The sequence below is a fragment of the Alexandromys fortis genome, unplaced genomic scaffold (assembly GCF_014885135.2).
Source record: "Alexandromys fortis isolate MF-2015 unplaced genomic scaffold, M_Fortis_MF-2015_v1.1 scaffold_81, whole genome shotgun sequence".
Taxonomy (NCBI): Eukaryota; Metazoa; Chordata; class Mammalia; order Rodentia; family Cricetidae; genus Alexandromys; species Alexandromys fortis.
Genome location: NW_026067960.1, coordinates 4,626,662 through 4,770,840, shown reverse-complemented (window position 1 = coordinate 4,770,840; position 144,179 = coordinate 4,626,662). Strand labels below are relative to the sequence as shown.

Genomic DNA, 144,179 nt, shown 5'->3' with positions numbered 1-144,179 from the left:
TGGGGAAGGGGCGACAGGAGGATTGTAGGGGCAGAGGGAAAGGCAGACACCAAGGAAACACAACAGGCTGAGGCACAGCCGCACCCACTCAGACTGTGACCGCATGCACAGAGCCTGCACAGGTCTGAGGAGGTGGACACAGCCCTGTGTGTGAGACAGGAGCTTTCTACCACTGTCAGCCGCTTCCAAAGGGAAAATCAGCTTTCTCCAGCAGGATCTCACTGCCCATGAATCCAAACACAAGCGCAGACCCCGTGCCCAGAAGTACATGGCCAATGCAAAAGAACTCAATTGTATTTTGGACTATTATTGAGTCATAATGCTTTTTGTAAGAAAAATATTTTTTTACCTTACAAGTCCTTTGTTTTTCTCTTATGGTTTTCTAATTTTGTGATTTGTATAGACTTCCTGCTTATGCAAGTGTGTGGGTGTTTGTCTGTGTATATGATTCCTATTCATCTTCTTTATTCTTTTTATTCGTTGTTTGTTCGTTTGCCCTCTTCTGATTTTCCAGCGTGTGTGCGTGCATGTGTGCGTGTGGGCGCGTTTGTGTCTCTTTATTATTCATTGATTGTTACTGAAGATGGAGAGATAATATGGATGTGGATTTGCGTAGATGGAAAGCTTTGAACAGTCTTTGTACATTGTAAATATGTATTATGATCATTGCTTAATAAAGAGCCAGTGGGCCTATTGCTGAAAAGGAAAGTTGGGCAAGAGATACAAACTAGGCGAAGTGGTGCAGAGTCAGATGAGTCACCAGGAGCCACTGAGGAGCAAAACAGGCTGGGGACAGGAAAATCCATGAGCCACGTTTCAAGATGTAGATTATTAGAAAGGGGTCGATTTAAACTGTAAGAGCCAATTGGTATGAGCCTGAATTATTGGCTGAACACTTACAATTGAGTATTGATACTCTGTGTCGGTTATTTAGTAAGTGGCAGGCAGGAAACAAAGGCTATCCACAAGGAAGATCAGTGAAGAGTTCCGGGAGAAGGAATGTCATCAAAATAAATTGTATGAACAATATCTTTCTTCAATACCAATTCAAATTATTTTAAAGACGAATACTAACTTCACCAACAAAAAAAGGAAGGAATAATAATTCATGATTACCAAAGAAATCTGTTATCCTCCATTACAGGCTCTTGGCTCTTCCATGTCCCTACCAATAAAGTTTTATTGGGACTACCACACTGGATTGCTCATGTTTGTGTCTCCTCCATGTCTGTTATGGGTTACAGCAACAGAATATCTGTATTGTGTATAGGACACACTTTATAAAGAAACAATTGCGATAAGCATTAGACAGAGACTTACAGTTCTTGGCACTATTAGTTCATCTTCAATTATTAGCAGTACAAGCTGAATTTTGTTCCCTTGTGCTAGATCTAAAAGTACAGGTACCTGTTTGTGTGTGGTGACCCAGGACTTAAATACCAGCACTCAGAAGGCAAAGAGTTAAGGCTGCAAAATCTCTGATGTACAGAGTAAGTTCCCTGGAACTCTATACAGGCGGGACTATACAGAGAAAACCTGAGTACAAGAACAAAAAAAAAATCTTAAAATAAAAAAAAAATTTAATCTTGGCCATTTTGTCAGGTTTACGATGGAATCTCAGAGTCGTTTTGGTTTGTGTTTCTCTGATGGATAAAGATGTAGGCATTTCCTTAAGTGTCTTTTAGCCCTTTGACTTTTATTTGTTGAGAGTTCTCTCAGTCTGTACCTCATTTTTTATTGGATTCTTTGTTCTTTTGATGTCAAGTTTCTTGAATTCTTTGTATATTTTGGAGATGAGCCCTCTTTCAGATGTGAAGTGCGTAAAGATTTTTCTCATTCTGTAGGCTGCCGTTTTGTCTTGTTGACCGTGTCCTTTCCTTTCAGAAGTGTCTCAGTTTCAGGAGGTCCCATTTGTTAAATGTTGCTCCAGTGTCTGTGCTATTGGGGTTATATTTAGGAAGTGGTTTCCTGTGCCAATTGGTTCAAGTGTACTTCCCACTTTCTCTTCTAGTAGGTTCAGTGTAGTTGATTGTATGTTGAGGTCTTTTGATTCATTTGGACTAGAGTATTGTGCATAGCAATAGATATGGCTCTATTTGCATTCTTTTTACACATTGATATCCAGTTTTGCCAGCATCATTTGGTGAATATCCTTCCTTTTTTCCACTTCATATTTTTAGCTTATTTGTCAAAATTCATGTGTTCGGAGGTGTGTGGATTGATATGCAGGTCTTCGATTAGATTCCATTGGTCCTCCTGTCTTTTTCTATACCAATATAAGGCTGTTTTCATTACTGGAGCTCTATATTGAAGTCTGGGATTGTGATGCCTCTAGAAGTTTTATTTTGTTGTTGTTGTACAGGATTGTTTTGGGATATCCTGGGTTTTGCTGGACAGGATGTGGAATAAAAGGAATGTTCCTTCATTGCTGGTGTGAGTAAAAATGTGTATGGCTACTTAGGAAATCAGTATGACGATTTCTCAGAAAATTAAGAAACAATCTAGCTCAAGACCCAGCAATACCACTGTTGGGTATATACCCTAAACACAAGAGCATGTTTTCAACTATGTTCACAGTAGCATTGTTGGTAATAGCCATAACCTGCAAACAGCCTAGATGTCCCTCAACCAAAGAATGAATAAAAGAGATATTGTACATTTACACAGTGTAAAAAAAAATGACGTCTTGAAATTTGCAGGCAAATAAGTGTATCTTTAAAAAAACATATTGAGGATGGTAACCCAGATCCAGAAAGAGATATATTATATCTATACTCACATAAGTAGCTTTTAGGCATAAAGGAAAGAAATACAAGCCTAAAAGTCACAACCCCAGAGAAACTAGACGACAAAGAGAACCATAATAGGGACATACATGGGTCTACATAGGAAGGTTAAAAAAAAAAAAAAAGAGACCAGATCTCCTGAGTAAATTGGGAGCTTAGGAGTCACAGCAGAGGGTAGAAGGGGAGAGGGGAAAAAGGAGGGGAGTGCATAAAAATGTATAGCTCAAATAAAGCCATAAAAAATTCAAAAATAAATAAATAAAACGTAGAAAGTAGAGTGAGCTACAGCCCCCTCTAAGTCATATGGTATGAAAATCTACCAACGCATTCTGTGCATACAAAATTTCAGATTTCCTGCTTTGTGTTTTCCCATCTTATTATAGTAAAAAAAAAATGTCCATTTCAGTCACACCTGTTGGACCTAAGCTCCTTTCCACTCACCAGGCTTTTCCTATATAACATTTTATATGTAGTGTTATGGGCCTGTGATTGAGTATCTGGTGAAGTGAGAACCCACAAAAGTCTGGTCAATAGTTTATTAACGGGTGCAAAAGAAAAACATTCTCAGTTTTAGAGAGCAAGGTAGATGCCCCTGCTGATCCATCTGCCCCTGTCCTGCCATTCTGCCCAACAGTCATGAGGACCAACTACAAGGCTGGCTCCTGCTCCACCCAAGAGACAGAGAATATGACTCCCTCCTCAGTTTTGCCAGGTCAGGGATCCTGAGAAAACCACTCCCATAGGGCTCTTCACCCCTAATGTCATTGAGTGAATGGAGTGAGCTCCCACAACATTTCCCTTTTTCTCTAATTAAGAATTTTCTCATCCTAACATAAACTATATACAGTAAGAACTAGCCAGTATTGTCCAGAAGAGAAAAAGTTAATAACATAAACAAAAATGAAACTATAACCATCAAGAATGGCATCAAGCAAGAAACACATTCTAAATGTCCAGACCACAGGTAATTGGCAAATTACAGAGATTACTCCAGCAGCTGTCCTATCCTGAAGAGTCTAAGTCTTGTACCTAATTCACCCTTAGCTAAAACACAAGAGGATTGTAATATAACTATCTAGTCCTCAACCCCATCCAAAACCTGAGAAGGAAAGTAATATTACCTGAGTCAGCAAATGCAAGCAGGCAACTTCTGAAAGCCACAAGAAATGACAGAAAGAACTGGCTGCCTGGACAGGCACCCAAAGTTTCTCTGCAGCATTGGATAAACAACTTTGGCTATAGGCCTAGAATGTCTGACAGACCATTTTCAGAATAGGAAAATTTGAAGGACCTGTCCTACCCTGTCTTAGCAAGGTTCAGCAGTTGCTTATCCTTGTATCCTGTTTGTCCATATTGGACAGTGTGCTTACTCTCAGCAATAGAAACAAGGATAGTTGTTTGTCCACTAGGAATACTTTGCAAGGAGAAAGCAAGTTTTTTCAGTGCCCTTCATCCTCTTAAGAGTAGATTGGTGCTTCTGGAGCAATAGTGTGTCTTGTCAACAGAATTATAAGTTATTAAAACATTTAAATGTCATATTCTGTAGGTCTTTGAAGTGTTTGAAGATTGCCTATATGGAATACATACTTGTGCATCTAGAAATCCTAAGTAACATAACTATATGTCTGACAAACATGGGTGGCTTCTAACCTATAATTCCTAATAATCTATACAGCTTAAAGACTAAAGCTTCACATTCTAGGAATAAACAATCTGTAACAGATGTGCAGTATATGGACAAAGACCTCAGTTGTGATGATATATAAAAATATCATAACCTGAGACAGAAACGTATTGTACAATATGACAAAAGTAACCTTAATTTGCAGCAATATACAAAATATCCTAAATAGAAGTAGAAACATACATACAAATAAGAAAAATGATCTTACATTGGTATCGATATACAAAAATAATTTTAAAAGAAGTAGAAACAAATATGTGGTATAAAAAATAATTTTGAATTTATATCATTAATAAATTATCTTAAACAGGAATAGGTAAATTATTTTACATTTGTATCAATATACCAGAATCCATAGCAATGCAAATTATCTAAAGCTGATAGCTGACAATTTAGGTTACAAGTAGATATAATCATCTACCTCATTGTGCCGTCATAACTATCCTCATTTTTTATTCCAAATGAGATTCCTGAGTCTAATCTTTAGTGATCTGTTTATAACAACTTATAACCAACCTCCTATACCTAACAATTATCCATACCCTGAGAAAAACCAGAAAAATATCCATCCCACATATTGGGAGAGGGACCTTCATGTTGTTAGAATTGATTCTTGCTGTCTAGCAGGAATGACATCTCTAGGGGATCATGTGAAAAAAACTGAAACAGCTAAGTGGTTGTGGTACACGCTTTAATCCCAGCACTCAGGAGGCCAAGGCAAATGGATTCTATGAGTTTGAAGAGTGATCTTCAGAGTGAGTTCCAGGACAGACTCCAAAATTACACAGAGAAACCTGGTCTCAGAAAACCAAAACCAAAACCAACCAAACAAAAACAAAACAAATCAAACAGGGGTTAAGTCTCATGAGGACTACTTGGAACATGTGCAGCCAATCTCAGGGTAACGGATAACGTTTATCTCAAGTTCTGGCTGGAGTGCTGTAATAAAGTTAACTGTCTCAGCTGGCCACTTTGGAATTGTCCTGAGCAGTGTGTAGTCCAAAGCCATTCTTTGAGTGGTGTTTATCAGCTCAATGGCATCACATAGACCAGGCAGAGTTGTTGTGGGGTCCCCTCATCTTTTTGGAGACTTCAGCAATTGCAGTTAGAAAATTTTACTGTTCACTGTGGAAAATATAAACATTGTTAATATCAAAACAGAAATTTTAAATTTTAAGATAGTGATATATCTAAAGAAATATTCTAAAGAGTCAAAAATAAGCATTAGAGGAAAGAGATTTGTTCTAACAAGAGCCACTAGATTTTGGTTTGTTCTGTCCCAAACAAGGTGTCTATTTTCTTATGAAACAGAGACTCTGAATTTTTACTTCAACCACATGTTTCAACCACATGTTGCAAACAAGCCAGGCCAGAAAGGCTCAACATTGACACCAGCTGCTTTAATGAGACCATTGATCTTATCCTCCGTGACCGTCACCTCGTCATCGTGGAGGATGAGGGTGGAATAGATGCAGGTGAGCTCAGAGACGAAGGCCATGTTGCGGACTGCCGGCACGGTGCTAGTCGCCGGATGAACTGAGGGCCTCACCTCGGAAGGACCGAGCACCTTGGCGGCAGCAGAGGAAAAACTAGTAGTGAAAATTTTTACCCTCTAGAAAATATTGGTGCTACCAGTTCAGATTTTTCTCTGTTCATAATTTTTTCTTGATAGTTTTCCTTTGTTCTAAGGATGCCTAGATGTACAAGGTCTTTTGCCTTCTTGAGGATGGTTATTTCTGTAAATACTAAAAAATTGAACCCTGCCCTGACCCTTATTGGGTGACTTTTCTTTTAGACATGTTGAACTGTCACATAGGGTTGAAGGTGGAAGTCACTAATAATCCCACATTGTTTGGTATTATAAATAATAAGGGGTTATTTATTTAGAGGAGACTGTCCTAGATCACAGTCCTCTGCATGAACAGGGAACAGGAACAGAGTCTAGCAGCTGGAAGTGAGAGCCGGAAGCAAGGGAGCAAACACACACTTTACAATTGCATTTATAATATAAGAGACCACGCCCAAGTGGGTTGGTATCTTAAGGCTACTGTCTGAAGGAGCAGAGGAAACTCTCACAGCACCGAATCTTAAATGCTACTGTCTGAAGGAGCAGAATGTGCTCCCACAGCATGGTATGATAAACAATCACTTCTCCTTGTTAAAGGACTCTTCTTGTTGTAGGAGGCTGCTTGTTTGTATCCTGACTGCCCAGACTCCCAAAATAATCACACAGAAACTATATTATTTAAATCACTGCTTGGCCCATTAGCTCTAGATTCTTATTGACTAACTTTTATATCTCAATTTAACCCATCTCCATTAATCTGTCTATCACCACATGGCTGTGGCTTACCAGGTAAAGTTCTGGCATCTGTCACTGGCAGGGCTACATGGCTGCTCTCTGTCTCTGCCTCCTTTCTCCCAGCATTCAGTTCAGTTTTACATGCCTACCTTTATTCTGTTCTGTGCAGGCCCAAGACAGTTTCTTTATTCATTAACCAATTAAAGCAACACATATACAGCACATCACCTCCTATGTATGTATAAATAAAAAGGAAGGTTTTTAACTTGAACACAGAAAAATTACATGTAAGCATACAGTTATCAAGCAAAAACTATAGTTATAATATTTAGATCTATGCTTTCTTTCATCATAACTAAGGAAAACTATAACTATATATTCTTCATCTCCATCAAAGACTCCAGAAGGATATAATATCACCAAAATAAACAGGAGGTGCATTGTAAGAAACTTCTGAAACTCTAGAATTGACAAAGACATCTCACTCACTTCCTGGCCAGTCACCCAAAGTTCTTCTATACTATTGGGGCAACCATATTTAGCCTACAAGCCCAAAGTATCCAGTAGACTTTTCCATGAAGCAGGAAATTTCAAAGACAGTTCTGCCTATATTGGCAGTTTGTCAGTCAGTCTCTTCTGTGTCCTGAAGAATGTCTGACTGGCTCTTTTTGTTCTTTCATGAAGCAGGAACCCTGAAGGACATTCTCACCTTTTTTAGGAAACTTTAGCAATCATTTCTCTGTGGGTCCTACATGTTCAGTTCATATAGCAAAGCATCAAGCAGTCCAGGCAAGAGCAGTTCCTTACACAAATGGCTAACCAACACCATAATGAGCCTCTTCAGTACCCATCATCCTCTTAAAGTAGCTTGGTGCTGACAAGAGCAGATGTGTCTCATTGTCTTGAAAAGTTTTAACTTCTTAAAAACATTTTAAATGCCATATTCTGCAGTCTTTGAAAGATTTGAAGAATGACTATCCATCTGAAATACATATCTGTCCATCTAGAAAGTCTATTATAGATGATTGATATCTATTAACCTATATTACTTAATTATACACTACATTTTAAATGAGCTACACAAACCTTAAACAAGAGCAGATATATATACATATATATACACAGTATAACAAAACTGACCTCAAATTTGTATCAATAAACCAAGATCCATACCAATCAATGTCAATCTCTATAACATATCTCCTTTTAAATGTAAACAAACACTTATAAACAATCATTTAGAGAATTTGGGCATAGTTTTATCCAATCTGCTTTCTGCTTTTTGTTGGGTGAAGTAATTTTTGGGAATGTTCATGGGGACCTTTTAAGGAGTCTTGGTCTATCAAACCACATTATTCTGGAATTAATCCACAGGTTCTCACCTTCTGTGGAAACAAAAGCAGAACATCTATTCTAAAGGAATATACCCGTAGACTCAAATTCTGAAATCAAGATACCTTTAAAATATATATGTTGGTTGCTTAGCTCATTCACAGTCAAAAAATTCAGAGAAACATGATAATATACATAATTCAGACTCTGTATATATTTCATATTTATGTGGCTTATTTGTTTTTACTCTGTTACTTTTAATATTTATTTTATTATCTTTACTACTTTAATCTATAGCTGCTCTTCTGCTTCTGCCTCATGACAGCACACAGCTAGCTCAAGAAATAAAAGTGTTGCCCCTTGAGAAAGGTGCCTGGGCAATGAAGGCTCAGGTCAGGATGTAAACAATGTCTGCAGGCTCATGCTGCTCCATTGCCCAGCACATGCAGGCCTGTAGGAGTCACCTCTCAAACAGCTCATGAATTTCTGCAGTTATCATCATCTGCACCTTTTTTCATGCTGACATTTTTCTCATACTGGGATAACAAACACTTTCTAAACTGGTTTCCTTAAGAATCATCTTTTTTTTTTTTGCATGCTGACATTTTTCCAGCTTTCTCTCTATTGGGCCATGCACTCACACATGCACCAATCCATCCATCCTTACATACACTGATCTATTCACCCATCCATTTATCTACACATTCATCCATCCTTCCATCCATCAATCCACCAATCCATTCGCCCATCATCCATCCACCCACCCATCATCCATCCACCCACCCATCCATCCATCCATACACCGATCCATCCATCCACCTACCCAATCAACCATCCACCCATCCACCCATCCATCCATCCATCAATCCATCCATCCATCTTTCCATCCACTCATCCACCCATCATTCCAACAATACTTCTTACTTTACCCATGTACACATTTACCCTTGCCCACAGAAGCTTCTCTCCATAGTGGGCAGCAGGCAGAGGACAGAGAATAAGAGACTGACTGCTCAGCCATACATGAGAGGCTTCATCTACTCCATTACCACTAAGACTCAGAGAACATGAAGAAAGAGGATATAGAAAAGAGGTAAGAGCCAGAATGGGAGGCCTGCTGTGGGTGCTGTCCTTGGCCATAACATGGTCTTTGTACTGATGAGCCCACAGCACCTGGCATTACCTGGGTGAGATCAAGGCAGACAAACGCCAGCACAGATTGGTGAAAGGGATCGCTCCCTTCCTGAGGAGCTGTGAGAAGTGGGTAGCAGCTGGAACAGAAAAATCATTGTTTTTTTTCAGAAGCAGAATCCATTGTGTTCCTCATGATCCACTGAATGGCCCACACGGAACAATGTGTGCAGCACTAACCCGACTTGGTGAGTTTTCAATGGAAAGCTACAGCAACAATACTACACATAGGAACGTACAAAAGAACTGCAAAAATAACTGATACGGGGGAGGGAAGAGTGAGCCGTGGAGGAATAAGAGAGGGAATATTGGAAGAGACAGCTAAAATTAAGGTCCACTAATGAGTGATTCTATGTAAAGCTTCTACAGTAGAAATATCATCAAAAATGATTATACATATATGTGTATCAAAATACATTGCTACACACATGCATATGTATAAAGAGGCACATATGTAATTTGAGAGAAATGCAAGGGGAACCACCAAATAATGGGGGAAAAATAGCCCTGGGCAGACAAATCTCATCACTGAAGGAACCTTCAGTGACAGGATTGGCTTGCATATAATTTAGTGGCTGGCCATGGCCCCATGGACATGTAATCGTCCAAATATCTCAGGCTAAAGTCATGATTGCTCACTGCTCTCCACAAACTGACATTAAGGCCCTTCTGGTAGAGACATCAGTTACATAGCTCAGTGAGCATGAAGAAGCAGATCCGGACTGTACCTACAGCCATCATCCCTCCTCACTACTGATCATGGCACTGGAAGGTACTCTACACCAACCACAGGTCAAAGGTAAACACCAATCTAGAAAGACACCTGTCTCAGTCAGTGTTCTGTTGCTCTGAAGAGACTCCATACAACAGTAACTCTTATAAAGGAAAACATTTAATTGGGGCTGGATTTAAGTTGCAGAGAGTAGAGTCCTTTGTCATCAAGACATAAAGCATGGTGACGTGCAGGCAGATATGGTGCGGAAGAAATACCTGAGAGGCCTGCATCCAGGTCTACAAGCATCAGGAAAGAAACTCTGGAGCTTGGCATGGGCTTTTCAAGCCTCAAAGTCCATAAACAGGAATATACTTCCTCCAACATGGCCACCTTTCCTATTGCTTTAAAATAATGTCACAACCTGGTGACCAAGGCATTCAAACCTATGAGGCTATGGAGGCCATTCTTATTGAAACAACCACAAAACCCTTTGGTGTACAGTAGCGACCTGTCCCCATAATATGTTCGTACAATAGTGGCATAAAATCTGTGTGAGTGAGCAAACACCATCTGGTTGTTTATAACGGCTACACTATGAGATGGAATTCATCCCTGACACTCCTCAGATGGTCAAGAACTTGAGACTAGAAAGTCCAGGGACCTAGAGGTAAACAAATACCCCAGTTCCTATAAAGGAATGTGGCAATGCAGCACTCAAAGGCATTCTGCTGTGCTCACAGAACAACGTCTCGTCAGCCATCATCAGAGAAGCTTCCTCCTGCAGAAAATGGGAACAAATAGAAACCGCAGCTGACAATGTACAGAGCGAGAGACCCTGGAACACCAGAGCTGAAGGGATGTCTCATCAAACCCTCCCTTGGGGCTCAGGAGCATTGGGGAAGGGGCGACAGGAGGATTGTAGGGGCAGAGGGAAAGGCAGACACCAAGGAAACACAACAGGCTGAGGCACAGCCGCACCCACTCAGACTGTGACCGCATGCACAGAGCCTGCACAGGTCTGAGGAGGTGGACACAGCCCTGTGTGTGAGACAGGAGCTTTCTACCACTGTCAGCCGCTTCCAAAGGGAAAATCAGCTTTCTCCAGCAGGATCTCACTGCCCATGAAATCCAAACACAAGGGCAGACCTCGTGCCCAGCAGTACATGGCCAATGCAAAACATCTCAATTGTATTTTGGACATTTATTGACCCGTAATACTTTGTATGGGTAATTTTTTTAACCTTATAGGTCTTTTGTTTTTCTCTAATCATTTTCAATTATTGTGTTTTGTATAGACTTCCTGTTTATGTAAGTGTGTGGGTGTTTGTGTATATGATTCTTATTCATCTACTTTATTCTTTTTATTCTCTGTTTGTTCGTTTGCCCTCTTCTGATTTTCCTGTTTGTATGTGTGTGTGTGTTCATGTGCATGTGGGCATGTGTATGTCTGTGTGTCTGTGTCTCTTTTTTATTGACTGTTAGTGAAGATGGAGAGATGTTATGGATGTGGATTTGCATAGATGGAAAGCTAGTGAACAATCTTTGTACACTATAAATATGTGTTATGATCACTGCTTAATAAAGAGCCAGTGGGCCTATAGCTGGCCCGTCAGAGAAAATGTTACTACCAATAAGCCATGCTTAACTCTGTTCTTTTGTGTCTAGAACTACTTCTGAAGCACTCTCAGGTTTTATGTCGATGTAGTTGTCCACATTGGTGCCATTTATTAACAAAGGTTTCTCTCCTATCCAGTCCAGTAGCTATTCAGTCCCAAAGAAATACACAGAGGCCTACATTAATTATAAACTGGTTGGCTTATTAGCTCAGGCTTCTTTTTAATTAATTCCTACATCTTACATTAACACAAAATTCTTTTCTGTTTTAGCCACATGGCTTGGTAACTTTTATCAATGAGGCATTCTCATCTTGCTTCCTCTGTGTCAAGGTGATGACTTCAGACTGAGCCTTTTCTCTTCCCAGAATTCTCTTATTCTGGTCACCTCACCTATACTTCCTACCTGGCTATTAGCCAATCACTGTTTTATACACTAAAACAAGCAACAAATCTTTACAGGGTACAAGACCATTGTCCCACAGTAGATTCCTGAGTCTAACTTTTACTGTTCTGTTTCCAACCCTATAACAACTTCTAACCAACCTCTTATACATGACAATTATCCATAAACCTGAGGAAAAAAAATACAGAAAAATATTCATCCCACATGTTGGGAAAGGGACCTTCATGTTCTTAGAATTGATTCCTGCTGTGTAGGGCGCAATGGTATCTCTAGGGGATCCTGTAAAAGAACTAAAACAGCCAGGTGGTAGTGGCACATGCCTATAATCCCAGCACTCAGGAGGGAGATACAAGCTGATTTCTGTGAGTTTGAGGCCAGCCTAGTCTACAGAGCAAGTTTGAGGACAGACTCCAAAGCTACACAGAGAAACCCTGTCTCTTAAAACCAATGAAAAACAAAGCAAAAACAAACAAACAAACAAAAAAGCTAAAACAGTGGTTAAGTCTCATGACTAGTTGGAACAAGTAAAGCCAGTCTCAGAGTAACAGGTAATGTTTATCTCAAGTTCTGGCTGGAGTGCTATAAGAAGGTTGACTGTCTCAGCTGGCCACTTTGGAATTGTCCTGAGCAATTTGTAGTCCAAAGCCATTCTTTGAGTGGTGTTTATCAGCTCAATGGCATCACATAGACCAGGCAGAGTTGTTGTTGTGGGGTCCCCTCATCTTTTTGGAGACTTCAGAGATCACAGTTAGGAAAATTTATTGTTCACTGTGGAAAACATAGACATTATTAATATCAAGATAGAAAATTTAAATTTAAGATAGTGATATATCTAAAGAAAGGTTCTAAAGAGTCAAAAATAAGTATTAAAGGAAAGAGATTTGTTCCAAGAATAGTCACTAGATTTGGGGCTTCTTTTGTCCCACACAAGATGGCTCTTATGAGACAGAGACTGAATTTTTACTGTAACAACATTGTTTCAATTCAGAGAAGAAGAGAGTCATACTTCAACTCCAAAGCCTGTTTTAATTTTAATTGAGTGAGGTCATTTTGAGAAATTGAAAGATATTAATTTTTAGGTAGTGAGATTTTACCCTCTAGAGAATATTAGTGCTATCCGGTTAGATTTTTTTTTTCTTGTTCAGTAATTTTTTCTGGATAGTTTTCCTTTATTCTATAGATGCCTAGATGTCCAAAGTCTTTTGACTTCTTGAATGTTGACCAAGGTTTCTGTCCCACCTGGTCTCACAGCCATTCAGTTCCAAAGAAACACACAGAGACCTACATTAATCATAAACTGATTGGTCTATTAGTTCAGGATTCTTATTAACTCTTACAACTTATGCTATCCCATAATTCTTGTCTGTGTCAGCCATGTGACTTGGTACCTTTCATCAGCGAGGCATTCTCATCTTGCTTCCTCTGCAGCTGGGTGACAACTGCAGGCTGCACCTTTCCTCTTCCCAGAATTCTCCTGTTCTTATGGCCCTGCCTGGTCACCCCACCTATAGTTCCTGCCTGGTTACTGGCCAATCAGCACTTTATTAAACAAGTACAAGAAACAAATCTTTGCAGGATAAAACCACTGTCCCACAGCACTTCCCCCTTTTTTTCAAAACAAGAACTCTGAATCAAATTTCGCTTGTTTGGCTTTCTTCCCAAACATTATCCATACAACTTGTAACAACACTCTAAACAAAAAAATATATATAATCCATTTTTTTGGGAATTTGAACATAGTTTTCCAGGCTACTTCCTGCTGATTGGGGTGCTGATAATCTTACAGGGACCTAAAGAAAAGTTAGAATTACAGTCAAGTCCTGACTGGAAAATTCTGTGAGGCTTGATCATCTCAGTCAGCAGTCTTGAAACTGTTCTGGATGTAGACCTCAGAGGAAACTCCAACAGAGGTCCTCTAGAACGTTAGGTCTGGGGCATCTGCTCCTATCAGTGATTTCTCAGGGGGTCTTTTTTGATTAAACCTGAGTTTTCATAGCCCAGAATGAATTTACAACCTCTCATTTCCTGTGGAAATAAAAACAAAACCTCTTCTCCAAAGTATCATATCTTTTCACTTAAATTTTGAAGTCAAATCATTTTCAAAATATGTATGTTAGATTAGTCCAGTAACATTTATAATCAAATGTCTTTTAGCAACTTTTGCTACTTCCTCATCATTCAAACAATTCAAAGAGAACATAATAACATACAGTATCTAGATTCTCTGTGTGTTTTCCATCTTTACATGGCTTTATTTTAAATTCTATTTATTTTATTTTTGCTTTTAATTTTTGGCTTTTTGAGACTAGGTTTCTCAGTGTATCTTTGGCTTTCCTGGCACTCACTCTGTAGACCAGGCTGTCTTTGTACCCATGGAGATCCACTTGCCTCTGCCCCAAGTGTTAAAATTAAAAGTATGTGCCACCACACCTTGAACTCACAGAGATCTGCCAGCCTCTGCCTCCCAAGTGTTGGGATTAAAGGTGTATACCACCACACCCAACTACTAACAGCTGGTACAGGAGCAACTAGATGCTCACCATATTGAAGAATCAACCACCCCTTGGAATTCTCCTTTATTTGTTGTTAAAAATAAATCTGGTAAATGAACAATGGTGACAGATCTAAGAGCTGTCAACAAGATTATCCAACCTATGGGCCATCTACAAACTGGAATTTCTCTGCCTTCTCTATTACCAAAAGGAAGGTCTCTTATAGTTATTGATTAAAAGAGTTGTTTCTTCACTATACCTTTACAAGAAAAGAATAGAGAAAAAAAAATGTTTTCACAGTGCCTACTTTTAATAATTCTCAGCTTACTAGATGCCAGTGGACTATTCTCCCACAGGGAATGCTCAGTAGTCCCACCCTGTGTCAATACTTTGTAAGTCAACCATTGAAAATAATACGCAACCAATTTCCTAAGTCTATAATTTACCATTACATAGATAACATTTGTTATCTGACTCAAATGCATCTACTATAGAAAGAATGTTTGAAGAAGCAAAGAAGTTTTGCCTAAATGGAAATTACAAATTGCTCCTGAAAAAATACAAAACAAAGAGGAGATTCTGTCAATTACCTAGGTTACAGAACAGGTTTACAGAAAATTAGAACACAAAAGGCACAAATTAGGAGAGACCAATTGCAGACTCTTAATGACTTTCAAAGATTATTAGGAGACATTTCCAGTCTGTGACCAGATGTTGGGATAACACCTGATCTAATAATTCATTTAAACAAAACCTTAGATGGTGACAAAGACTTGAATAGTCTCAGAGAATTAAGAGTTGAAGTGAAAAAAATTGATGGTCATTAAAGAGAAATTACAAGAGGCACATGTAGATAGAGTGAATCAAAATCTTAATTGTATTCTAGTCATATTGCCTTCCAGAAGTTCCCCTACAGGAATTTTAATGCAGAAGGAAGATATTATCCATTAGAATGGATCTTTTTTTTTACCACATAAACCAAGTAAAATATTAAAAACTTATGTGGAAAGAGTCTCTGAATTAATTATAAAAGAATAATTGAGATTTCATCAACTAGCAGGTATAGACCCAACAGAGATTATAATTCCTTTTACTGCTGATGAAATTAAAAAATTATGGAGAGACAATGAACCATGGCAAAGAGCTTGTGCTAATTTTTTAGGAGAAATTAATAGCAATTATCCCAAAAGTGACAGACTTACTCTTATAAAGAGAACTACTTGGATTTTTCCCCAAATTGTACATGATGCACCAATAGCTGGAGCTCATACATTTTATACTGATGCAAACAAATCAGGAAAGGCAGATTACAAATCAGAAAAATTAAGTAAGGAGGAACAAAGACCCTTATGATTCTGTCCAAAAGGCAGAATTATATGCTACTCTCATGGTACTAAGGAATTTTTTTTAAACTCTCAATATAGTTACTGATTCACAATATGCAAAAAGAGTTGTCTTCCATATTGAAACCATGAAATTTATACCAGATGATACAGAATTGAGTTCATTATGCATACAGGTTCAAGATATAATCAGGAATAAGCTTTGTCCCATATACATAACACACATCTGATACCATACAGGTCTTCCAGGTTCTCTAGTTCAAGGAAATGCAGAAATTGACTGATTATTGATTGGAAGTTTGTTGAAGGCCTCAGAATTTCATAATAAACATCATGTCAACAGCAAAGATTTAAAGAAAGCATTTTCTATTACATGGTAACAAGCTAAGGAGATTATAAAGCCGTGACCTACTTGTTCTTTCTATAACCAAACACCATTACTTGCAGGGAGTAATTCAAAGGGCACTCAAAGGAATGAGATATGGCAAATGGGTGGGTTCCACTTTATAGAATTTGGAAAATTAAAATATGTATACCACGCCATTGACACTTATTTAAGTTTTCAATGGGTAACTGCCTTGAGCTCAGAAAAGTTTGATTCAGTAATCACACACTTATTAGATGTTATGGCCATCATGGGTATACCTGCACAAATAAAGACAGACAATGGTTCAGCATATGTGTCTAAGAAAATAAAACAATTTTTTGCTTATTATAATATACAACATATTACAGGTATACCAAACAATCCTACAGGTCAGGCAGTTATAGAAAGATAAAATCAAACTATAAAGGATATGCTAAACAAACAAAAATGGATAGAAAATACCCCAGAAATAAATTGCATAATGCTTTATTAATTTTGAATTTTCTTAAGGCTAATGAGAAAGAAACAACAGCAGCAGAGAGACACTGATAATAGGAAAAACTTCTGAATTAAATCAGCCAGTATATTTCAAGGATGTGCTGACCTCACAATAGAAACCAAAAAATGTGCTACATTGGGGAAGGGGTTTCACTCTTGAAGAAAGAAGAAGAAACTATGGATACCATCAAAATTAATAAAGATTTGGCTTTAAAAAGAGAAACCTCTTAAGAAAGAGAAATGACAGCTCATCCACAGAGGTGACAATCATACAGGTGGTAAGAAAACCTCATAAATGTTGGGGCAGGGTTCTGTCTTTCTTTGAAGGAAAATACTTATCTTCAAAGAGTCAAGAGACCTTAGACATCTAGATGCCTAAAGATGAAAACATAGCTATCCAGAAAGAATCAACAAGCAAAGAGAAAACTGACTTATGATGCTGTATAATCTCCATGGTAAAAATTGATTATCTGCACAAATATATATATTTCTAATTAAAAATCAGAGCTGGCTTTGGAGTTGATTGATTGCTCTAGCCTTCTCTAAATCCAAGCACGTTGTTAAAAGAAAAATTCAGGAGCCATCTAGTATGGGACAGAAAGCAGATAGATTTTAAGAAAATATTCACATTTCTCCATGCCCATTTTGTCTATATCATACTTTTTATTAAATATATGTCTATATAAATGATGTTTAAGTTTCAACAATGAACAGTAGATTTTCTTGCAGTAATCTTTGAAACTTCCAGGAAGAAGATGGTACCCCACAACAATGACTCCTGATTGATATGACGTTATGACTCTGATAGTGCTACTACAGTACTGGTTTTTGGGTACTGCTGTGGAAATGGTGCATCTTCTTACAATTTTCTGGCCAGAACTCCAAATAAGAACTTCAAAAAAACCCTATTGACTACTCAAAGACCATTTGCAATTATACAAAACAGCAACCTTGAAACTTAACCATCATTTTACTTTTATAGAATCCCATAGGAAAAAAAAAAAAAAACATTGCCCCCATGATAGCAGGAAGCAATTCTAAAAGGCAAAGTCTCCTCTCCCAACAAAGTTTGTCCTCTGGGTTAGGGTCACCATTTTGGGGTCGATTATTACTCGCATAGGGCTAGGGTTGGAGTGGAAATTATGTAGGCCTAGAGATCTCAAAAAAAGAGAGAAAATTGAATGGGATAATAGGTAATTTAGTGTGAACTTATTCATACTAATAATAATAATAATGAGTGATAGAATGAATACTTATGAGCTATTATGTATAGACAATTTACATTGGTATAGATTTTTGTATACTGAAACAAGTTCAAATTATATTTGTTATATTGAATATGGTTTTATTTCTGTTTACAATATTTGTACATCTATAAAAAGTTATTTTATCAGATTATATGCATGCATGTTTCTACTTCTGTTTAAGACATTTTGTATATTGATTAAAAAAATTTATGATATATTTATCATATTGCATCATATATTTCTAACTCTGATCAAGATATTTATACATTGTTTACATTTTGAGGTCATTGTCTTCCTCTACTGCACAGTTGTTTAAAGATTGTTTAATATTCTAATATGAGGTCTTAGTCTTTAAATTATATAAGTATTAAGAATTATAGGTCAATAATTATCCATGTTTGTTACATTTATAGTTAGACTAATTAGGTCCTTTAGATACATAGAGATAGTATTCTGCATAGATAGTTGATATTCAACTACTTCAAAGATCTGTAGAACATGGCATTTAAATAACTTAGGATTCTGTTGATGTGAGACACGGTTGCTCCTGGCAGCACTGATCTATTCCTGAGAGAGTGTTGAATACCAAAGACATTCCACTTGGAGTTTGTTTTCTTCTTGGCACAACTAGCCTTTGGGCAAGAAATTGCTCATGCCTTGACCACTGACAAAGTGTACAATGTCTGGACTGGACAAGCAGGATACAAGAAAAAAGACTGTCAAATCTTGCTAAGACAGGGTAAGATGGTTTTGAAAAATTTCCTGCCCCTGAAAATGGTCTGTCAGATACTCTAGGCCTTAGCCAAAGTTGATTGCTTCAACATTGCAAATCAGACTTTGGGTGATTGCTCAGGTAGCCACTTGTCTCTGTCATCTACTTCACATTTTGGAAGCTGCTTGATTGCACTTCCTGCCTACTCAAGTAATATTATCTTCCTTCTCAGGCCTTGGATGGGGTTGAAGATTAGATAGTCATAGTTACCGTCATCTTATGATCTAGCCAAACCATTTCTAATACAAGACTTAGACTCCTTAAGACAGAATGTTTATTAAAACATTTAGCATATGTTCCTTGCTTAATACTGTTTATGCTGGTTGTAATTCTAATCTTATACTTGATATCTGTTCCTAGTATATATAGTTTTGTATATGGTTTGGAACTCTCTTATTTAAACAAAAGATGGAGGTGCTGTGGGAGCTCCTTCAGCCTTTAAAATGCCAGCCCACTTGGGCATGGACTCTTATGCTGTAAATGCATCTGCAAAGCATACACTCGCCCTCTTGCTTTCAGCTCTCACTTCTGGCTGCTAGACTCTGTTCCTGTTCCCTGTTTGTACAGAGGACTGTGATCTGTGAGTCTCCCATAAATAAATAGCCCTTTATTATATGTAATTCTGAACTAGTAAGGGATTATTTTGTATCTTCCACCATCACTTGAAGATGGATGGGTATTTTTATTTTCCTGCAAATACAAAAAAAAAAGAAAAGAAAAGAAAAGAAAAGAAAAGAAAAGAAAAGAAAAGAAAAGAAAAGAAGAAAAAGCAGAACCCTGCTCTGATCCTTATTGGGTGAGTTATCTTTTTGACATGTTCAATAGTCATATCAGTTGATGAGCTATCACTTCTCCTTGTTAAGAGGTCTCTCCTGTTTGAATCAAATCTTTTTTTTTTTTTTATGCTACCCATAGTTTTTCTTCTCCTGTAGAAACAAAAGACATACCCCTTCCCCAACATAACACACACCCTGGTTTCCATTCTGACGTCAACACATCTATAAAGTACACAGGCTGATTTAGTTCTGTAGGTTTTTCTATTACCCAATGTCTCTCTGCAGCTGTTGTTGAATTTTAAGCCATTCTACCCACCACCACAGGCACTGGCAGCAGTATTGGGACATGGCATCAGGTGTCTGTGACCTCTGACCTTTTCCTGACCCCAGTGAGCCTCTGGGACTGACAGTGTCAACTCTTCTGCTCCTCCTTGTTCTCACCTCATGAGGAAAGTTTTTTTTTCCTTTCCTCTCAGGCTTGATGTCAGAAGTAAATACTCAGACTGTGGGCTAGACAGTGTGTCCAGGCTCTTGTTTCTTTGGTGACATGCCTGCTCTTGTCTTTTGCCCGTGTTTACATGGTTTTGTGTGTGTGTTCCTTCATTGGTTTCACTTTATATGCCGCGTATGCTTCTTATGTGCTGGATGTGTACAAGATGTCTTCCAGCTTATCGTTTCTGCCAGGTAGAAGCTTTTAGTTGCTGTTGTGTTGTGTTGTTTGTTTGGGGTTTGTGGGGGTTTTGTTTTCTGTTTTTGTTGTTGTTGTTGTTAATTTGAGCTAGTGTGTTACGATGTAGCCCTGACTTGTCTGGAAATCTATATAATCGGGTTGCAATAGAACTCAAAGACACCCACATGCCTCTGCCTCTCATAAGCTGGCATTCTTTTCTTTTCTTTCTTTTTTTTTTGGGGGGGGGAGTTGAGACAGGGTTTTTCTGTGTAAAGACCTAGTCACCCTGGAACTACCTCTTATAGACCAGGCTGACCTTGAACTCACAGAGATCTGTCTGTCTCTGTCTCCCAAGTGCTGGAGCCACCATCGCACGCCTTAGAGATTAAGAGCACTGGCTGCTCTTCCAGAGGTCCTGAGTTCAATACCCAGCATCATATTTAAGGCATGTGCCAGCACACCTAGAAGTAGCATTTATGTTGATATATTTATTATTTTGAACCAAGTTCTCATCTAGTGAAGGCCAGCATTGAACTCAATTTGTTAAATGACCTTTAATTCTTGATTCTTCTGCCTTTGCCTCCCCAGTGCTAGGATGGTAGGTTTGTGTCACTATGGCAGGCTCCTGCTCATTTTCTCTTGACAGGGTCTTTTGAAAAAAATTATACCTGGTAAACTTTGTTGAAGGATAATTTGTCATGTTTTCTCTCATGAACTAAAATTTAAGTCACAGATAAAACCTCTAGAATGTGCTAACCCTTAGCTATCTGAGAAATACAAACTAAATCCACAACATTATATCACAATATTCTGTGAGACCAACACCCAGAAGGATCTGATAGTACCGGGTACCACTGGAGATTTAGGGAAAATAGAGTTCGCATCCACAGACAGCATGGATTCCAAACTGGACAGTCAGATTCGTAGGCAGTTGGGCAGTTACATACGAAATTCAATAGACATTCAACTTGTAACACAGAAACCTCATTTTTACAGACACGTGCCCAAGGAAACTAAGCGTGCCAATCCACACAGAAAGCAAGTACCCTGTCATTTCACAGAGGCATTACTTAAAATCTCCAAATACAGAAATAACTGGGCTGTCTCTCAGAAAAGCATGGAATGTTTCTAGCCCTGAGCCTATCCATCAGTTCAAAGGGATGAAGTGCATGCAGCACAGATGGACGCCGGAGACCTCCTGCAGAGTGAGCAAACAGACTCAGTGTCAATACTGTGAGCTTCCCCTACAGAACCTGGGCTGCCACCGACTGCAGGGACTGGGAGGAAGGAAGACTGTCGCCTGAGACTTGATGGATGCTGGGCTCCTTCTCCACACCTGTGGTTTCATGCTGTGCTCCATCATCAAAATTCAGGGCGCTATCCTTGTAAAGGTTTGACATTACTGTCCGGATTATACCCTCAAGAAAAGTGGCAGTAGGAGCACACAGTGGCGTCTCTCACAGCAAGGAGAGGATGACCACGTGTGAGAGCAGACATGTGTGCTAGGCCTACCTATGGAGATGAAAAGACAACCTCAGGTGTTGGTCCCTGCCTCCTGCCTTGTGTTGAGGCGGTCTCTTTGCTGCTGGTTTCTGTGTACACAAGGTTACATGGACCACAGGTTTTCAGGAATCCTCTCACCTCTTCCTCGCTGCCCTCCTCATCCCTCTGTAGCAGTGCTGGGACTACAGTCAAGTACATAGGTGCCCGGCTTCACCTGGATTCTGAGGATCCAGACTCAGGGCTGCATGCTCGCACAGTGTGATGGTTAGCTTTAGCCTGACACAACCTCAAACCAGGATTGTGGAAGGATGGTCCACATGAGGTGAGCCTGTGGGGACGTCTGTAGGGGACTGCCTTCATTGTGCTCACTGGGAGCAGCCCTGTTCCTCAGGCAGGGGGTCCTGGACAGTAGGAACAGTGGGGACACTGGGCAGAGCACAAACAAGCAAGGACATCCATTCTCTCTGTTCTTGATGCAGATGTGCTCCGAGCAGCTGTCCCAGTCCCCTACCTCTGTGACTTCCTTGTTATGACGGACAGGAGCCTGGACTGAGAGCTGAAACAAGTCCTTTCTTCCCTACGGTGGATTTCTGTCAGAGTCTTTGTGGAGGGAGCTGCCAAGGTTCCTCATCACAGCCACAGACATGAAGCTAGAACACACAGCAAGTGCTTTGCCCGTTGCGGCATCTCTCTAGCAGGCAAGCAGGTCTTTTCTAAGGGCACCATAAACAAAGCATGGAGATCAGATGTCCACTGTGTGGGCTCCTGACGCTCCAGCTCTAAACCCATGGGCTTCTTACTGAGAAGAGCTTGGCTGGGGTTGAGTAGTGCTGGGGTACAAGGGCACTCAGCGGAGACTTGCTCTTATACAATGCCCCTCAAAGAGAGATTGGGGGTACTTCCTGCCCTGTCCACAGAGTATCTGGAGTCATATCTGCTATCTCCACTAGGAAATACCGCCCTGACCCTGGACCTAAGGGGTGGAGTCTCAGTGGCCTTCTAGCAGAGTCTCCTACTTTCTGGAGCATGCGTATGGTCCTTCCCTGGCCTCCTTCCCTGGCCTCTGTTCTCAAGGCTGGTGCACTTCTCGTGTCCATAGTTACAAAGCATCCCAGCTTACAGGGCACTGAGCCTCCTACAGGAATCTACACACTCTCTGGGGTCTTTGGAGGCCACACTCAAAAGACTCTCCTCTCCTGGTGTAAGGACTGAGGACAGATTCAGATTCTGCCATGTTCAGCATCCCTGTTCACTACCCACTCGCTGGCCGAAAAGCCCATCAGTACCCAGTCTGCCATCTCACTTTGGGCCCTGCAAATGCTTGTTGACGATTGGCCAAGCAGTTCGGGGTTTTGGTGTTCTGTGGGTCCCTGAAATAGGAGCGTGATTCCATTGTGATCAGTGAAGAGACCTCACTGTCAGCACGTTCCTCTTTCCCCTCCTCCAGCCTGCCATACTGTGTGGACAGACACAGAGGCTGGAGTGAGTGGAGACAGAGGCGATGGTGAACAACCTACCCACCGCCACCCCTCATCTCTGGAACTTCACATGCCCTCTGTATTACCTCATTCCCTCAGAAAAGTCGCCCAAGACAAGCTAGCATGGTCTAACAAACATACATCTTGCAGTAGTTTGGAAGAAAATGACCCCTAAAGGGAATGTGACTTGGTTGGAATTGGTGTGGCCTTGTTGGAGGAAGTATGACTCTGTGGGGGCAGGCTTTGAGGTCTCCTTTGTTCAAGCTATGCTCAGTGTGACACACAGTTCACTTCCTGTTGCCTGTGGGTCAAGGTGTAGAGCTCCCAGTTCCTTCTCCAGCACCCTGTCTGGCTGCATGCCTCATGTTCCACCATGACAATAATGAACTAAACCTCTGAAACCATAAGCTGTCCCAGTGAAATGTTTTTTCTTTATAAGAGCTCCCATGATCATGGTGTCTCTTCACAGCAGTAGAAACCCTGACTACGACATGTATCTTTCACCCCCCCAAACACTATCAATAGCCTGCCACACTGCTGGCAGAGGCCTGTGGCATGTGTCCCCAAGGAGCAGCAGCAACTACAGCTCTTTTGTTCTGGAGACAGGGTGGCAAGGGCTGTTTCCTTATTCCCGCCTCCCATGCAGTCTGTTGGAAAACACATGGTTAAAATCCACAGTACCTTCTCCTCCTTCAAACCCCACTGCCCTTTAGTCCCAACAGGGCCTTCTGCACTAAGGTAGGATGCAGGAGTAAGCCACCAGAGCAAGTCTGGGGACCCCTACTGATGCTTGTGGTCTGCAAATGAGTTTGCCAAAGTGCGGAGATAGACGAGCACCAGCTTTCCCCCTGAAACCTTTCTGTTTCCCTTCTCCTAGGGCCTTCAAGTTGTAAGCGGCTGAGCCAAATGAAGGCCTGTCTTTATGCATCGCCCACAGATCTCCCCATGTCTGCTGGCTCACGTGGCTAAAGGGAGGGCCATGACCACAAAACCAAGATCGAAGATCACCCACCCTGGGGAATGTGGGTAGATCTTTTAATTTGTTTAAATTGTTTGCTAAAACTAATGGTGTGGTTCTTAACTTCCTGGAGCTTTGGGAAAACAAGTCAGGGCAAAAAGAAATAAAATAAAAATCACCTTCCAGGTCATTTTCTACCCACCTCCTCCCAAAGAAAGAAAGTAAATGGGCGCCTGCTGCTGAGCAATGCCAGTGCCTTCAATCAAGGCCCTGTGTTCCCCATGGCGAGAAGTATAGCTCCCGAGAGCTGCAGAGCCCACCGCTTCCAACAGGGCTCAGCGAGAACCTGGGCCAGCTATAAGGCACAAGCGCATGGCCACATCAAAGCCAAATGTTTGTCACCTGGAAGACTCTGGGGGTGAGTGGAGGGCAAGAGGAACAATATCTTGTTAACCTTTTTCTCCTAGGCAGCCCTCTCGCTACCAAGCTGCATTTCTCTCACCCTTGAAGTCCTGAGATCCTCCGCCACACAGAAATAAATATTTTTTTTCAAAGCTAGCAAGAACAAAATATAACAGGTAGCTGTCCAGACCTGCTTTAAAAGCATAAACACCAGCTCTGCTAAGAAATAACACCCCTGTTGGCTTTTATCACATGACCTGGGCCAGAGAGCCAAGAGAGAGGAGTCAGAAATCAGGTTCTTGTTGATATCATGGTAAGCCCATTAAATATGTAGGGAAAAAAAAACACCCTTACGTTTTGGACCTGGTTGAAACAATCAGGGACCAGGTTAGAGTTCATTTATGTTCCACACCCTGAAGGCGACAGCTGGGGAGGCGCCAGGTAGACCCCAAATTCCCATCTTCCAAAGGTCTGAGCTCTGAGAGCCAAGACGGACACTAATAGTCCCTGCCTCCCTTCTGCTGCCTGTGTGGATGTCTAATCTGTACCTCCCGCGTCTGGATCAAGAGATAAGCCTCGCCACACACCTCACCCTTCGGAGGCAGAGAGCTGTACGCTCCAAGCAGAACCCGAAGGGCTCCAGTCCTCCGGAAATTGCTGGGGGCTCCAGACTGCAAGGAGAGACTGCTAAGTTGGAAAGTGCTTATCAATTACTCATGTGACTGGATAAACAGGGATTTTATCTTGTAGCATGAATCAAGAGATAAAAATTCCATTTCAAGGGGGGGAGCAGCCTGAAAACTAATCCCTGTATGTTAATTGGAAACTGAAAAGGAAGGAATGGGGGGGGGGCTATAGACTGCTTTGCCTGGGTCCTGCTTGGAGCATTCGAGACAGAGTGCCTCCACCCTGGCCCGTGTTTTGTTTCCGTCATCCCCAAGACTCCCAAACCAGGCAGCCCAGTGAAAGGGAAACTCTGTCCTCTTCTTCCTGAATTTAATTCAATAACCAATAGGACCCCTCCAACCATGACCCCCTCCACACCCTGGGAGCTGATAGTGGAAGATGGGAAGATGAGTTTGTGGGTAACAGTCTGTTCCCTGCATCAGCACGTCCCAGGCATTGTGGTTAAACTTGATGGTCTACTCCAGACTGTAATCCTAAGTAGAAAACAGTTTTCAAACAGCTCCCTAACAAGGCTGTGTACAAAATTAGCAGCAAGCCTAAGACAGTGGGACCTGTCTGCCCCCACGCTCTGTGGTCAGAGCCAAATGGTATCTAACCTGAAATATACTTTGGCCATAAAAGAACGTTTCCCCAGGCCTGACAGCACAAACTTCTCAGGAGGCTGAGGTAGGAGGATCAAAAATTCAAGGATTGATTGGGCTACCAAGTGAGTTCAAGACCAGCATGAGCAACTTAATAGGCCCTGTTTCAAAATAAGAACTCAGGAGCCTAGAAGGATGACTCAGCAGTTAAGAGCCCTGGCTGCTCTTCCAGAGGAGCTGGGTTAGAGTCCCACATGGATCTAACTCCAGTTCCAAGGATCTGACAGTTTTTTTATGACCCCTGAGGATACAAGGCAGGCATATGGCATACATACATATGTCAGACAAAACATTCATACACAAAAAAAATACATTTTGAAAAAGCCATTAAAAAGAGCAGTGGGGATATAGCTCAGTGGTAATGTGTTCGGGTGTGTATGAGGCCCCGGTTTCCATCTCCAGTACCAAAAATATTGTCAGTGTCTGGTGAGATGGCTTAGTAGGTAAAGGTGCTTGCCACCAAAGCCTGGCCACTGGCATTGGCTCCCCCAGGACCCATGGGATTGAAGAAGAAAACCAAACCCCCAATAGTTACGTGCTGGCCTTCACAGAGACATGATGGCACATACCCACACCCCATACACAAAAATAAACACCAAAAAGATGGATGGATAAAGTACATGGTTTTATTTTTGTCCCACATCCCTACTCTACTCATGGCCTTGCTCCTGACAGTCCCATAGGAGCTGAGAAAGCAGCCCAAAGGACAGGCCGGTACATTGATAGCTTATTTTGATATGAGATTTGGCAGCAGCTTGGAGGTAGGCTACAGCAGGATACAGAGACCCTTTCGGATAGAGAAAGGTAGACACAGAGGTAGAGAAACACTGAGAAGAGACTCGAATATCCAGGGTCAGACGTGGCTGTCCCTGGCTAGTGGGAGTATATATGACTGTCAATTTCTTCTTCGTTCTACTTTCTCTGTATTTTCCAAACAGTATATTGGGAGCACTGCTAATTTCATAATGGAAGAGAAATAATAAACTTTGTGCTTTTTAGGTAGTGTATTAGGAGTGCGTATTGATTTTTCCATGGGAGGATAACAACACACTTCATAACCAGCGGACTTGGCATTATTTCCCCCTCCCACAAAGCAGGAGAATCTGTCTCAGTAGGTGTGCCCTTTCTTGGCACCAGCTGGTAGGTGGGAAAGGGGGTGGGCAGGGGACTCTGCCTGGAACAATGGTTGGACAAACGTGTGAAGGTCTGAGAATATGGAGCCTGGCCTGTATTCCGAGGTCTAGGCAGAGTAGCATCCAAGGAGAACCGGGAAGGGGCAGGATTTCTGTCTCTGTGGAAACATCCATCCACCTTCTCGGCCCTCCTGCTACCCCTACGAGGAACCACGGCCTGCCTTTGTGGGAAAACGTCTCTCGAGGACCAGGACTGGGGTTTGTCTCCACGGTTCAGGGGCTGGTAGTTCAGGGGTGAGTTAATGAATTATAGGATTCAATAATGAATTGTTTCTAATTAGTGAATGTGCGGGGGGAAAGCCACACTATTCGGGCAGCAATTGTGACAGCTACAATGCCAGCCAACACTAACCCAAGCACCCACCCCTCATCTACCCTCCCACCCACGCACCCACCACTCACCTACCCACTCACTCATCCATCTATCCACCCATCCACCTAAACTTCAATCCGTCACCCACTCATGCATCCATCCATCTACCCATCCATTGATTCATCTATCAAGCCTTAGTCTCTCCATCACTCAACTCTCCACCCATCTACCCACACATCTAAGCCCCCATCCATCCATTCATCCATCCACTCTCTTATCCCTCTACCCAGTAATCCATTTATTCATTCAAGCATATCCACTAAGCTAAGTTCTCCAATGTCACCACCTCCCCACAGCCATCCACACAACATCCAGATGAAGTGAGAAGAAAATGCCTAGGACAGATATAAGGACTGATGAGGGAGGTTCCAAAAAGCTCAAAGGGCTTCCACATGCGGCCTCCTAAGAACCAGGCAGACAAGAAACCACGCAGAATCCAGAAGTGTAGGGGCAGGCTGAGAAACCAGACTTCCAAGTACCAGCTCTTTCCCAGCTAGGCTCCACTGCGCACCAGCCATGTGGCCTTCCCTTCTCTTCCAGGGAGTTTTCAGATCTGAGAAGGCTGGATTCTACTCTGGTCTGCCCCCCACTCATCCAGAGCAACCCGGGAGGCCACCTGGATATTTATTTGGTTACTAGATAACTAAGCCGGCCACCATTTCTTTGATCAGACGCCTTGATAGGAAACAAAACAAACAGCATTTCTCAGCAAGATTCTGGTCCATCTTCCTTCAGTGCTTTAACACGGTCAAGGATAGGAAAGTGGGTGTTTAGAGGGGGGAGACTATGGAGGGATCCCTAGTGCCCCTGTGTCCGCCAAGGACCCTCATTGCTACCCCTTAACAACTACCCTCTGACTCCCTGAATGGTCCCTCTGTGGTTACCAACCTAGAAAGCAGAGCTCTGCAGACTCCAAACAATGATGTCCTAAGAGGCCCCGCACCAGCACTGGGGTGGGGTGGGGGGCTTCTCTCCCAGACAACACAGCTACTCTGGATCTTACAGAGTCTACGGTTTCCTAGAGCTGAGTGTGGCCTCCTTCCTCTCTCAAAGCAGAAGGTTGAGACTGTCGATTGCGTTGGGTGGGTTACTCAGTCTAGGGGTTTGTAACCCACCCTGCAATCAGTTATTCCAGGGTCTCGGAGGGGCGCTACCTGGAAGGGAATGAGCTAGGACAGAAGAATGAGGCCAAGCAGATTTGTCAAAGCCCCCTTTATTAGGATCATGGTTGCTGCTTATATAGCCCCTGAAGGGTAGGGAAACGAGATTCTTGCCGCGTGTTCCAGGTCACGTAGGCCAGGAGGTAGGCCAAGAAGTCACAAGTTGCCACACCTGGTTCCCTGGATAGCTGGACACATTCCGCTAACAGATAAGTTAATTGGGTGTGGGGCAGGTTCTCTCAATAGAACATAATTATGGGTGTGAGGTTCTCTGCAGACTCCCCAAGGTGATGGTTCCTGTAATGATTTTTAGGGGGGAAATGGCTCGTGACATGAGACAAATGCAGCTTTCTGTCCTTTTCTTCATCTTCTTCCCTCCCTCAGTTCCTTCTTCCTCCCTTCCTCCCTCCCTTCCTTCTGTCCTCTCCCCTCTCTTCCCTCTTTCCTCTTCGTCTCTTTTTCTTTCCTTCCTCTATTTGTAAAAGTAAAGTCAGCTCGAAGTCATAGCTGAGTCAAAACTTTAGTCTCTCCTTCCCCTCACACTCGGGCATCTCCTCACAATTCCAGGAGACTCTTCTTCCAATACTATGTTGTATGGCTGTTTTCTGGGCTAGACCTGACCCTCACCGGCATGAATTGGAGCAACGGTGGCCACCAGCATGACACCCCCAGGACTCCACTGTTGGCATTCCCTAGTGGGAGTGGAGGCAAACTCTCCGAAACCCTTCCCTTCCCCAACAATGCACTGGGGAGACGCTTTGGTAGGATGGCTGCCCATACCTGTTCCGGAACACTCTTCCAGTTTTAAGTGAGCTGTGTGTGTTGTGGGTGGAACTCTTCAGTGATGTACATAAGCCACCCAAGGGACTTGATGGTGTTGCAATGAGTCATTTGTTTTCGGTAACTCCTACAAAATCACTTCTCTCCAAACTAGAGCTAGTTGGAGGTCTCTCATTGGTCTGTCGGTAGTCTCCCCTGGAAAGGGCTGTAACACTCCATTTGCCTATTTGTTTTTTTATTGTTCTGGGTGCACTTGGATAGGTGTGCCGTGGGCTATGGAGGTCAGAGAGCACCTTTGTGGGTCAGTTCCCTCCTCCACCTTCACACGGGTTCAAGAGCTAGAATGGAAGTCCCTAATCTGCACGGCAAACTGTTGTACGGGGGAACCCTCCCCCAGGCCCCTTTTAACTTCATTTTCGCCTATGTTGTGTTAAAGTGGAGGCTGTATTGTCTCCAAACAGCTAAGTTCCAGGAAATTCACCCGCCCCCTCCGTGCTTCTGCCTCCTCACCTGTGGAGTGAGGAGTGTATACCCATCGCTTGAGAACCCTGCTTTTTCTAGCTTCCCTTCCTCTCCTGAGTACTGTTCCTTCCACCTCCTGCTACCCACCTGTGTGGGCTGGGGACAATGGTCCAAACTCAAAACTCATTTTTCTCACGCTGGGGATGCAGAGATGGCTGAAATGTGGAGCTAATGAGAACTACTGGCTCGTTTGGATGTGAGGGACACAACAGGTGGTCATCCTGTGTTCTCAGCAATCAACAGCTCCAGAGGAGAAATCAGCCAATACAGTTCTCCTGCCTGCCACCCTCGGCGGGGGCTCCTCCTTTTAACAGCAGCATGGTGAGTTCTGAAAGATCAAATTATAACTCCACCTGGGACAGCCATGCAAAACCCCTTTTCAAAGAAAAAAAAAAGAACCCACTAATATTTGAACTTCTATCTACATCCTGGGACCTGCAATGCCAGAAGGCCAGAGAGGCCAGTCTTCCCGTGATGGGCAGATGGCAGAGAACCTGAATCTGCAATGGCAACGTTTACAAATGTATGGACACATAGTTGCTACAAATCATCACAGTTGTGCAAGTTATAAATCATCACCCTAAAGGGCTCTTCTCTGGCCCTTAAGCAAACTTCCTGTGACAGGGACAACTGTCGGCCAGGAGAGCCATACCCTGATCTGGGTTTCAGAAGTCCGCCACAAACCCATGCTGTGCTCAGTAACCCATAGGCACCAAAAGAAACACCACCTTCTGGAAGCAGACCGCTAGATCCCCTCACACCTCACTGGGGGAGGGTCACATGCAGGGCTAGGCACTTGGCTTTCTTCTTGCCTCTGGGGAATAGTAAGGACAGCCTTGAGTCCTAGGCTGGGGTCCTGGGGATGGAGGTGAAGGGATCTTGGGGTTCCTGAGTCACTGAGGAACTCACCCTTCCTCAAGAAAGAGAAAAGAGGTATCTTGGGTCCCTGATGGGATGCTCAGCCCACTGAAGTGGGGCAGGTGACCCTACGAGGTCTTCTGAGGGCCAAGCTGACTGCTCCAACAGGTGCCTGGATACAGACGACGTCAGGGAGACAGTCTCCCTCCTCTTCCTCTTTTGTTTTTCGTGACTCCCTCCCACCATCCCTTCTCTGCTTCCTTCTTCCTCTATCCCTTCCATTCTCGACCTCTCCTCCTCCTCCTCCTCCTCCTCCTCCTCTCCCTCTCTCCCTCCCTCCCCCTCTTCTCTCCTTTTTTTCTCTCCCCTTTCTTACATCTTCTCCCCGTTGATGACAGCACAGGGAGCTGCCCCTTGGGACTGGCACACCAAGCCTGGTGCCCACCTGTGTTTTATTTGAATGGCCCCAGTGCTCCCTGTGGAGAGGACAGACCAGAATCACTTTCCCTAGGCGCATCCCTCTCTATAAAAACCCTAACTGTCTCATGTCCTCTTCCCAGGTGGCCACAAGGCTTGTTTTGCCACAGAAGTTGTCTCTTTCAATGCCTGACTTGGCGAGCTCCAGGGACCCGTCTGGAGGCATTCTGGGCATTCTGCCGTCTTCACGGCTGCTTTGCCTCTGCGCTGCCACCCAAAACCGACTCACTCGGATGAGTCCGGCAGGGTAGTGGCAGGAGGAGGAGGAGTTGGGGTGGGGGAGGAAACCCATCCCAGATAGCCCCAGGCTTTGCCTAATTACAGAAAGTGGTGCCGACTTGGACACTTTCACTGCGGCCCTGCGCTAATAGTATCTGGAAGACCTCAAAAGTAGAGTCTGGGGTCCAGGGCCAAGAAAGGCTAAGAAAAACTTTCTGCATCCCTAGGTCCTTGCCCTTCCGGGGAACAGCCTGGCCTGAGTGCGCTGGGGCGTGAAGCAGGGTGCCCTGGCTCTGTTGGGAGGCTTCCTTGCCCTGAGTGAGGACTCTTGGGGAGGCGAGGGCCCAGGAGGCAGGGTGCAGGAGAGTCAGGGGAGTGTGAGCTACAGGAGCGGCGGCACTGCTCCGGGGCGGTCTCCACCTCTTCTGGCAAGTTAGACTTGGAGTGTGCAGCTCAGCAGTCCAGGATTTCCAGCCCACTAGCAGGAGTGCAGCCTTGGCGAGGGGCACAGGACCCAGCCTGCCCCAGCCCACTGCTGCCGGAGTCTCCTGTAAGCGCCTCATCCTCCAGCCAGCCTTGGACTGAGGGATACCTGCAGCTATGCTCCGCTTTGCATGCATCCTGGTACTCTTGGGAGGTAGGTGCCACTCTCCCCATCAATTCCCCTTCTAATGACCCTTGGAGACGGTCGCACTGAGCCTGGGTACCTGTCCTGTGCTGCTGCTCTGTGTGCGCTTTTTCCAGACTCACCTGGTGGGCGCCTGCGGTGTCTCCAAGATCTTTCTAAGCTCTGATGGAGGAGTCAGGCTACTAGGCAGTGTGTGGATTCTGCCCCTGGAACCTGACTTCCAGGTACCCAGAGCATCATCCCCTTGTGTTGGGGCTCCAAGGAGGTTCAGGCTATCCTAAGCAAGCGAGTTACCCAGGTAAGGGACAAAGTCCAGGTTACATAGAACAGGCTGTTGGTTGGCTTTGCCCTCCAAGCCCATAGACTGGTAAGGCTGTGATCTACTGCAAGGTTGGGAGAGAAAACAGGCGGGGATACAGCTCTGCTTCTCATGGATGATACCCAGCAGCGGTGGGGGGATGGGGCCTCAAGAACCCTTGGTGAAGAAGTAAGCCTTTTCTAGAACAAATGCCCTCCTAATGAGGGCTCTACAAATGCCAGCTGTGATATTCCAGGTGCCAACAGTAAATATGAGAATAACTGCCGTCATAGGTGTGCCAAACCCAGGACTCACCCCTGGCACAAACTAAGAATTCCAGCCCTGGTCAAACTTTGTAGCTTGGAAGCCCAGATTAACCCTGCATAAGACTGTGTGCCTACCCACCAGGGATCTGGGCCCCGGCTTTCTCCCTCCGAGATGGACATGAAAACCCTACCTTTGTCTAGGATTACTATGAAGTGCAGAGGGTGAGCCACGGGGCCCCCAGCTTGTTGACAGGCACTGCCTGGCACCCAGAAACCATGCAGTGCACAGCAGCCGGTGTCCCAGGCTCTGCAGTCTGGCGGCAGGACTAAAGCACCCTTGAGACCCTGTCATAGGTAGTTTGGGGCACCGTAGCTCTTCATCAAGGCTTTGCTTTCCTAGTCCCAAGTTTCTACAAAAGATCTTTTGAGAAAAGATAAAGGAACCCGGAGGGAAATCGAGGGAGGGCATGCTCGCAATTTGAAGATTTGCAGATGCATGCACCTAGGGTTCATCCGTCATGGTCTGTTTTCTCTGGCTGAGTGGAGATCAGACGTCACATAACTGGTTAGCCCTCAGCGCTGAGCCTTCCTAGCTACAATCGCCTCCCTCCTCACTGGCTCGCCAGCGAGTAAGAACAGGAGGTACACCCAGGGGCAGGTAAGGGGGGCGCTGGTGCTGGCTGCTGTGGTGGACACTGCGTCTCCTCCACTTCTCTGGCTCTCCCCAGGGCTCTGAACAGGCCAGAGCTGGTGATGCATTACCCTAGCAACCTGCCTTAAGTTCCTTGCCATGCCAATAAAATCACGGAATTTTAGCACCGAGGCTTGTTGCTTCGTTTCTCATGACCCTTCACCACTGCCAGTTCAACCCCACTAGAGAGAAGACCCTCCAGTGGAACAGCCAGTGGGCATCTGCTTCACAGCAGGGCAGCCCTTGGGTCAGACCCACGAGGTCAAGAGAGTAGCCACTCTTTTCAGCTCAAGCTTCCAGGTGTCCCTCCCCGCTCCACCCCCGTGCTAGGCCTAATCCTGGCATTGATTTGATCAAAGTCTACTCTACCATTAGCGCCATCAGCAGATGGCCAGAACCCAGCTATTCGTTCAGTTAGCTACAAAACTCAGTACCCAAACACATCATGCCTGAGTGACATGTCTGAGTTCTGGAGAGTCTGGGTAGCATGGTACACCAACCCTTCTGCTAAGGAAGCTCATATTATACAAGTGGTCATGTGTGTGTCCACACACACTCCCACACCCAAGGTTTCTCAGCCTCTGTACTGTTGACAGTTGAAACAGTTTCTTTGTTGGAGAAGAGGCTGTCCTGTGCCTAGTGACTGCTTGCAGTATTCCAACCTCCCCAGCCCAAGTCATAAGATTTTAGATGGTCTCCTGACTTTGCTAGGTGTCTCTGGAGGGCAAAATAGCCCCCTGCTAGGAACCTCTGGTCTGGCCAGCTCAACCCAATCGGGTAGGTTTCCACAGGAATCACAGGATTGTGTTAGCGTTGTTCTGAGCAATCAGGAAATCAAGGGCACAGCAGGGGCCCAAGAAAAACAGCACAGCCTGTGTGGCTGCTAATGGACGCTGATTTTCCCAGTTTGTCCTCTCTTGGTCTGCATTTGAAAATGTCTTCCCCAGAGGATGACCGGCATGGTGCACCCGATGCCAGACACATACCAGCCCAGCCCTCTCACTACTGGGACCAGTTCCTTCCGTAGCAATTTCTGGCTTTAAAGTATCCCCTTATTCAACAGTTTATGCTTGAGGTGGGCAGTGAGAAACTACTGCCTCAGAGTTTGGGGGGTTTGTTTCACTCTCAGACTTTTTGTGTATGGGGTTATCTAACTTAAGCCTTGCTTCTCTCTAGAGCTGCCTACATGGTGATGACAGGTTACCATTTAGATACAGATTAATCAGAGTAAAATATATCTACTCTCTAAAAGTTCTGACAGAGCGTAGTTTCAAAACCCAGACGGCTCCGTCATGCAAGCTTGGGGCTGTGAGTTCCAACCCCTAGCAGGTGGTGCATATTTGGCCCCAGCAATAGAGGGATTGAAACAAGAGGCTCCTTGGGGCCTGTTGGCCCATCTTGCTAAACCAGGGAGCCCTAGGAAGGTAAGAGAACCCATCTCAAGAGTAAGATGCAGAGTGATTGAGAAAGATGAATGTCAGCCTCTGCTTCCACGTGACTGTGCACACGTGTGCACATGCCCCTACATTCACACTATGCAGACACAAGCACACACAGATACACACATACACACACACACAAGAATAGCAGTGGAAGAAATTAACTTAAATACACTTCTGCAGCATCCCAAGGGGAATAGAAATTGGTAATTGTGTTAATTATTTAAAACAAAGAAAATTATGAGCAGAGACTTCATTTTGTACTTGGCAAGTCGCAGGCGAATCAACCCGACCAGCTGTTTCACTTATCTTCTGACCGAGGCTGCAATCTTGAAATTCAAAATAAGCAGCTCGAGGCAAACACAGCAGCTTCCTCGATTTTTAAAACCATCTGGATAGCAAACCGGAGAGAGACTACACGGGAAGAAATATGTGTGCAACACACAGGACGTTAACTGTGCTAATGAAAGCTGCAAGCCTAAATGAGGCCCCGACAAGCCTTCCAAGACACAGTGGTTCACCGCCAAAGTCAGTCTGCAAAATGAAGATCAATAGCCCAATACAAAGGGGAAGGGAGGCTATTAAAATCAACTTGAACTTGAGAGCGTCTAAGCTGAGCTAGGGGGACTCTAGGGAGGCAATGAAATTCTACAGTTGCCACAAAGGAGAGCGACAAGTTGGCCTGGGCAGTTGGTCTCTAACATGAACCCTTTGTGCAAAGCCCAGCCTGACCCCTTGAGCTTCCAGACCGTTTCCAAAAGACCCTGGGACGGGAAGCCATATCTGGAAAATGAGATGCCCATCAAGGAGGACGCAATGAAAGTGTCACATGGGAAAGAGAAAATGTCAGACCTGTTGGTTGGCGGGGTGATCTGGGACAGTTCGTGGAGGCAGACTGGTGCCCATTATGACATCTACCTATGCACCAACTGTGAACATTGACCTGGGTCCCCCTGGTTTTATTGCCTTCTTTGGTGCCACAGTACCCTTCATCCTCCCTGGGCCCGTGTGTGTCCATCAGTGAATTGGGACTGGTGGCAGCTGTGGCTTTGGATGCTGGAATCCCATGGGATAAGAGAAGATCCAGGGGACCCTAGAGCCACACTGCAGAGTGGAGCCTTTCTCAGAGGCTGCAGATGCAGAGAAGAAGGAGCGGTGGCCCGGCTGCCAGCCCAGTGCCTCTGAGTGCTGATCTCCTCCCACTCTGGTGTATTGTGTGCCCATCAAGGCTCTGCAGCTCCCTAACAATCCACGCACAACACATTATATAGCCACACCCAGCCTTTCCTATCTCCCAGATTGTCCCTGACTCACAATGGGAGCCTCCATTATCGGAGTCCTTGTTTGCTCAATGGGGATGTGGGTGGCTATTAAGCTAATTGTCGGGGATGGAGAGATGATGGCTCGGCAGTTAAGAGTACATGATGCTCTTCAGAGTTCAGTTTCCAGGGCCCTCATGAAGCAAACACCCGTAACTCCAGTCCCACGGGGAGTCTGATTCTGGCCTCCGGCACTCACTAGCTATACCTTTATACAAGCACAAACACATAATTAAAAATAAAAGTTGAAAACAAAGAAGGTTCTAACAGAGTGATGCCCAACTGGTCCCAAGGCAGCAAACATAGGCTAGGTGCCTTCTTGTGTAGCTGCTATCACAGCAGTGAAGTGGAGGGGACCAATCAGGCAAATGACAGTCAGGGTAGAAGGAATCACAAGAGTGGTGAGGACCAGACAGGACAGTATAAGGGCCCCGAGCTAGGGCTGGGAAGTTCAGGAGCATGCCCTAGAAAGGTCACAGGTGAACCAGAGCTGGAAAGAAGAGACCCTGTTAGCTGGAAGAGCAGACAGAATGTCCGCCAGGAAGGGCAGAATGAGCAAAGATCTGGCAAAGAAGGCAGAGGTGAAGCCTAGGGAGGCAGAAGGCCATGGAGCTCGTGGGTCAGTAGGACCTAGATCCCAGAGTGACAGGGTGTCAGGAAGGGGTGGGACCTTGCGACAGTGGCCATGCAGAGTCCATGGAAGGATTGTATGAAGAGGGGAGCCTTGCCTGGGGAGTTGGTTTGTGCTTGCTTCCAGCCTTGGGAATCTCTTGTTCTAGACTTAGGATGCTCACAGGCCCCACTTCAGTGCAAGTACGATGAGTGACAAGGTACGTGTGTTCAGCATTCACTCAATCCAGCCGTTCCCACACCAGCTTAGAACAACACCCAAAGCCACTGTCTTGATCTTCCAACATCCCCGCAAGGCCGAGGTCCTTGCTTTCGCCTGAGATGAAGAGGCCAAGGCACATGACCGTGCATAGATGCAGCTAAACTATTAGCAAGCCTGAGGATCTCCCTTGGCAGGCAAGGTGGGCGTGGTTTGCTCACATCACTGACCTCAGTCATCTTGTCTGAGGAGTGGAAAAGTTGCGGTACCTAACACAGTCCAGAGGTCCCAGTGACCCAGCCCTGCCTTCCATCTTGGCTTCAGCCTCTCAAAAAGAACACACGGTCCATGTGTGGAGGTCAGAAGCTAACTCTCAGGATTCTGGTTTCTCCTTCTACTGTAGGAGTCTTGGAGACTAGGCTTAGGTTTTCAAGGTTGAGGGCAGGTTCCTTTGCCCATCCTGAGTCCCCTCACCACTCATCTGGGGAAAATGAATGTCATGATTGCGAACCATAAACTCTATCATCTGCCCTTTCCCCTTACACTGCTCAGTGAATAACCTTTCTCTTTCCAATGGAACAGGGCAGGCATTTCTTCATCACAGGGCCTTGTGCAAGTTAGCAAGCATGCTACCATTGAGTTACAATCCCAGCCTTTGATGTTTGATACATGGTCTGATTGTGTGGGCCAGGTTGGCCTCCAAGGAGAAATTCTTGATTACAGGCACATACTACCAAGTCTGGCCAGGGGGATTTCTCTTCATGTGGGCAAGGGTAGAGGTTGGCTTTGGGGCTTCACGGCCTTTGCCTTTCATCTCTTTCCAGATGCCCTTTGTCTGTAGACTGTAGTGTCTGTTCCTAGCATTGGAATTGCTATGGCAAAAGGTATGTGTTCAATATGTCCCTGACCTTCTCCCCGAAGAGCTGTCCAGCCACCCCCATAGACGGCCTGAGACAGCAGCAGCTCTTAGCCTCATGCCCACCTCCACCCCTGCCATCACTGTTCTTCGTGAATCTTGCTAATGTTGGTATTCCTGTCGTGAGTGTGGAGGGGTGTCCCACTGGGCTAGGGGAGTGCATTTGTCACTTGTCTTGTTGCTGTGACAAGATACCTAGCAGAGGCCACTTCAGGATGACAGGGTTTATTCTGGTGCACAGTGGGAGGGTTCAGTCCATCACGAGGAAGTCACAGCCGCAGGGGTGGGGGCAGCCAGTTACCTCACATCTGCATCGCTTGCTCGCTCTCTCTCTCTCTCTCTCTCTCTCTCTCTCTCTCTCTCTCTCTCTCTCCCTGTCCATCTTTCTGTCGCTCTTCCTGTCTCTCCCCGTTAGTGAACTACTTTCCTGTGCAGTAGGGAGAGCTACACTTTCGTTATTGCCCCTGCATGATCTGCACATGGACTTTTGAAGACACGATATCCAGGAAAGGTTTTCTTCCTTTGAACACTGATCCGATTACGTAAAGAATTCACTTTCACATCTACAGCGAAAAGCATACTGGAATTTATCTCTCTAATTTATTTCTCTCTATTTTTTTTCAAAGATTTACTTATTTTTAAGTACATTGGTGTTTTGCCTACATGTATGTCTGTGTGAGGATGCCAGATCCCCTGGAACTGGAGTTATAGACAGCTGTGAACTGTCATGTGGGTGCTGGGAATTGAACTTGGGTCCTTTGGAAGAACAGCCAGTGCTCTTAACAACTAAGGCATCTCTCCAGTCCTGTTTCTCTGGATCGTAATGTCTTTCCTGAATATCTTCACTGCCCCCATGACTTCCTGCTCTCGATCTCTTGGTGTATACAATGTTTTGATCCTTTTTTGAGTTTTCTGCATCTTTCTTGGCACCCTGCATTGCTCTCATCTTAGGGTCACTGTCCAAAGTGTCTCCAGGGTCTCTCTGAGTCTCAGACACTTGACATCTAAGTCTCCAGGGACACTTTTCTCTTTCTGAGCCTTTGCTGGGATTTCCATGCCTTTCTCTCCTGTTTGTTCCTCTGCTGCATGAGGTCAGGGGATCTCATTCTGTCTTCCCGGCCTCATGTCCTTTCCCACTGAATCTGCCCCTGGATGTAGACTTGATGGCTCCATCATCTAGATTCTTCAGGCCAGTCTCCTGGGGGCGGGGTCCTTGTGGCTCTTCTTTCTCTCCCTATTTTATCTGTTCTGTCGATTTGCCCGGGTTCCCAGGCATTCACCTGCAAGGGTTCAGGCAGTGTGCAATCTGTTTCTCAGAGACACGTCTCCCACCCATTGCATCTAGCACTGGAGTCACAGAGTACAGCCCCCTGGATCTCAATTTTCCATCTGCCTCAGACTTCCTGGGTGGCAGAGAAGTACTGTTGGCTCTGTAGTGCCCTAGGGTCTGGTGTCCACCAAGGTTCTCTGCATTCTTCAATGTTCTGGCCTTTGCTCTGGAGTGCTCTTCAGGTTACTAGGGTCATTTCTTTCTTCAGTGGTCTTTAAGACCAGTCGGGTCTTAGATTGGAGCTCCTCCTCACTTTCCCCTTTTGATCCAATCCAGAACACCAGTCAGGTGTTAAGAATGCTAAGGATGGTTTTCCCACCTTGGTTTACCTAACCTAGACTACCCCTCAAGGAAATGTCCAGAGCTCTGTCTTCTAGGTGACCCATGATCCTGGGAAGTGAACCATCATATTAACCATCACTAAAAATGGTATCTGGCTGGTCACAGACAGTGTCTTAATGTCACAAGCTGAAACCTCTAGGTAGCAGACTCAGGCAGACTGGAGCCATTGGCTGTCTGGAAGGAAGTTTATTTGGGTGTTTAGAGAGGGTCCTGTACCCTCCCTGATACGATGAAAAGAGATTGTTTAAAGGCATCCTATTTCAAGTCTAGTGGACAGAGCTTTGGAACTTGGTAATGGAGGTCTCTGCAGGGTGATTGAGACTGGGCTATAGTTACAGACGGCTCACTGTCTACTGGAACCAGCTCTCAGGAAGGAGTTTGTGATCCAGGTTTTGCCATTATCCACAGTAAATATTTGAGACAGTGGACATTCTGGGCTAGAGTGTTGTTGAAGAGCAGATGTCCATGGAAATTGCAACTTGGTGGGGTCTTGGTGACTTAGGAGCCCCCAGAGCTGGTGACACTCTTCAGTGAGTCAGAACAGAGCTCAGTGCCCTTGGGTAGTCTGAGATGCTAACAGCCCTCGTCACGACCATCCCAGGGACACTAGTTGTCTGCTACTGAAAAGAAGCAGCAAAGGTGAGCTCTTTCACCAAAGCTGGCTGTGTTAGCAGGGGAAGGATCCTCTCCCACCCAGCCCCTACTCTCACAGCATAGCTATCCCAAGAGCACGGTGCGCCTCTGAAAAGACATATCTAAGTGATATGAGGAGAGAGATAGATGGGTAAAATTCTTAACATGCAAGCGTAAGAACCTGAGTTTAGATCCCATAACCCAGGCAACGCTGGGCACAGTAGCGTATGACTATAACCTCAGCAGTCCTGCAGGGAAATGGGAGTCAGAGACAGGAGAATCTGCAGGAGTTCACAGCCCAGCCATGCTGGCATATACCGTGGCAAGCAAGGGACCCTATCTCAAATAAAACGAAAGGCAAGGCCCAGCAGCTGGGGTTGTCCTCTGACCTCCACACAGATACCATGGCATGAGTGTGACTTGTGTTTTCATATATGAACATACACATCATATACATACACACACAACATACAGACATATCATGCACATCATACGTATACATATAAACGCACGCATCAGACGCATATACTCACACACAAAGATGAAAAGTACATATCTAAGCCTCCCTCCCAGAGCCTCGATACTAAATTACACAGGAAGAAAAGCGAAAAGTAATAGCCTACACCCAGCCCCACTCTCTCCCCGAAGCGGGTGCAAATCTGGAGCAAGGCATGGGTGTGTTTAGCTTGGAATCACTAGCGACCACAGGAAACGAAATGGCTTATTCTCTGGCAAGGACGGTGAGAGCTGCCTCAGCATGCGTCTTTGGTGGTTGTAGCATTGCTAGACAGGTGGGAACTGAGGTCTAGAGTTGAGCCCTTCAGCTTTAACCCAAGGCTGAGAGGCTCTCATTTCCTCCCCAGCAGCTCCAGAGACTGAAAGCTCCTGCTCGTAGGCAAGAATACCTGGGCTTTGACCACAAGCAGGTCTGAATTTACTGGGTCTCAGTCTTAGTTACTTTTCTGTTGCTGGGATAAAATATCCTTACAAAAGCAGCTTAAGGAAGGAAGGGTTGACTTTGGCTCACAGTGCAAGGTACACTCCATCGTGATAGGGAAGCCAAGGCCGCAGGAACTTGAAACAGCTGGTCCATGTTGTGTCCACAGCCAGGAAGCAGAGAGAGAGAGAGAGATGTATGGTGGGTGGTTCCCAGCTCACTCTCTCCTTTTATATAGACCAGGACTCCAGAACAGAAAATGGTGCCATGGGTCCTTCCACTCAGCCTAATAAAGATAACTCCCTGGCAGACACACCCAGAGTCCTGTTTGCCAAGTGACTCTAGATCTCAAACTGACGATTGAGATTGACCACCACAGGTCCAGGTAGTCCCACAGTGCTTGGCATTTCCATCTACCTCTTCTGAGAGTCAAATGTCAGAGAAGGTAACAAGCTCCCATTTGAGGGATGTACCTCGGTTTGCTAGGAAACTCCAGATGGAGAGTTTGGGACTAAACCTTGTCATGGGATATTGGTAAGAACAGTGTGTGTGTGTGTGTGTGTGTGTGTGTGTGTGTGTGTGTGTGTTCTTAGGTGCCTCTTCTACTAATATGAAATGAGGTTTTTATTTTGTCTTTTAGATTTATTTTATTTTATGCATTTGAATATTTTTGCCTGCATATATGTCTGTATACCACATGCGTGGCTGATGCCTACAGACATCAGAATAATGAAGAAGGTATCTGATTCCCAGAAACTGGAGTCACAGACAGTTGTGATTTTCCATGTGGGCATCAGGACCTGAACCCAGGGACTTCTCGTAGAAAAACACATGCTTCTTAATCAATAATTCATCATTCCAGGCACCCCTTTCCCTTAATAAGCATAGACCCTTTCCCCACACAACATAACCTGGATATAATTTCCCCTCCCTCTACTCCTCCCAGTTCCTCCTCACCTTCTCTCTATCCAGACCCACTCCCTTTCTGCCTCTCATTAGAAAAGAACAGGGTTCTAAAAGCTAATATATCACACCAAAATAAACAAACACAGAAAATATTAAAAAAAACAAACAAAATGAAAGCCACCATATCGAAATTGGACAAGACAACCCAACAGAAAAATAAAAGATTCCCAAGTGGGGCTGGAGAGATGGCGTGGTGGTTAAGCGCACTGGCTGCTCTTCCAGAGGATCCTGGTTCAATTTCTAGCACCCACACGGCAGCTCACACCTGTCTGCAACTCCAGTTCCAGTGAATCCGATTCCCTTACACAGACATACATGCAGACCAAACACCAATGCACATGAAATAAAAGCAAAATTTTAAAACAGAGAGAGAAGGCACAGGCACCGACACCCACTGCCTTACACGCCCAGGAGCACCACAAAAATACTAAACTAGAACTCAGGTGGATGTGCTGAGGACCTGGTGCAGACCCGAGAGGCCCTGTGCTTGCCGTTTCTGTCTCTGGGAGATCATAAGAGCTTTGCTCAGTTGATGCAGAAGACCTTGTTCTCCTGGTGTCCTCCATCCCCTCTGTCTCCTCGGGCCTCTTCCTTGAGATTTCCTGAACTATGGGGAGGGATTTGATGGAGATATCGCATTTATACTTGTGTATTACAAAATCTCTCTCTCTCTCCTCTCATGTGTGTGTGTGTGTGTGTAAAGTCTGGCTGTGGGTCTCTCTATTTGTTCCCAGTTGCTGTAGGAGGAAGCTTTTCTGATGACTGTTGAATAAGGCACTGATCTATGAGTATAGAGGAATGTCATTAGGAGTCATTTTATTGTTCCCTTATTTTTCTTAGACCGGTAGTATTTGGTTTCACCCTATATCTCTAGGCCATTTAGGCTCTGTTCTTGATACCCAAGAAGTTCCATCTCATGGAGTGGACCTTGAGTCCAATTAGACATCAGTTGTCTTAGTTATTAGTCCATTGCCGTGAAGAGACACCATGACCACCACAACCCTTATAAAGAAAAACATTGGGCTGGAGAGATGGCTCAGTGGTTAAGAGCATTGTCTGCTCTTCCAAAGGTCCTGAGTTCAATTCCCAGCAACCACATGGTGGCTCACAACCATCTGTAATGAGGTCTAGTGCCCTCTTCTGGCCTGCAGACATACACACAGACAGAATATTGTATGCATAATAAATAAATAAATATTTAAAAAAAGAAAGAAAAGAAAAACATTTCACTGGGGCTGGCTTACAAGTTCAGAGTCCATTAACATCATGGCTGACATGATGGCACGCAGGCAGACATGGTGCTGCAGAGGGAGCTGAGAGCTCTACATCTTGATCCACAGGCAGCAGAAGCAACTGTGCATCACACTGAGCATAGCTTGAGCACAGGAGATCTCAAAGCCCACAGTGACATACTTCCTCCAACAAGGCCACACCTCCTCCAACAAAGCCGCACCTCCTGATAGTGCCACTTCCTATGGGAGCATTTTCTTTTAAACCGCCACAGTTGGTTATTCCCACAAGATTTGTGCCATTATTTCCCTAGCATAGTTTGCGGGTCGGACAGGAGAGCAAAGGTTTTATGGTTGGGTTGATGTTTATGTGTCCTTCTGGTAGCCTATAGAGTACCTTTCCATGTCGTAGACACTGGAACATGACAGTGGGGTTCTACCATAGGCACCAGCTTAGAGTTATGTGGGTGCTGTCTTCAGCAATGGGGCCTTGCAGTAGTTTGTGAAGAGCAGCCTGTTGTCTTGGCAGCAGCCTGGGTTTTTGGGTATTTCTATGGGACCCCTTAGGCCCACAACTCAACTGGAACTGACAAGAGATGGCCAGTAGAGGTTCCACCTTCCTTATTATTTGGAGATTTCATTGGAATTACCCTCAAAATGGTAGGATTTGGTTTCCATAACATCTCTAAACTCCCCTCAATTCTAGGACTTTATCCCATCCCTCCACACACCCACTCCAGTCCACACATAAAACCTATTATATTTTCCCTTTGAAGGGAGATCCATGTGTACTCTCAGTCCCTTCCTCTATGACTAACTACAGACTGCAGCTTGATTATCATTTATTTAATACCTAATCTCCAGATAAAAGTGAATACATACCGTATTTGTCTTTCTGCGTCTGAGTTACCTCACTCAAGATGATTTATTTTCTAGTTCCATCCATTTGCCTGCAAGTTTCACAGTGCCATTTTTTTAAAGAGCTGAATAACTACTCCATTGTGTAAACGTACCACATTTTCCTTATCCGTTCTTCTGTTGAGGGGCATCCATGTTGTTCCCAATCTCTGGCTATTGAGACTTGAGCAGCAATAAACATGGCTGGGTAAGTGCCCTTGTGGCAGAGTAAAGAGTCTTTGGGTATATGTCCTAGGGTGGTGCAGCTGGGTTTCGAGGTAGATCGAGCCCCACATGTTTGAGGAACCTCTACACTGATCTCCATGGTGACTGTACAAGTTTGCACTCTCATCAGCAATGGAGGAGCGAACCCCTTGCTCCTCATCCTTCCAGCATGAGCATCACTTGTGCTATAGATCTTAGCCATTCTGTCAGATGTAAAATGAAATCCCAGAGGAGTTCTGATTTGTATGTCTCTGATGGCCATGGAGAGTGAACAGTTCTTTAAGTGTTTCTCAGCCATTTGAGTTTCCTCTATTGAGAATTCTCTGTTTAGATCTGTAACCCAATTTTCAAATTGGATAATTTGGTATTTTGAAATGTAGTTTTCTTGAGTTCTTTATGTGTTTTGGATAATAACCCTCTATTGAATGAGGACTCGGAAAAAAACCTTTTCCTATTTTTTATGCTGCAGCTTTGTCTAAATGACAGTGTCCTTTACCACGCAGAAGCTTTCTGGTTCTCAGTTTCATGATGGCCCCTCTTATTAATTGTTGATCTCAGTGCCTATGTAAATAATGTTCTGTCCAGGAAGTCTTCTCCTGGGCCGATGAGTTCAAGGCTGCTTCCCCTCATCCCCTCCTATCAGGTTCAGTGTACCTGGCTTTATGTTGAGGTCTGTGATTCATTTGGAGTTGAGTTTTGTCCAGGAGGATAGCTATTTGCCTTCTTCTACATGCCAACATTCAGTATGACTAGCGCCATTTGTTGAAGATGCTGGGTTGGTTGTTTTTTTTTTTTTTTCCAGTATGTGTTTCTGGCTTCTTTATTAAAAAATCAGGAGTCCAAAGGTGTGTGGGTTTATCTCTGAAGAACACTATATACTCATCAAAGGAAAAATCCACCAAGGTGATATGCCAGTTCTTAGCTTCTAATGCCCCAAACACAAGGGCATCCCTGTTTGTAAGATGAAACACTACTATACCTTAAATTACATATTGACCCTCATGCACTGACAGTGAGAGACTTTAGTACCCCAGTCTTACCAATAGACCGTTTATCAAGACAAAACTAAACAGAGAAATGCTGAAGCCAACTGGCTATAATAACCAAATGGATCTAACAAATATTTATAGAGCATTTTTCCAAACACACAAAAAAAAAGACATTCTTCTCTGTACCTCCTGGAACTTTCTTCAAAATTGACCACATACCCAGACACAAAGCAAGTCTCAACAGATGCAAGAAAATTGAAATAACTCCCCACATCCTGTCAGACCACTGTGGGTTAAAGGTGTCTGTCAATAACAACAGGAACAACAGAAAGCTTACAAACTCACAGCAATGGAACAACTCTCTACTTAATCAAAAATTGGTAGAGACAAAAATAAGAAAGAAATTAAAGACTTTCTAGATTTGAATGAAAATGAAAACACAACATATCCAGATTTATGGGACACAATAAATGATCGTAGCACTAAGTGCCTACATTAAAAAAAAAAAAAACTGGAGCGATCTCATCTTAGTAAATTAGCAGCAGTTAGTTAGACATGAAAGATCTAGAACAAAAGAGCTAACATCCAGGAGTGAACAGCAAAATCAGCAACCACGGAGCTGAAACCAATAAAACAATAAAGAGAATAATACAAAACAATGAAATGAGTTCATTGTTTGAGAAAATAAGAGCAACAACCCCTTAATCAAATGAACTAAAAGGCAGAAAGAGAATATCCAAATTGACAAAATAAAAAGCTCAAAATAGACACCGCAGAAATTCAGAAAATCTTAAGGAAATACTTTTAAAAAACTGTACTAGGATTGGCGTTGGTGGCTCAGGCCTTTAATCCCAGTACTCACAAGGCAGAGGCAGCCAGATCTCTGTGGGTTCAAGGTCAGCCTGGTCTACCAAAACGAGTTCCAGGACAGTTAGGGCTACAGAGAAAAATCCTGTCTCAAAAACGCAAGAACAAAAACAACCCCCCTAAAAAAAAAAAAAAAAAAAAAAAAAAAACTATATTCTACAAAATTGGAAAATCTAAAAGAAATGAATCCTTTTCTTGATAGGTACCACTTACCAAAGTAAGTCGAGATCAGATAAACAATTTAAATAGACCTATAACCCCTAGTGAAATAGAAGCAGTCTGTTCTCCCAAACAATATCAATCCCAGGACCAAATGGCTTTAGTGCAGAATCCTACCAAACTTTCAAAGAAGACTTAACACTGGCACTCCTCAAACTATTCCACAAAACAGAAACAGGAGGAACACTGCCCAGCCCATCCTGTGAGGCCACAGTCACCCCTGATATCCACACCACACAAAGATCCAACAAAGAATGAAAATCAAGAAACCATTTCCCTTATGAACATATACCAAAAGGACTCAATAAATACTTGCAAACCGAATCAAGAACCCACCAAAAAGATCATCTACCATGATCAAGTAGGCTTCATTCCAGAGATGCAGGGATGGTTAAGTATATGAAAATCCACCAATGTAATCCACCATATAAACAAACTGAAAGACAAAAACACATGGTCATCTTATTATATGCAGAAAAGGCCTTTGACAAAACCCAACACCCCTTCATGATAAAAGAATGCAAGGGACATACCTAAACATAATAAAGAGAGTTTACAGCAGGCTCATAGCCAACATCAACTTAAACAGAGAGAAACTCAAAGCAATTCCACCAAAATCAGGGGACAAGACAAGGTTGTCTACCCTCTCCGTATCTAGTTAGTATAGTACTTGAAGTCTTAGAGCAATAAGACATCTGAAGGAGATTAAGAGGATATAAATTGGAAAGGAAGAAGTCAAAGTCTGTTTATTTGCAGATGATATGATAGTATTACATAAGTGACCTTAAAAATTCCACTGGGGAGCTCCTTCAGCTGATAAACACTTTCCACAAAGAAGCTGGATACAAAGTTAGCTCACAAAAATCAGTAGCTCTCCTGTATACAAATGACAAACGGGCTGAGAAAGAAATCAGGGAAACAATATCCTTCACAAGGGCCTGGAATAACAAAAAATATCTTGGGGTAGCTCTAACCAAGCAAATGAAAGACTTGTATGACAAAAACCCAGAATGGCTAAAATCCTAAAAATGAAAGAATTGGGAAATCTCACCATTCCTGATATCAAGTTATACTACAAAGCTATAGTCATTAAAAAAAAAAAAAGCAGGGGGCTGGAGAGATGGCTCAGTGGTTAAGAGCATTGCCTGCTCTTCCAAAGGTCCTGAGTTCAATTCCCAGCAACCACATGGTAGCTCACAACCATCTGTAATGGGGTCTGGTGCCCTCTTCTGGCCTGCAGATATACACACAGACAGAATATTGTGTACATAATAAATAAATAAATTTAAAAAAAAAAAGCATGTTGGCATAAAAACAGTCATGCTGATCAATGGAACTGGAGACCCAGATATAAACCATTTTATTTTTTAATTAGTATCAGATGAATAGGTCTGGCCATGATAGGCCCACACAAAAATATTTATTTTCTTTTGTTGAATGATCAAGTGGGAGCTGAGGAGACAGCTTAGTGAGTGAAATGCTTGCCTCGCAAGCATAAGGCCCTGAGTTGAATCAGAGCCCAGGCATGATGGCATAGACTTGTAATCTCAGCACTCAGGAGCCAAAGACAGGCGGATCCCTGGACCGTCTTGGCCAGTCGGCCTAGCCTAATTGGCAGTCATTATCAGGCCAGTGAGAGATTCTGTCTCGGGGGAGGGGGGGGAATTGGCCAATGCTTGAGGGCATAAGGAATGCTATCTAAGGAGAAGGGACCATGGAGGTCCTCACTCTGCACACTCTGACCCCTGAGGATGTAAATTATATGATGCAGTGGCTGCAGAGCAGCCTTGGCAATCTGTTCGACCACACACAAGGATAATACAGATTAGGTGAAAGAGACAAGAGCCTCCTAAGGAGCTGCAGCCTATCCCAGGGCCGTCATGGTCCAAGTCACACCTGGGGACTCTTTTCCAGTGACATTTAAAGGTAAGGAAAGTGGACGGAATGACGAAATGGCAGAGGTGGCAGCCATGAGAGGCAGCGGAAGGAGAGAAACAGAAGCTTGGCGTTCTGTGAATAATGTCTCTTGATAGAGGCTCTTCTGGACTCACTAGGCCAGGACAAGGCAGAGAAACTGAGGGACACCTCCCAGTGTCTGCTTCCCTCCTCTCCCAGGCTTCCAGAAACCCTGTCTTTAGTTACTATTATTTATTTCCAGCTGCTCTTGCAGCTAGAGGCCCAGTGGTCCAGCCAACTAGAAGGACTACATGCGCGTCTCTTCCCTAAGAGAAGTGTGAATGCAGCAACCCTGGTGGGCCACGGAGATGAAGGTTGGGTCCAGGGATGCCACAGAGAGAAGGCTCCTAGAGAGGGAAGAATCCCGCTTACACTCTCTGCAAGGGTGCTGTGGGAAACCCTGCCACCACAGTCAGGTTCATTCCCAGTGAGCTGAAGGACATGGAGATTTGGAGAGCCCAAAGCCAAGGGGGTGACAGGACACTCAGGTAGCCATGGGTAGAGGCGAGACTCCCAGAAAGGGAGTAGAAGGGAAGGCTCTCTGAAGGCTCTGAGTAGTAGAGGCGGACTGTGCATGAGGTCCAGGGTGGGGACAACTGGGAGAGACCTCAGAAGACGAGGGACAATGACATAAAGAACATCACAGTGCAGAAGCTGCCCTGCCTTAACTCCCGGTGTGGCACTGGAAATTGTGGTTCCCAGGGCAGAGTTTGAGGCCCGCCAGAACTCAGGGGCCAGTTTAGACATACCTTCTCCAAGCTCCTTCAGCCCTGCCTCCACTCCGCACCTCCTTTCCACCATATGCATCCCCACCCGCTTTTCCCTAAAGCAGCAACATTTCTCCCTGCGCAAAAGCCAGCTCAAAAAAGCCAAGGAGAGCAGCAGAATCCTTTTTTCCCCTGCTTTAAGAAATTATATCTTTGTTAATCAAGAAACATGACATCATCCCACCACCACCCTCAGTGAAGCATCCTCTCCTGGCTTCCTAGTGCCCGGAGGGTCGGGTTAGAGAGGCTAACCGTTCAGCCTCGAGCCAGCAGCCCACCCCATGGCTCTGATTGCAATGCAACTGCTGAACAAATTTCCTCACTGAGCGACTGCATTTGAAGCTGGTTTACATTGTCTTTGCTTGGCTGACCTTGTATGCTATTGAATTGGAAAGTGTGGTTTGTATTGTAAGGCCTCTTAATAATGTATTTTAAAAAAAAACAAGAGACTTTTCTATTGCAAATGAGATATGGAACTCCATACTTAGCATGGAGAATGCCTCAGTCTGTTTTGAAACATATTTTTCATTAGCTAGACTTTTCACCGGAACAGAGATTTAAATTTTATTTTAAAAACAACCTGCCACCCCCTTCGTGCTCATGTATTTATGTGTACTCTTTGAAGAAAACCATCTAGAAAGGTGCCCGAGCCAACAGTGGCGGCGGCTGTGAAGAGAATGAGAAGACATGCTCTGCTGCTGGCTTATTCTTTCAATATGAAAATTGTTCCTGGGTCTGGTGGCACATGTCTATAATCCTACACTTGAAAGGCTGAGGCAGGAGGATTAAGAGTTCAAGACCAAGCTGGGCCACTGACTGAGGTAAATTCAAGGCCAATCTAGGTTATAGAGTGGGACATTGTCTCAGAGAGAGGAGAAACAGATGGGAGAGAGTCACTCAGTAACTGTGTCATTTGGCGGTGATACCATGGCTGGAAAAAAGCTCAGTGGACCTTCCCAAACTAGCAGGGTATGACTTCACTAGACAACAGAATCTCATGTCACTGTCACCAAAGACTATCACTGTCACCAAAGACTACGTGTGTGACTGTGTGACAAGAGAGGCAGCCTGGAGCCACTCCCCACCAGCCGTGTGACCTTCACTAAATGAGCTGTCCCTGCCCTGGAATTCACAGGTGAAGGTTTTGACCCCAGGACTACAGGATGTGACATTGTTAAGAGAAGGTGGCTGTGCAGAAGCCAGAGCCATACTGGGTGGAACTCGAGAGTTCAGAATGATTCCACTGATCCCTTGACCTCCCCTCTAACCTCTGCCTCCAGAACATGGGAAAAGTCCGTTGTTCTGTAGACACCAGGCAAGACACTAATTCCCTGAGTCAAGCTGGCCTCATCCCTGGCCGTGGGTTAACTTGGGGTAGCCCCGAGGCACCAGCATCCCTTAGCCACACTCTACCCTTCTACCTCCATCTTTCAAGCAAGTGGTCCAGGTGCCTCTGATCAACCTCAGCTGCAGCAGCACCTTCCTCCTCCCTCTGCCCTTTGCCTTTGGGCTCCTGCTCCTGAAGTCTGTTTGCTCCAACTTTCCACCGCCTAGGTCTCCTTCCTCCAGAGGGACTCTTGGGGTCAGGTTGACACTTGTAAGTTTAGACACACAAATATGCAGAGTGACCTTTCTCTCTGTCCTGGTTTGGGAAAAACTGACTCTGTATTTTACTTATCATAGGAGCAAACTCTCCTTCCTCAGCATGGCCAACTGCTCCCTCCTTGGTGCCAAGTCCAGACCTCTCACACTCTGGGTGACCACCAAGAGCCTCTAGTAGCCCCCCTAATACTATAACCCTCTGTCTACCACCCAGTCTATGCTCCTTCCCAGCTTCCATACACCCAGAGTCTCCCTGAATAAAGTCTGAATTTCCCCCACAATCATTGGGACCCAAGTGAGTCACCAGTCTCTGGTGTTGCCCCGGGACTGCTGAGCTAGGCTCTCGCTGGGACCTTTGCCTCGGCTGCTTCTTAGTCCCACCAGACCGGTTACAATCAGTCTCCCTCCCAACCGTGTGCATGTGTGCGCACGCGCAGACATCCGCGCCTTCCTCGATTGCTCTCCACCTTCTGCTTTTTGAGACAGGATCTCTCACTGAGCCTGGAGCTCACAGACTGAGCAAGGCTGACTTGCCAATGAGCTCCAGGGATCCCCTGTCTCCGCCTCTCATCCCTGGCATTACAGATACACACTGTCATGTCTGACTTTTCTGTGTGAATGTTGGAGGTCAAACTCAGGTCCTCAAACTTCCAGTCCACGAGCTGTCTCCTCAGCCCTGAGTGAGGTCCACTACTCTCACCTGCCACGTCCCACAACAGTTCCCTGAGCCCCCACCTGTCTTAGTCAGGGTTTCTAGTGCTGTGAAGAGACACCATGACCACAGCAACTCTCGTAAAGGAAAATATTTCATGTGAAAGCTTTTTCTCACAGTTCAGAAGCACGGCAGCATGCAGACAGAGAAGGTGCTAGAAGAGCTGAGAGTTCTTACATCTTGACCGGCGGGCAACAGGAAGTGGTCTTGGGTGTGGCTTGAGCACCTCCACAATAATGCGGCCCTTCCTCCAACAAGGCCACACCCACTCCAACAAACCACACTTCCTGATAGTGCCACTCCCTGTGGGCATGTGGAGGTCAATTACATTCAGACTACCTCATTCCAACCACCACACCACCCTTGGGAGCCACCTTGCAGGTTGGCTCAAAGGAATTGGTTTTCAACCATGAGATGCTAGACTAGGGACAGACACTCGGCTTGCTTGCTTTCTTTTTCTTTCTTTCTTTCTTTTTCTTTCTTTCTTTCTTTCTTTGCAATACCCTTACACCCCACACAGTGCCTACCTGTGACAGAGGCTGGCTCAGCATGTGATAAACCAAGGTACCCACCCCACTGTGTCTGTGCGCTTGGGGTCGTGAACCCATCCTGGGCTGCAGGCCCCTCGCCTCTTTGGGTCCCTCCCACACCTGCCCCGGGCTCTGTAGAGGTTACCACTAAATAAAAGCACTAATTGCATCTGCTAGAGTTCTCTTTCAGGATTCAGAAACCCAGGCTGCACTCATTAACCCTGGGGAAGCAGGGCTAACACAAGTGTGCCCTGCCCTCCTCTGCACTTCCAAATGATGTGTGAGAACCCAACCCCTCCCCAGCCAGCAGTCTGCACTTCTGCTTTGGCCTCAGCAGAGCTAGGGAGGGAAGCCTGGTGCATCAGGTAAATCCAAGGCTGGGAGACAGAGGCCTGGAAAGGTGAGATCAGGGTCACAGAGATGCAGCCATGATCTCCAACCCAGGATAATGGGGCACAAGGTCATCTTATCTGTCAGTGGCTGGGAGACTAGGGTGTGGGGACCCCAACTAAGGCAGCATGTCACACGCCAGGTAATGGGTGCATCTGATTCTCATTCTAAGTCATAACAAGGGAAAACATAGGAGCTTTCCTGTTGCCTGTTGGCTCTCCTCACACTAAGCCTCTGACCCCACTCTTTACAAAGAAGGAAACTGAGGATCCCAGAAGCGTGGGGGGTAGGGCACTATGTATCATACAGATTCTGCAAGGCAACTTCCCACCCAGACTAAGACCAGTCACAGGGCCCAAGAGCCTATTCCCTAGAGAAGCCTGGGGCATGAAAAGAAAGGCAAGCAGACAGGGGAGGGACACGGGGAGTTAGCAAGTCTTTAAGCCGGAAGCTTCTGCACGCTGACCATCAGGCAGTCCTCCACTCATCCTGTCTGTATGGCCCATGAAGGGCCCTGTGCTGACATTCTCCACTCACTGCCATTGCAATCCTGACGCATCCTGAGCCAGCACTGGTGTTATCAGTGTGGCCTGGCTTCTTAGAGCATATGGTTGGCCCTGGTTACCACGATGGGCATGTGACTCTAGAGATAGGGATGCCAGGCATGGAGGATCGTGAGTGGCCGGGCACCCACAAGGATCCCGTCAGCACTGGTGGCTAGAAGGAAGGTGGAAATTGGCCATACTCTCAGTATTCTCTGCAGGGGGGCCCTCAGGGGAGGCCAGGAGACCCACCTCATATGAAAAAGACCACGAGAGAGGTCTCTCTAAGTAGGTGACCCTTCAGACCAAGCATGAGGACGAACAAGAAAATTTAAAAACCATTTTCTGGCTGAGGGGACCACAAATGCCAAGCTCCGCGGTGAGTCACCTGCAGGTGACTTTAAACTGACAGCAGTCACAGGTTCCCAGATGTGAAGGGCAAGAAAGGAGTGCAAAATCAAATCATCTTTTCTCTTCCTTCTTTGAGACTCTCATACACGTTCAGTTACGGTGACCACATTTGTTGTCCCCCCCTCCCCCCGCCCACCACCGTCTCCAAACCTCCCCGCAGCCCACACCTTATCCCTGCACTCCCAACTTCACGGTCTCTTTCTTCTTTTTGTTTTTTTAACAACCCACTGAGTCTAATTAGCGCTGCCCACATGAGCATGAGTGTATCAAACGGATTTTAAAAAAATATGTTTGCTGGGACTAGAGAAATGGCTCAGGGGTTTAGAGTATCAGCTTCTCTCATAGAGGACCTGGGTTCAGATTCTCAGTCCAGACGTAGTGGCTCACAACCATCTGCAACCCCAGTTCCAGGGCCCCCAACACCCTCATCTCCATAGACACCAGGCACACATGTGGTGCACAGATGTACATGCAGACAACGAAGCCGTACACATGAAGTAAAATAAATAAATCTAAGTATACATACTCCACCACATGTCTGTTTGCTCACTGCAACAACATACACTTTGCAGTACAACATGCAGAGACACGGTGAGCCCACCAAGAATCTCAGCCCCGCCTGGGCTCTGTTTGCCCACAGGTTCAGCCTTCCTGAATGCATGTTGCTTCCCCCACCCTTTCTTTTGTGGGTTTAGTGCTCTCTGTATGATGTTTTGGTCTTTTTTCTTTCGTTCTTTTTTTTTTTTTTTTTTTTAGTAGTACACATTCTTGAGCTTCGTAACCATGGAAACTTCGGTGCTTACAGGCATGCACCTCTTTCCCGAGCTTGCTCTTCCTGCCTGATCTCTTATATCTCAGAGGTGAGCTGCTGCTGGGTGTGGCTGCACAAAGGCCATCCCCTTTTAACCGCTGGGTAATATTCTGAAGTGGGGGGTAAGCTTTTCATTTTTCTGTCTACAACCACTCTGCAACGTTCTGGTTTCTGCTATAATCATAAGCAAGACCATTAGGACCCTCTCATTCTTGCCACAGGGTGCACATGGGCAAGTTACCAAAACTGAAATCACCGTCTATTAAGGAGGCATGAGATTACAGTAACAGGGCCAAGGGTCTTTTTTTTTTTTTTTTTTTGGTAGGAGACAGAGTACTTGAGAGTGGTTAGCTAGCTCCTACTGAGAGTTAATATTGGTTCCTGACACTTCTGCTCCTATCATAGGCATGTCAGTGTGTGTGTGTGTGTGTGTGTGTGTGTGTGTGTGTGTGGCTGTCTGTCTGGCTGTCTGCCTGTCTGTAAATGTTCATACAGCAGGTGACTCAAAACCTTCTTGCAGCTGAATGGCAGCAGGTGCTTGCAAGCTACTGGCCTCGCACTGTGAACCGACATAAAGTTAATTGTCAAAAGTTGTTCTTCAATGCCATTGTCCCCATTGTCCCCACTTAGGCTCCCACCAGCAGGGCTCCACATACATCCTCCCTCCACACACATGCTATTTTGGGAATTCTGAACTTTTGTTTACCCCAATGAGCATGAAGCACTATCTCACTGATTCTTAATTTGCATATATTAATAAACACAAAGGTATCTACCCTCTACTCTCTGACTTCCTCTCCTGGGCCTACCTTGGCCTGTTTTTCTATCATATGCTTGGCTTTTTCTTGAAGATCTGGAGGGCTTCTGGCTAAGTCCTGTATGGTACGCATTCTCTGCTGCATCTGTGCCGTGGAACTGCTACAGCTTGGGGCTGGGGACGGGGATCGGCTGGGAGAATTCTAGCACAGCAGGCATGGAGCCCTGGGTATGATCCTCAATGCCACATAAACCAAGTTAAGTGTGGTAACTCTCCCCTGAATTTCCAGCTCTCTGGAGGTAAAATGGGGGGGGGGGGTCAGGAATTCAAGGTCATTCTTGGCTACGCGGAGAGTTCAAGGCCAGGCTGAGCCGCGTGAGATCTTGTCTCAAAAAAAAAAAAGTAATAATAGAAAAAAACAGTTTGAGGTTATTCTCCTTGTCTTTTTTCCAGTGTCTCTGGACAAGAGCTCCACCACAGCATGTGCCAGCTTGTCCTTCGGAATATGTGCACTCGACGCACTCTGTTTAAGGGATCTTGCCGCCCTGAGGTCAGAAAGACACTCTCTCTGACTCAACACGTTGCCTTCTACATTTCATCCCTTTATCCTTTGGAGATCGATATGGAACGTGAGCGAGGAGGAGTGCCATCCCTTCCTCCCTTTGTTTCTCTCCCTTCCTTTGTTCCCCACACGGAGAGCCAGGTGTCTTGGCCCTCTTCGGTGGGCACCCTCCCTCGTCCCCTCCCCCATTCCCGAAGCTGCACGGGCAGGGCTCCTCTGGTCCCTTTGTTTCTGCCTTTGCAAAACCTGCTCTGTGACAACTGCTACATTGTTCAGGCGCTCTTGGTCAGCTGTGCAGCAAACAGACGCTGCATCTGATTTCCCTTCAAATGTTGACGTCTCTGCTCTTTCATGTTTTATAATCATCTTGTCAGAATCTTAAAAAAATAATAATAATAAAACAAGATGATCTTCGGGCTTATTTTACTGGAATCTATTGTATCTTGGTAGAGAACAGACGTCTCTCTTGGGATTTTATTTTCTGCCCGTGAATATATCTCCTTTCATTTATTTATATCTTCTTTAATGTCTTTCAATAAATTTTTATAATCTCCTCCAACTATGTCTTGCATATTTCCTTGCAATGTGTTCCTAGGCATCCGATACCCCTTCCTGCTGCTGTGAATGTCTTTCCCCCCTAACTATTTGTTGCTGTTATGGAATGTAATTGTTTTCCGTGCGCTGTTCTCTTTCATTCGTCTATCTTGCTAAACCCCTATTATTTCTAATAATTTGTCTATAGATAGTGAATTTTTACACAGACAATCATATCATCTCCAAATAGTGTCAATTCCATTCTTTTCCCATCTCTATGCCTCTGATTTCTCGTCCTCGCTCTACTGCAGGGACCGTCCCTAAAACGTCTAACATAATTGGCATTCATTTCAGTGATATAGCAACCCCTGTCTTACTCTGCTCTCCAAAGTTCAGGATTTCACCATTTAAAAAAACAGCATTCAGTGTGGGGATTTTTGATAATGTCCCTAATCAGCCTAAGGACACAGCGAACTCTTTTCTGTGACAAGGGCTTTTGATTGTGAATGCTTGTGGAATTTTACCAGATGCTCTCTCTGCATTTGCGAAGGAGCCTTTGAGTCTGGGCTGTGGGGAGTGCGTTGACAGATTTCTCTGTCGCCACCACTTAAACCTGACACAGACATGGCGCGCTGTCTTTGCTGTATAGGATGGCACTCTACTAGCTGGCATTTTATGGAAGATTTTGGCAACCTCCTCCATGAAAGAGACTCTTCTCTCAGGCTCTCCGTCATGATCCTTTGTCACCCCGTCCTCCAGTGGCTTTAAGGTCTTTCTCGGCCAAGTGTCCCTACCAAAGGAGCAGGGCAGGCCTGTGAAAACCCTAGCAATCTGTTCACAGAGATAATGCAGACATGTCCAGCCTGTGACCCACTGGATGCCCATGGCCAAAAACAGCTGCAAATGCCATACAACACAAAATCATCATTTACTTTAAAAACATTATGACATTCTTTAAAAATTTTTGTGTATGTGTGTCTGTGGTATATGTGGTGCATGTGGTGTGTGTGTGTGTGTGTGTGTTCATATGTGTATGTGGTGCGTGTGTGTGGTATGTGAGTGTGTGAGTGTGTTGTGTGTAATGTGTGTGTGGTGCATGTGGTATGTATGTGTGGTGTGTGTGTGCGTGCAAGCATGTGTGTGTCTGTGTGTGTCTGTCTGTGTGTGTGCAGGCGTGTGTATGTGTCTGTATGTGTGTCTGTCTGTGTGTGTGTGTGCAGGCATGTGTATGTGTGTGTGTGTGTGTGTGTCTGTCTGTCTGTCTGTCTGTGTGAATGCAGCCATACGTATGCCATGGTCCTCATGCAGAGATCAGAATACAACACACAGGAGCTGCTATTCTCCTGTCTTGTTTATGAAGCAGGGTTTCTTTCATTTTTGCTACACACTGCATAGCCAGATTAGCTGTTCCCCGAGCTTCTGGGGGACCCCCCCTGTCTCGGCCTCTCATAGGATCATAATGGAATATTCCACCTGGGGTGCTGGAATGACAGATGCTCACCACCACGTCCAGCTTTTATAAAACTTATATTTGAGTATTTAATGTGTGCGTACACTTCATTTGCATCATTCCCAACCCTTCCACTCCCCTTCCAATTCTTCTGTGTCCTTCCAACCACCCCCTCCTGAATTCGTGATGTCAGACATTGGGGGATTACTATAGGTTGATAGGGTGATGTCAGGCATTGAGGGGGTGCTATAGGTTGGTAGGGTGATGTCAGGCATTGAGGGAGTGCTCTATAGGTTGATGGAGTGATGTCAGGCATTGGGGGAGTGCTATGTTGATACAGTGATGTCAGGAATTGGGGAATTCCATTCAAGGAGTCACCGAATTGAGAATCTGCTACCAGGATTTGCTAATGTGTTTGGCAGCCACTCCTTGCATGTGTTGAATCCGTGGTAGCTGAGATCAGCTGCCTCCCTTCTGTCGTGCTAAGATGGCAGCTAGGAGCTCATCCTCTGGTTCTAGCTCAAAGGAGCACAAAAGGCCAGAAGTACACTGAGTGGAAGGCATTGTATGTTACGTTTCTACTCATATCTTACCACTCTGGGTGAGAGGAACTACATCGTGGCTGTGCAGACTGTAATAAGAACCCGCCTACCACAACATTGCATCGTAACGAGCTGTATTTCAGAGAGCTTTCTCCTTCATCAATAACAGCAAAGTATTTTAAGTTGGGTGGCTCTTATCCCAGATGGATCTAACTTGTTAGAGCAAACACCAGTTGTGAATGTTTTTGTTAAGTGTGCCTGCTTTCTGGTGAGAGGGCTCCCCACCAAACTGAATCAACCTGAGGCTTCATAGCTCCCACGTCTGCCCTTGGTCATAAGACCCTAGACCAAATGACAGGTTGTTCCTTCCCCTAACTCTTGGGAAGAGGTCACGTCAAATCAAGGGGCTCTGTGTCTGCTGTTTGGTAGAGGTCATCCATAAACATCCTGTGAGCTTTGGGGGGTGGGCGGTGGTGATGCACACCTTTAATCCCAGTACTCGGGAAGCAGAGGAGGCAGATCTCTGAGTCTGAGGCCAGCCTAGTCTACAGAATGAGCTCCATAGACAGCTAGGTTACACAGAGGAGCAGCCCTGTCTTGAATAAATAAATAATAAAAACATCTCTTAGCCTGGTTTTTGTTTGTTTGTGTTTTTGTGGCTAAGAGGGATATTGGAAAGTACCTTGCCAAATCTTTTGCAGCCGTAGGATGATTTAGAATGGCTGTAGTCAGATATTACTTACAAACTGTGTTTTTGATCCCCCTTGAGCTGCAGAGCGGCCCCCCTTTCTCCCCAGTGCTTCTGCTCTCTCCTCCTCCTCTTCCCCCTCTTCGCCCATCTCTGTCCCTTCTGTTTGTTTTTGATGAGTCAGAGAACCAACATAGATCCCGCTCTTCAGAAATGTGTTTCCTACTTTATTGCTATCTGACTTCCTTTCTTATTATCTTTTTCATTTCCACTTTCTCTGTTGTACTCTCTTTTCCTAACTCTTTATATTAGATGATAATTGTCAGCCTTCCTCCTTGTATATAAGTATCTCAGCCCACAGGCTCACTTGAAAACGCCACTCTCCACTCCCTCTGCATCCCACAAGGGTTGGTGGATGCTGACGTCTTTCCTGCTTCTACAATCTGCCATCATTTTCTTTAGATTTGGATTTCTTCACTGATGCACTTCGGGTTTGGAACATTTTTTTTCATTCCAAAGCACTTAAAATTTTCCGAATGTTTAATTTTTTATATGTGTATTTGTATCTTTCCCACATGTCCACATGTATGTGTGCACCACATGTGTGCCTGGTGTCCACGGAAGCCAGAAGAGAGCATCTGATCCCCTGGTACTAGAGTTACTAATGTTTGTGGACTGCCATAATGGTTCTAGAAACCAGAAAGCAGCTCTTAATCACCGAGCCATCTCTCCTGCTCATGTAAAAAAATAAAATAAAATATCTTCCTTACCAACTTTTCATTGGCTTGTGCTATAACCAGAAAGGTATCCTGCATGAGTCTACCAAGTCTTCAAGTCTGTGGGGACTTATTTCATGGCCTTTTGCAGGGTTGTTATTCATAAATGTTGTACAGTTTCAAATGCAGGAGAACTATGCATATTCTGAGTAATGGGCACTGAGATGGTCTACCTGCCCATGTATATTGTCTTCACACTTTTTCCTGCTTCCCTGAAAAGGGACCCTAACAGAAGCAAGCTAAGGCAAGCAGGACTTGTAGAGGGTAACAGATCCAGGTTACAGTCTGCCATGGTGAGAGGGTGTGGCAGCAGGAGCATGAGGTGGCTGGTCACATCGACAGTCAGGAAGCAGTGAGGTGTTCAGCTTGCCTTCTCCTTTGAGCTCAGCCTAGGGAATGGTCCCGCCCACAGTGGGAGGGTCTTCTCACCTCAGTGAACCTAATCAAGATAACCCCTCACAGACTGTAACCTCACTAGTCTCTGACAGGTGTGCCTACAGGCTAACTAACATCCTAGGTGACTATAGCCTTTGTCAAGTTGAGAATCAACACCGGCCATCCCACAGGCACAACACATGGAGACAGACACAGAATAAAGTAAATTATTCTTTTCTCATGTTTTAACACCTTTTATGTTGTTGTCAATCTTTTGTCTACTTGTTGTACACATAATTAAGAAGCTAGCCTTTCAGACCTATGGTAAGTGCCTGGTTTGTGTGAAGCCCTGGGTTAAATCCTCCCCGTGAAATTAAGTGTTTGTTCTGAAATCTTCCTTGACAAGGAGTGATCCTCGTGTTGTATATTCTGATCATGTTTATGGCTTTATCTTCCTGGTAGATTGGACCTTTGGTCCAGAGACTACCACATGCCCAATAAAGCTGTTAGTTGTACAACTCACTTCCTCTGATCTTGATGCAGGCGTCCGCTCGCCCTCATGAGTGTTCAGTGTGTCTCTTTACTTTCTACTATTCTGGTCTCATGCATGCCTGTTGTAAACATCACCAAACTGGTATGAGGAGGGAGGTGAATCTAATTTCATTATCTCCTTAATAGCTGATCAAAACCATTTTCATTTATTTGATTTGTTTTCAAATAGCTTTTATCTTCTGCAAATTGAACCTTATACAATTTACATCTTTCTCCTCGATCTGGGGGCCACCTCCCCAACAGACTCTTTTAACTTTTTATTTTGAGACAAAGTCCCACTGAGTTATCCAAAGTGGCCTCAAACTCATTCTTTACCCCAGGCTGACCTTGAACCCAGGATCCCTCTGCCTCAGCTTCACGAGTAGCTGGGAATGACAAGATGGAGCTCGGGCTCAGCATGAACGGCTCTTTTCTTCCTTTCTTATCTTTTATTTTTAATTGTGTAATATTTGAGGGGTTGGCTTCATTGTCGCCACTTCTTTTGTTTGTTTCTCTGAGTTCTGGGAGTCTAACTGAAGGCCTCATGCACACACAGCAGGAGCTGTAGCACTGAGCTGTAACTCTGGGCTCTCTTTTTATCTTTTACTCTTTTATCATTGATTTTTATTGAGCTCTACATTTTTCTCTACTCCCCTCCCTGCCTCTCCCCTCCTCCCTTCGGCTCTCCCCCAAGGTTCCCACACTCCCAGTTTACTCAGGAGATCTTGTCTTTTTCTACTTCCCATGTAGATTAGATATATGTATGTCTCTCTTAGTGTACTCATTGTTGTCTAGGTTCTCTGGGATTGTGATTTGTGGGCTGGTTTTCTTTGCTTTATGTTTAAAAGCCACTTATGAGTGAGTACATGTGATAATTGTCCTTCTGTGTCTGGGCTACCTCACTCAGAATAATGTTTTCTAGCTCCATCCATTTTCCTGCAAATTTCAAGATGTCGTTATTTTTTTCTGCTGTGTAGTACTTCATTATGTAAATGTACCACATTTTCCTTATCCATTCTTCAGTCAAAGGGCATTTAGGTTGTTTCTAGGTTCTGTCTATGACAAACAAAGCTGCTATGAACATAGTTGAACACATTTCCTTGTGGCACAAGTGAGCATCCTTTGGATATATACCCAAAAGTGGTATTTCTGGGTCTTGAGGAAAGTTGTTTCTGAGAAATCACCACACTAACATCCAAGGGGTTATACCAGCTTGCATTCCCACCAGCAATGCAGAAGTGTTCCCTTTTCCCCACAACCTCTCCAGCATAAGTTGTCATCAATGTTTTTGATCTTGGCTATTCTTACAGATGCAAGATGGAATCTCAGAGTTGTTTTGATATGCATTTCTCTGATGACTAAGGATTTTACCTTTTACTTTGAGACAAGATCTCACCAAGTTGCTCAAGCTGGTCTTGGATTTTCTAACCCCCTGCCTTGACCTCCTCAGTGCCTGGAACAGCAGTCCCAATGCCCATTACCACCAGAACTGTCCTTTCTGTCTTCTTTCTTCTGGTGTGGGGGTGACACAATGCTTGTGTGTAGTTTGTGTTTTATTTTTGTTTTGTTTTGAACATGATCCCACTGTATAACCCTGGGTGGCCTACAGCTTGTTATGTAGACCAGGCTAGCCTCGAAATCACAGAGATTCCCCTGCCACAGCCTCCTGGGTGCTGCAGGGAAAGTCACGCACAACTATACCCTGTTTACTTACATTTTAAAATTATTTGCCCATTAGCCTGCCTTAAAAATCAATCTTTTCACTCTATTCTAACTCTGGCCTCTTAGAACCCTCCCCTCAGCTCCTTATTTACTCCCTGGCTCAGGGGTATTCCAAATGAAGCACACGTGTGTGAGGATTCACAGCGGTCTCTCTGGGTCTGAGTTCTGTCACTCAGAATGACCGTCTCTAAATCCTCTGTTTACCTAGGGATTTCATACTTTTGTTTATATTATTTCTATTTTTAGACTTTTTAATTTTATTCTATGTGTACAGATGTTTTGCCCGTATGCATATATGTGCACTGTTGTGTGTCTGGTGCCTGCAGAGGTTAGAACAGGGTGCTGGATCCCTGAGACTAGAGTGACAGATGGTTTTCAGCCACCGAGTGGGTGTTGGGAATCAAACCCGAGTCCTCTACAAGAGCAAGTGCTTCCAGTTCCCAAGCCATGGCTCAAAGCCCAATGTTGTTGTTCTTACTAACTGAAAATAGACCACACTTTCATTATCCATTCTTCAGCTGACGGGCACTCAAACTGGTTCCAGTTTCTGGCTGCTGTGAACAGAGCAGAGCGGGAATGGATGAGCAAGGCTCCCTGTAGTGCGACACAGAGTCCTCTGGACGCAAGCCTAGGAGAACGGCCACACTGACTTGCACTGCGGTTGGACCAGTTTGCAACCCATCCCCCACTGCCAGAGGACACACATCCATTTTCCCCACGTTCACCTTAGAATTTATTAACATTTATTTGGGCGAATATGATTTTGTTTGGTCGGTTGGTTTGTCTGTTGTTTGTTATCTTCGCCATTCTGACTGGGAAAAGATGAAATCTCAAAGCAGTTTTGATTTGCGATTCCCTTTTGGCTAAGAAAGATGAACATTTTTTAAAGTATTCCTGAGCCATTTGCATTTCATCTCTTGAGAGGCCTCTGTTTAGTTCTAGGCCCGTTTTTAAATTGGGCTGTTTTCATGGTTTTAAATGTGTGCGTCCTTCGTGTATTCTAGATGCTGACCCTCTGTCAGAGGTAAAGGTGGAGTTTTCCCACATCTGCAAGCTTGCTCTCCACTCGAATGATGGTGTCCCTTGCTATGCAGAAGCTTCCTAGTTTCATAAGGTCCCATTTATTAATTGTTGGTTTTAATACTTATCATATCCTATTCAGAAATTTTTTTTCCTGTGCCAAGGAGTTCAGGTATATTCCTGATTTCTCCTCTATCAGATTCAGGGTCCTTGATCCATTTGGAGTTCAACTGGACCCAGTTTCATTCTTCCACATGTAGCTAAAGGTTGGAGGGGAATAATGGATCAGAAAGGGTAAATTGGGTGGTGAATTGGAGGCCAGGGTAGAGGAGGAAATACAGAGGGGGATAAATAGCACTAAAGACCTTTCTAAAAATTTATATAAAAACCTACTCCCACAGAAGCTCCCTAATATATATATGAGAGAGAGAGAGCTAAAATAGAGTTAGCCTATAATGGTGCAGCAATGAATGAACCTACTAGAAAACACATTAACAAATAAAATGCCCAGGGCTAGGAAGGAGTTAACTCTTTTGGAGCTGTTGACTAGCGAGGTTCAATAAACCTCCAAACATTTCAGACTATTGCCAATGTGCTGTGGGACCATGGTCTGTACCCTGTCACTTGTATTTTAATAAAATGCTGATTGGCCAATAGCCAGGCAGGAAGTAGAGGCAGGGTGAGGAGAACAGGAGAATTCTTGGAAAAGGAAAGAGGCAGTCTGCAGTCATCACCCAAACACAGAGGAAGCAAGATGAGAATGCCTCATTGATGAAAGGTACCAAGCCATGTGGCTAACATAGACAAGAATAATGGGATGATTTTAGATGTAAGAATTAATTAATAAGAAGCCTGAGCTAATAGGCCAACCAATTTATGATTAATGTAGACCTCTGTGTATTTCTTTGGGACTGAATGACTGCAATCCCAGACAGGACAGAAACCTTGGTCAACACCGATGCTCCTGGTTACCCTCCAGAAGTTGATGGTAAGACCCTGTTAATGAAGGCACCATGTGCTTGAGTCATAAGAACATGAATGTATCAAACTAGCTCTGACCTGGAAGCTCCATCTTAACTGGCTAGCTCTCATCATGCTATAAGGGGCAGTGCAAGACCCCAGGGGAGAAAAGCAATCACCAATTTTATCCAGCCATGAACCTTGTAAACTCCAAATGGCATGCCAATGTAGAACAACTACATCCACATAAAAACTTAGAGAGCTTGGGAAGGCATTCCAGACACAAAAGAACAGAGTTAGCACAGCTTCTTGGTAGCTGCATTTTTTTCAGATAGACTCTATGTTTGTTGGCAGCAAGCAGAGGCATGGCTCCTTTAAGAGAAATCTTCCTACTCAGTGTTAGCTGCAAAAAAAAAAAAAAAAAAAAAAAAAAACACCTTACATGGCTTCTTTAAGATTCAGCTTCCTGGTTTGTGCTGGCAGAACAAACTCTGGCTCTTTAGGGAGGTCCTGCTCTTAAACGGATCTGTAAGCAGCATGTTACAAATTGCTTAATGGTAACATAGACCTGCTGTGTCCCTCCCTGGAGCTGGGGTGGTGTGCAAGGCTCACAGAGGCGGTGAACACACCTCTGCCATGTTGGATGGGGTAGAGAAAATGACAGGGTCGTGGAGCTGGTCTTAGCCATGCCCACTTAGCATTAAAAAAAAAATAAAAAGGTGCTCCTGGTCAGAAAATGATTACAGATACACAATAAAGACAGATTCGGGCAAAAATAAACCTCTAAATGGGTCACAGTATGTTTTTAAATGTACAAAGGCTTGGGAGAGTGAGGAAAAGAGTATAGACAGTTACAAAAAGAAGTAAATAGTTTTAAAGAGACAGTAAAGGTAATATAAAAGAGTGCAGGCAGTCATAGATTAAAGGAATAAAGAAAAATAAGCCACATAAAGATAGAAAATATACAGAGTCTGGATTATGTATATTATTGTATTTTCTTTGACTGTGAAGGAGCTAAGTACAGAGAGACATTTCATTGTATGGACTGCTAAGCTAAACTAACATAAATATTTTAAAGGTATCTTGACTTTAAAATTTGAGTCCTAGGATATATTACTTTGGAAAAGAGGTTCTGCTTTTGTTTCCACAGAATATGAAAACCTATAAATTCCTTCCAGACTAATGTGGTTTGATGGAATAAGACCCTCCTGAAAGGTCTCCATGAACCCTAAGAATACTTCACCTAACAATCAGCAGGGAGTAGTCTCAAAAACTACTCCCAAATTCCCAAAATGATTGTTTATAAATGTTTGTTTTTATTTAAAGAGGGATATGATATAGAAATAAATACTTTACATTGGTATGACTCTTGGTCTATTGATAAAAATTTAAGGTCAATTTTGTTACACTGTGTATATGTCCTCTTGTTTAAGATATTGTGTTTGTGCAGCTCATTTAAAATATAATATATAGTTAAGAAATACAGATTAATAGATAGTCATCTATAATAATCAAACTTATAGTCATGTTGGTCAGGTTTTCTAGATATACAGAAATATATTTCAGATGGATAGGTATTCTTCAACTCTTTAAAAGACCTATATAATATGGCATTTAAAATGTTTTAAGATCTTAGACTTTTCTCAATAATGAGACATATCTGCTTCTGGCAGCACCAATTACTTCAGAGAGGTTGATGGGCATTGAAGAAACTTATTATGAAATTTGCCTTCAATGTGACAAGGTTAGGCATTTGGGTAAGAAACTGTTCTTGCCTGGACTGCTTGATGGTATTTGTATGAACTGGATAGGCAAGATCCACAGAAAAGTGACTGCTGAACTTTCCAAAAGATGGGATGATCCTTCAGAGTTCCTGCTTCACAGAAGAAACTGACAGACATTCTGCAGAACACAGAAAAAAGCAACTGATAAACTTTGCCATTATAAGGCAGAACAGATCTTCAAATTTCCTGCTTCATGGAAAAGTCTGCTGGACACTATGGCCTTGTAGGCTGAAGATGGATGCTCCAACATTACAGAACTTTGGGTGACTGACCAGGCAGCAAAATGTCTTTGTCAATTCTAGAACTTTGGAAGTTACTTACAGTGCACTTCCTGTTTACTTAGGTAATATTATATCTTTCTGGGGTCTTTGATGGAGTTGAAGAATAGACAGTTATAATTATAGTTTTCCTTAGTTATGATAAAAGATAAATTAGATATAAAACTTTAGACTCAAAAAGTAGGATAGATAATAGAGTATTTTCCTTAATTTGCCAAATAAATTATCTCAATATTGTAACTATAATTCTTGCTTGATAGCTGTTTTGTGTATGTAATTTTACTCTGTTAAAGTTAAAAAAACTTTCTTTTTTAATTGGACAGAAAAGGGGAGATGATGTAGGATGTCCTTCTGTGTAGGTGTTGCTTTTATTTGTTGATGAATAAAGCTTTTTGGGCCAATGGTTTGCCAGTAAAGACAGACAGAAAATCAGAACAGAGATAGAGAGAGAGTAGGTGGAGTTAAGGAGACACTTTGTAGCTGTTGAAAGAGACAGATGCCCCAGAAACATTCCTGTAAGCCACAGCATCAAGGCAATACACTGATTAATAGAAATGGGTTGATTTAAGATGTAAGAATTAGCCAAAAAGAAGCCTGCGCTAATAGGCCAAGCGGTTTTGTAATTAATATAGTTTCTATGTGATTATTCGGGTCTGAGCAGTTGGGATATGAGTGAGCAGTCTCTGCCTACACAGACCTTCCCTCCAGTTAAGTTTCTTTAATCATGAATTTCTTTGATTAGAGCAGCAATTCTCAGCCTGTGGGCCACAACCCCTTTGGGAATCAATGGCCCTTTTACAGGGGTTGCAGATCACATTTTCTGTATATCAGATATTTACATTATGATTCATAATAGCAGCAAAATTACAGTTGTGAAGTAGCAATGAAAATAAGTTTATGGTTGGGGTCACCACAGCATGAAGAACTGTATTAAAGGGTTGCAACATAAAGAAGCTTGAGAACCACAAGCCTGGTGTAGGAGGGTCTTCTTTCTATGTGTTGCTTTCATTGGTCAAATAAAGAAACTGCCTTGGCCTTTTGATAGGACAGTAGCTTAGATAGGCAGAGTAGATAGAACTGAATTCTGGGAGGAAGAAGACAGTGTGGCAGACACCATGGCTCTCCTCTCTGAGACAGATACTGGTTAGACTCATGCCGGTAAGCCACAGTCAAGTGGCGATATAGATTATTAAAAATGGGTTAGATCAATATGTGAGAGTTCGCAATAAGGGGCTGGAGATAATGGGCCAGGCAGTGTTTAATGAAAACAATTTGTGTACAGTTATTTTGGGGGTTAAGCTAGCCGGGCCAGGAACACTGCTGCTCCTTTTCCTACACAGGTCTAGGGGCAAGGTGCTAGGTTCTCGACGTTTGGCCCCTGTCCTTAGGAAGATTGTTTTAGTAAGCATGCAAGTCTGTGAAGATGATCTGTTTATCCCTCCTGTTTCCAGAGTTCTACAGATTCAAGTACAACCTTGCTTGGTGCTCACTGCAGCTGCAGCGGTGGCTTCATGTCCTTTGTCACTGCCCTTTGCCATTGAGGGAATTTATCAGACTTTTCCCTCACTTGTTGCTCACCTGCTTTCCCTCCTTCCCTTCTGAGAGGCATCACCTAATCCTTCTTAATGTCTATCCTATGTCTTTCATCCCTCATTGTTTATTTTTCTGTCCTACTATTTCTTTTCTGACCTTAAGGTCATTCCTTTATACCAATCTGCCATTGTAATGATCTCCTTTTCAACAGCATCTAATCTGCTGTAGCATGCAGTTACATTTATACTTTTATTTAATTCAAGATCATCGAATGTTTTTCATACTTTCTTAGTGATTTTTATAGCCTTGTGTTGCTTACTCAGTTTTCAAATTCTCATACCTTATTTCATTAGGCGTTTCATATATATCTTTATGTGTTCTGTGATAAAGAATTCCAGTAGCTGGTGTTCTTTGGATATGAGCCTTTTGTTTCTGCTCCATATAAGATGCTGACCTGTGTCTTTGGTGATCTTTAATTGCAAATTCATATTTCTTGCTTTTCTTAGAAAATCTGAAATGATGATGCTTTCCTAAGAGGCCATTTATGTTTGCTTCTTCCACGAGCCAAGAGACATCAGGAACCTAAGACTAGTCTGGCCCCATACCCCACCATCACCACATGGACAAGGTCAACATTTCCATTTACCCCCAGAAAGGTTTCCACTGGTCCCATTTCAGTATTCTTTGGGGTCTAGAGTGTTCTGACGATTCCCTGCTCTTTAGATTATGTCTCACTATGTACTGTGAAATCCCTCTGACTATTCAGATCACTTTTGCAGAGATAGAACGCCAACCCACACTTCTTAGCACTCTAAGAGAACAAATTACAGGTGCCTGTGTGCAAGCCTATGGGAGAGCAAGAGGCCATCGCTACCCTCCAGCTAGGACACAGAGTTAGAGCGGTGTCTGGTAAGATACACAGAGGGGTGGGTGGGCTTCCAGACACAAAGTAGCTGTTTATTATTATTATTACTATTATTATTATTATTATTATTATTATTATTATTATTATTATTATTTGCTGCTGCTGCTGCCCTTACATAGAACAAAATGTATGGCTAACCAGGGGCTGTAGTTTCTTTTCTACCTTCGTCTGTTAGATCAGCAGAAACCAAAGCACCATTTTCAGGTGTGATGGTCCACGCCTCTCATCCTGGTATCTGGGGATCTGAAACAGAGTTCATATAGAGTTCTAAGCCACCCTCAGCAACTCACTAAGATCTTCTTTCAAAAATATGTACACATCATGTTTGCATTTGATGGTCTCTGGTGTGGCCGGAGGTGGATGTGTATAGCTATTCTCACACATCTCCCGTAGAGAAGAAATTAAAACTGCATTCTTAGAGGCCAATGTGGCCACACTTACTAATGGTCATCGCACACATAGCTTCTTTGTGAGAGGGATAATAACAACATAGGCAAACTTCACACCAAGAAACACTGAAAAGGCTATCCTTTTGTATTGTTCTTCATAAAAAAAAAAAAAAGCAAGAGTCGGGGGTAGGAATGGCCCACAGTCTAACAGCCATCAACAGAGGAACAGTTCATTAAATCACGGTTCATCCAGATGTTACAATTTTGCCTTTTCCACGCAGAGATAAGTCTAAAATGAAAGGCTGTCTCTGATAATTTAAGTATAAAAAGCAAAGGGTAGAACGATGTGTATGAAAAGATTGCATGCATAAAAATATTTTAATAGCCAAATAAAAAACACATGCATATATATAGGCAAGGATGGGGCAGAAAGGCTGTTTCCTGAGAGAATGAATGAGAAACAGTGAATGTGATTCACTGTGTGCGAAGCCACCAGGGCTTCAGGGAACGGCACAACGTATGCGACTCACTTCAAACCTATTTCATAGCTTTGGAAAAATTCCTCAGCAAAGCACATATTGCTTTTGTTTGGAGAGTTCAGTCCATTTTTACAGGGTTCTTCCTGATGAGGGTTCCTGTTTCCCTCAGTTACTCCATTCCCCAGTTCTGCTGCTTCATTGGCTCAGATCCTCCCCCAGACCAAAAACAAATATACATTAGTCCCTCTAGCCAAAAATAAATTTTAAAAATTAAAATAAAAAATAAACTTCTGCAAAGATATCTAAAATCTATTATTAGATTAAGACAGGAGATTTCAGGATGACCCGTTTTGTAAAATTCTATATGTGTATGAAAAAGAAAACACTAGAAAGACTTATTCACTCCATCACAGCAAATGACGTGCTTTCCAAGAGTGTCACGGCAGAAACAGGACTCAGAGATGGCCTGACACTCTCATGACAGGCTCTAGGAGAAGCAAGCCCACGTTCTAGGGTTTTTTTTTTTTTCTGTATTTTCTGATTGCCCCCGATATGGAACATAAAATAGCTTGAGTGAAAATAACAAGCCACAGAACACTATGTCTCTTTCATGTGCCTCTGCTCTGGCCTGGCTCCTCTATCTCCCAGAACACGGCAGCCCTCACCTATGCACACGAGGCACAACAAGACCAGACGGTTTTCCAATCGGGCCTAAGTAAATGCCCTGTGTGTCATCTGCAGTCCAGTTTCCAAAGTGCTTTCTCTTCTTGTCTGCTCTTTCTTGACTGCCTCAGCTCCCTCCAGAGCTCTCAGCCTAAGGATGATGTCCCCAGCTGCTTGCCCACACTCTGTTCTCACCTGGGATGTCTTGGGGTGAGAACTGGCCCCAGCCTGTACCTCCTCAAATAGTACATCCCCAAAACAGAACTTGTCCCCAGTTAATTTGAGGAAAAGCACCCCATGTTCCCTGACTAACAACCCACATGCACGCCACACCCTTGCTCAGGTTGTTTTCCTATTTTCTGCCTCTGCCTCTCTGTTCTTTGATGGCCTGGACCCCGACAGATAAACCACGTCATCCTTAACACAAGCAACAGGGGCCTTAGAGCCTTGGCCTCCAACCACCTGTGGCTGTGGACCATCAATCCAATGTGATATTTTCTGATCATTGTGGTCCTAAAATTGAATTTCATTTCTCTTCCAATCATAGAACTCATTTTCACTTAACTTATTTTTAAAAATGATCTATCATCTCCACCTTCACTTCGTCCTAACACCACTGCAGGCTGAATGCGGCAATTATTGAATAGAGTCAAAATAGACAAGAAAGTAATCAAATGTACTATGTCCATCCTGGTTCCCTGGAGGCATAGGCGTGTGCGCATGCACACACACCCACATACACACACATGCACGCACACCATGGGCATAATGTCCTCTAGAAGACATTTGAACTTCCTCTATAGCAGTTGCTCTGCCCAGAAACACTTCAGAGCCCGGGCTCCCAGCAGCCCCTCATCTCTGTGCCTTCCCCATGACAACGTCCAGAACTAATTACATTGTCTTCCATTCCTATGCTCTTCACACCTTCCTGTCACCTTCACAAGTCTGCCCAGAGAGCCCATTACCTGGTCCTCCATCTGTCAAGCTGTTTCCATTTATGTAAGACCCTAAAGGAACAGGCAGTCTCCAAATTCAGACCCGTAGCACCCATTCTCTACCTCCCTTTGGTGAACTGGACATGTACCAGACAGAAGGCTCCAAGAGAATGGTCTACCACTTGACTGGGGTCCCTAAACCCTGCCAGAAACATGTCCACAACTTTGTAGACATACACACACATGCACAACAGGAACCGAATCAATGACAAGTCAAGACCATGGGCAGCAAGCATAAGTGAACAGAGGCTGTGGTTCCCAGTGGCCTAGATTTGAGTTGGGGCCTTTCCGTTGATATTTCAATGAGAAAAGTCAGATGTCATCAGGCTCTTCTTTCTGATCTGTAAAACGATAGCAGACGGAGTCCATAAGTCGACCTGGGCCGTGCAGAGTAGAGCTGTCTAAAATTATACACCATTTTGTTGTGAAGGCAGCCATTCTGTCTCTGACTACTAACCCTCCCTGGTTATCTATCTAATCATTGTATGTTGTCCCCTTAGCCAGCCATGAGTCTGTTCCCCGAGATGACAATCATCCAGGGTCACAAGGGAAGGCAAGAGTGAAAGGCGTGTTTATTGAATATTTAGGAAGCCAGCGTATTTCCCAGTACCATGTCTGCAACATTCAAAGCCAATATTTGTGTCTTTAGGATTCTATTTGTATGGTAATTTTAAAAACAAGGTTCAGACACTCTCCTGAAATTGAAAAACATATTAATTTTCTAGATGGTAAAATAATACCATAATTAAATATTACTATTTCTCTTAAAAATCTGGTAACTCCTAACAAAATGGATTTCTCAAGCATAATGTAGGTTTTCCCACAAATTTGTACTCTAGGGATATTTCTTTATTTTGAATATACGAAAGAGACCACGAACTTAATCTCAACACAATGCAAGAAAATTTGATTTGCTAGAATCACCATAATTTTCTTGCATTAAAAATCTCTGTGTTTCCTGACCCAAAGCCCCCACCTCCACCGCTTTCTACACATCCTTGGGGAAAGACTGAGGGCGGTGGGGGGGGGGTATGTTTTGTTTCACTGTGTATGGAACTTACTGGATGTTCTTTCCTGTTCCATTTGCGACTTTTGTTCTGAGTTGCCCATGTGTCTCAGAGAAGACGGGGCTGGGTAACCCCATTAACCTTCCCCCCCAGTCTCAAACTATGCCTTCCATGCTGTCTCACGTGACAACCCTTAGTGTGGGCGAGAGCATCAGCCCCCAAGGTGGCCTTCCGTAGGTCTTACCCAAAGTCCCGGAGGGACAGAGGGAGGCCTATGGCCCTCAGCTGGAGGCCAACTTTGGAGGAGGCCAGTTCTGGGTTTCCACCCTGACTCCCAACCACCCCAACCAAAGCTCAAGAGGTCCCCCTTGTGTTTACTCCCAAGAACAGCCCAGCCTGTGGGATGTTTTCCCCCAACGCTGGCGCAGCTCCCTACCACCCCCCTAGGTCTTTGAGAGCTCTCAGGATCCAAGATGCTCCAAGAAGACCTCCAATCTCCATGTACTCATGAAGACCTCCAACCTTCTAAATATTCCTGGTAGATGAGAAGGTTCTTGGTCCTTTTGGAGAAGACCAGATGGCCACCAAGGTTCCAAGTCTTTAAGAAAAACTCAGCTCTGAGAGATGCTTGCCCAGGGTTCCTTCTCAAGCACTCATTCATAGTTCATTGGGAACCTTTCGCCATCATTCACTTAGATGGATGTCTTGTTTCTTATGGAATGCACCACAACCTTGTGACACTTGCGCCAAATTCCTTTTCTACAGAACAATGGATCTGAGCTCTTCTGCCAAGAACTCCAACAAGGATGTGTTGGTGCCATGGAGACTTCCAGGCATAGATCTGGTCAGCAAACACCGTCACAGATCTCCACCCCTCAGGGCCTAGCTAGTGTCCATCAAGCATGGCCATAGAGAACCATTTCTACCATCCCACCTCTGTGTCCATGCCGAAGGTTCATTTGGGCAGCAGATTATGGCTATCCGAAGACCTACCTAGAGACTGAGAACGCGGCACTGACGAGGCAGAGGAAGCCAGGCTGACAGGGCCTTGTCTGCTAGACTCCACATCTGGATAGAGAGGGGAAAGCTCCCATCAATCACCCTGAGGCCTGAGCTATTTTGAAACAACTGGGCTCTAGCTAGAATTTTCCAGTTTTCATCTTGGAGGGGGGGGAAGCCCCAGCCCGTGCAGAATAATTAACATTACCATAGGGCCAAGGGAGAATTTTGATGGGAAGTTTTTGTACTGGAACATTCTTAAACAAACAAACAGAAAAACCTGGCGGACAGGCTAGCTGAGTGGGCCAAATCTTGTCTTCCCAAGCCCCTCATTCCTTTCCCATCCCAGGAGCCATGAGCTTCCTCTTCCCTTAGCAGGAAATGCTAAACACAGGAAAGATGTCCCAAAGGCAAACCTCTCCCCTTGACAAAGGGCTTCCCACACATAGGCGCTCATGGCTACAGAGCAGCGCCAATGGCAAGGCCAAGCTTCATAGCTGAGTTATGGGGTGCACGCAAAGCTGAGAGGACTTTGGGGAGTCATGCCGTTCGTTGCTAGCCTGCTTGTGTGGGCCTGTATCTGAAGGTCCCCATGCTCCTTCCATCTGGGAATCAGCTGTTGCAGGTGTCCCATTCCTCCCAGGGTCTCAGGGCAGCCATCCACTCTGAGGTCACCCAGCAGAGAAGGACACATTCCAAAAGGCCTGAGAAACTGCCAGGAGTGGAAAGTGGGATACGCTTATTCGAGAACATACTATTTCTGAGTTTCCCAGAGTTGAGATGTATACACACACACACACACACACACACACACACACACACACACACCCGCTCCCCAAGCACAACGGCCTTGGATTAGGTGGATAATGAGGCGTTAAGACCATGAGCAAATGAGAGACACGTGAGTGGCTGAAGCAGAACCAAGCACGGCAGAGGGGCCCACAGGCTCTGGGACGTCCAACTTAGCCTTCCTTCTTCAGTGACTTGTTGGAGTGGTCATTACAGGGCCATCTTGAAGCCTTCTCCAGAGAGATCCGCTGGACTCTCTTCATGCCTTGTGTGTGGTGATCTCATCCCAAAGCACGAGTTTTCTGTAGCATCGGTGAGGGCCGCCCCTCTGACAGCCAGATTCTGGGACTTTCTGAGCATCATCTGCCAGCACATCCGAGTGTGCGCATGCAGGCCTCCTCTAATCAAGAGCTTATTGTTTGGGTGGGACCTGTTGTTGACACTTTTATTTAAAATGTGCTCAAGCGTCCAAGCTGAAACCATTCCAGGTGAATTACTTCAGGATGAGCATTTGAAAGAAACCAGAGATGTTCTGACTTTCTGTTGGTTTCCTTTTTAATCAAGTACATCTTTAAAAGCAAATCAGCATTTAGGAGTTGGATGCAGGAGGATTATAGCAGTCCAAGGCCATCCTTGGCTACCGTACTTGAGACCCTACTTCAAAAAAAAAAAAAAAGAGCCACAAGAAGGAAGGAAGGAGGAAGGGGAAGGAGGGAATGAGGAAGGGGAAAGGAAAGAAAGAAGGAAGGAGGGAGGGAGGGAAGGAGGAGAACGAGTGAAGGAGGAGGAAGGAGAAAGGAAGGAAAGAAGGAAGGAGGGAAGGAAGGAAGGAAGGAAGGAAGGAAGGAAGGAAGGAAGGAAGGAAGGAAGGAAGGAAATCTGATTTATACACTGAGCACAGGATGGACTGCTGGACCAAAGTCTGAGTAAGAGACTAGACCCCATTCATTGGTCCCCCTGTTGCCCAACATGACCAACACTGCATTCCTAAGCTGGGGTTCTGTCCCAGGCAGCAGCCCACCCATCACTGGGACAGGACCAACCTAAATGGAACAGAGCTATGGAGTGGGAAGCACATACCACCCAACTTTGACATCAGGCTATAAAATCTATGCAAGGGAAGAACATCGAATGTCTCTTTCATCCTTTGTATGTAACGTTGGGGGCTGGGTAAAAGATGCTAAAATTAGTTTCACCTGTTTCTTTTTAGCTTTTTGACTGTGGCTATTAGAATGCATCAGGCACCCATGATGTTGTATCGGTGACCTGACGTGTATGGTGCATAGGCACTTCTATTGAGTCATACAGTAGGGCTATAACTGAGAGAGGTTAAGGTTGGAGGCTGGTTAAGCCAGTGCACGTCTCTGGGCACAACAGGTGCTGATGCAGGCCGTGAGTCTTGGGCTTGGAGCCTGATCCAGCCCTTGGCCTGGCCGTATGCTCCCATGTCATCTCCTTCCAGCTGCCTCTTTTTGCTCTGCACTTGCCAGGGCCCCAGATCCTGGGAATGCCATTACGATCTGCCCTTTCCCACCAGCCTGAACAATCCCAACAGCTGCAAATCTACCTCCAGCCTAACCCTGACAGCCATTTCCTGAGAGGAGGGAGAGGTGTCTGCAAGGCAATGGGCGGTGCTCAAAGTGGGTAGCAGTCACTCCTGGATTGAACTAAGAGGAGTCGTGGGAAGGAGGACTGGGGCCATGTTGCTCAAAGAATTTTCCAGGATTATTTTTAGAGACATCAGGAAATGAGCAGGGCATTGTGCTGGAAGGGACTCAAAGAGCAAGAAAAGAGAACCAGGTTTTAGTGGGGCAGGCAGACTAGTATAGAGACACTGTGGAAGGAAGGAAGAAGGGAGGGAGGGGAGGGAAGGGAGGGGGAAATAAAGATAGAGAAGGAACGAGGAAAAAAGAAAGGAGTCAGTGGAAGAAATGAGGGAGAGAGAGGGAGAGAGAGAGAGAGAGAGAGCGAGAGAGAGAGAGAGGAAGGAAGCAAAGAGAGAGAGGGAAAGGAAAGGAGGAAAGGGGGAAGAAAAGGTGGGGAAGAGGGAGAGATAAGCAGGGAGCCCATAGTGGTTTCCACCAACCGTGGACACCCAGGCCCTGAGTCCTGATGTCCACACATTCCCATTAAAAGAACATAAGGACTGACTCTAGGCTTAGTCTAAGAAAATTCAAAGTGAATCCAAAAGATCTTTTGCCACCTGGGAAAAGTAAGAAAAAAAGAGAGAAAGAAAGAAAAAACATCTCAAAACCTGACAAGCGCATGTGGAAAAAGTGTTGGTGATGAACTATAACACACTTAATGTCCAAATCAGTGGGAAACTGGGGGGCAAAACACTGATAATAATGGCCTACAGCTTGTAAACTAAGCCCCTATCCAGGAGCAGGTGTGAGCGGACACAATCACTGCACTGGCATTTGAAGAAGGGACAATAATTCTTCCTTACAGCACAAGCCAGTTCATAAACCCAAAGCAAGCCATGGCCTCCAGGAGGACATCAGGAAGTGAGCAGGGCAGGACTTACTGCGACAGGCAAGAGTCTCCTAAAGTCAATTGCCAACAAAAGCAAGGATGCTCCCAAGTCTCCATGACGATCTCCAGGAGACCTTGAGGCCATTAGTAACTACCAAGACAACATCCCCATCTTAGTCATGGCTCAACAGTGGGCAAACCTGGCAGGCATAGTAATGAAGTTCCAAACTGTAGACCGACTGACTCGGAGCCTCCTGACAGAGTGAACTGGAGTTACTCATTACAGGTCAAACTCAGTCATAGGAAACTCTAGTCCCAGACCAAGTATTCTCCAAATATGTCAAGGTTGGGAAAGATTAAAAGCCAAAGGCATGTGGAAGAGACGTGACACTTATATTCCTGGACCCAAAACAGTCATAAACTAAACAGTGAGTGAACCTTGGACAGGTGTTGACTACATTCTCCTTCTTGGTTTTGGCCTTCGTTGGGTGTCTGAGTAGATGGCAACCCTCAGAGTAGCTAGCCAGAGGCTATACCAGGACGCTACTCCTGCAATATTTTCTAAAATTGTTCCAAGATGAAAAATAAAAACACAAAAGTAAATAGAAAGCAGATAAATGATTGCTGGTGTGGAAGGGCAGAGAGCGGGGCTGCTGCACAGGAGTGGGGGACAGGGCAGAGAGCGGGGCTGCGGAGGATGGCTCTTCCAGCAGATGTTGGGGGGCAGGGGAGATGCAATGCCAGCCTGTGAGCCAGCACCAGAACAGATAAAAGAAGAGGCTATATAACGACCTTTCCTCTTTGGGAATACCCTAAAAGTGACTGGTCTTGTGGGATCTGACAGGAAATGGGGAAATCCATATGCCTCATGGGCAAGGAAGAAAGCTAGGATGAACCCACAAGGACACCAGGGAAGCCTGGGAAGTAAGGGGCCATTGTGTGTCCTCTTCCTTGAAGACACTCAGGATCATGGCAGCTCTGTGTAACGGAATCAGTATCTCCAAGAAGGGATTCTAACCCTCATGGGCAGCCTTAGAAATCAAGAGCCCCTCTCTCTCTCTCTCTCTCTCTCTCTCTCTCTCTCTCTCTCTCTCTCTCTCTCGTGTGTGTGTGATGTGCATGTTGGGTATGCATGTCTACAAATGTTTGCACACAATCACATGCATCCATACCCATGAAAAATAGGATGTCAGTTCTCTTCCTCAGTGTTCCACTCTATTCCCTTGAGGAATGGTCTCTCACTGAACCTAGAGCTCACTTAATTTTTACTAGACTGACTGGCCGGTGAACTCAAGCCAACTTCCTCTCTCCACTACCACCACCACCACCACCACTAATTGCATTTACAGAAACACCAAACCATATCTGGCTTTTCACATAGGTTCTGGGCATCCAAACTCAGATTGATTGATTGATTGATTGATTGATTGATTGATTTTGGTTTTTCGAAACAGGGTTTCTCTGTGGCTTTGGAGCCTGTCCCGGAACTAGCTCTTGTAGACCAGGCTGGCCTTGAACTCACAGAGCTCCTCCTGCCTCTGCCTCCCAAGTGCTGGGATTAAAAACGTGTGCCACCACCACCTAGCCCAAACTCAGATTTTTAAGTGCACTTAACTCACCAAACCTCCTCTTCAGTCTTCTGCTTTTCTGGTGATTAGACAGCCAGAGCAGAGACAGTCCCCGCCCTCACACACACACACACACACACACACACACACACAATCCCCGCCCTCACACACATAGCCATCTCTCATCCTGCCCGCCTAGGCCTGTTCTCTAGGATTCCAGTCTCAGGGCTGGACGTGCACCCTCTCCAGGCCTCCGCTGCCTATCTGGACAGTGACCTCGGGGTCCAGGGACAACGATGGTGAGAAGCGGGCAAGCCCAGTGGATCCCATCCATGGGAAATACACGGATGAGGCCTATCTACAGTAACAGTGAGATTGGCAGATTAGCAGTTGCAGGCTTGAGGAAAGGGGAGTGAGAAATGCTGAGTGCAAGTTTCCTTACATAGTGATTGAATATTCTGGAACTAGACAGAGATCATAGCTGCCCAGCATTGGGATATTCTAAATGTCACTAAATGGTGAGCTTAAAAATGCCTAAAGGATTAAACTTTAAGTGGGGTGAGCAGGTTTTGCTTATTCATGGAGTCTCACTACGTAGTCCAGGCTGGCCTTGAACTAGTGATAAAAAGTGCTTATGCCAAGGTAGCTAACCCTGATTATTGTATTAGATAGGTTTTACTGCCTTTTTAAAGGTTCTCTAATTCCTTAGCACCCATATTTTAAAAAGAACACCTAGCTACTTGGTGAATTCCCAGCTAAGGGACATGCCGAAAGAAAGGAAGGACAATGCCTAAGGAATTACAGCCAAGGTTCCCTCTGTCCTCCACATGTGTGTCCACACATGTGCACATACACATGTATACACACACACACACATCGAAAAGCTGGCTCTCAAACACACATCTACCTACCCAACACCTGGGAGGCAGAAGAACAAAGATTCTGAGTTCCAGGTCATTCTGTGCTCCAGGGGAAGATCACACCCCAGAATCCCACAAAAACAGGCTAGGGATATAGCTCAAGTAGAGCTCTTGCCTGGCATGTGAGGGTTGGTACTGTGTTCAGTTCTTGGTACCACAAATAGACAAGGTTCTTTAGGAGACATCCTGGAAATGACAGCATCTCAGTCTCTCTACCACTCAGAGTCTCTCTGTTTCCTCAGCTGTAGGATGTGGCTGGCCTTGAACTGCAATTGGCAGTCCCTAGCAACGGCCAGGCAGAGGATACCGTGGCCCCCAGGGCATGACACAGCATGACACAGCGGACTCCCACGGCACAGGCTCTGTAGATGTGGGAGCTCCATAGCTAGAACTCAGCAAGCATCCACACTCCCCAAGGCCACAGACATGCCCCATATGGTGTTTGTGCAAGCGGCCTGTCCCTGGTGCTCTCACTCCTGCTAACACGTTGGGCCATGGCGGATCATATTTTCGGCTCTGGGAGCCTGGTCTGAGCAGTTGGGTACTCTAAATTTAATTCTGCAGGTAATTTGAACGATGCTATCTAATTTCAAATGTCCCCACTCTTATGAGTGCACAAGCAGCATAATTTTTAATTAGTGGGTAAACAGTAAATACTGAACGGCAGTAAAGTGGACAGCACTGTTAATTAAAAATCCATGGTTGATAAAAATCAATTTGGTCCTTACATTCAGGTCCCTGCAAAGAGTTGTATGACCCAGCCATGGCCCCATCTGCCAGCAGGGGTTCATCTAGTTAAGACTTTCCTGAGGGGAGAGAAAGAAAGCCAGGAGAAGAAAGAAAAGAAAATCGAGGTCTGTCCCAAAGCTGTGAGGGGCAACACCATGAAGAGACTAACTATTAAGTTGGATTGTTGTTGAATTTAAAAAAAAAAAAAAAAGACAACCTTTACATTGAGGCTATGGGAAGACAGCAAGGCTGGGCCCTCCGGCTTTCTTTAAGATCTTCACCGTGCTGAGGTGTGTGTGTGTGTGTGTGTGTGTGTGTGTGTGTGTGTGTGTGTGTGTTTGTGTTCTGAAGACAAAGAGGCCTGACTGTATCTCACAGTCTCCTAATGAAATTAAATCCTAATTTCTCATAGAAAAACAACATAAACAAAAACACACTTAGGGAGAAATAACACCTGAGGCTTCTTGACAGAGCGTGACATCTCTTCTCGGTGCCTTCAGGGATGGGGCTCAGGAAACAAAAAGATGACTTCCCTCCCAACAGAGAGACCATCTCTTCAAGAACCAGAGATTCATGTAGACAACAACACTCTCATTTTCAGAGCCCGGGTGTTGTTTCACTGCGAAATGTGAGCTCTATTTCCCAACCAGGCAAATAAGGCTGACCCCTCCTGATTCTTCTTTGCTTCCATCTGTTCGCCAAATCAACACTTTGCGACAGGTTTCATTGACACCGGTGATTTCAAATTAACCTGCAGAATCGAATCTGGAGAATCCAGCAGCTTCGGACCACAACGGTGGCTCCAGACTGTGTTCAGGTTGACAGCTAGGGAGAATCTGTCTCAGTTCTGGGCGCGTGGGCTCAACGTGGACACCCACGCGCCCACCACAGTGATGTGGCTCAAGTTCCTTTGTCTTATTGACATTGCACTAGATTAATTCTGAAAAACGCACCGTCTATCTTGCGAGTCTTCCATTAGCCTTGCTCCCCCAGTGACCAACGGTGATGTCGTAGACATGTTGCCCTAGTTAGCTATTGAAATCTGTTTCTCCTACTTGTCTGACCATGATCAACAGATCCATTGACCAGTGGGGCCAAGGACCACTCTGCACATGTGGGTCCTATACTCTGTGTCTCCAAATTGTTCCCATTGTTCTCAGTGGTGACCCAAACGAGCGATAGTCAGTCTGTCAGGCTTGAATCCGGCCACCCTAGGCTCTAGCTCTTGCTTTTCTTGCCGAGTGCTACAAACCGAGCCACAACCAACTCCTGGGGTGGCTGCAAAGATCGCGTATCCTAGAATATGCTTGCTATGAAGCCTCCTGGGTTCCTGACTTGACTAAGGACACTGTCATCACCAGGTACACCTCTCATCCAGTCACAGGGCCCCCAAGGACTCTAGAGATGACGCCAGATGCCAGGAATGCAAGTTTTCCTGAGACTGCTGGGAACAGAGAGTCTTGGGTCTAAGTGTGAACCAGATAGAGCTCCAACAGGCAAAACGGGCTTTCCCTGGCCTCCCATCAAGCCCAGCTGGGAACCTGTGAATGGGCAGTGGGGAACAGATGGGAATACACCATGGGAGAGTTTCTCCACTCCATCCATAGCCTTCCCTGGAGGCCCTGGCTGGCTAGAGCTCTCTGAGTCCCTCCGGACCCACTGCAGCCCCAGGCTCAGTGGGAAGGGCTGGGTTGGAAAGCCTGCTACAGTGGCCAGCAGTCGGGGTCAGGGGCCACGATGACGACAGTCAGTGCTGTAAAACTTGGACGCTGCTCACACTAGCATTCTGCCGTCTGGGCTGTGTCAGCTGTCCTGAGTGGGGCGACAGCTCGAGGCGATTGCAGTTCTTTAGCGGCTGCAGATTTTGCTACTCCGTTCTGAGCAGCAGCTGGGAGCTGAGGAAAGCTGTCCCACGCCCTTGCCAGGCTCTCCTGGGCTTAGGGAAGAGAGCCAGGCAGGATGTGGTCTATGTGGCTGATCTCTTGCTCAGCTCTAGGTACCCACCAGGTACTCGGTGAGCACTGGCTGAGTGCTGTGTGTTGGACTCTGGTAATGTGTCTCATGTACAGGGGAGGGGACAGTGGCAAGCCTGCTGGATGCAGTCAACAAACATCTGGGTGCTCTTGGGCCTGAGGTGAACTGGGTGCAGCCTGCCTGAGCTGCTGGCATGCGGAGAGCAGGACCCATGAAGCCTGTGGAGCTCTGACTGGGGTCTTTCTCCTTTGCAGCTAGCATCATAGAAACAGTTGGAATTTCAAGAGGTGGCCATCTATACTGGGAGCCCCAGTGCCAGCAGCCAGTGCCTAAGGGTATGTCCACCACTGTGGTCCTGCCCCCACACCTCAGAGGAACCTGGATCTCCACTAGGTGAGACTCCCCTAAGCTCCCAACCCTACACTCCTGGGCTGCGAGATGATTGCAGGCATCGACCTTTATGAAGCTGGGGCAATGCTCCCAGTTCCCCAGAAGCTGCCGGCAAAACTCAAGGCTTGCTTTCTCCCCTATGGGGGTGGCATCTGGAGCAGGGAACAGCCAGGCTTCACATCCAACCAATGCAGTTAAGCTGAACGATACACACGATACACACGTGGAAACCCGTGACAGACACCCAAGCTTCCCTCTTGTGCGCTGGCGCATGGGGTGCAGTCAGACGTGCTAAACAGGCACACAGGGAAGTGTGTAATGTAGTTTTGCCACAGCAGTGAACTGCCAAGCAAAACTCCATGGCGTGGCAACATGTCCTAGAAGGTTCCTGGAGATGGTGGCATCTGCAGAGAAGCCCCATTCTTGGATCCGCAGGAAGAGTCAGGCACGGGGCACAACTTGGTACAAAGAAGACAGGAAGTAACTGGCCGGAGAGAGTCTGAGTCCCCACCCAGTTCTCCTAGCAGGGCTGCTCTGTGCCCCTCATTTCTGGCAGCCATATGGTCACTCTTCCTCCCAGGGTGGGAGCTGAAGGGGAGTTCTGGCTTCCCTCAGTTACCCCCTCAGGTCTCCCCAGTCCACTCCATCGTGGGGTCAAGGACTGGATTTTCCATGTCCCCTGCTTGCCTCCTGAGCTCATGGAGAAATCTGCTTGCCAAACATCTGCTAGCGCTTTGGGTGCTGGGAGGGGGCAGGACTGAGGCTCTCAGAATTGCTTCTAGCACTTTTCCCAGGCTCTGGGGCTGCAGCCTTACCTCATTCATCCAACTGGGACCTAGGCAGCTCCTGGCAGGGTCACTGAGTGCACACAGGGGAATGCTGAGCTGTGCTGCTCCTGCCTCCAGCAGCAACACTCTGGAGCAGTTCTAAGAAACTTCTAGAACTTTCTTCCTAGAAAGTCCTCTCTATACTCGTTGCTTTCTGAGAGGCGGCAGAAAAGGGTCAGTAGTCTGGGACTATGAGGTAACACCCTGCATGCCCTGGGAAAGCAGTTTTGTACTGTAATCCCCGTCTGAGGTCCGTGGGTGCGCAGGCTGCCTGTCCTCACTCTAGTCACGGCCTGGCCTATTCACCACTTACTGTTTCTTTCAGACCAACTCACTTCTATTTACTTAAACACATTCATGCATTTTTACAGCCTTATTGGGGTATAATTGGCATACAGTAAACAGCACATATTTATAGGGTAATATAATTATTTTTTAAAGATGCCTACCATTGCTCTGGATGCAGAGAACAGCCACTCGCCATAAATAAGAAGTAACTGTGAAGAGATTCAGTGGAACAAAACCACATAATTGGGTTCTCTTTAGATTCACAGCCCATCTCAGGCTCAGCGTCTGCTCTCTCTGGGAGACAAGGAAGCTGCGGCTTAAGACTCATTAGGTCTCAGCCAAGGCCTTCTCCTTCATGTTAGCAGAAAGCCTGGAGGAAAAAAATGAGCTCCTTCTGGCTGGATGATACCAACCTAAGTACAAGATATATATTAATCCAGGTGGGCACCAGGGAATGAGGGGCGTCCTCCAACACCCACCACAATGAGCCCTCCACAGGGATGCTCTACTCTTGGCCACGACCATGGGGTCAGGAGCCACTCCTTTGCCTTCTATATACCCTCGGACCTGTTTACATTATTAAAAGACTAGATCCTGAAGGCCAGGTCAGTTGACCACCTCTGTGTACAGGAATGCGTGCGTGTGTCTACAGTGGTACAGGTAGGTGTCTTCCTCAATTCTTCAATTGTTCTCCACCTTATTTTTTTAAGGTAGTGTCTCTCACTGGGACCTGGGAGTCTCCATCAATCCTTAGAGATCCTCCTGTCTCTACCTCCCCAGAGCAAGGATTATAGGCAGCTACCACACGTGCTATTATTGTTTGGCTACTAGAGCTCCAACTCGGAGGGCATCACGCTCGTGTGAAACACTCTTCCCACTGAGCTATCCTCCGGGTCTTGCTTGGGGGCAGTCATCTTCCCTGATGGCGATGCTGAGTGGTCACAATAGATTCCCCATCACCCTTCAACCCACAAAGTGTGTGTTGTCCACGGTCCAGCCCCTTTATGGAAACAGCTCTCTATTGTGTAATAAAGCAGTGGAAGAAAACAGCTCACTGGAGGGGAGACACTTGAGAAATGTCCCTCTGTACTCCTTCTTCTACCCCCTTCACTCAACAAGAAGTCCAGGACAGAGCAAGGGGGTGCTGGATCTTGGTGGGGAAGAAGCCAGGGTTCCTGGGAAACTAAGAGTCCATTGAGTGGTAGATGGTAGGAACAGCCCCAGTTAGGACCATGAGGTTGACCAGAAGGAGACTGGAGAGCTTTTATGAGGATCACAAGATTAAGAAGGCCCCCAACTGGGGAAACAGACCATAGGGCTCAGGCCCGCGTGACGGAGGTTGGAAACAAGGGAGCCCAGGCCAGAGGGAAGGGGACACCCAGGTAGGTTTTCATTTCTCCATCCAAAACTCATCTCTTCCCAGCAGCTGCGAGGTACGTCCAGGGCCAGAATTCCTCACCCGCTCCTACACCTTCTATTCCAACCGTCTCTTCCGAGCCTATCAGTTCTACTACAGGGACCCCTCCTGCCAGGAGCCTGCCCACTCACTGCTCATCAAGGGCAAAGTCCATCTGCGCCGGGCCTCCTGGATCACCCAGGGTGCCACCGAGGCCGACTACCATCTTCACAAGGTGGGCATGGTCTTCCACAGCCACCATGCCCTTCTCAACATTGTCAGGCTCCTCAACCAGACCCAGGCTGGCCAGGACTGTACAGGACGGCTGCCCCCAGACAGGGCCTGGCTGCCAGGGACACTGTATGAGCTGCTGAGCTCCCCGGTACCAGGTGACTGCATGGCCGCACTGGGCTTCAGCATGCATGAACTCAGTCTGCTCCGCCTGCAGTATCACATGCAACAGCTGCCTGGGGAGGCACCCCATCTAGTCAAGGAGTTGTTCCTTGGGGACATCCACACCGACTGGGCAGAGAGGCAGCACTACCGTCCCACTGGCTACCAGTGCCCCCTGCAAAGTGTTCTGGTGAGTATGGGCCCCTCTGGGTGTGTTCTGGTGTCTAGTTTGGCAGGTCCTTTACAATCTGGTCCAGCTAAGGGTCTCTGCCCAACTCTCCTCACTGCCCTCACCTCTGGTCAGCTCACCTCGGGACATTGGCACATTCTATTACATTTTATCTTTATAATCTTCTGTATATATTATATACAGCAGATTATATCCTCTCCTTGGGCCATCTTTCCCCAGCTTTTGCAAGGCTAGATGGTATTTTGTAGAGAACAACACAATTCACCCTCCCTCACCTAGTCATTCTCAGCATACGTCTTCTAGATTTGGTCTTCACAATTCTTGTAAGGCTCCATACCTTTCCCTGCAGGGCACAGTGGTTCTAGCTGGTTGTTCCCTCCTTGGTTCTCATTTCCTGGTCCTTCTCTCCCACCTCCCCACTCTACACACCTCCCAACACCCAGGACACACTGCCGGTAGGGAGCCCACCTGTTCCCTCCTCACGTGGGCAACATTAGGCACCCCATCAAAAGAGGTCTGAGGCTTCACCCAGCATGGGGTCTGGCATCTGGCTACAGGCAGCCTAACGTCGGCACATGCACTGAGACAGTCTGCTGAGGCTGCGGTACCCTCTTAATGACCTCCTTCAGGAGCTCGGGGGGCTTCCTGCTGACCAGGGAATAAACCGCCAGCGCATGTGTGCACACAAGCTGACACTGGAGCGTGCTGCACCAAAGCCCACGGATATTATGAAGTCGGTATAATGAACACAGGAGACCTTGGGACATGGGCCCTCACTCTGACTTCTTACAGCTCAGTGTGAACAACAGTGGGGTCCTTGGGGGAAACAAAGGACTCTGGGTTAGGACCTGGGCCTCTCTTAATGAGGGGATCTAGGGTGAGGCCTGCAGTCTTCATTTCTTTTTTTGTTTTGTTTTGTTTGCTTTTTTGGTTTTTCGAGACAGAGTTTCTCTGTGTAGCTTTGGAGCCTGTCCTGGATCACCCTGTAGACCAGGCTGGCCTCAAACTCACAGAGATCCGCCTGCCTCTGCCTCCCAAGTGCTGGGGTTAGAGGCGGGCACCACCACGGGGACTTGTGGATTTTGGGGTACTCTGACCAGTAACTGATAACGCATGAGCACACCTCCTCAGAAAAACGTTGAGAAAAAAAATTAAAGTCATAAAAGGCATTGGCTTTAAGTGGAAGCCAACCCCACTAAAACAGCCCGAGGAGGGGAAGCTGTGACATTCGATGGCTGAGAACAGGGTCTTCACCCTCAAGTGATGAGTGAAAACAATGTCCCCAGTGTCTAGCACACTGACAGTGGGATGGGGGTGACACACAGGAATAGTGGTGATGCTGGGACTCGCTGCTTGTTGTAAGTGGAGAAGGAAGAGGGTTAGGACTCTACATTAGGAACTTCTTACCAGTGAACTTCATACATATTTTCTGATAATCAAGTTGAGCACGGTAGCTCTCACATCTGTAACTCTAGCACTTTGAAGGCAGAGGCAGGGAGACTGCTTTGAGTTTGAGGCCAGTCTTAAAATCCAAAAACAAGAAGAAGAAGAAGAAGAAGAAGAAGAAGAAGAAGAAGAAGAAGAAGAAGAAGAAGAAGAAGAAGAAGAAGAAGAAGAAGAAGAAGAAGAAGAAGAAGAAGAAGAAGAAGAAGAAGAAGAAGAAGAAGAAGAAGAAGAAGAAGAAGAAGAAATAATCAAATCATGACAGGGAGGAATAAGTTCTGCCATCTTTATCAGTGCTATTTGAACTTAGCCATCCTCCCATCGTGTAGCATACATTGAGAGCCTACTGAATGCTGTACGCTCAAGAAGTCAAATGGGGCCACTTCTCATCTTTGGTAGCTACTGCTTGTCAGATTCCCAAGGGGTGGGTACTAGTGATGAGAGCTAGGCCACACCCATATGCCCACCCTACACTTTCCAGCTGCCCCCAAAACCCAGGATATGGGAGGCAGAGAAGGAACATGCCAAGGTTCTCCTGAAAGGAGCCTGCTTTGGTTTTTCAGGACAGAGTATCTCTGTGTAGTCCTGGCTGTCCTGGAACTCTCTCTGCAGACTGTAAACCAGGCTGGCATGGAATTTACAAAGATCTGCCTGTCTCTGCCTCCCAAGTGCTAGGATTAAAGGTATGTGCCACCACTGCCCAGTGCCCGGCTCCACAGGGTTCCTTTCAATTGACCTCAAAATCAATCCCTTTTGACAAGTGTCTATGATGCTCAGAACTCAGTCCTGAGGAGGAAGGCACACGTGGTGAGTAGATTACAGACCCCACCTCCTTGTTCCAGTGGACACCATGAGGGCTAACAGCCTCCTGTCTCCTGGGCGGAGCTCAGGGGCCACTATTACATCCCTTCCTTCCACCCCACCAGACCTAGTGGCCTACACAGGCTGGAAGAGTGATTGGGAAACAAGACGCATAGAAAGATGTCATTGCAGACCAGCGCCAGATGCACAGACATTAAATTAAAGGTCTGCTCAGCAACTCCCCTCTTGGGGAGGGGAGGAAGAGCGGTCGAGAGAAGGCAAGGCTGCTGCAGAACAGCTCCTCGCTGCTCTTCCTCACCTTCTGCTCTCAGGAGCCTGAGCTTTGCCTGCGACCCGAACCAGATGGTAAACACGAACATTTTTAGAGTTAATTTAAAACCAATTTGATGCCCAAATTTATTGCCTGGATATAGAATAGTAATCAATCAGCCCGTTCTCCACCGCAGTCATCCAGGCAGGCGTCGGCTCCGGAGCCTAATTAGAAACCAGTGCGGGCCATGGGGGAACCGGTTCGGCGAATAGGCTCACGTCACCATGAAGTTAGCAAGTGTGAGGTGGGGGCTTTGTCTATTAACACATGGGCCTCTGGTCTCTCTTGAGGGCACCCAGGAGGTGGTTCGTGGGGATGGAAGTTTTGTGTCACCTCCTTTAACTGACCCTGAGCGGGAAATGCCTTTTCTGTCCCCTCAACCACCTTCAGAACTCGGGAATGCCCCAAATGACCAGCCAGCCCCTGCAACGTCCCTCTGCGCAGGGGATGGTGCACGAGTCAGGCCATGAGTGTGTCTGCACGCGTGTGGCAGGAAAGAGCCACTCTGGGACTATTTCAATGCTGTGCATTTGGTGCTGTCAATACACATTAGTGTGAACATAGTTCAGAACGTGGGTTAAAAGGCCTAAATTAGAGGGAACTCTTATCAGCTGGCCTCCCAATTACTGACACTCCAGCTAACTGCCACTGCTTCCTCCATCACAAACAAGTCTGCCACCATTTACCAGGGTTTCAAAGTGCCTTCGCGTCCTCCAGGTCAGAATCCCCTGAACAGCTAGGCATGATAGTGCTTGCCTGTTATTTGAGCCCTTTGGAAGCCGAGGCAAAATGGATTGCCTGGAGTTTGAACCCAGCCTCGGCTATACAGCATGACTCTCTCTCGCGCGCGCACACAATAATAACAATAATAAGAATAATATCCAGAAATGAAACATGATATAGGATCATGTGTTGCAGAAATAGAAGTTCAGTTCCCTCAGAGGAATAAATATTAATAGTAAAGGCTTTGAAAGTGTGACAATCCAAACAAAAGAAAAAAAACCCTCCCCCTTGTCTCTTCTGCTTGGACCCCAGTCCCCAAGTTTCCCTCAGGGACAGCGGGAACAGAATTGTCAGCTGGCTCTCAGGTCAGTGCTGAACGGTGCCTGTTCCAAGGCCATCATAGGTAGAGAAGGTTCTGTGTTGACTTCTGGCAGCAACTCCCTTTAAGGAAAGAAGAAGAGGGAAGGGAAGGAGAGGGAGGGGGAGGGAGGGAGAGGGAGATGGGAGGTCATGCCTCATTCTTTCCTGGCCTCTACTAAGTATTTTCACTCTGAAATGTAGACCAATTAGATTTCACGTCTTTTTCCCGTTGTTGGGTCTTAATCATCTTAGCAAAGCCTAACCTGGGATTACTTCAAGTAATCCAAAACGGAGGGGGGGGGGGGAGTGCACACCTTGGGGCAGTGGGGGAAGGGTCTGTAAACCCCAGGACTCCAATGCAACTGGTTTTGTCTGTTACAATGATGCTGAAGGCTAGGCAGGGTGGTACATGCTCATAATCCCGGCACTTCAGGGACACAAGTCCTGTCCAAGCTAAAAAGCAAGTTCAAGGTTTGCTTGGGCTACATAGCATAAATGTATCTCAAACAAGGCCAGTGGGGAAGAGGGCTGGGGAGAAGCTCACTGTTTAATGCAATTGCAGAGGAAGGTCGAGGACTGGAATCTGGATCCCCAGATGTTACTTAAATGCTGGGCAGGTGTGGCAGCCTGCCTGTAATTTCAGTGTTCAGAAAGCAGAGGCAAGGGATGTCCAGGGCTAGCTGGCTAGGAAACTTAGTCCTATTGGCAAGCTCAGGTTCAACTGGGAGACTCTGTCTCATAGAATAAAGCGGTGTATGATAAGAGAAAGACCCCTTTGTCAACCTCCAGCCTTCACATGTGGCTGACACACAGGAACACACCTCCACACCCACGTTCCCCGCCCCTACACACACACACACACACACACACACACACACACACACACACACAACAGAAACCACCACAGTAGCCTTGGTCCTCCCCCTTGCAGAGGACGTGCTAACTGCAGTGAGGTTTGGGCACAAGTTCTGCAGGGCTGTGTTCAATGACGGACAACTGTGGCAAGCCACCTGGCCTCTGAGTTCCACTGCCTTTGGTTGAACAGTTGCAGGAGGGCTTCAACCTAGCCCCCAGCTGTTGTAAGAGAGGCCGTTTGTTTGTTTCCCAGCTGCCCAGCAGCTCAGACCTGAAATGGTCACACAGAAACTATATTATTTAAATCACTACTTGGCCCATTAGCTCTAACTTCTTATTGGCTAACTCCTATATCTTAATTTAACCCATTTCTAGTAATCTGTATATTGCCACGAGGCTGTTGGGCAGGGCCCCATGGCTTTTCTTGGACTCTGCTTCCTTTCTCCCAGCATTCAGCTTAGTTTTCCCCACCTAACTGAGTTCTACCTTACTATAGGCCAAGCCAGTTTCTTTATTCATCAACCAATAAAAGAAACACATAGACAGAAGGACCTGCCACACCAGCCAGCAAGTGAGGATGCTGCAGAAGTAAAGGGACATTGGTGGTGTGCCTTTGGCAAACGGGGCATGGACTTCTTCTAAATCTGGAGACCTAAGACCAAGCTGTGCTTCAGCCCACTCTCATTCATTCAACAGGAGTGTGTTTGCTGGGAGCCTAGGGTTGGGAGAAGTCAAGGCCACTGCCTAGAAAGTTTCTGCTACTTCCAGTCTAATGCGAAAGGGATAAAGGAAAGGGGGAGGGATATCTATGAGGAAGGGATGGGACAGGTCTTAAGCCTGCTTTATAAGTGCAAGCCTTTATTAGAGTGAGGACCAGAGGAAGAGGCCTTGGGCCTTCCTGGGGACATGTGCAGAGGCCCAGGAGGAAGGTTACCTGGTGTGGGATGTCCTTCTGTATACGTGTTGCTTTATTGGTTGATGAATAAAGCTGTTTTGGCCAATGGCTTAGTAAAGTCAGGCAGGAAATTCGAACAGAGATATAGAGAAAAATATAGATATAGGTGGAGTCAGAGAGATGCCATTTAGCTGCCAATGAAGAAAGACGCCAGCTGCCAGTCAGAACCTTATCAGTAGGCCACAGCCTATTAATAGAAATGGGTTAATTTAAAATGTAAGAGTAAACTAAAAATATGCCTAAGCTATAGGCCAAACAGTGTTGTAATTAATATAGTTTCCCTGTGATTATTTGTGTCTGGGAAGCAGAGAAACAAACAAGCAGTGTCAGCCTAAAGGTACCTTTTCTTCTAAACCCAAGTACACCAAGAGGCCCACCTGCTAGTGAATAGGAGGGCAAAGAGAGCTGAGCAACCAGGAAAGGGGGTCTCAGGCCCTGCACTGTGAGTCCATTCTAGTTGCAAGTGTGGCTCTGCCTGGCGCCTGACCCTCTGCTTCAACTTTGGCAGCACCACACTTGGCCCTGCCTGGCCTGCAGTCACATTGCCTACTCCGACGAGCACCACCCACCTGTGCTGCCTTCCCGGCCAGCTCTGCCACTGCACCTGGGTGGTCACTGGGTCAGCACGGGCTGCGAGACAAGGCCTGCTGTGTTGTTCCTCACTCGGCTCTTCACCTTCGATGACCACAACCGCTCCTGGGAAGGGCACTACCACCATTTCTCTGATCCCGCTTGCCGCCAGCCCACCTTCACCGTGTTTGCAACTGGCCACTACTCCGGAGGCACCCCATCCCCCAGGGTCCACGGTGGCACTGAACTGGTGTTTGAGGTGACACGGGCTTATGTGACCCCCATGAACCAGGTCACTACAGCCATACTCAACTTCTCCAAACCAAGCAGCTGTGGAGGCCCAGGGGTCTGGTCAGTAGGCATGGAGAGGGATGTCACAGCCACCAACGGATGCCTCCCATTGGGTATAAAGCTTCCACATATAGAGTATGAGCTGTTCAGAATGGAACAAGACCCCCATGGGCAAAGCCTGCTTTTCACTGGGCAGAGGCCCACAGACGGGTCCAGTCCCGACACTCCTGAGAAGCGCCCCACCTCCTTCCAGGCACCCCTGGTGCTCTGCAAGAGGCAGGTCCAAAGGACCCCCAGGCTCTCACAGCACAGGCTTCCAATGCAGAACCCCCCCACTGGGTGGGCACCAGATCTTCCTGTCATGCCACTCCCCATACTACTCCTGGTTCAAGGCCTGGCCCCCTTTGGGTTGCTATGACATCAGTCTTTGACTTCCAGGTGGCCCATTGGGCACTGTGTGGCCCTGCAGATGCCCATCTGGCTCTCTGCTGTTGTACTGCCGCAGGGGAAAGAATAGCCTTCTCCACTGCTCTGCTTTGGATGGACATATGGTTCAGCCTGTCTGTGCTTGAGTCCACGGAACTCAAGAGTACTGCAAAGCCAGGGGTCCCAGACCACAGGCCTGGATGTGGCTGCAAAATCTGCTGTTTCTAAAACCCTCCTGCTAGTTTTAATCCTGTCATTGTGGTTGGTGTTAGCCTCCTTGCCCTTCCCTGCCTGGGGTGTTGAGACAGGGAGGATGTCCTATGATGGTGTTCAAGGATGCTTCCTGCCGCTTGGCCAGGTTCTGGGTTGTGGTGTAGAGATCATTAATTTGAATTTAGCAATACAAACTCAGCCAGGGCATGAATTAAAGATGCCACTTGGGGCTTTCAGACTGTCTCAGTTCTCTGGCAGAGGGCTTGTCTCTCCGGGGGCAGTCAGCTTTCTTGAGTTCTGCCTGTTGGCGTCTTTGGAAACCTGCTTGTGCTTCTTGATCAGACCTCATGCTGGCAACACAGCACATGGGTAAATCCGGTCCCCCAGGGCCACAGAGCACGAAAAGAGGGCTCGATCTGAGCTGAGACCTTGGCCTTTCCCTGCAGCCTGTGGCCTCTAAGTCTCCTGCGCCCACGCATGGTGCCCACAAGCTCAGGGCTAGCCAAGCGGGGCGCAGTCCACGGAGGAAAGCGCATTTCTGCCTTTGGAAACTAATTAATACTAATGATGGCTGCAGCACGATGTGCTCTGTAATTAGCCCCGAATATTCTTCCAGAAGCCTCTTCTGTCGACAGACAGGGATGGGGAGGCCACCAGGCTACACAGCAACATCTGGAGGTAGGACCCAGCAAGCCTGACCTCCCCAAGTCCCCACACTGTGACACTAATATGTCAAGTTCTTGTCTGCTGGGGGCAGGCTGTCATCACGGTGGGGACCCTGCTCATAGGCCTAGGGCCTCATCTGCACACTGAGAGATTAACTGGAGTCCTGATGGGCTCAAGGGTTTTCAGGACTGTGAGCAACTTGTTCCCAGTTCCTTCCTCTTCCCACCATGCCTCTTATCGCAGATCTTGAACAATCCTATATGAGGCTAATGATGCATACAGAGGAAAGCCCTTGGCCTCCCTGAGACTGTGTGGGGGCTCAATCAGTCCAAGAAGATTGTTCTGACTTATTATCCAGTCTTCTCAAAAAAAAAAAAAAAGCACCAAGTTAATATTCTCTGTGGGTCTCAGACAGCTACAAGTGATCCTGGCATATTTACTAAAGTACAAGAAATAATTAGATTATTTACAGTCTTGGGCTACATGGCAGTGAGGAGGGAGCTAACATGTAGGGATGGCAGTAGGTGCCGAGAACACAGCCATGACTGAGCGGGCCTTCTATCAGAAGTTTGAAGCAGCCAAGCTGATGTTCAGCATCAAATTCAAATCTTTTAATAAAGTTAAACAGCCTGAAAAATGTTCTCATTGGTTATTAAAATCAACCAACGGGATTACAGTTCCAAAGAAAAGACACGTGCAGAAAATAAGGCAGAGATTGGTAAAGCCCAAGCCGCTGCGCCTCCCGCTGCCCTGCAACCTCGTCCCTCCACTGTGCCCACTGCTCAGAGCACTCCAGTTTTGGCTCCCGCTGTCAGCAGAGGTCAGCTGGAGCTGCCCACACCCTGGATGCACCTGCCTTTCTGGTTCTTGACCACACTGAGCGGGCCTGCAGGGGACCTTTGTCATATGTCCTCCTTCAGACCAGAAAAGAGCCAACCCTTTCCTATTCATTTAAGTCTCAGATAGAACCTCCTCAGGAAGGGCCACCATTGGTATGGTCCCCAAAGGGTCCTCCCTGTTGCTCTCTTCCCTCCATCGTTGGTACTGCCCCCAATGGACCACCTCCTTGCTCTCATCCATTCATCATTGGTACCGCCCCCAATGGACCACCTCTTTGCTCTCCTCCACCATTGGTACCGCCCCCAATGGACCACCTCTTTGCTCTCGTCCATCCACCATTGGTACCGCCCCCAATAAACCACCCCCTTGCTCTCATCCGCCCACCATTGTCACATGTTGATCAGTGTTTGAAAGGCTTTCGTTTTTTTCATGTTTATTCTCTGGCCCCTCTAGAGAATGCAACTCCCAGGGAACGGGCAGGGCCCCTCTCTGCATCTTCCCCATGAAGTCAGAAGTGCCTGGTGCCAGGTGGAAAGGACCTCAGCACATAGATGACTCTCAAGGGTACAGAAACTGGTGAAAGTCACAGGTCACACGTGCCATCCCTGGGTTGGAGAGACTGAATCAGAGATGGGGTTGGTCATCTGTACCTTCCACATGGACACATGGAGGCACAGAGAGGGGCTGGCTGACAGGAGGTCGGTCACACAGTAAGCAAAGTCTTGGGTCCAAATGGGGTGCAGCTGAACCCAGAAGCCAGAGATCAGGGTTTTCTGAAGGAAGTGTGGGGGGCTCCTTGCTGCAACAAGGAAGGTAATTTGGAACTGCTCGGCAAGTTGTGAACCACCTGATTAGGTATGCTGAGTCAGAGAGGAGCTTCTGCTGGCTGAGTTAGGCCCCTATGGAGACAACTGACAGAAGAAAGCTAAGAGCCCGTCTCTTTCGGTGAGGGGATTAGGCAGAGGCTGAGGCCTCAGAACCCCCAGGCCCTTCCACCCTTACGGAGACCGAAGAGTGCTCTCCTTAGCAGAAGGGAAGAGCCTACTCCTGGCTGTGAGCAAAAACAAAACAAAATTAATGTTCTCCACTGTATGTGCAGTCCCGCTGAAGGGGGGCAAAGCCCGTGGCGGTTGATAATTTCACAGTGTAAGTCCCGGGAGAGCAAAGGAGCTTTTTTTTTTCTTTTTAATAAAAAGTTTAAATTGTACACAGCTCTCGGAGGCCCATTAACTACCAGGCACTGCTTATCAGAAGTTATTTCTTTGCTTTTTTTTCTAAGCGAATGTGTTTAATCTCCCAGCGGTACCACCGTGCTGAGAAGCAGCCTGTGCCGGTGACGCGAGGCCGCTCGGTGTGTCCTCTCTTGGGAGCTAGGGTGACTCAGGCGCTGGCTGGAGCCTCTGACGCAGGTAGAATTGCATTAGGGCCCTGGCAGGGGCCGATGCACGGCCATTAGTGTCACTGATGAGGGCTGAGGCTGGGGGTTGTTACCACTTACAGAGGTGGGTTCTGGGCAGCAACCATCCACCTCCCTGCCTGCCCAGAGCTGGTCCCCCACTGCCACAGAAGACAGAAATCATCTGTGCACACTGAAGACCTCGCTCTTTGGTTGTCCTTCTTTCCCTGTAATCAGTGCTCAGCCCACGCCTTCCATAGCCTCGGCCCTTGCTCAGCTGGGCACACACCCCCATCTTCATCACGTATTTATCGGTAACATCCTGTTTATTCACGTCCTCTTTCAACCCAGCTTCAGAACAGCAGGCCTCCTGTCAGGTTCCCTGCTGGGCCTCCAGTAGGCAGTGTCACCTGGCCCAGTGGGAGTGTAGTAAACACTGGCTGTGTCCTGTTTGGGGGTCCCCGAATGCAGCTATTAAGTATCAACTACGCCCCCCTCACGCTGGCTTCAAGTACGTCTGCTTTGCTCTTTCTAATAAGAAGGGCAGAGCCAAACTCAAGACATGGGAACTGGAGGACACTCTGCTTTCTCTGGACAATTGTTTCTACGGTATCAAGAGTAAACCTGCCTCTGAAGAGGTCACGCCAACTTCTCATAACAAAACCCAAGGGTACTGAAAGGCCCTGAGCCCCATGAAGGAGGCATAAGCCAACCTTCCTTCAGTCTCACCCTCCAGCTCCTCAATGGTGGTGCCTGGCCGAGGACTTCAGGCCATCCATCCTGAGTTTATGTCCTAGAAAGAGCAACGGTCCAGACTCACTGAGGTGGGTCTCCTCCCAGAACTGGGGCACTTCCCTGGGGCATTTAGTAACGTACACAACTTCCTTCTGTATCCTTGTTATCTCTTTAATCTTTTAGACGGAGAAAGAAGGTGACAAACGAAGGTGGCCGCCCTGTCTGCTAAAACTAATTGTGCCGCTTTTATAAAGAAATGTCAAAGGCCTGAGGAGGAAGGCTGGCTCTCCAACTCTGAACTGAAGAGAGTCATGACCGTGTTCCTTTCCCTCCGCTCCTTTCAGAAATTCTGATAAATTATGGGGAAATGATTAAAAGGAACAGAGTCTCACGGCTAAATAAAAAAGGAGAATGTGGCCAGTAAGACTAAGCTGCAGTAGATGGGGGCTCATCCCTGGCAGGAGGCCTCGGAGAGTAGGAGCTCAGAGGGGGAGGCTCAAAGCATGCTCATGTACCACAGTCAGGGCTTAGAGAACTGGCCGCCTGGCCGGCTCAGGAGCCAACAGAGCAGAAGGGCTGGTGGGCACATCTGTGCAGTGTTTCTACGTCTGTAAAAGGGACGGAACCCTCTCAAGCCACTCCCCGACCCAGCAAAGAACCAAAAGTTCCGTCTCGGGATCTTTGGATTCAGCGACAGCCAGGAGCAGAGGATCATGCTCGAAAAAAACATGGGCTGTGACCAAAACCCTGTGTGCTAAAGGGTGAGCGCACAGGCTCCTGCTGTCCTTGGCTTCCACAGAGGCCGTAGCCAAGAACTGCCAGGCAGCAGATGTAAGATTAACCTCTTAAACACTGCACAGGTCTGCTAGACCACAAAAAGCACTGGGTTTGACCCTTAGCACCACAGAAAACAGACCAAACCCTACCTTTCTTTCCCCAGCTCCTCTGGTGGGGCGGGGAAGGTGGGGGAGTAACAACTATTATGTCTCTAGTGGGGGAAAAAATCTCTATCTGCTAAGCTTGTTGATGAGGCAGGAGGGGCAGAAGTTCAAGGCCAGCCTTTGCCACATAGTGAGCTGGAGATTACCCAAATACTACACATACTATAAACTCAAATGTTTATGCATATAGCCAACGGTACATGTGTACAGGTGTGTGTATTCAAGAATACACACACAAATACGTTGCTACTTACAAATAAGAACTGGGAAATAAAGAAATCTTGAAATTCTAATATGCAAGAGGCAGAGACAGGTAGAGTTCTATGAGTTTGAGACCACCTTAGTCTATATAAAGAGTTCCAGGTCAATCAGGGCTATATAGCAAGACCTATTTCAGAAAGAGAGAGAGAGAGAGAGAGAGAGAGAGAGAGAGAGAGAGAGAGAGAGAGAGAGAGAGAGAGAATATGCAGAAAAGTCAAAAGTTTGGATATTGAAGTCAAAAATTTTCCCAGAAATAAACACCAGAATTTGGGGTGGCATTAGATTTTGTAAGGAGACCATTAGAAGTGAAATGATGTCTTCAGAATTCTCACATGCACTTTCAGCCTTGTCTTTTATACCCAGAACAACTATCTCATCATGTGGGAGGATAGACTAGGGCAGTTTCAGGCATTTGTCCCCGAAAAATGGTGTTCCTCGTATGCCTTTCTCAGAGACCTGCTAAGGGATGTGCAAAACTAAAGGAAACAAAGTAAGAAGGATCCAGCTATTCCACTCCTTAATGTTTACCCAGAGAACTCCATCTCCTACCACAGGATACTTGCACATCCATGTTTCTGCTGCTCTATTTACTATAGCAAAGTAAGAGAACATGGACTCAATTTAGATGTCCATCGACAGACGAATGTGTAATAAAAACATGGTATACATATGCAATACTCAGCTATATAGAGAAATGAAATATGCGGGGAATGGATGGACTTGGGAAGCACAGTAAGGGGAAAGAAAAACCGTTGGCTCTCCCTCATGCGCAAATCCTAACCTAAACTGTAGTTTCAATTTATTTATGTGTGTGTTGCATAAGTTAACAAAGACGAACACACGAAGCTGTGACTTGGGAACAGCTCTCCGAACTGTACAGAAGCTGGCTGGCGAGAAAAACAGAGGTGTGGACTACAGTTTGAGAAGTGTTTTTGAACCCTGCTGGGCTCAGTTTTCATTTGTGAGTCATTAGAATAAAGTCTTTTGATTTAAAAAAAATATCATAAGGAAATAAATCAAAAGAGGAAAATGAAGAGTTAAAAAAGATATCTAGCCCAAAAGAGAGCAAAGGAGATCTAACGATGACGATGACAGCAAAGGAAGTGCCTGTGCAGCCGTCAGCACCGAGAAGGGGTGGGGATGAGGACCTCTAAAGCCATCGGTGGGAACAGTCACCGTGTGCAAGGACAGGGCTTGGCTCCGAACTCATTATCCGGGGAAAGCTAAACAAGAAAGACTCCAGTGAGAACCGTGGGCTGGGAGAGGTTAATCCGTGTTCCCAGCACAGCTGTCAGCAGTATTGTCAACCGTCAATACTCAGTCATGGAACAGGACACAGGGACGGCCGAGCTCTAGGGCATAATTCTGCGAAACGGAAGCTGCGCTTGGGACTCCTTGATTTTCATAGGGGGACGTCAGTCAATAATATCTCGGCCCAAAAGCCGTGCACATAGCATGTTATTTGGAACTGTAAGGGCGAACAGGAGCAAGAATGACCTGGCTGAGAGACAGGGAGGTCCAGGGGCACACTGACTGCTGATGTTCATTGTGAGGTCACCAGGCAACTAGAACTTCTGGTATTATGTACACAAAACGATTTGGCATAAAACCAAACCAAACTACATGTCTGTCTATCCACACACATGGATGTATATGCAGTTCCAATTGCTACTGGTGATGCAAACAGCAGATCCTGGTGAGAAGGGTTTCGAATGCTCTGAGGAAGCCAGACATTGGACTCATGGTTTGCAGAGAAGGAGCCCTGCAAAAGAGACTTGGCCTCCACCCTGAGTTGATGGGAAACACAGAGGAAGGGAAAATGGGCCAAAGACAGGACCTGGCCCTGGGCCACCAGCCCTTCCTTACACGTTGACTGGCCCAATATTGGTGGCTGGTTTTACCATTACTAACGGAAACTATTTCCCCCTGGTCAGGAGCCACTCTTAGGAGCAGCCACGTGACTGCTGGGCGGGGGAGGACATAGTGGGACTTGGCTTTGAAGAGCTTCCTGCCTTCCTACACATCACAACATTTTGAAGTAGCAGAGAGGTCCATTTTTCAAAAAGTCCATAATGCAGATTTTGTATTTCTCCACATTTTTGCTCTTTCTTTTCTTCTTTGAAGTGATTTTAGTGGTCAAACATTGCTGGGGAAAACAGCCACAGAAGTTCTACTTGAAAAAAGAAAGCCTGGATTGCAAATGCAATTCTGTGTTTTCAGTGCCTGATGGGCACCTCGCTCCCATTAGAGCGGCCCAGAGAGTTCTAGTTCGAGCAGCTTCATCTAAAGCACTAACAAAAGCCCCTGAGAGCAGGGGCGGTGACTCACACAGGACAGCTTCACTCACCAGCTCCTATCCTGCCAGGCCTCCATCAGCAGGGTGGATAGGAAATTGCCTTCAATCTTCAATCTTACTGAACACCATGGGGAGAGAGACCCAAAAGGATGTGGGGGGCACAAACAGGTCTGGACTGATGCTGTCACTAAGTTGTGGGTATCGGTGGAGGTCAGAGTATTCATCACCCCCACACACACACACCCCCCCTTACACACACACACACACACACAGATACTCACTCTATGGCCTGGGTTGCAGTCATCTTGTGAGAATAATGAACTCCTTCCTGTACTCAGAAGCTTCGCTTACTGCTCCTGCCTGTCTAGAAGGCCTTTGTTCTCCCCCCCTTCAACCTGGCTTCCCGGCAGTCTTCACTCACAGGCACCCCAGGCAAATGCAGGCAAAAGAGACCTCGAATGCACGTGCATAGTGAGGCGCGTGCACGACTGCGTGCTCAACTGCAGCTCCATGTGTGACTGACGGCATGGATGGGCCTGGTTGACAAGAACAAGGCCCCCTGCTGGGTTACAACAGCAAGGGGGTAGGCAAGCAAGTGGCTCAGGAAGACTGAGCCAGCAGCAATGCCTTCCTGGAGCCAGTGGAGCCCAATTTCAAAACGCAGATGTCCCGTGCCCATTTTTACCTGTATACGGTGGCAAGGGCAGAAACTGCTTGAAGATACCTCAGCTGGCTGAGTTCTGGGAGCACTAGACTGAGGGAAAGTACCGAGTAATGACAGTAATGCTGTGTACACTGACCCAAAAAGGTCTCCAAGATACATTTCCAAGAGGCCAGCTCCATGGCAGAGCAGGCGGAAAACTTCAGCCTGTTTCCAGGGGAAGGTGGCAGGTGAACTGCCTTGGCACTGTGTCCTCTGGTCTGGTAGGATCTCCAAGAGGTTGAAACGGTCTTGGTGACGGCTTTCACATAACACTGTGAGACAGGGAACTGTCCAACGGGCTTAGGACATAGAGGCCAGATCATCTACACTGGCAGGATGGGCCCTCCTCTGCAAGTCAGCAACACCTGCCTCCCGCAACGGAAACCGCAGAGGTCCCCGTGCGGAGCCCCCACCCCCACACCTCTGCTCCTGGAAAGTTCCTCAGTAGCAAAATGAGAAAATTGATTTAAATCATCTTTAAATCTGGCTTCTGGTACAAAGACCCATGATTTTCATTTAATCCAATTGCCTTCCCATAAGAAGCACAGAATGGGACGGTTCTTGGTGTCTTCGCAGCACACCAAACACTCCCAAGCCATCCACTCACAATGATTTTACACGGAAGCATCCTTTAAATATATTCAGAGCAGAGAATTTATTGAACATTGTATGGAGACAGCTCATATGAAAGTTTCTACCCTGGCAGGGCGGGTCTCATCAGACCGACACAGAATAGGTGAGAACTCGCTGTGCAGGGCTCTTTCAGTATGGACACTGCAGAAATATGTCTCCTTCCCTCTGGGAAACGTAAAGTCAGACATAAAACCATGGATTTATCACACATCAGATAACCAAAGTGCATGGTGAAGAAGCCCTTTTCTGCTTCGATTCTGTAAATGAGTTCCGCATCAGAACAGGAAATACACCTTAAATGCATAGAGGAGAGATTATGAAAACAACGGCATTCTAAAATGTCTCTTGACATACTCAGTCCCTAAAATGTTGACGTACACCGAGGTCGGAGTGAACACAGTCACGGGCTGCAGAGATCTTTGAGATGAGAAAAGATGTTAGGCCGGATGGGAATGGCATGCATGGCTGAGACTGTTTCTCAGATGGGGAGGGGGCGGTGACAGGAACATTAGCTTGTGTTTGTTATAGGAAGTTCCAAATGCCAGCAGTTCATATATTTTATTAAAACAAAACAAACAAAACAGAACAACAACAAAAGGTACGTTAGCCACAAAAATAAGCCCGTTGCATCTTGCATTTTTCTACATACGAGCGCAGATCACCACACGTAGGCCGCTTACAGTGATACACATGCCAAATGACTCCTACAGACTCCTTCCTCAGCACGTCATCCAGTGTGGAAAACAGAGAGCGCTTTAGAAACATCTGCCAGATGGGTCGTGAACAGAAGAAGTTTTGTGCACATGGTTTCAGCATCACAGACAAATTCTGACCTTTGACTCCATCTCAGACTCAATGGGAAGGCTTTTTTTTCTCTTAAATAAATGCCGCACTAAAGGGCTAGCAGCCGAATTTAGTTTACTTCTAAAAAGCAAAGAAATGGGAATGCAGGCAGCCCGTCCATAAAAAAGATGGAGCCTTGTTGTGTTAAAGGGGGGAAATGGCGAGTCGATGTGTGGAACGTGTGTGCTAATTCATCATCTTTGTAAGTCATGTAAGCTCTGCATTCTTGTTAGCACGGAGCCTTAATGGGATTGTGTTAAAAGATCTGATTTGTCTCCCGTAGACGGTGCTTTCTGGAGGGAGGTGGAAAGTAACGTGTAATCTGTTTTATTTTGGCCAGACGTGGCTTTTGAGCATCAGGGAAACGGAACTGTGGCTGCAGCTCCACGGTGCAATGGCCCTGCCAGCTCCTGGGGCTCATCAGGATGCAGGCGGGAATGCAAGCGGGAATGCAAGGCAGAGCATCCATCCTACACCCACATCCATTAGCGAGATGATTAAACCCGCATCAGCCCCTCGCTGCAATACAGCAACTGTAATAGGGCATTGTTACAGGATCAATGCTTCCCGGTTCAGAATAAACATCAGCATTTGTGCGGCGGCAGCCCCTGTGCCCCACAGCTGTGCTTCTTCCCACTGACATCTTTTCATCAGTGTAACCCACACCGTGGCAACATTCCAAGGTGTCATAACTGCAAATATCTACGGCAAGTTGGATAATGGCTATGTTTCTGTTGCCAGTTTTCCTTCCTCTTCTGAAGAGCGAATGCACGTATATTCTAATAAATTAATCCCATTAAGGAAAGAAAAAAATCTAAGGAAATTATTACATTCATCGAAACCACCTTTCCTCCACCTTCCCCAGATCTCTTAACATAATACTCAGATGTTGGTGTGTGCTGTGCCTCTAAGGTTGTTCACATGTACCTCCGTAAGGGGAATAAATGAACTAGGCTGACAACTACCAGCGTGCTGCTGTGGAAATGGCTCTCACCCCCTTCCTTAGGGGTCTGGTTCCCTCAGGCACCCCAAATAGTCAATACTCCCGGTGGCTGATCCTCAAGCTCTGAGCATGCAGTGGCCATCAGGGGGCTGGGAGCCGGGCAGAGGGCAGCGATGCACCCGACGCTCCCGTGACAGTCGCCTGTCACTGGCTCATGTATTTCTCCACAGGTTCAGAGAGAGCCCAGACACGATCTCAGCTGCTTTCAAACCTCAATAGGCCACTTCTATAATGCCAATTTTAATGAACTTCTCTCATTCACATTTAATTTACAAGTTATAAGGAGCCTCCAGATAAAGCAACCTTACCTCACCGAGACACAGTGGTAATTTTCTTTCTAAAGCTCCCAGTTATTCCCCGGGCACATGGGCAGTGAGAGAAGTGGAAACAGCCACATGTATCCAAAATGTGGAATGTGCTCAGGCCATGCCAGAGCCCTGGCTCTCCCAGCTTAGCCTGGAAACACTGGCTGGGTCAAAGTGACAGACAAGACAGTGCTGGTGAGCTGAGGTACGGGGAAGCAAATACCTCTCTCCTCCTTGAACCCTCCCTGATCCCCAGATCTCCAGCAAGCAGTGTCTTAGCAAGTACACGCAGGCTGCACACACAGGCTGGGACTCATTCAGCTCTAAACCAAAAGGTTGCCCAGCTTAATGCACTGAGCTTTCGCATCCCTGTGTGTAGGACGGAGCCTGGCATGAGGTTCTATGGAGGTGCTCTGCAGCCAGCATGGCGTTGACAAAGGTTCCTATCACAGGAGGCTCCATCTGGGGAGGGGAAAGGCCTTCTCCACAGCCAATCGGGCCAAAGAACCCTGAGGGAGCCGGTGGGCCATGATCTCAGCGCTGCCCTTTGCGTTCTCAGAGAGTGATGGCAGGGCCTCGTTGTGCTGCAAACGGCACCCATCCATCTACACAATTGCATTTCTGGTTGGCTCTGAAAAGCATTCCCTCTCAGTAACATCAAACACGGCCAAGTGTAATTAGGATGAGGCTGGTGCCTTCTGGTTACTTGCAAAGTTTTACTTGTCCCTTCCGTCACAGTGGACAGGCTCCAAAGGAGACATGGCTATCACTGCAAGCAAAGGAACACTGGCCTCTTATACTGAAGAAGGTCTGCAAAGCAGAATGTCACTCCGGTATACAGGATGACCTAAGTCACAGAACCAGCTCTCTCTGTGTTCCGGTCTCTCCCTTACAAGGATTTTGCACACCGTAACCAGAAATCTGCACTTGGGCCAGTTATTCTGAGGAACTGGAAATGCCAAATGACACTGCATTTTGGCATGGACTCTGAGTTTGAAAACACAAGATTTGTGTGCAAAAAATACGAGGCACCATTTGGGAACTGTCAAGCTACTACACACAGCACATATGCTACACACAAACATACACGTGCACATGTAATTTGAAAACAGGGTTTGTTTTCAAATTAATCTGAAGGGCCATTTAGCTCGGAGCTCTCACTCCGTTCGGTTCTGTCTGACTCAACACAGCCTGCAGGCTGGGCACTGCTATCTTCACACGGCAATGCTGTTCCTAGGATTTGTTTGAAAGCAGTTCGGTTTTCACGGCTCACTGGAGGTTCTTCATTCCCCTTGCTGTGTTATGTAGGTATAAGCCGTCTCTCTAGGCATAAACTGTCCACTGGTAAAAATCAATTTTGATTTTATCAGTATTTATTACTGCTGGTGCCAGCAGTTTAAAAGACCAGAGAGGGAAAACATGCAAAGTAGGAGGAGAAAAAAATGAAAGCCAGAGCCTCACCCCGACAGATAATAGTGCCTGCTGTCTTTAAGAGGTGCTCTGTATCATTCCAAGCTGAAATTATCAACTTAGAAATCCAATCAATAGTAATTGATGGGACTCTGCTACTGAGTCCCTCTGTGAGCACTGTGACTGGTGTTCCCAAAGCCAGGACACCCACCAGGCCTGCCCAGGCTGCTTCACGTCTGCCATCCCACAGGGTCCCAGCTTTACACCGTCCAAAACATCTGACTCTGCTCTCTGGAGAGAGAGCCACGTTCACCTCCTTTTTGCCTTACTCAATTTTGTTTTGCTTTTTTTCTCTGAAAATTTCAAAAACGACACCCCAAATGTGCACGCCTCTCTTCAGGGCTCCAAATGTAAAAGCACTCTCCCATCGGACACCTCTCTCTTCCAGCACGTTCTTTACTGATGGGTTGACCTGGAGAATTACCGTGCTGCCTAGTTTCCATCCTCTCCTTGGTCAAGCCCCACGAACTACCATGCTCAGACAGTCCTCGTCTCTCCAAGGAAAGGCTTCCAAGGGCTGCAGAAAGGACGGACATCTGTGCATCTTGAGACTTGTTGCCGCCCCTGGAGCAAGAGTGCCCACAATCTCCGGCCAGCTAAACACACTCTCACAGCACGCAAACAATCACCTTTCAAGGCCCCACAGTGGCAGCTTCCAGACAAGCTTTAATCTCGACATCTGGCTGTGCCTCTGAAGATTTTTTTCTAGCACACATGGCCGTCCTGTAAGAACACTTGCAAACCTTGGCTCTGGTGTCACAGAGCTAGATGACCCCATCAGGTACTGATGGAGGCCCTGAGTTACTCTGCTCTCAAAGCCAGGAAGGGCCAGAAGCTGCCAAAGGATTACTAGCAGCGAGTGGACTGACAAACCTCAGGCTACTGTGGAAAGGGGGGGGGGGGCAGACCTCTCGGTTCAACCCTCCCTTTCTCAGGTACAGGGAAATGCACTGGTGAGTGGGATGATCAGGGCTCCTGAGCATTTCTTGAGAACACCTGGGGTCACTCAGAGAGAGGAAGCCACATACTCCGACCACCCAGACCCCATCTCACCATCTCAAAGCACCAGCTGGCCAGTCATGTACAGCAGCAGTGTGGCTTGGGGGATCCAGGACCGTCTTCCTTCAGATGGCCTCGTCCTGTCAGACCCAAGCCTGTCACTGAAGGGCCAAGGTCACAGAAGAGAAAGGACGGCAGGCCTGAGACAGCAGGAGTTTTATTTTCTGTACTGTTAGCTGAAGCCAACTAAAAATATAATAATAAAATAGTAGTGTGTGTGTATGTGTGTGTGTGTGTGTGTGTGTGTACACAGATGTGTGTGTAGTCAAATCATTAAACATGTGCTTCCCACTGACAGAGCTCATTTTAAAATCAACCTTCCATGGCACGCTAACGATGATTAATAATAATAATCCCACACACAGCAAATGTGACAAAATGACAAAAGAACTCTTAATTTGGGACTTTATTTTAATTTCTTCTTTTAAGATGCTACATAGAGTTGAGCAGAACTGGATTGGTCTTTTAGGGCATGAAATTAATTCACAGTCCAGACTCTTCATGACCAGCAGATGGATTCGCTGAGGCGCTCTCCTCCCCACCTCCATGCCCTGCACCCTCGGGCAGCCTGACTCATTCATCCTGAGACGGGCAGGTCAGACCTTGCCTATGTTCTAGAAGGATGAGCCGCAGCGGAGAGTGAGGGGAGAACAATCTAGAAGACTGGGTAACCCAGAGCTGACTGTCACTACAAAGAGTGTCCCTCTTCGGGACAGTTGTTACCGATCCACAACAAAACACTTCCTGGCAGCTGTCTCCTGACTCAGACTCTCCCCATCCCTTGGACCTCCAGAGACCGGGAGCCACAGTGCCACCAGCGGCAACGCCCTCACTGGTATGGTACTCCATGGTACTCCCAGCACAGGTGAGGTGCAGGCCGCAGCACTGCCTGCACTCGGCGACAGCAGAGTGGAACACACGAGATGGAACACACTGAGTAAGCCAGATGTGCAGCACACATCTCTGGGAACAGCTCAGTGTCACTACACGAACCAACAGACTGAGTTTGGTCCCTTTAAGAGAGCAGAACACAGAGACTCGTGTCTCTCACTCATGACCTGCAAGTACACAAGATGTGGCCACCATGCAAGGTGTTTTGGCTTCTGTAGCTCTGCATGCCTGAGGAGCCGATGACTTGGACAGAACAGCAGGTCTGGGGAAGCCACCTGGGTGAGACTAGGCAGCACGAGGTGGCTGTGGAGGGGACAGCACACCCCACCTCACAGGACTCCTGCTCCCACAGGCCAGCCCCGACATGTGAGAAAGAGCTTCTGCTTTAAGAGAGGTGACTAGGAACATGTGCCAAGGCCTACCCGAGTTTAGTGTGACAGCTACAATAAGCCACTGTGGAAATCACGGCGTCCCTCAGTAACAGACCATTCTTCCCTCGTCCATTTACTATACATTTTTAACTTCCTAAAAGATCATTATATTATGCTATATTTGTGTGTGCATTTGTGTGTGCATGGGGAGGGGTATTTAAAGGCAAGACCTGTGAGATGTCATCATACATTAATTTCTTTTTACGCATGGTTATGATAAATTTAGATCCCATGATGCGGTAGATCCGTCAATCCAATCTGCCCTCCTTCGCATGCGGCCTCTACAAGGCAATCTTCCCTATAATGACGCCAACAATGAAGAACAAGACCACCAGAGCCAGCAGCCGGGCGCTGAGGCCATCCTCCTTGCCGGGGGCAGCCAGAGCTGCCATGGGGCTGTTGCTCTGCAGCGCCTTCCTCACCCGAAGCCCGTCTTCTTCCTAGGGGGATAAGTGCACATTTCAAAAGCAGATCATGGCTTGGCAGACATGATCCAGCCACAACGCAAAGGCACACGGAAGCCTACAGAGAAGCCGCTGCCAGGCCCCTCAGTGTTCCTCCTACCAGAGCTGCTGGATCTCTCCTAACACCAAGTTAGGTGTGAACTACAAGAAAAGCTCTTGGTGGGAGCTGGGGTTGCAGCACAGGCTCTTTGGCCATGTTTTGGCCTCTTCTCTGCCTACCTCCAGATCTGACCTCTGGTCCTGTCCTAAACCTACAAGTTTGTCCAATCAACTCATCTCTGCCTGAAATTCCAGGTACTTCCCAAGACACAAACCACAGCCAACTATTCAGTGGGAACCTGCATAAGCCTGGCGAGAGACCTAGGTAGACTACTGAATCTAATAGCCCTTCGAATTTGAAACACATACTATGTACGACTGCTGCCACAGTTGGTGCCAGCACAAATACCTTCTAACTAACTCATGGCTTCCTTCTCTCCTTCCAAAGAGAGTCACCAGGCCACACCCACCACACCCCCAGGTTAGGTAAGGAAAGATGTGTATCTGATTTCTACCCCTCGCCTGAAGGATCTGTAGGTTCCTCCAATCCCCTTCCCAAGTCCCACTACTGCACAGGGGCAGGGGCAGGGGCAGTGTCAGGCTACTCCATTCTGAGGTCTCGCACAGAGCTGACACTCTCCACCCTTTTCCTCGGCTTCCTTCTTAACTGCCAAGTACCAAGGGCAGTCTTCCCGTGATCTGCAGCTCTCTATGGTCCCACTAAGGACATGGGCTGTAACCATCACTGTCTCATCGCTCCCTCAGCCCCACTAACAGGGAGCTCCCCAGGGCAGCCTGCTCATAGCTGAGTCTGCAAGGCCTGGCACACAGATCTCACTAAACAAGAAGCCATGTGTGGCAGGATAAAGCATCCCCCGTCAAGATGGCTCTGGTATTATTTTAGAGATACTGTGCTCACGGCAAGGCCAGCGCCACAGCACAGTGATAGATGAGCTGCAGCGTTCGATTAACTTTACAAAAAATGGGCACAGCAAAACCCAGCATTTATTTTATTGGGTTTACATTGAAGCTAACCCAACCTATAGATCACCGTAAATGGTGCAGAACTCTATTTCTGAGGAGAGTCTCACTCAAAGAGAAGCTTCTGCAAAGGAAGATGCTGAGGCCACTTCTACACTGCCATCCTCCGACATCTGCCTCAGAGCCGGGATGCAGGGAAGTCAGCTTATGAGTGCGTTATGTGCATCTGCCGCCACAGCCGGCAAAGAGGGGAAACCTATTACATGCTTGGCTGGCATCATCAAGATTAAGAACAAATAGGCCTCAAAGTTTAAGCTGTAACAAAAGCTCCTATAATCAGATGTTCAAGTCTATCCACATCCAAGACAGACAGATCCACAGGGTTTGAGCCACAAGTCAGTCAGAGAGACGGTCAACCAACAGGCCTGAGAAATGGGCCTGGAGTGGACAAGACTATGAAAACCGCGTGGGCAGCAAAGTGAGCTGCTAGGCCGAGCCTGCTCTGGCCTCCCCAGTGCCTAGCCAGGCGTCCCAAGCTGCAGCCCTGGTTTCCCCTTTGTGCCTCCACCTCCCTACTGGGCCAGTACTGTGCTTTCTTCTCAGCACAAGAGCAGCCTGAGAAGCTCCCACTGCCGGGCGCACCTAAGACTTCCTAAGACTCCTGTGTCCACATCAGAATAGGACAGGACGAGCAGGAGATTGCCTCCAAGTACGGTCACCTGAGGGACAGGGTGCAGCAGGGCCAGACAGACCAATGGGAGCGCAGCTGGGTTTGGTTCCTCAAGTGAAAAACCATTTAGCAGGTGTGGTTCAAACACCCTTTCAGGAACCCCCGGGGAGAGAAAGCAAGCACCACTCACCCAAGAGGGCAGCAAGGGCCTTACCTTGAGTTGTCGGCCCTCCTCCCGCAGCCTCTGCACCTCCCCCTGCAACCGCCTGCACTCCTCCATCACCTTCTTCACTTCGGTGTCATCAAGGGACGATGGCAGGGACTTAGCAGCCGCCGGTGCTTCTGTCTTGGATGCACTTGTAGGTATAATTTTATTTATTTCTACATCATGCTGTTCAGAAATAAATGAAAGCCCAAGGGTCACCAACTATGTAAGAAAGGATTTTATGCAAAGCAGTTCTCAGTACACAGTACATGAGGCAGCGTTCCATCCACATGGTAAAATGTCACATTTATTTTTTAAATGCATCACTTTATCTAATATCTTGATAATCTAAAGCTACCAGGCCCTAGAAATTATGAATAAGGGCAAATAATGAAGTTGGGCTGAGGCTAATACTTCAAGGAGGAGAAAAAGGGCTGTGCATATTGCACTATCAAATTCCTGCCATGCAAAAATTAGCATACTGCAATTGTGCAAGCTCAGGAATTATCAGCTGCAAATTACCTCTGCAGGAGAGCTGAGCCTCCCAGGCCTCTGGGGGTGGGGGTGGAGGTGGGATGCAGGGGATCCAGAGAAAGCTACACAAAGACCACCTGGGATGAGGACCAGCCAGCTCTGAGTCAGCCATGCCTCCCGTCTGGGGAGGTCACATGCTCCTGTGTACCCCTGCATAAAACAGGTCATGGTACCCTCTTGGAGGATGAGCTGGCCAGTGGAAGCAGGGCTAGGAGTACTCAGAATGTTAGCCTGGGGGCCTGTGTAGCAATCTGAAAATCAGGCATCTAGCTCCAACTTCCTTCACTTCCCACAGAAGGGAGAGCCCAGGCCTGAGCCCCACTCATCACAAGGCTGGGGTCAGTATTCTCATCTCCCTGCTTCTGAGTTAACTTTCCCGGAACAGGATGCTGTTCTTTCTCCACACGAAGGATCAGGGTGACAGTAGCTGATGGCAGAGCAGAAGAAAACAGGCAGTGCTGACCAATCACAGCAGAGCGCTTCCCCTTCCCAGCTCCTCCATCACTGGCAGGGGTCTGCAAACCAGGCAAGGTGTTTACTTTGTAACACAATTTTAACTTCACTGGCCAGTTTGAAGGAAGTGCACATCAGTATTTAAGATACCACCCGTCTTCTACTGTTCCAGTGAGGGCCCAGATGAAGGCAGCACATGGAAAGACAGGGCAGACAAGGAAGCTATGGGACACAGGGTCTCACAATGGGGCAGTGGGCGGCACACAACAACCACCATGAAAACGTGGGGGTACTGCTTGTGTCTAAGAAGTGGGTGCTCAATGCTGGATATCCCACAGAGCACAGGATGCAAAAGCCACCAGCACTGAAGCCAAGAGAATCTCATCTCAGGGCCGACCTGGCACTGAAGTAGTCAGTGGGGAGCAGAAGCCAAGGGAGCGCACTGACAAGGACACTCGGGGGCTTCACCACCTGTCTAAGCACCATGAGAAAGAGCAAATTATTCCATGTTGGTCTCCCCACTTTGCCAAGCAAAGGCTCCCTAGAACTCATGACCTCAGGAGCCAACAGGTTGCTCTCGGGTGGCCGTTCTCCACAAGACTTTCCCAAGGCTGACCATAGAACGCAGTCGATCTGTTCACTTCAGCTTATTTTTTTCCTTCATGCGTGAGAGGAAGGAAAATAATTTGCCAGCTTGGATCTCTGTTTCACAGGCGATGGCATGCACAGAAGCACCAGCTTGCAACATTCAATTACTGGGAACTAGAGACGTACTTACTGGTTTAGCGTTTTCTGCTGGCAATTCAAACACACATCTAAGTTTTGAATCCATAAGGTCTTCCGGTTTTGCCTCCTTCCACTAAAACAATTTAAATTTAATAATCAGGGTATTATCAAGCTGCTGGAAGAATAATTCTCCTCCTATAACTGACAATTTCAGAAAAATACTCTTAATGAGAAAGCCCTGATGTATATCAAATAAAGAACTTAAGTCTGCTGAGATTTCAATATTTTTAACATGACAAGATTAAATGCACTAGCTCTCCTGAATATTTATCACGCTTTGCACACCCTGCAGGCTCGCTGCTCCTTAGAGCCTGCCCAAGCTTGCCCATTGCTACTTCACAGACAGCACAGGCCTGGGAAGGGCCCATCCTTCCCAAAGGCAACCAAGCTCCCCTTAAGAAACTGGAATCTACATGGCAGGGCATACACTCCCTAGAGAGCTGTAGGATGAGGGTTTAGCCCACCCTGCCAACCACCAGTGGGGCACATCCACCACAGAGCCATTTCACCACTGTGGCTGCATCAGAATGGCCCTGCCCAAGTGACCTCACCCACCAGTGAAGCATATGCCCCTCACTAATATCTCCTTTCAGATGTGGAGGAAGGGTTAAGAAGGACAGGTCAGTAAAGCAGCAAGGTGATAGCCAAGAAGAGAGGCACCCACCCTCACCCTCCCAACCACACAGCAGCTAGGCAATCGCTCTGTCTGGCACCAGAGCGCGGCCACCCTAACTATGGCAGAAGCAGCCAACAGGACAACACACTGACACTCACAGGACACCTGAGAGCACCAAGCACACAGGAAGACAATAACACACCAAGGTTGCTCTGTGCATACGTGTGCCCGTGTGTGAGGCAGACAGGATCATGCAAGGCCAGCTCTGGGTTCTTAATGCTGGTGACAACAGGACGCTCAAGTAGTCTCCAAGAACTGCCTACAAACTACAGGGCAGACAGATTCCATAGCACCTGCTCCAACTCATCCAACTGCACCAAGAGCAAGAGAGCCAGCAAGCAGTGGCATCACCTAAGTACAGCCATTCTTGTCCCCAAATTTGAATCTGAATTTAATGATGATGATCTGAGATTTAAGACTCTCCCTCCAAGCTGAATGACCTGAACCCTAAGGTCCTCTGCTGAAATATTCAACAGGCATTCTGAGTGCTCAGAGAGCACTGGAGGGGAGTTACCCTCTTTAGACTACCAACAACCCCAGCTCACTGTCCACTGCGCACAGCACCACGTCAGTAAAGAGCACCTCTGCTCTATAGGGCTCCTCCCCCTACAGGCAGCTAGCACATACAGTACATGGAAGCAAAGGTGATCAGGTACGGCTCTGTCTGCTGTACACTGTCAGCTCAAAAGCAACACAGCTCTCCTAGCAGTTGGGCCTGCTGTGGGAGAACTGGCAGTCACCTCCATCCATTCAGCCTCCACTCAGGAGGGGAAGCCCACAGCATACTACAAAATGTGCTGCCCAAACACTTCAAACAGTTATAAAAACAACCCACTGACAAGTAGAAGGCCCCTTTGTCAACCTGCAGTGCCTGGCCCCTAGTTACTCAGGTGACAAGTCAGACATGGGCACATTCTCCTCAAAACCCTGTATTTTTATTCCCAATTCACAGGTGGCTAAAACCTCAAGAAGAATCAAGAAAACCTGTCCAAGACAGACCAAAGCATTAGTAGAGGCAGGGCTCCACTAGAGATCAAGACAGCCAAGCCCCCGCCCTTTCAGCTACACCACAGCGGAAGCCAGACCAAAAGCACAGCCTGCAGACATCCACCTTCCGTGCCTGTCATGTGCTCCCTTCATCACACAGACTAACACAACACAAGTCAGGAAATGAAAGGGCAGAGAAATGTCTCCAGGGTCAGTCTTATGACAAGGTCTCATTCCAGCTCAATACTTGACTTAACCTTCCCTTTCTGCCCCCAAGGTACGCACCAATGAAGGCAGCTAGTTCTGCTTTCCCAAGCCCAAAGTGAAGGCTATGTGGTTGATACGGGCAAGAGACTAGCTTGACACAGAACATCCCTGCCACCCTCGCCGTCTCTGGGCTGGCCAGATCCTGAGGACCACTGCCTGCTGTGCTGCAGATGTCCATAGGCAGCACCACCTTTGGGAGAATTGACATCATAATCTCTCCTCTTCCAGAAAAGTGAATACTATAAAATACTGTTTATTTATAAAAAAAAAAAAAAGGCATCCTAATTTTACCAAAATTAGAGGCATTGTTAAACATGTACTCGTGTGGGGGAAGAAGGGATGAAAAGGAAAGCGATTAGAGAATATGGTGAGAAGCAGGCTATGGGTATGGAGCAGGCTGTGGTGTGGAGCAGGCTGTGGTATAGAGCAGGCTGTGGGTGTGAATCAGGCTGTGATGTGGAACAGGCTGTGGGTGTGAAGCAGGATGTGGTATGAAGCAGACTGTTGGTGTGGAACAGGCTGTGGTGTGAAGCAGACTGTTGGTGTGAAGCAGGGTGTGGAGCAGGCTGTGGTGTGAAGCAGGCTGTTGGTGTGAAGTAGGCTGTGGGTGTGAAGCAGGCTGTGGTGTGGATCAGGCTGTGGTGTGAAGCAGGCTGTGGTTGTAGCTCAGAGACAGAGCAACTGCTTAGTGAGCTCAAGATCAGAGTTCAATCCTCAGCAAAGACCCCGAAGAACTATGTGGACCAGAAAACAAGCAAAAAGAGCAAAGCAATGCAGAGGAATGAAGGAGGCTAAACGTTTAGTATTCAACACAAGCACATCCTTCTGGGTTTGAGGGGCTGGAACAGGTCAGAAACATCCTAGCAACGAGGAAGCATTCCCCTGCAGTGCAGGAGAGAGGGAGGAAGGGTCCATGGGAGCAGAGAATTGCAGCAAGTTCAGTTCATCGAGTCAGAAAAGAACAGCCATGGAAATGTTAAAGCTACTCGTCAAAGTTGGGGAAGCCATCCAGGGACCAGAGCGCACACCTCCCTAGCAGCACACTCCCCGTCAAGAGTGGAAAGGCATGCACCCGCCACGTCTGCCTAGCAGACTGCAAAAGAGAAGAAGCTTTCGTACTTACTACTGCCTCCATATCAGAAGTGTCAGGTGGCGCGAACATAGACTGAACCATAAACTTGTGTTTACTTTTCTCATTGGGATCGTAATCGAAAGGCTGTAACATCACTGAGAAAGAAAATATTTCATTAGAAGAGTCAGAACGTGGTCACCCGAGTCATTTGTCACCCTAATACAATGCGGAGTAGAGCTACTTCCCAGTTCTCCCATCTAGACCTTGAGAAAGGACATGAGCCAGCAGGGATGGACAGCCTTCCCCCGATTCTGCAGGTCAGCAGCTAAGGCCAGAGAAGTTGGGGGCTGCCACAGCCTGACAGCAGGTCCCAGCTGAACTCGGGCTCTGCTAGGACTTGGGTACCAGAGCCCTGCTCACCGTGCCCAGGCATTCCCACAAAGCCACCCTACCCTCACCGAGCCCTTACTGAAGACGTGAAATGGGAGAAACACCAAAGGCCTATTTTTCCTAGGAAAACACTGCCAAATGATCTTCTTGAGAAGGGAAACAGAATAACTCGGAACCATTCGGGATGGCTTTCGCTGCTCTACACCCCATTTCCCACGCAGCTCATCAAGGTAAGGCTTGAAATATGATTTTGCCAATAGAATTCTGGAGACGGCTTACAAGCTGGATTTCCCACAGCAGGAAAAAACAATTCCGGCTCCTGCTCCATCCCGCAGCCAGAACTGAGAGAAAACTCACCAAAGGACCCTGTTGACCAGACGCTCTGCTATACAGAGTCTTCTATTCTGATTCGCTTCCTTGGCACTATTTCCCAGATGACCTGGACCAAACCCTGTTACAAGAGGGCTGACCTGCAATATGCTCTTTGCTGTACAGCTTTACTAAGCCTCACGCTGAGTGACCTTCCCTGAAACCCAAGTTCACAGAAGCAGGGTATGCTGCAGGGTCAGTGTGGGCCTAGCCCCTCCATGGTATCGTCGGCAACTGGGCTTTTGCTCTTCAGCACCATCCACCTCAGTCTGGAAGACGGAAGGGCTGGGGGGAGGGGGGGGAGGTGTTACTCGGTTGTCTGTTCTCAAGAGGGGAAAACTAGAAACAGCAGCTAGCTTGCCTCAGTCCACAAAGGCACACACACTCAAACCCAACGAGCGCCAGTCCTGCCCTCCCAGGCGGTCCTGAAAGGCGTCCACCTTCTAGATGAGAAGTCAAAGGCTGTGAGTGTCGTGCTGACAAGGAAGCCAGGGTGCCAGCCTAGCCACAGTCCCACACTATGGTTCCTCTCTGATCCCCTGCAGATGATGGCCCAGACCTTTAATCCTAGTACTCGGAGGCAGAGGCAGGTGGATCTCAATTTGAGGCCAGCCTGGTCTACATAGCATGCGCAAAGCCTGGGTTAACCCTGGCACTGAAAACAATGAAAACAAAGGAGGCGCTACCTGTGTGCCACAGAGCAGGCTACAGACTCTACTAACTTCCTGTCTGCTGACACATCCGCCAACACAGCACCACACACGCTGAATGAAGCAGACATGAGAACTGAGTCTATTAAGATGTCAAATCTGCAGAAGCTGTCAACAATGTGAGCCTTCTAATTTCTGGAGAAAAACTACTTTCATAAAAAATATTACCACAAACATATAATTGATGGATTGTAATTTTTAAAGAAATTAGTCATTTTTAAATTTATAATATAATAAATACCACTATATCTTACAAAGACCCAGACTCCTGGGATCTTCAACTGTCAGGAGCACAGAAGTTCAAAGACTGCATTAGAGGGAGTACAGCCACCACCTACAGTGCCTTCCTGGTCCTGCTGACACAACCTAAGAGAAAAGAGCTGGCTGAGGCCATGCTGGAGCCTAAAGCCAGCATGGCAGATGGAGGGTCCCAAGTCCCTGTGCTCCTCTGACCATGCACATACTTCAAGGCCCACTGCAGCTTTGCCTACAGCCATCACCAGCCCTACCCCTGGCCTACATCATCCTACCTACTCAGCCTCCACAGTGGAGAGCTGAAAGAACCACCTAATGGCAGGACACAGAACAGGGCTAGTGGTAGCCAATCACAGTTCTGTACACACATACACACACACACACACACACACACGTACACGTATGTTCAGGGCCATGATGGGACTGACCAGAGAACCTCGGCTAGGAAGGGGAACCAGGACCTCTGGAGGGGTCCTCTGAGAAGCGTTAGGCATAAGGTGGGGACTTGCCCCTCCTCCACTGCAGAGAAGAGGCTGCCTGCCTCCCACTGGCTGTCCTTTGTGTAGGACACTCTACAGACCTTTGGCATACCTCAGGACCCACACCCTGCTTCACACTGCCCCTCACGTACACCACCGAGTTCCTGTCCCTCAGCTGCCACCTTCTCATGTCAAATCCAGTTTCCGCTGAAGCTTTATGAGAATATGACGGAATAAATGCTGGTCAGTGCTAGTTCATCGCAAATTGTGGCACAAATTATGTACTTTTTCCATGACAGGCTATAAAAGAGCTTCCCATTAACTTAATTTATTTCATTTAAATACCAGAGACACTGATGATAAAACCCTAAGTGAATCGTCCCTTCTTTCAGAACGCATCTGCTGACAGAACGTTAAAGAGGCCTGTTACCAAGAGACGACCTGGGCTCAGTCACCCCTCACCCACACAGTGCTCAGGACACAGAGCCTGCTGCATTGGACACAAAAGTAGGACCCTTATGAAGAACCTTTAGGGTCATGATCGATCAGGCCAGACTTCCTTCAAAAGAGAAGAAAACAGGCAGCTTAAGACACACACTGGCTTGGAGAATGACGACCCGATTAAATGCAGCATAAAAGCTGCTTCCAGGGCACTGGGCAACCACAGACCACTTTCATCTGCACCACAGTGGGAGGGGGCGAATAAAGATTCTAAAGAGGAATGCTGCTCTGCCCCAATTCTCACCTAGAAACGTCTCCTCTCCACGTTCAACAAGCCACAACCCCAGCTGTGACCCCCACCCACTCACTCACTCACATCCTCCCAACCAGAGGCTCTGCCAACTCTCCCCCTGTTTCTTTCCCACCAGACTAGCCCGTGCACCCTTCTAGACCCAGGGAGGACACAAGTCCCCTACAGCACTCAGATCATAACTTCCTGTAACAGCAGCTACTACCCAAGCAGAAGACAGCCAGCTCAGTTCCTCATACCCTCTGGGCCTCCTCCTTCACACCGCGTCTTTCCAGGCCAGCAGACCTGCTTCTGGACCAGCAGGCATGCAGTCCTACACCTTGAGACATTCCCCACCAACCCCCAAACCTCCCCTCATTCCTACGGTGCCCCTCACATACTCAGACCCTAGCACGCCCTCCAAAGAAAGATCAGCCAACTCCAGCATGTACCAGAATTGCAAAGAAGCCAATTAAAGAGAATCTGCTGGAGGGGTCTCACTGAGAACCTGGAGAACTGGGCTGTACTCTTTTCTGAAAGTCAAAGGCATGGCTGGAAGGTGCCATGCCTGTTCCTGCCATGGGAAGCTCACTCGCTGCCGCCACTTTCTACAGACCCCATGTGCGCCCTCTTGCCAACTTGCCTCCTCTAGTTCAACTGAATCCACAACTGGGTGTTTATAGAACTTACTCGGATGTTAGGACACCCCACTGGCTGGTGGTGTGGACCCTCTTCCCCTCATAACTTCAAAGCACCCTACATCACACTCCCTTTAGAAATGATCAAGGGAGCTCAGTGGTGGTGGCACAGGCCTTTAATTCCAGTAATTGGGAGGCAGAGTAACTGTGAGTTCAAAGCCAACCTGGTCTACAGAGAGAGTCCCAGGACCGTCAGGGCTATGCAGAGAAACCCTGTCTTGAAAAAAACCAAAACAACAACAATAATTAATGGTAATAATAAATTAAAAAACAGAAATGTTCAAGGGAAGACATTTCCCTGCCCTCCCCAAGGGGCTCCCCTATCCTTTCCTGCATCTCTTCTTGCCACTCTCCCTCCTCCCACAGTCCACACATCAGAAGACTACGATCCACAGACCAAACTGCACTTTTTTAAACAACCAAAACCCAGCGTGAGCTTCTTATCGGCTGCAAATGATGAACCACTCACCTGAAACAAAGGGATGGACACTGCAGCTGACCCTCACCCTCACCCTCACCCTGAGTAAGTTCGTTATTTCCTTCAGGGGTCTCACAATGCTGACCCTGAAACTACTTTCCTGGGCCTCCGGTCTAGCAGGTGAATAATTAACTCCACCTGGCTATGAGAGTGCTGCCGCTCCAACTCTGCGTGCTCTGTGGGCCTCTCAGCTCAGGTAGCGAGCACCTGGCAGCCTGCTCCACTTGGCTGTGCAGAAGCCACAGGGCACACACTTCACCGTTCCTTCAGGATCAATAGAAAGGAGGCATGCAACAGGCTGTTCGGGCCAAACGCCAAGGTTCTTTCAGTCCTCGTTATGAAGGCTTTTTCAACTGACTTCCTGTGCTGTAAATAACATCAGGGCTCAGCCTGGCCTCTCTTCGGGCTTCCCAGTATAACTGCGCACCCATCACCTCCATCTCCTCCTCAGTAAGCCCTGTGAGCAAAACCTCTGAAGACTGACCATCTGAAACAGAGACCAGTGTGTCCTACGCCCAGAGGATGGACTTCCTATACCTGGCAACTTTTATTTCACCTGCTCTGAGTGCTCATGACCAGTCTGCCAAGTACCCTTGCTACTTTCTCTCCCAAGGCTGATCTCAAGCCTTCTCCCTGTGTTCTGCAGAGAGCTGGAGACCAGAATGGAATAGTGAGATTAGAAAGAGCAGGATGGGACTTCCAGGGGAGCCAAAGGACCAGTCTGGGGAGCACTTACCACTTCACTCCTGAATCACCTTATAGAAGCAAAAGGTACCTTCCAGCTAAGTATCCCCTACCCAGTGTTCTGGGTCCTGCCCTTTGATCATATTCATTTAGCATGGGGACAGTCTTCCTAAGAAACCTGCATCCTAAGGCAAGCTTCAAAAGGCTTTAAGCACAATTAAGCTGAATTTTTGTTGGTAAAATATTTTAAGCCATAATCTAATCTGGTGAAAAGATTAGGGATTTATCTTAAGCAGCAGTATAGCCGGTTCTTATCTCAGAGTAGTGAAGACTTCTAGTTAAAAGTCTGCACTTATCAGAGCCTTCCAAAGCAATGATCGGCTTCCTGTGTTAAAGCCCCAAGGCAGTCTCTCTATGCACTCTGGAAGATGCATGGCAGGCTTCTTTGTCAGCAGGCTGGGGGCACTTTTACCCTGAGGTTCAACACCTGAATGCTGCAGCCCACAGTTGGCTAGGCCAATGCCAGTAAACAGCAACATCCACCCAAGCCAGCACCATCCTAAACGGATTAATAATCAATTCCAATATTGCCCAATTACATTAATTGAGCAACATCTTCATCCCAGAAGACGCTGATATTCATTCTGTTACTGGAAGAACTTTATGGTTTAAATGTGATTTTGAAAAAAGAGTCCTGAAGGGGCTGTCAGAGACCAATGCTGCCCCTCTGTGCTCTGAATTTCAGTTTAAAATAGATACTGGGAGACCCATGTTTGACTTTCTTCCATCTCCAGCCCCAAGGCACACAGAGTAAAGGGAATCTGGACCTAAGTGCTGGGGTCTTTAATGACTCCATCCACACCCATAGACACTCTTCGTGTGTATTGTGCTTGGCACAGGGGCAGGCAATGGGAATAACTGCCCTGCAAAGGAAAGCGCTCCCCACTTCGTGGGATGAGAATTCAGAGGTTGCACAAATACTAAACTTAATGTCATATTACAGGAAGCCTAAGTATTTTTGATGGGCCCATAATTCTACCACTTCATCTGCTGTACATGCTGCAAGCATGGTTTGGAATATTAATGGAAAGGTCCCTCATTATTAAACTGCAGCATTAAAAACAAGATCTGCCACCACTAACAGCCTTACACAAAGACATCTTCAGAATTTACATACGTTAAAAATATTTCCCTACCATACAATTTGAAAGAGACTTAGCTCTGTGAAGCGAGAGCAGGGCTACTCCCACCTGCTTCAGACGGACAATGAGGGCAAAGGTCCTAGCCTCCCTATGACGGAAGTCTCTGGAATCAACTTCCCTCCTACAAGCTCAACTCCACAGGGTCTGGGCTGCCAACGTGCAGAGCCACGTGTACAAGCCCAGCTCAGAAGGCCAGTGCTCATCAGAAGCACGTGCCCACTCTGGCACTCTGGGAGTGACCGCTAGCTGTGCTGCGGATTGCTGCAAGCAGACTATTGAGCTATACAGATGTAAAGACAAAGGAAGGCCCGGAGCACCTCTACGGGAATGTCCACATGTCACACTTCACTGACACAAAACCTTAGGCTGTACCTCTGCCCAACTGTGACGAGGCTGCCTAGGTTAATGAAAGAAACCTTACAGACGCAGATTCACTGTGTTATCAAAAAAAAACCAGCATGGCAGGTCAGAGCCTGAGCTTTTGAAGCATGAGGTAAGGTACCTTGAACGTCAGGTTCACTGGAAAGGCAGGCAGAGCACCAGAGCGTGGCTGAGGATCACTGCCTGTGCCTGTCACAGTCAAGATGCAAGAAACAAAAGCCTTACAGGCCCAGCCCTATCATGACCACCCCCATCCCCTCCAACTCTCTCACTCCATGTGCCCCTCCTCCCTCCGTCCCTCCCCTGTCTTTACAGGGATGATTTATAGCCTGCTCTAATAGCCTCCCAAGGGTCTTCAGAAAAGGAAGGATGCACTGGTCCTGTCCTTCCCAGGTATCCTGTGACATTCTGGGTGCTAAACACAACCATGCTGATATGAAGTTCATTTGACGGTCACCATTTTGTAAATTACATGCAAAAATTCACTCATAAATGTATGTTTGATAAGACTTCAGGAGGCAGCCGGGCGGTGGTGGCACACGCCTTTAATCCCAGCACTTGGGAAGCAGAGGCAGGCTGATCTCTGGGAGTTCGAGGCCAGCCTCCTCTACAAGAGCTAGTTCCAGGACAGGAACCAAAAAAGCTACGGAGAAACCCAGTCTCGAAAATCAAAAAAAAAAAAAAAAAAGAATTCAGGAGGCCACACATTCATAAAAATGCACAGAACCTTTGCTTCATGAAGGCAATGCAAACAGTATAGAATCTGTCCCCACCCAGGCCGGCTGCCTTTGTGCATTTACACTGGGAACACTAGAATGTGCACAGGTGACCATGCTGGCCAACGTCAGTCAGAGGCTCAAGGACAAACCATGTGAAGCAGCAGGTGGGTGTGAGCATCCCGAGGACAGTCCTCTGCTTGTGAACGTGCCTTCTCCAGGGACTCTGACTCACCATGTTGTCACCCCAGGAACTGCGCCCCTCGAGGAACCAGGTCTAGACAAAAACAGAGCTCCCCAAGCCAAGGTGTGCATGTGTACAGTGTGACATCTGTGCACCCAGAACCCAAGGCTTTCCTGGCCTTCTCAGGCCACCAACAGACAGACACCCAGTGTCTCCACAGAATCTTCTCTCATGTGCCACACCCTATCTCACCAAGAGGAAGCTGCAAACTTCTCTTTATTCCCCGACCCCTGTGATGGATTACATTTCAGATTCATCCTCAGGCAGCCACCCCCTAACCTGGGGAGGCTGCAGCACAGTACCACAGAAAGAACATCTGCCTCTAGCCCGAGCTCTGCCTGTCATGTGACAGGGAAGGATCACATTCATGCTGGTTCCTTACTTTCTGATCTGCAGAGAAAGCCACAGCAACAAAAGCAGCCTTCCCCGAAGAGCCTGATCACTCTCAGAACATTCCCGAGACTGGGAAGGATTTGCTTCTGGTAAAAAACACACACGTATGCATGTGCACGCACACCACACAATCACCTATAACATCAGGAGGCACACCCACGCTGCATAGTTATATGCTGAGATTATTTTACTCAGAAAGCCAGGCTGCTATTTTCCTATGAAAATTGGAGATTTTCATCTGCTGATAAACTCAAATTTTCTAAAATGTGTTATGGATAAGAAAATTGAGGGTTGGGGGCTAAAAAAGGAACGGGGTTTACACAGTTCAACTACACAAGACCCTCTGGCACCACACAAAACAGGAACAGGACAAAAGAATCCAGCTGCACTAATCTCAGCAAACACTTAAGACACATGGAGGAAGCAGAAATCCACCCCCTGACCACTCCTTTCTTCCAGCACGCCAGCCACAGAGCACTGGCTCCGTCCCACACCAGTCTAATGACTCGAGATGGACACAGAACGGCCGTGACAAAGCAGCAGGCACAGTGTGTGCCAGGTGTGTGTGAGGTCCAGCAGGGGAAGCCTTCCGTCGGTGTTCTGTCGGTGCTAGCTACCAGCTAACTGCTCCCAACTGAAAATCTGACTCAGGAGTCCAGATCAGGCCTTGCACACTCAGAGAAGAGCATGCAGGGGGAGCTGGGGCAGGTGCTCCATAATGAGAGGCACCAGCGGGGGCGAGGAATCAGAGCCTGAGATAATGAAACACCTTGTATCTTTCCAAAGAGGTGAATCATTTTCTTTTAGGTGTCAAATGAATAGCCAAATGTATCACAATCAAAATCTATCATGGAAAAAGCCAGACAGGCACTCACTTCAAATGAGAGGTGGCCTTAACAATGCTGAAGCTAGGGACACTGAGTCACTGGTGTCTAAAGGACACACACTCCCCCACAGCTTCTCTGAGCATTACGAGTCCTAATGAGCTGCAAGTTCACCAGTTTCTAAACACATTTAAGCTCTAGCACATCACTCAGACCTCCTTAACTCTGAAAACCAGTTTTCAACTTGGGCACTTTATCAGCCTCTTTGCAGAAGCTAGACCCTGGGAAATGAACCCTGATAGAGCCTATGTTCCCCAACTCCTCAGCCCCACCTTTGCTTTCAGTAGGCAGAGTGCACCTCCAGTAGCTGGATGACATGGGCACCATCAGAAGTCCTTTCAGGAAGATAATTACCCAGTGGTCTCCCACAAAGTAAGACTGAGTTTACCTGTCTCTTTCTACCTATCGTCAAAGTGCAGACTGAACTCCAAAGCACGGAGGCACTAGCTCTGAGGTCAAGGCTAAAGCCACTGTTTTAGTTTTGCTCCAGCTACTAAGGTGTAGAGGCTGCAGGCATTAAAACAAAGAGACATGGATTATGGAAAGCCAGAGGTGGAAGAACCAAGCTTTTACCCTGGGCAGGGTAATGGGAGAGGTGAAGAGAAGTCCGCAGCCCCCTGCACAACCCTGAACATACCCACTCTGACGAAGCCCTAGGCTTAGGCCCTTTGGAACCCACCCATGACCTCCAGACCCAGGACTTACCAGACACATTGAGAGAGGCCCCGGCATCAATGACCCCACTGTTAGGCCGCACGCAGTACCTGCGCGGTGCTGTGGTCTTCACTTTAAAACACACATTTCTGTCTGTTGGGTTGCCAAGTTTCAGGTTGGTGGTGACGACATCAGTGAAGGGACCTAAATGGAGAGAGAGAGACAAGAGGTTGTAGTCCTGTGATGAAAGTTCAGGGGACAGAATGGTTTGGCAGCAGTGATGAGAGCTAGGGTGTGCGAGGAGCCATCGCTGCTGTGTTACAGAAAGGAACACAGCTCAGAAGACAGGAGGCCTGTACGAATGACAGGGTCTAAGACCAGACGGTCCAAACCCAACGACAGTTACTTGTGCTCAATGTGCGCTTCCACAGAAGCCCAAAGAAATCTGGCAGAAACTATATGAAGGCCCAGGCATGGGTCCCCAGTGTACCAGGTGGCAGGTGGCAAGTGACCTCTGGGAGGTAGGGCTCTGTAGAGAGGAAACTCCTAACAGTGTAACTGCAAAGACAGCTGGCCTCATTCCGAGCCCTGCTAGCAGCTCTAAGCACCCAGGCTCCTGAGAAGCCTGGAGTGGAGTTCTGTGGCCCTGGGCTACTGTTTATTACTATTACTTATTCATTTCCTCCTTTATTAGATTTTTTAATTAAAGAAGTAAAACATGCTTCTTAAAACAAACCAAACAATGAAAGATGTATGCAGAGAAGTTAATAAGCTTCATCTGTGCCTGTGGTAACTAATATCAACCATGTGGGAGCTCATACCACTGTCTAGACTTAGTAGCAATGTACATGGTGCGGTCCGCACAACTGCTTCTCACTGGCTAATCAGTGGGCACCTGACCACTAGGCTTACAGGGGTGGGGGGTGTCAGATCAGGAGAGGTGAACTGCAAGACCTCTTGTCATGTGCACATGCACGTCTGTGTTGATGCCTGTGTGTTGCTATGGAGCAAATCCAGGGACCTGGACATGTCCAGCCCCTGAATTATATCCTCAGCCCTCCATCATTTCAAGTTCACCTATTTTCAACACAAGCGCTACATCTTTGTTTCCTATAGGCAGGCTTTTCGGTTCCACCTTCATGTTTATAAGGGAGCAGAGGAGGGAAGTGTGTTTCCGTGGTTACAAAGAATATCTACTAGCTCACCTGTCATGTCAGGAGACCCAACAGACTTTCAAAGGTATGCTCACCCATGCTTCCTGTGCTGCTGAGGGCAGGATCATCCTTTGTCCATCTCCGCTCCTCGCACCGTGTCTGGACAAAGTAAAGGTCTCAAGACACATGCACCAGGAGGAAAACTACTCACAGATTATTCCAGAAAATGACTGCCTTAGGCTGGCTTCCTCTGAGGTACTCAAAGTATGAAAGAATAACTAAACACAAGCTTAGCTTAAACACAAATGGTGGACGGAGAGGGAGAGGCTCGAGTCCAAAACCAAGCACACTGCAGCAGTGCACCTACAAGGGAGCACTGATCGTCCATGTGGGACAGATGTGCACATTGGGGGACACTCCGAACATCAGACACTTTTCACATTTGCTGATGCACATTCTGAAATCCCAGACACCTGCTGAATCTCATTGTGCAAAACACACCCTCCCTGTCAGCCTCCTGACATGGCTCCTCAGCTCACCTCCCTTCACATGTGGTCACCAGCCACAGTCATCCAACTTCAGGTCCCTCAACCATATAGTAACTGCGGGCTGGAAGCCGAGCGCCATCTCAATACAGGGACACAGGTAGGTGCCCTTGGCTGTAGCACCTGCTGTCCCATTAGCCCCTCCTCCACTGACCCTGCTCTCCATAGCATGGGGACCACGGGGATGCATGCCTATGCTGCAGCAATGCAGCAAGACGACTGTACCACCCTCTTCTCATTTCACAGGCAACATCTTTAGATCCAAAGGCCTGAAGAGGATGTCTCCCTCTGCCTACCTTTCAGGAGGCCCTGCTCTGGCTCTAGGAACCAGGCTGGAAGCCAGGAAGGGGACTAACCACCCCGCTACCCAGCTGGGAAAGCATGGGAGGCAGCTAACCTGTACCCAAAAGGTTGACAGCCACAGGGAGTCACAGCTGGGTGCTGACAAGACACCACCCTTGCAACCAGTTCTTGGCCTCTAGGGAGAAATGAGACACTTAGTGCTGAGAACGTCCAGGGGCTTACGGGAATTCTACCTTACTCCACCTCTGTTACACACTGGCTGACTCATGGAAAGATGGGAAGATGTTGATCCCCCTTTACTTAAGGTGGGAATCACTGCAAGTAAGCAAAGTCTATAAAAAGGAGAGCTAAAAACAGCTTTGGTAAGCCTGCATGGGTACAACCTGCCAGGCATGAACTTCACAAAACACACCAACACTGCTCTCCAAGTGCAGGTGTTCAGACAGCCAGGATCCTGGGGGACAAAGTCACCTCTGAAAGGGCCCGTTTCCAACACCAATAGGCCTACAGGAAAAGGGCCCGACATAGTGGGTCATTTGGGAGAACAGAGGCAGGATCAGAAGTTGAAGGTTATCACCTTTTGGTACATGGCAGGTTCTAAGCCAATCTGGAATGAGTCCTGTCTCAAAAACCAAAAAGGCATGCTGGTGGGAATGCAAACTTGTGCAACCACTTTGGAAAGCAGTGTGGCGGTTTCTCAGGAAATTCGGCATCAACCTATCCCTGGACCCAGCAATACCCAAGAGAGGCCTTATCATACAACAAAAGTATATGCTCAACTATGTTCATAGCAGCATTGTTTGTAACAGCCAGAACCTGGAAACAACCTAGATGCCCTTCAATGGAAGAATGGATGAAGAAAGTATGGAATATATACATATTAGAGTACTACTCAGCAGTAAAAAACAAGGACTTCTTGAAGTTTGCAGGCAAATGGATGGAAATAGAAAACACTATCCTGAGTGAGGTAAGCCAGACCCAAAAAGAGGAACATGGGATGTACTCACTCATATTTGGTTTCTAGCCATAAATAAAGGACATTGAGCCTATAATTCGGGTTCTTAGAGAAGCTAAAGAAGAAGGAGAACCCAAAGAAAAACATATAGGCATCCTCCTGAATATTAACCTTCATCAGGCGATGAAAGGAGACAGAGACAGAGACCCACATTGGAGCACTGGACTGAAATCTCAAGGTCCAAATGAGGAGCAGAAGGAGAGAGAGCACGAGCAAGGAACTCAGGACCGCGAGGGGTGCACCCACACACTGAGAGAATGGGGATGTTCTATCGGGAACTCACCAAGGCCAGCTGGCCTGGGTCTGAAAAAGCCTGGGATAAAACCGGACTCGCTGAACATAGCGGACAATGAGGACTACTGAGACCTCAAGAACAATGGCAATGGGTTTTTGATCCTACTGCACGTACTGGCTTTGTGGGAGCCTAGGCAGTTTGGATGCTCACCTTACTAGACCTGCATGGAGGTGGATAGTCCTTGGACTTCCCACAGGGCAGAGAACCCTGATTGCTCTTTGGGCTAACGAGGGGGACTTGACTGGGGGAGGGGGAGGGAAATGGGAGGCGATGGCAGGGAAGAGACAGAAATCTTAAATAAATAAATAAATAAAAGGCAGACATACAGAGTGGTCATCTGAGCATAACCCAGTCACTTCCAAAGAGTGGGCTGCAAAGCTTTCTGAAGAGCTCTGCCACAAGAGCACCGAAACACAGGCAGACCAGACACGTAACAGACCCTACCACACACAGAGACCTCATGGAGGGCAGAACATTTAAGATGATTGCCCCAGCTCCTACTGTCTTCCCCCTCTGCTCCCATAAAGCTGGGCCGAGGAGCCCAGGTGCAAAATTCACCGACCTCTTCTAGGACTCTATCCACGAGCCAAGTCCCGGTGAGCAGCACGCTGTAGCGAGCTCTCTGGGCCCGCCTATTATGTGGCAATCTAAATGGTGTTTCAATTTACACGAATCACATAAAAGACGGTCTAAATTATTAAAAGACAAGCAATATTGGTAACAGTGAGTGGGGATAAAACAAGCAGTATTTCTCCCTCAACACCCTGCCTTGGGTCTGGGCGTTAATTTGTAGCGCTCTAGAGGGAGCCATGCTGGAGACAGATGCAGCGCAGACATCACTGCACTGCTAGAGCAGCAAAGTCTCATGGGTAAAAACCAAGGCATTCTGTAAAAAAAAAAAATTAAAAAAAAAAAAACGGGCTAATCCTCCTCGCCCCACTCTGGGCAATTTATTCCAAGAATTTTATTGAAAATAAATTCGATTTAAGTAATTACAGGAGATAAACCATGTTAGTGTTCTCCTTTCTCCTGTACTAATGAATTAGAACACACAAAAACCTCAATAAAAATGACATGACGGCTTGTGAGCGTCACTCAGATTTTCCTAGTCACTTCCATTTCATCAAACTGCCATTCCCATTAAAGCATTATGTAAAAAATGGGATTTACTCCACAAACATGCATAGTTATTACCAATGGATTTAAACATTGCTTATAAAATACAAAGCCAATTTTACAAACAAAACCTTCAAAAGTTAAGGTTTTTCTTTTCCTTTTAAGAGATGAAAAAATGATGTGTGTCTCTAGAGCTGGAACACACCGCCTCCTTTAGTTACTTTCTTCCGGGTCACCCATCCCTTGGTCCAGATATCTGTGTGAAATCAGGAATGACACATCTCCAGCATGAATGAGCAGAGGAGCAACCCCAACCTGAAGTAAATTCCCGAAGTGCTTTGACATTTTTCCTTCTATGTCACAGGTGGAATGGGTTCTTCCTTCCCGTTACAGCTGTGTGCACCTGCAAGCATTTATTAAGGTTGCTGAAGATGCTCATGAGACAGCATTAGCTAACGGAATATGAACTCCTCCACTCGTTCTTGGAGGGACTAGATCCAGCAAAGCATGACATCAACCACCCGCACCTTCCCGAGGCCCTGCAGCCTGCCCCGCTGTCTTTGAAGTTACTTAAGAATGAAAGGTCTGGATTCCATTTGTTTGAAAAAGCAAAGAACACAGACACAAAGGAAATACGTGTGTTCACAAAAGTAAACAGTGAGGAGGGGGGTCCTTCTGTTGCAGGTCACAGGATATAAGCTCAGACTTACAGTCCTATCTTCAAGTTCAAGGGAGAAGGTAAGTCACAGTTCCAGGTACTGAGATCTCCCCAGAGACAGTGAGACCCAAGTCAGGTAGCGGAGGTTCACGTGTGCAATCCCAGAGGCTGAGGCAGAAGGACGATGAGCTCAAGCCAGCCCGAGCTACAGGACGGGATGCACAAAAGGAAAATTCTAGGCTAGAATGAGGTGAAGTCCTATTTCAGAAAGAAACAGGACAAGACAAGTAAGCTGGACAAGTTACCAATCAGGAAATGTCCAGGGAACATCTAAGCACTCCCCCAACCTTTGCAAGGTCTGAGCACTTTGCAGTGCCCAGTGCCCAGAGAGCATCACTGACACAGAACTCCTCCTGTCTGACCCAAACTCCAACTTCACAACACAGCAGCTGAAGAGTTCATATCTGGCAACTGTAAAGGCCACAGTGAAAAGTTCAGGAACTCGGGGCCCAGCCTGGGTCTTTCTCATCTGCAGATTTAAGCATGTCTCAGGATTCTGTCTGCTAAGTGGCAAGACTATGTGTTGAAGAGGCAAAGAAGGCATTTTATTTTTAACCCACAATTCACTTGTACTAGAAAATAAAGATTAACAATGTCTAAAACAGCCAGGTATAATGGCTCACATCTTTAGTCCCAGCACTCGGGAGGCAGAGGCAGGAGAATCTCTTTGAGTAAGTTCAATTAAGGCCATCCTGGTCTACAGAGTAAGTTCCAGGCCAGCCAAGACTATATAGTGAGATCCTGTTTCTCAATGAATGAAATAAGTAGATACTAAATAAGAGTCCTGGAAGGTAACACCTGGGACTTGGGAGACTTTTCAGGGAAATGAGTGTGGTGGAATCCATGGAAGAAAGAAGTGCTAAGCTGGGTTCATTAAAATGCCAAACCTGTGGGCTGGGCTGAAGTTCTGCAGAAGTGCACTATTATCTAACACTCAAAAAGTCCTGAGTCAGCCTTTAATCCCAGCACTCGGGAGGCAGAGGCAGGCGGATCTCTGTGAGTTCAAGACCAGCCTGGTCTACAGAGCTAGTTCCAGGACAGGCTCCAAAACCATAGAGAAACCTTGTCTCGAAAAACAAACAAACAAACAAACAAACAAACAAAAAGTCCTGAGTCCCATCCCCAGCACTAAAAAATCAAATAAATAAAAACATCTGCTCTGCAAAAGGCATTCCAACAGGCTGGAAGGACAATCCTGCTTCGGAGCTATTTACAGGAGGGCTATCTACAGAAGATACACCTGATAAAGGATCATCTGTCAATTGTACGGAAAACTGAAACCCAACAACACAGAAAATGTGTCACATGGTTTAAAAACGGACAGAAGAGATGCAGACATCTCACCAAAGACAGGCAGAGGGCAAAGGGTACATGGGACAATGCTCACCACTTACTCTTAGGAAAATGCAGGCTGAAAACACAATGGCAGGTCACCACTTTGCTTCCCAACACAGCTGAAGTCAGTGCAGCCACTCTAAGAGGCAGCCAGGTTGTTTATTTTCTTCTCGTGGTGCTATTCAAAACTGAACTGAGGGCCTCACACATGCTAGGCAAGGGCTCTTGCATGGAGCTGTAACCCCCCGGCCTGGTCCAGTAGGTGTTTCTTACAAAACCAACCACAGTCTCCTTATCCGAGCCAGGCATCACTCTCCTTGGTGAAGTGGAGACTCAACAGCCTCACCAGAGACAAAACCAAGCCCTTCAGAAGGTAGAGACAGTAAAACGTGGAGCATCCAGACAGAGGGATAACAGTCACTAAAATATAAGTAATCGAGCCATGAAAAGGTATGGCAGGACCCTAAATTCATATTCTAAGTGATGGTCACCACGTGGCATTCTAGAAAGGGCAAAAACACAGAGATGACCCTCTAAACAATAAGCGGCCACATTCACTTCAACCCTACAGAGAGCCTTCAGGCAGAAGCAAGACTTTTGATGGACGCTGCTGGGACAATAAAACAGTCCTTGAGGTCTCGATACAATAGACTCTGTACATGTGAAATATATTACAATTGGGAGACACAGATCTTCTGAAGTCGAATTTGCTGCTTCTACTTATTCTGTCCCAGTCTATTCTCACCGAGGACCAAGGCCTGCCACCTGCATTCCCTTCCTGACTGTAATGCCATACTTGTTCCTACAGAATGGAAACCACAGATCACATGACTTTGTCCCCTGATCATAGCTGGTAGTCAGTGCATAGTGTAGTTCCAGGAGCAGGGTACTGCACTCAGCAAGGCTTGAAGAAGAGCACACAGAGACCGAGAGGCTGAACTCTTTACCAGATGTCCCTGCAGCGTGGCTTGCTCTTCAACCTCAGCATCTCCCCCACAGGACCACGGTGCATGTTTGCTTCCATTTCCACGGACTGACTACATCAGTTGTCACACCCACGCCTAGAAGAGGGGACCAGCAGTAGCAAAAGGGTTGGAGGAATGGACAGGCCAGCATGAGCGCTTCCGTGCTGCTAACAGCACCAAATCTGAAGCCCTCTAAGTGTGCCCTGGTTAGAGCTGTTCCGGTTTTTAAACTTCCCTTGCTTCAAAAAAACAAAGAGTGAGCAGGCTTAGTGGATTATGGAGCAGATGCCTATAATCATAGCTCAAGGGAGGCCGAGGCAGAAGGATCAAGAGCTTAAGGTCAGCCTGGGCTGCACAGTAAGACCTCGCTCAGAGTTGAGAGCGTAGGGAGGAAGGTCAAGAGGTCATATAACATGTTCAGAGAAGACCAGCTCTTCAACAACCATGAACCCTCCAGGAAGGACACAAGAAGTTCTTGTTTTTCCCAAGTCTATCCTCCTAATCTCACACATTAACTCAGTGCTTTGGAAACAAAACCAAATCATTGTAACCAGTATGGTTTTAACAGCACAGGCTGAAGCCCAATCCTATGGCTCTCATTTTGAAATAATCACAAGAAAATTACAAGAAAAAATAAAGAATCCTGCATATAGACAAAAGATTGTTCCAAAGAAGTTTTAGACCCAAAGTATTCTAAACTAATAAAGCATCCTCTCCAACATCCTCATGAGACAGGTGGCTGCGGAGAAACATCACAGCCGAGGAATCAACACCCAGGGCTGTCACTGACAGCAACATCAAAGAAGCCAAGGGCCAGCTTGGCAGAAGAAGATGACAACCCCCTACTGGCAGCTCACTGATTCCTAGCTTCTGAGCCCCTTAAACTGCCTGTCAAGGAGTCCTCCACAGGTGGGAAAACTGGCCAGCACTCTCCTAGCTTAAGAATCCAATGACCAGAGATGCTAAGGCATGCTGTGGGACAATGGTCTGTACCCTGTCACTTGTATTTTAACAAAACATTGATTGGCCAGTAGCCAGGCAGGAAGTATAGGCAGGGCAACCAGGCAGGAAGTAGAGGTAGGGCGAAGAGAACAGAAGAATTCTGGGAAGAGGAAAGACGCCATCTGCAGTCATCACCTAGACACAAAGCAAGCAAGATGAGAATGCCTCACTGCTAAAGGTACCAAGCCACGTGGCTAGTACAGACAAGAATTACAGGCTAATTTAAGATGTAAGAAAGAGTTAATAAGAAGCCTGAGCTAATAGGCCAACCAGTTTATGATTAATGTAGACCTCTGTGTATTTCTTTGGGACTGAACGGTTGCAGAACCGATGAAGACAGAAACCTGTCAACAAGGACAGGCCTGAGATCAATCTCAGGAAGGCACCTAGAAAACATGGGATGCTATGCAGGAAGGACAGCCCAGGAAACAAAGCAGCCCTGAGGCTTTGGACTCTAGGAGGGTTCTCGTGTGGAACATATGTACTACATTTCTTGAAGGGATATGACACAGCGATGGGAAAGGATGAACCGGATCCGTATTGCAACTGCTATTCTGAAAAGCATGAAGGACACGTGGCTCATAGCTCACTGATACAAAGAACATGGAGAGACCATACTAAACTCTGATGAGTAAGGAAAAGCAGGAAGTACAGACTGGCAGACAGAGAGCAAAAGCACACCTAAATTACTCATTAAGTTTCACCTATCTCATTACAGAAAGGTTTAAATTAAGGTTGGTGCCCACTAATGTCTACCTATGCTATGTCTGGCGCTTTTTCAACTATGTGGCTATTTCTGTTTCTACATAAAGAAAGCTCCTGTAGCCAGACATGATAGCACACACCTTTAATCCCAACACTTGGGAGGCAGAAGCAGGTAGACCTCTTGTGAGTCCAACGCCAGCCTGGGCTACACAGTGAAACCCAGAATCATAGGGAAGACTGTACACAGCTCTGCAAGCTGGCTCCTGCCCAGAACACCCTGTGGGCACTGTCCTAATCTATGAGCTGTCAGTTACATAACTTATACAAATCAAAGTTACAGCTTAGAATATGCTCAGCCCAGCACTGGTCTCAGCAACTCAACTGTGACAGAAGTTGTTTTCAGATCAGGAAACTCACTTACCGAACAGGACGCTGCTCAGAGGATGTGGCAGGTCACCGCGGTAATCACAGCACTTGGGAGGCTGAAGCAGGATAATTGCTATGAGTTCCAAGCCAACCTTGGCTACAAATGACACACACACACAGAACCTTTCTGTGATATTCTGGGTTTTCTTAAATGTAAAACTCTCTGCCCATATACAGCATAGCCTTTTACACTTCCTTATGACATCCAGCAGGGCAGACCCGATGCAAGCTGAATTTTATATACCTATCCCAAAGGGAGCTTAGAAACCAAATGCTCCTGTCCACAATCTTTACCACATCAACTAACAAACACCCTGCAAGCTTTCTCTACCTAAAAGACCAAAATCCACGTTCACAGTGACCATAGAGAGCAAGCCATTTTCCATAATGACAGTCTACGTACACAGAGAAGCCAGCTGAGGGGCAGGAGTGACCCCAAGGCAGGGGCCCCAACTTCTCTGGGTTGCAGCTACTGCAATGCAAATAATGCTTCACAGCAGCATCAAGCTCAGTTACAGGACTCCTCCATGTGGCCCCCTCTTTGGTACAGATGACACAGCCCGTGGAGGACATGGGTGGCCTCTGTGTCTCTGTTCATCTCACCACTGTGGTTTCTTAGGGTAGACTATAGTCTGGTTTCCCTGTCACTGAAGACCCTCCATAGCCATTCCAGTGAGAGGAGATTCAGATGGAAATACCATCCCTACTTTGGGAGGCAAGCTCATTCTTCAAGGCTCTGCTCAAATACCCGCTATTTTAGAAGGCACAGGGAATCCCTACAGCCAGGGATTACTCCTTTCTACTTCACCGTAACAACGAGCTGACTTCTGCAGGTATGTCTACGCCCAGCCCTAGCTTCCAGGTTTCCAGGCCCACTATCCATTTCCCATCTCTCCTGGCTTATTTTCTTACATTTGCACTTGCCACACCTACCCAACCTGCCTGAGACCCACTCTCCCCACGCTGCCCCTCTGCCAAGTCAGCTCTTAGCTTCCCTATTTAGTCGGCAGCAGATCCTGGGGCTCCACCCTCAAGACGGTCAGAACCCAGGTACCTCTCATCTTTTTCTCATTGTTGCTACTCTGGTCCACCATACCTGTCTTTCTTGTTCAGAAGTCTAGATCACCTAAGAGCCATGGAGTTCCCATGTATAGTCCAAACTACCAGATACATCAGCCAGGCCATTTTAATAACAAACTTTTAAAAGCACTCCTCATTCCCACCACAGCACAACCCCAACTCTCAGGTAGTCTCCCTGTCTGTGCCCTTACGAGCTCATCTTGCCTCGCTATCACTCAAGGCACAAGGCTGCTGCCCTTGACCTCAGGGACTCATTGTCACCCGCCTTACACTTGTCATTCTCAGGGTCTAGAATGTTCTTCCTACAAATGGCTTATATTTACACATCAGTTGTATACATTCAACCTCTCAGGTCACGTGTAACCAACCGCAGTAAAGTGGCTCCCCAGTGCCCTATCTAAATTGGGGCCCAGGAGTCAGAATCCAGCTCAAGGAAAGAGCACATGCATAGATATGGCCCCAAATTCCATTCCCAGAACCACAAAATCTTTTAAATATTTTAAAGTGTAAAAATAAAACACATTTTTTAAATTTTTAAAATAAAACACATGAATAAAAATAAGTGACACATATAAATAAAAAGTAAACACATGAATAAAAATAAGTGACACATATAAATAAAAAGAGCTGTTCCTAAACCCTTTAACTCACGTCAGTCTTCACTCAGCATTAACTTCCACCTCGTTGGAAGATGAACTCTAAGGATTCCCAGTCTTTCCTCCCTCACAGCAGAAGTACACTGCAGACAGCAGGAAACGACTAGCAATGGTGCAGGCTCTAGACTCTCAGGCGAGAGAGATAAGCACTACTGCTTCCCACCCAGAGGACTGGAGACAGTAAGCCCACAGGGGGATCATTCCAGGGCTCACTCAGGCACACTGAAGGGCCATTCCAGAGCTTACCTGGAACAAAGAACAATGTCTGCAACTGAGACCAACATGATGTATCTCCTAAGCTCTTGTGGCACGAGCCTGAGTCTATTATAATAGCCTTAAGGCCTACAGTAAGCTCTTCAAACTAACTTACATTATTCTCCTATCACAGCTGGTGGGCAATGCAAGTTTGAGGGAGCCAAGGAATGTTTTTAAAACAGAGAAGTCTCAAGGTCACATTTCATTTAAGAATTTTCTGTTAGCCCAGGCAGGTAATGACAGGCAACCTAGAAGGCTGAGGTAGGAGGGTAGAAAGTTCAAGACCTGCCTGGGCAGCTTAGTGACACTCTTGTCTCAAAATAAAGTCACCCTTCCCCCACAGCAAAGGGCTGGGTGTGCAGCTCAGCGGCAGAGGACCTGCCTAGCAAGCATGAGGTCCTGAGTTGATTCCCAGCACTAGAAAAATGAAAGTCCACTGATTGTATACAAAACAGTTCAAAATATGACAGAGGCAGGTGGGGCGGGGGCATGCTACCGCATCAATCCTGCAGGGTGTGTGCAGTTAGCAGGCGAGGGAGTTAATGATTCAAATGGCTTCACAGGTGTGAAAACGAGAAGAAGGGAAATAAATGATGTTTGCCTAACTGGACAAAGGACACTCCCAAGACACAGGAACAGGTTCAAGGGTGAGAGGGTAAATCACTGAGGAAAGGTGGATGGAACAAGTTGAGTATAAGGTTTCCATGACAACGAGGTTGGCAGGAGGTCTAGTCAGCCAAAAGAGCCAAAGGGCCTCCTGGAGATGCATAGCAGGCAGGGTATTGTGTAGAAAGAGCTGAAGGTATTATTAATGGGTAACACAAGAAAGGCAGGACAAGGGAAGCCTAAAGCCAGAATCCTGATAAATGGAAATAGAGGTACCAGTAAAAGACGAGGAAGAGGCCAGCAAGCACGAGAAAAGCCAAGGACAGGTCAGGCATCACAGAGAGAAACCTGATGATGGAGGAGGTCCTCAGAGGAGTAAAGACAGGAATGCAGAGGCAAAGAGAAGACGTGAAGCTGCATCTCAGACTCACTGTATCCGCAGCTGGCGTGAAGGAAGATTAGCCAAGTGAGGATGGGGGAGGAAGGCTCTCTTCAGGGAAGAGCATGCCACAGGTGCCTCTGGGACAAGGATGGAGGAGACAGAAGAGAGGACAGGAGAGGCCGGGGGAAGTATCAGGGAGCTAACTGATGAGCAGGAAGTATATGTGTTGGTGAGGGGGCATCTTGTGCCCTTGAAGGAGAGAGAAGCCCCAGGCTTTCCTGAAAACACTGTGTCCAGTCAGTGGGCTGCACATAGCAGGAGACTCAAGGAGGAGAGAGGCAGGCCCCCAACTGACCTGCACATCAAGATAGTCTGGTGCTTTAGCGTCTGCAAGGGGACTGCGGAGCAGTGAAGCAGTTATAGAACCTTGGAACTGAGGAGGAAGGAGTGTTAGGGAGGAGGGAACGTGGTGTGTGCAAAAGTCCTGTGACCAAGGAGAACAAAGGCTGGAGAGGGAGACGCCGGTCAGAGGGAGTGACAGCTGGGCATCTATCTCACTGCTGAAGGATCTAATATCTATCCTCCTGGCCATGGGTGACTGTAACACACTTAAGCAAGATATGGCCAGATCTGCATTTCTGGAAGCTGTACCAATGTGGACAAAAAGACATGCCTCAGACTGTTGGGAGGCCATAGTCTGCCAGAGAAAAGCAAGCCCTCCACAAAGAGAACGGGATGAAGGGGGCCCATGGCAGTCACAGCCTCTCTAGGCTGCTTGACCATATAAATGTGACTGCTACTCCATGAGCTAGCAGGCAGAGAGGAGGGCAAGGAGAATCAACCCAGGGCATAAATGGTAGAGAGGAAGGAACACCCAAACACCACAACAGTGGCTAAACACCCACTATACACTGACACAACGGGGTGCACCTCAAGCTCCCCTGGACTTGCCAAATGCTTTCATCCACCCAGGACACACCTCAAACAGAACTACCCATAGGAGAGATGTCACTAGATACAAGGCGACTCACTCTGGCCAGCTTCTCTGCCCAAGGCTAGCACACAGGACAGAAAGCTCACGGCTCAGCCAAGAAAGGGCTGTGTAGCATCTGGAAGGACCATTTAGTCCAAACAATGTTTTCTGGGTAAACTCACTATTATTCCTTTAAAAACGGCGGGGTGGGGTGTGTGGACCAACGCAGGATAGACGAGACATGCGGCTCCCACGTGGGTGCGCTTTAATGGGGAGAGGGAAACACGATAAGGGATGGGGTGTGCGAGACACACAAGGGGCCAGAGAGGGGTGAGAGAGAGAGAGGGGGCGAGAGAGCGAGACCTCGTTGAAGCTCGCTTTTTAACGGGAAGCACAAGGTTATCTGGGAGGAATGACCCGCACCTGGGCACGCCAGTGCGCCAAGGTGTTCGTACGCCAGGAGGAGTCTGGGAGCTGTAGTTTCCAAGGAATAACACTCACCTCTCCTGATTCACACTTCGCCAGTCTCTGCAAGCTGAGGCAACCTCTACCACCATGAACTCTACTGAGCCACCCAAGAAGTGGGCAGAACCACAGCTTGCTTCTGGTGAGGCAGAGCTATAAAATGCCACAGAACCTGAGAGATCACAAGAAAGCTACCAGCTTCCTCAGAGCCTAAGGGTCAAAAGATGAAATGACATTAGATTACCCTGGTCTCTTCCCTTGTTGGACATCTGAGGGCAGACAGGTCACCAGCCACTGCTGGAGTCACCTTGAAACTCTGGGTGGAGTTCCTGCTGTTACTCAGAATGCAGGTGGGATAAACTTGTGCCCAAAAACGCCCCCATCAGTACTCAAAGGACATGGACTTCATGGACTACACCCTTTCTTGAGCGGATCAGTCCAGACTATCTACCCAGTGAAGGGAAGCAGGCTAGACTTTGTACATAAAAATTAAAAAGTGCTAGGACCTTCAAGATGAAAGGAGGAAATCACCCTACTTGGTCATTCGCACTTCACTTCACGCACTTCACTTCACGTGGCTGTAAACCTGTCACCTCTCTCTGCAGGAACCAAGCCTCCTTGAAGCACTGAGGGTGGGGGATACATTTTAAATATCCCTTTAAATTTCAAATGAGACAATCAATTTTAAATAATGGATATTTACTCTTAACATTTTATATAAATAACAAGCATTTTCTTGTGAGATTATCTAATTTTATCAGCAGCGCTGACTCCAGACACCCCTTCCAAGGGGGGCGTCCGGAAGCACCCATGAGGACGTTCCCAGTCAATAACAGCTTCTCTTTAAAAAAAAAGATGCATTTAGCATTTTGAAGAAAATGGAAATTTCAGGAAGTATTTTATTACCAAACCATTTTTTTTTTTTTAAAGAAAATCTTGGAATGACTCAACTTCAGTGGCTCTGCTTCCAGAGCTCGGCTTCCTGAGCCACTCTTGTTTCTGAGGTGGCCGCCCAGGTCCCTAGGTAAGGGCTTCAAAGAACCTGTGAACAAGGGCCAAAGTCATCTGGGTGTGATGTACTGACAATGGCCTGAAAGGGCCTGAAATGACAGAAAACGAGGGGGCTGCTGAAAACCATAATGCAACTTTGTTTTAGCACAATTCAAGGCTTTTATTTTATGAAAGACTCCAAGGCAAGCCCGTCCTGACTAATGGAACCCGCTCTCTGTGTTCATCTTCTGTCATCTTGCTGACGGCTCTGCTCCCCCTGGACAGGGTCATCTTCAGATGGCACGCTTTGTACCACGGAAAGGGACAGATGAAGCAGTCTTCACCTGAGAAGTCCAGTCTCTGTTCTGACACTCTCCGTAGCACCTGAGTGCCTACCAAGGGACTTACTCCCATGCTCCGTCCCTAATTTTCAACTACTTAGCCTAAGACTGCAGGCGCAAAATCCGTCTTTTTGGAAGAGAGACGCCATCTAAGAGTAATAAATAAAAGATGGTGTTAATGCCGCTTAGGAGCCGTCTCTTAATAACCATCAGCTCAGACTAATCACTTCGATAAATCAACATGCGGATGAAAAGTTATTAGGGAATTACCAGGCCGCCCGCCACAAGTCCTCACGGAGACGCCGCCTTGCCTTCCAAGTGCAAGGCCAAGGACTGCCAAATGTTTTTAATAAAAAGAAGCAGAGAAGAGAAAGTTACCTTCTAGTTCACACTTTTTCTCCTAGGGATAAGGTTGCACGAGTAAACAGTACTATCAATGAAGATTTAAGTCTGACTCAAGCCCAGTGAACTAATGCCGCTATATTTTGATGAACAAGCTGGTTAATAATTAAACACATGAAAATCATCTATTCAGGATGGATTTAAACCACACGGCCGTCAGAAAGCCTTAACCAGTCTGCTGACATTTTGTTATGCTGTACAGGACAGTCTGAGGCCACAGACAATTTCACCCATCTTGAATCACCCAACAACCTGACCACCTGAATCTGTTCTCTCCACACAAAAGATAGTGTCTATCCACAAGTTTGGAATGCTCAAGTACCCAAGTCACAAACGGTGTTGCGACTGACTTCTCAGAGGTCACCAGCTTAGTGGCAGAACCAGGCAAGGAGGAGTCAAATCCACAAGCAGCTGGTGCCTCATCCCAGTGAGGTACTTAGCAGTCATTCCCAGCTACCACTACGAATACAATGGGGTGGGGGAGGCTTGACTCCCAGACAATGACCCAAATGTACAAGACACCACTTACCAGAGGAGATCTGATGGGACAGGAAAGACAAACAGAGTCTTGAGAGGATGGATGCAGACACATGTCAGAGCTCCCAGAGAGGTGTAAGTAGCATCAGGCCCTGGAAGGTCGGGCAGGGAGAAAGGGAGAGCACTCCTTCCACAAGCCTCTGAAGCCTTTCACTCTCTCAGGAGCTGTCCTGGCCTGAAGGAGCATCTACAGACTTCATAAAAATCAGGGGTCTTGGAAAGCCCTACATACCCCACGTCTTCCCATCTTCCTGTCTCCTCTGACTGTTGAATGCAGGGCAGTGCAGCATGATCCACAGAACTATAGGAATCTGTGTGTACATGCCCATGTGTGTGCATGTGCACATATATATACATATATGTGTGTGTGTGCTATGAGATAACCTTCTATATGCTGTAGGTTTTATTTCCATTGGTTAATGAAGGAGTTTCTTTGGTCTATAGCAGGGTAGAAAGAATAATGCTAGGTGGAAAAGCCAAATTGAAAATACAGGGAGAGGGAGAGGAGGGAAAAAAATAGAAAAAAAAAAAGGGAGGGGAGGGAAAATACAGGGAGAAAGAAGGGCAGAATCGAGGGAAATGTGAGCCAGTTGCCCAAGAAGCAAGATGCCAGCAGACTGGTAAAAGCCACGTGGCAATAGATAAATAGAAATGGGCTAATTTAAATGTAAGAGCTAGTTAGTAATAAGCCTGAACTATAGGCCAAGCAGTTTGTAATTAATATTAAGCCTCTGAGTGATTATTTAGAAGTGGCAGAGGAACGGGGCAGAACAGAGAAACCTCTATTTACATGCATGTATGCATATATGTATGTACATGTATGTGTACGTATGTATGTATACATGCATACGTGTGTGGTGCTGGAATCAAACTGAAGGGTCTTATACCACTGACTGACATCACACTCCTGCCCTTTTGGGGTTTGGTTATGGGTTTGGTTTTATTTTGTTTATATGTTTTCTTGAGATGTAGTCCAACTTGATCTTGAACCCGCAATCTCCCTGCCTTAGTTTCCAGGGTACTTGGATTATCGGTGTATGTCACCATGTCCAGTCTATAATGTATTTAAATTTAACATACCACACAAAATCCCGAGATAATGCAAATACTACATACCACACCATCATCTTCAACTGAAGTAAAAGTCTGAGGATCCCCAGAAAACAAGGGCTTTGATTAGCTCACAAGTGTAATCTAGTAAGAGGAACTGCAGAAATCAGAGTCCTTATTCTCAACAACACAAAGGACACCAGGTAAATCTGAAGGCTCTCACCCTTAACACAAAGAGCTAACTACTGGGCCTCTCATTTTCTTGTCTCAGCACCCAGCTTAAAGCAAACAAACCAAGAAACTAAACACCCCAGCTGGCACCACCCACAATCCCAGCACCAGGGAGCTAAGGCAGAATATCCGCTCCCTCCAGATCTGCCTGAAGGGCACAGTAGGTAAGGCTTCATCTCCAAGAGACAAGGGCTCTGTGCTCACAAAGCCTGTCGGAAGCCCACGCATCCCTGGATGCTTCCAGAGTGAGGACATTCGGACATCAAACTTCTGGACCATCTCCCTGGCAACTAGTGATGTTGGCTGAAGAGGTGTCACCTTCTTAGCACAGCCATCCACTCAAGGGCGGCAAGAGGAGTAAGGTAGCTGCCCAAGGTCACACACAGGCAACTAAAAGAAGTGGAACATGATTGTCTCCTTCCCAGATCACACACCAGAGGACATGGTAGGGGCGCTTGGAGCTTCAAGGCTCAACCCAAGGGAGGCCCAACAAGTCATCACAGTCTCAACCTGGTGGATGTGCAGGCCCGACTCCTGTGGACCAGCCAACCCTGGCCTTTCATTCTGCGCCGCACCTCCTACCCATGCCATTCCCAAGAAGCAAGCACCCCAGTTTTTGGATCTCTATGCATACCACCATCCACGTCTAGAACACACCCACCCACTTCCACCTGCTGTTACTGGACCTCTGTAACCAGCTTCAGTGACGCTCCCCATGCTCCAGGCTGCACTGCCCACCATGCTCTCCCATCTGGACCATCTCATCTGTCCCTTCTTTCCCGGGGTGGAAAGGGTGGGTGAGTGAGTGCCGAGGAAGGACGGGTGCGCACCATCAACCAGACTTGGAATATTCCTGGGTCCCAACACATGGATATGGACCAATGAGCCAAGTTAGGGGGAGGCAGAGCTGGGCTCCTGAATGAAGAACTCCAGGCAACCCCGGTGAAGCCACTGACTTACCATATCCACTTTGGCTACCTGGCTTTCAGTCTCCTCCAAGGAACCCAGAGACCACCACAGAAAGTCAAACAAAGATGTCCCTCAATGAAGTTAGAGCCTGATATCCCCTAAGTGGAAAATGTGTTTAAGTAAGAATGCATTCAATCTAACTCACCTTTCTGAACATCACAGCTGACCTCAACACGCTCCAGACTTACATCAGCCCAGAGGTGCATGGAACCAGCTAGCACAAAGCCCGTTTTATAATAATCTATTAGTCAAATATTTGTGAAGTCGGTAATCCCAGCAGTCGAGAAGCCGGAGGGCCTTCTCAAGGTCAAGCCTGAACGAGGGCCAGCGGGATGGCCCAGTAGGTCAAAGCACTGACTGAACAAGACTGCAGCTCAAAATTCAATCCCTGACACCCACGTAATGGACAGAGAAATGGCTCCTGTGAGCTGTCCTGTGACCGCTCCACGTTCACTGCGGCACACATATCCCCACAAAGAATAAAGGCAAAATAAAAAGTAACAATGCATGCTGACGATCTTACATGTGTGCACACACACCATACAGAGACAGACACCTTGTAGCGATGACAGGATCCAAACACACGGAAGCATCAACGGTCATAACTGGAGGCTGCAGCTCACTGCTGCATAGCCACAGGGAGGAGCACACACAGGGAGGACCACACCAAATTCCAAATAGCTGCTAACAAACAACACCACCTCTCTCCAGCTCCAGGTGATCCTGGTAAGTGGGGGGCTTCTGGCAACTAGAATCCACATTAACGGGATATTTTTATTTGAAAATGTTTGTGTATGTTGTCTGTGTGTCTGTACAACTTGCAGGAGTCGGTTCTCTCCTTGTACAACATGGGTCTCAGGAACTGAACTCTAGTCGTCAGCCTTGGTAGCAAGCGCCATTAGCTGCTGGGCCATCCCTACAGCCAGTGTTAGGCTTCCTGAAGTTGTTTTGGGCTTAACTGGACAGCCTCTGCTTCCTCAGCCGCAGCTCAGAAGCGTCTCCCGGGAGTCTGTGGGTACAATGGCTAAGTGTGGCAAACTTCTGAAATGTCCGTATGTGCCAACCGGGTAGCCGTACACTGCTTCCCAACAGTAGAGAAACGGGTGACTCTCGGCATCCCAATCATGAGCACCTGTTGTGGGCTACATACAGACAATACTGGGCGATCACACCAGCCAACCTAAAGTCCACCTTCATAGAGTCTAGCTTCATCCTTTCCTTCAGAGCACTTACCACCGCCTGCCACCACCATCTTGCTCACTGGTGTGATGAGCTTTATAGGCCTCCAGTGTCCACTATGGTGGCTCAGAACATGCCAAGAAGGAAGGAATGGGCCAGACATGGCCCCTGTTGCCTCATGACCCTTAGATTTGGTGAGTCTACATATACACGTACATAAATACGTGTGTTTGTATGTGTGTACATATACATACATAAATGTATGTATACACACTATAACATGCATATTCTGTGCATACAGTTGTATGATGTGCACCTTTTTATTCACGTGTGCATGCTTACATGTGTAAAGTGCACCTTTACACACAAATGGATACAGAAAGTGTATGAACTACCCAAAAAGTGTGCACAGGACTCCTGGGCTGTTGTTGGCTGCCCGGGGTGGGGGTGGGGGGCTGACAAGAAGGTAACTCACACAGACTCCGTGCACTGACTCCACATGCATGAATTAGGCGCCTGGTGCGTGCGGGCCTCCGGCGGACAGTGTCCTGCCCTCAGGGCGCGTCCCTTCCGGCGCCGGGAGCTGAGTGACAGCTCCCGGGCCGGCCGCCCGCTTACCTCGGAACTTGAGCTCGTGCTGTGGCTCGAGGCTCAGGACCTGCTCCACCTTCGCCATGGTCCTCCCCGTCGGGGGCGGCGGCGCGGGCGGGGGGCGGCGGCCTGGGCGGCGGGGCGCAGGGGCGGAGGGCGAGGCCGCGGTGCCCGGTGAGTTTACGGCACGCACGCACGTATGCACGCACGCCCCGACGCACGCACGCACTACGCAGGCACGCTGTAGAGGCCGGCCCAGCTGCGGCCAGAGGCTCTGGCGGCGGCGAAAGGGAGACTGCGCATGCGCATGGTGTCTGGGGCTCAGCAAGGCACTGCCCGGACGGGGGAGGGCGGAGCTTCCACACCAGGGGGCGTGGCCTCGTGCGGTTTGGGAGGAGGAGCAGTCTCCAGTGAGTCTGTTTAGTTAGCGCCTGCGGGGAGAACTGTTGTTAAGTGCTTTACTTAATAATAATAATTAACAAGAATAAACTTCCACTTTCTTCCCACACGTGTGGTGCCAGACTCTGCTGAGCCTGAATATAATAAAGTACTTATTATTCTTACAAACACGATGTTTATGGGTTAGTGATATGTGCTAGGCCTTGTGACAGTTCATAAATAACAATTATAAATATAATAAACAGGCAATTATTGTTTGCTTATTCCGTGCCACTCTGCTGAATGCTTTCAGTAACTGTCATAAATAAAAGCTATTCTGCACTCATATTTCCAAGCAGCAAAGCACTACCCCGAACTGTTTGCTAATAGATACCATTATTTGTTTATGCAGGAAATATTTAGAAATACAATAACTGGAAAACGACCTGCTTCACACCTTGCTTAGACCTCATGGAGAGAATAAACTGGTTACACAAATAAATCACATAATTAAAAGAGTCTCAGAGCCTAGATCTGTCTAATGCCCAAAATAGGCACACTCTAAGCTCATATTAGCGT

General features: G+C 46.7%; 2 protein-coding genes across 3 annotated transcripts; one reads left to right on the top strand and one right to left on the bottom strand.

The window, feature by feature from the left end:
- The first annotated feature begins 31,589 nt into the window (after positions 1 to 31,589).
- Positions 31,590 to 93,348, top strand: Apcdd1l (APC down-regulated 1 like). The gene is made up of 4 exons (XM_050152856.1): positions 31,590 to 32,082; positions 81,865 to 82,003; positions 84,542 to 85,094; positions 91,071 to 93,348. Exons 1-4 carry the CDS (start codon positions 32,046 to 32,048, stop codon positions 91,839 to 91,841), a joined length of 1,500 nt encoding a protein of 499 aa, XP_050008813.1. The 5' UTR covers positions 31,590 to 32,045; the 3' UTR covers positions 91,842 to 93,348.
- Positions 93,349 to 105,604: 12,256 nt separating this feature from the next.
- On the bottom strand, positions 105,605 to 143,435 carry Vapb (VAMP associated protein B and C). Of its 2 annotated transcripts, XM_050152868.1 has the most exons (6): positions 143,250 to 143,433; positions 122,988 to 123,140; positions 113,721 to 113,824; positions 110,660 to 110,740; positions 108,904 to 109,080; positions 105,605 to 106,975 (listed from the first exon to the last, which is right to left on the bottom strand). In XM_050152868.1, the coding sequence occupies exons 1-6, from the start codon at positions 143,305 to 143,307 to the stop codon at positions 106,817 to 106,819; spliced, it is 732 nt and encodes a 243-aa protein (XP_050008825.1). In that variant the 5' UTR covers positions 143,308 to 143,433; the 3' UTR covers positions 105,605 to 106,816. The 2 variants fall into 2 exon arrangements, with proteins under 2 accessions (XP_050008825.1, XP_050008826.1); XM_050152869.1 differs by lacking the exon at positions 110,660 to 110,740 and having other exon boundaries at positions 143,250 to 143,435.
- Between the last annotated feature and the right edge of the window lie 744 nt (positions 143,436 to 144,179).

Excerpts from the sequence above, each read along its gene's own strand:
- Vapb (XM_050152868.1), bottom strand. The coding sequence starts at position 143,307 with ATGGCGAAGGTGGAGCAGGTCCTGAGCCTCGAGCCACAGCACGAGCTC. Across the intron at positions 123,141-143,249 it reads GCACGAGCTCAAGTTCCGAG|GTCCCTTCACTGATGTCGTC; the intron begins GTAAGCGGGCGG and ends CTCTCCATTTAG. Across the intron at positions 110,741-113,720 it reads CTTCTGATATGGAGGCAGTA|TGGAAGGAGGCAAAACCGGA; the intron begins GTAAGTACGAAA and ends AAATTGTTTTAG.
- Apcdd1l (XM_050152856.1), top strand. The coding sequence starts at position 32,046 with ATGCTCCGCTTTGCATGCATCCTGGTACTCTTGGGAG. Across the intron at positions 82,004-84,541 it reads GGAACCTGGATCTCCACTAG|CTGCGAGGTACGTCCAGGGC; the intron begins GTGAGACTCCCC and ends TCTTCCCAGCAG. Across the intron at positions 85,095-91,070 it reads GCCCCCTGCAAAGTGTTCTG|CACCACACTTGGCCCTGCCT; the intron begins GTGAGTATGGGC and ends CAACTTTGGCAG.